We start from the raw sequence: 127,941 nt of genomic DNA on the forward strand, positions 1-127,941 counted from the left end.
TTAATTCAGCCACAGGAAAGGAAGAAATTGCCTTTTTTGTTTTTCTTTTGGCCGCACTGTGTGGCATGTGAGATCTTAGTTCCCCGACCAGGGATCGAACCCACGTCCCTGCATTGGAAGTGCGGAGTCTTAACTGCTGGACCACCAGGGAAGTCCCAGAAATTGCCTTTTTAACACAAGGCCATATGCCTACCATGGAGGGCAGAAAACGAAGACCCAAAGGTCCCCAAGCTCCAGTGTCCTCACGTGCAAAAGATCGATATTGAACTCGAAACTCTGTTCCAGAAAAAAATATGATCTGTGGAAAAAACGTAAAGAAAGGCAGTAACTTTCCAGGGGTGTTAAATATCAATACAGGTTTTGTCCTGAGAGGGGGTGAAGAGACCACAGTCCTCAGGTAAGCAGAGCAAAATAGCCCGAGGGGAGCATGGGACGGTGGCCGTGGTCATGCCCCTTGTGGCCCATACCCCCACCTTCTGTACATGGGTGCGATTTCCCTAAGGATAAGCAAAGCGAACACTTCACTTTCTTGGTCTACCTTCCTGACTTCTGCTACTTATATCTGTCCCAAGAGATATATTTATTCTCTTTTAAAAGACAGTCTCAGGAAAATATCTCTTATCTCACAGCAGTAACCCCCAATGAATGCTTCTTAATACCTAATTTAATATATCTTTTCACAGCTCTCCGCCAAACTCACAGATTCGTAAGAACAGGTGACTGGAAGATTTTTACACAAAGTTTCCCTCAGAGGGTGGGCTTTGTGATCACACAGATCTGGGTTCTATTCGTCTATCTACTTGCTGTGTGACCCTGGGAAGTTACTTGACCTTTGAGTCTCAATTTTCCCCTTTATCGAGTGAGGATGAGAATATCTCCTTCAACAAAGATGCTGTATCATTATACTGTCATTGCCCCTGGCAACAGTTAGAAGTGAACTTTCTGGGCACAGAAATGAGTCTCCGTGACTTTCGAGAACTCTGTCCTGGAAGGTTCGTGATTTCTAACAAGCATTTTCATTCACCCCCTGGGCTTCTTGAATCCTTCTTTGTTTGACATGGAGCCTCAGGGTCCACTTCGTTCTGCTTTCTCAGGTCCATCCTTTCCTCGAGGTTCAGACTCCTCCATCCCATGTCACTGGTGTGTCTGGTATCTTCTCTCCTGGCCCTACTGTGTTGATGGAATTAGTTGGAAAAAAACATCTCCAGAATTTAGCAAGTGGTATCAACAGTTGGATTTGTTGTCTTTCTATAAAGAAATGGGTGGATGGTTTTTCTTTTTTTCTTTTTTTAAGAACTTTTTATTTATTTTTGGCTGCGTTGGGTCTTTGTTCCTGCATGCGGGCTTTCATTAGTTGCGGCGAGCGGGGGCTACTCTTCGTTGCGGCGCGCAGATTTCTCATCGCGGAGGCTTCTGTTGTTGCAGAGCACGGGCTCTAGGCACGCGGGCTTCAGTAGTTGTGGCACGCAGGCTCAGTAGTTGTGGCTCGCAGGCTCTAGAGGGCAGGCTCAGTAGTTGTGGCACACGGGCTTAGTTGCTCCGCGGCATGTGGGATCTTGCCGGACCAGGGCTCGAATCCATGTCCCCTGCATTGGCAGGCGGATTCTTAACCACTGTGCCACCAGGGAAGTCCCAGGTTTTCTACTTTTAATTGGAAAGTGCAGGAGAATGATGAAGGCTAAAAATGGGAGAGGGAAACAGTGGGCTAAGGTGGACTTGCAGCTGAAGGCCACTTTTCTATTTTTTTTAATTGAAAATTCCTTTTCTTCTCTTGCCTCCCTCCACCTCCCACCTGTACCCCTCCCCACTTTAAATGAGCACTGTCTGTGGCCGTTTTTGCCATAAAAACACTCAGAAGGAAAAGATAGGGCTTTGAAATGCTGACATGCCCCAAAATGTCCAAAAGAAAATGTAAGCTCATTTTAAGTCCAAACGTGCATATTGACTAAAAGAATGGTAATTCACTCCAGAGAGTTCTGAGCAGGAACAGAGACCCCAGTACAGAGCAGTGCAGAGCAGAGCCTTGCAAGGCTGCTGTGTAAGATGAACAAAACTACCTCTTCGGGAAGAAAATCAAGTTCAAGACAATAGCTTCCTTCAACCTTAGCATTTGTTTCATCCTTGCGTAAAATGAAACACAAACCCCAACTGTTCTCCAAAAAGCTTGTCTAGCTGCAAGCCAGACTTCAAACAGCCCTAAAATGTCCTTTGCCTTCACACCAGAGAGTTCAAGGAAGCCGAAGAGTGACCAGAAGATTTTTGTATGGGAACTTTAACTTCCCATTCCATTTGACTTTTGGTCTTTAAAATACAGGTCAAATCAATGAATTTAATGAAGGCCGTTGAACACAATGGCTTCGCCTTGCATTTTGACCCACATAAAGGGGAGGCAGTCCAGGTCACAAAGCTTTAGCAGAACTTTAAGTGGTTAGTACACAAATGTGACAGAACGTTTAGAATCTCAGACTTGCAAGACCTATTGACAAGCAGTTAGAAGTATTTGAAGTAGCTGCATGAATGAACTTTGATAAGGTAGCCCTATTGTCTGCCATTGTCTCTTTCTCTTCATATGAAGACTCCCCCAAAAGAACAAGAGTCAATGAATGTGAAATGTTGTGTCCGTTTTACTGGACTCTGGACGCCTTTCAGCCCTGTGGACTTTTTGTGGGGAGTTCATGCTATTTAAGAGTATTCTTCCCTCTGAGTTTCAACTCTTGCAAATGGTGACTTTTTAGTCCGCTATCCACCCAAGTCTTTTCCAACGGCTTTCACGCCCTGAAGAGCTCTTTAAGTTAAAAGAAGTGAAGATTAATTTCAGGAGTTTTGCTTCTTCTCAACACTTGGAATTTTCGAGAGGGAATGCATCCTTCCTGACCCTGTGGCGATGGAGGGGTGGAGGTGGGGGAAACACGGGGCGGGGGGCGGGGATGAGCCGTGTTCTTCTGAAGCCTAAAGATGGTGCCCCTCGTGCCAAAGGCATGGACAGGAAGCTCCCTTCTGGAAAACTGCCCATCACCTTGAAACCCGGGAGAGATGAGGAGACTCAAGGAAAATCCGAGAGTCAGATTTTTAAGTGTGTAGGGAAGCGGACGTTACGGGGTTGGGAGGTCTTTTCCACCTAGAACAGCTCAGGAATTACTGTAAGTCAGTCCCTCCATTCCAAGAAAGGCTTGTTTCCCAAGATCATCGATACCTGTCTTTATATAGTTTTTATCAGCAAACATCCATTTTTTCCAGGCTGTGTCTGAACTATCAGTTCCCCAGAGGGCTCTGCCATTGTTTGAAAACACCCTCGTCTGTTGGCAGGTTGCGTGGAAACAGTGGTGGGATGCCGCAAGTCTACAAAGACCCCGTCTGAAGAGCCATGTGTTGGTTTCACAGGGTTTCATAGTTCTCAGGTTTGCTAAGTATGCTTTGGGGGGTTTTCTCAGTAAATCTCTATGGGTAGATTTTATTGTATTTTACCCTTTTGTCTGTTTTTTTGTGTGTGTTTGAAATTTCTCCCTTGTTCATTGACCAGTAACTTTCTGTCACCCATCTTTGACTTTTCTCCTTACATCTGCATTTAAGCTGTCATTTACTTCTGCTGTTCCCTCCTCTCAATATCTGACAGCCAAAGCCTTCATGCGCTTTTATCCCTTTGTGTTTGCATTATGACATAACCTGTGCAAAGTGGCCCAGCTCCCCAATTCTTGTGTGTAAAATTTGCAACATTTTTTGAGACGGGTCAGTGCTCATTTTTGGGATCCTTTCTTTATCTGAGTACCGTGTTAAAACTTTTTGCAGATGTGGCCTATTCAGGAGCAGGCTGCGGCTGCATGCAGAGATGGGGAAGAGAAGAAAAGGCCTTCCCATTTTGTGATTGCCATAGTAACTCAAACATTGCCGCTGTGTGTGCTGGTCCGGTCAGCCGCAGCCTGTGAGCTTGATTTCCTGTGCGATCAAGCCCTCTACCGGAGATCATGGCTTGTGTGACACAGGGCTACACAGAGGACAGTGTGCTTGTTAGACCTGAAATTAAGCATTTCACTTTAAAATAATACCCATTTGTATCCATTTTGTTCAACGTAACAACAGCTGCTGTCCCTGGAATGACAGACTTGCCTTTTTAACCAGAGCTTCATATGACATTTATGAATGAGGCCGGTTCCATTCACTTGCAGTTTGAATTCACAGTAGTTATTTTTGCCGGTTTTTTTCCTTCCCCAGCATATGGGTGAAATTCAACGTGATTCAAGTAATTATATACACAGTTCATGGGGAGGAAAAAGCCTGTTTTGTTTGTATCATCTCTTTTAAACTAGTTAGTGGGCTTTAGTTTTGTTTTTTTTTCTCTAAGAAGGCAAAATATAGAAGACGAATTGATGGTAACTTTTAAAATGTTGATTGCCTCGAAATAATAAGCGATAAAGAAAGAAAGGGCAATGTGGTCACTAGGTTTTGTATATTCACTTTTGAATAAACAACTAAAAACATCAATCCAAGTTTCTCAGTGGGAAAGGGGCAGAGAAATCCTGGGCAGAACACTCCTGCTGAAGTCATTAAAAAACTACAGCTCCGAATTCTTGTTTTGCCTGCCAAATGCCTAGGGCCCAGAAGAATGAACAAAACGACAGGGCAGTACCCAGGTGAAAATTCCTGATTTGGCATAAAAGACCAAATAGAAATTCTCTCAGAATATTCTGTAGTTTCACAATTGTTAATATGAAGAAAAATAATCAAGGTTGTCATCAGGTCAACCAATAAACGCAGCATAATGGGGATGAACAACAGCTATACTGGTAGCTCTTCTGCTCTTTCTCCTCCTCTTTCTTCCCCTTCTCCTTCTTCCTCTCCTTCTTCTTTACCACCACTACCTTCATCCTCACCATCATCATCATCATCCTTCTCCTCATCATCCCCCTCACCATCATCATCATCTTCACCATCATCCTCACCATCATCACCATCATCATCACCACCACCACCACCACCACCATCATCACCATCATCATCTTCACCGTCATCCTCACCATCATCATCATCATCCTCACCATCATCATCATCTTCACCATCATCATCTTCACCATCATCCTCACCATCCTCACCATCATCATCACCACCACCACCACCACCATCATCACCCTCATCATCATCATCCTCCTCCTCACCGTCATCATCCTCCTCCTCACCGTCATCATCATCTTCACCATCATCCTCACCATCATCACCATCATCATCATCACCACCACCACCACCACCACCACCATCATCACCATCATCATCATCATCATCATCCTCACCGTCATCATCATCTTCACCATCATCATCATCTTCACCATCATCCTCACCATCATCACCATCATCATCATCACCACCACCACCACCACCACCATCATCACCATCATCACATCATCACCTTCATCAAATAAACCCACGTCTGGCAGAAGACACCACCTTTTATATCATATCATTGAAAGCCTTCTCTCCCAACCTGAGGATTGGAGAAGCAATAAGAAATCAATTTGAGCCTAATTCCCAATCTGTAAACCATTCAGCTCACAATGAAACTTGACCCCATGAATTCCACATCACTTAACAATGCTCCCCAACCTGAAGATAAGAAGAACCTGCAAGGGTGATTTTCATAATTAGGAAATTTTCATCTCTCTCAACATGGAAAAACGTTTAGAAAATGAAAACGTTTGCTTCTAGTCACGAAGTTTGAACAAGTTATCCTGTCCTTCCTCCATAGCCCCAATTTATAGAAAATAAGATCGAAAAGCAGCTTTCATAGGAGCAATTTCAACGGAAAGCATCTTTCTTTGAGATCCACAGCATTTGTTTCCCAGATCTTTTGATGTTCTCTATTTCATAGAAAAATCACATCCGTACAAGCTATAAATTTAGACAGGAAAACTTCTCCAACTCACATGATGGTTTTGATTTTTGTAAGAAATTGATTAAGTGTATTAATATATTTAAGTATATTAATATATTAATATATTATTTAATAAATAATCAAGGTTCCTCTCATCAGAAGATGTGTGTGTGTGTGTGTGTGTGTGTGCGTGTGCGTGTGCGTGTGCTCACACACAATATATCCAGACCACTGTAAGTCAAATATATAGTCTGGCATAGAAAATATTCTATATGTAAAGTGCTTAGAGATGAGTTTGACACATGGCAAGCACCATAATGTGCTTGTTTTTTTAAATTATCCCAGTAATTTTATCCATTCATTTAAAATTCACTTGAAACCAAAATGGGAAGGGAAACACTTCAAAAAAGTAAACTCTCCAATAACTTCTGTACTTAAGAACCAGTGGAAAACTATAAGACACTGATGAAAGAAATTGAAGATGATACAAACAGATGGAGAGATATACCATGTTCTTGGATTGGAAGAATCGACGTTGTGAAAATGACTTTACTACCCAAAGCAATCTACAGGTTCATTGCAATCCTTATCAAACTACCAATGGCATTTTTCACAGAACTACAACAAAAAATGTCACAATTTGTATGGAAACACAAAAGACCCTGAATAGCCAAAGCAATCTTGAGAAAGAAAAACGGAGCTGGAGGAATCAAGCTCTCGGACTTCAGACTATACTACAAATCTACAGTAATCAAGACAGTATGGTACTGGCACAAAAACAGAAATATAGATCAATGGAACAGGATAGAAAACCCAGAGATAAACCCATGCACATATGGTCACCTTATCTTTGATAAAGGAGGCAAGAGTATACAATGGAAAAAAGACAGACTCTTCAGTAAGTGGTGCTGGGAAAACTGGACAGCTACATGTAAGAGAATGAAATTAGAACACTCCCTAACACCATACACAAAAATAAACTCAAAATGGATTAAAGACCTAAATGTAAGGCCAGACACTATAAAACTCTTAGAGGAAAACATAGGCAGAACACTCCATGACATAAATCACAGCAACATCCTTTTTGACCCACCTCCTAGAGAAATGGAAATAAAAACAGAAATAAACAAATGGGACCTAATGAAACTTAAAAGTTTTTGCACAGAAAAGGAAACCATAAACAAGATGAAAAGACAACCCTCAGAATGGGAGAAAATATTTGCAAATGAAGCAACTGACAACGGATTAATCTCCAAAATTTACAAGCAGCTCATTCAGCTCAATATCAAAACAACAAACAACCCAATCCAAAAATGGGCAGAAGACCTAAATAGACATTTCTCCAAAGAAGATATACAGATTGCCAACAAACACATGAAAGGATGCTCAACATCACTAATCATTAGGGAAATGCAAATCAAAACTATAGTGAGGTATCACCTCAAACCAGTCAGAGTGGCCATCATCAAAAAATCTACAAACAATAAATGCTGGAGAGGGTGTGGAGAAAAGGGAACCCTCATGCACTGTTGGTGGGAATGTAAATTGATACAGCCACTATGGAGAACAGTATGGAGGTTCCTTAAAAAACTAAAAATAGAACTACCATATGACCCAGCAATCCCACTACTGGGCATATACCCTGAGAAAACCATAATTCAAAAAGAGTCACGTAGCACAATGCTCATTGCAGCTCTATTTACAATAGCCAGGACATGGAAGCAACCTAAGTGTCCATCGACAGATGAATGGATGAAGAAGATGTGGCACATATATACAGTGGAATATTACTCAGCCATAAAAAGAAACGAAATTGAGTTATTTGTAGTGAGGTGGATGGACCTAGAGACTGTCATACAGAGTGAAGTAAGTCAGAAAGAGAAAAACAAATACTGTATGCTAACACATATATATGGAATCTAAAAAAAAAAATATATATATATATATATATATATATATATATATATGGTTCTGAAGAACCGAGGGGCAGGACAGGAATAAAGACGCAGATGTAGAGAATGGACTTGAGGACACGGGGAGGTGGAAGGGTAAGCTGGGACGAAGTGAGAGAGTGGCATGGACATATATATACTACCAAATGTAAAATAGATAGCTAGTGGGAAGCAGCTGCATAGCACAGGGAGATCAGCTTGGTGCTTTGTGACCAACCAGAGCGGTGGCATAGGGAGGGTGGGAGGGAAACGCAAGAGGGAGGAGATATGGGAACATATGTATATGTATAGCTGATTCACTTTGTTATAAAGCAGAAACTAACACACCATCGTAAAGCAATTATACTCTGATAATGATGTTAAAAAAAAAACACAAAACTTCATGAAATGGCAGGATATGAAGTATCATGAGAAGAAGGTAGCATGATCTTGTTGTTGTTTGACTTTTTATTCACTTATTTATTTATTTGTTTTTCTTGAATAAACTCAGACAATTAGAAAAAAATAAAAAGAACCAATGGGATTGTTAAGTTAATTTTTAGCTATGTACACCTTAACTAATAGATATTTATGCATTCACTTGTTCATTTATGCAGAAATTTTATAGACTAAATGTAGCACCGTGCTGGGCCCTGAGGCCAAAAGATAAAAATAGCCCAGAGACTCACAGAGCATATACTGCAGTGGGGAGACAGCAGAACAAAAAGGCCCTTCACAGCAGCGTGGCACCCGTGAATGGAGTGCGTTCAGTGGCAGAGGGAGTGCCTGACGGTGACAGTGGGAATAACATCACTCGGCTGAAACTGGAGGCCAATTGTAGTTTGGAATTTGGATCGTGGAGGAGGGAGAGAGGACAGGAATGATAGAGAAAGACTTCTAAGTGGATGAAACCAAATGCACGAGAGCTTGGAGGTCTGAGAGAATAGAAGACCTTTCGGAAATATAGAATTCAGGATAGCTGGCGCATTCCTTAGTTTTCCCCACTAATTTCTGAGTAAGTAAAATCACTTATTTAGTTTATGCAGCAAAGATTTAAAAAAATGTTTAATCTTATTGAAGTGTAGTTGATTTACAATGTTGTGTTGCTTTCTGCTCTACGGCAAAATGACTCTCTTATACGTATGTATGTATTCTTTTTCATATTCTTTTCCATTATGGTTTATCAGAGGATATTGAATATAGTTCCCTGTGCTCTACAGTAAGACCTTGTTATTTATCCATTCTATATATAATAGTTTGCATCTACTAATCCCAAACTCCCAATCCACCCCTCTCCCTACCCTCCCCCTTGGTAACCACAAGTCTGTTCTCTATGTCTGTGAGTCCGTTTCTGTTTCGTAGATATGTTCATTTGTGTCGTATTTTAGATTCCCCATATAGGCAATATCATATGGTATTTTTCTCTGTCTGACTTACTTCACTTAGTATGATAATCTCTAGGTCCATCCATGTTTCTGCAAATGGCATTATTTCATTCTTTTTACTGGATGAGTAATAGTCCATTGTATATATATACCACATCTTCTTTATTCATTCATCTATCAATGGACATTTAGGTTGTTTTCATGTCTTGACTATTGTGAATAGTGCTGCTATTAACATTGGGGTGAATGTATCTTTTCGAATTGTAATTTTATCCAGGTATATGCTCAGCAGTGGGATTGCTGAATCATAGGGTGACTCTATCTTTCATTGTTTTGAGGAACCTCCATACTGTTTTCCGTAGTGGCTGCACCAATTTACATTCCCACCAACAGTGTAGGAGGGATCCCTTTTCTCCACACCCTCTCCAGCATTTATTATTTGTAGACTTTTTATCGATCGACATTCTTACCCGTGTGAGGTGGTACCTCATTGTAGTTTTGATTTGCATTTCTCTAATAGTTATGCAGCAAAGATTAATGCAGCATTCCTATTATAAGCAAGTTACTTTTTTACTAGAATAAAAAATCAATCATAATCTCTGCTCTCAAAAGACTCCCAATCTGCCATGATAAGTCTAATAAAGAAAAAATTGCAATCCAAAACGAAATAGAAAATGCCTCTGGATTTTCTATAGCCTGGCTTTTCTGTACTCATTTAAATGATTGAGGATTAACTATGGTCACTCCTCAGCTCGGACTCTCGTTTACTCTCTATCTTCAATTTGAAAATATGTCTTGTCCCTGTGAGCCATCCCATCTATGTGATGTGTGCGTCCTCTGTGAGTGTAGGAGCATCTTTCGGATGGGGTGTCGGGGAAGAGCTTTGGGCAGGACTGCATTTCTGCGGCTAATGAGGAGGTTTCAAACAGCAGTGGGACAGAGCAGTGCCAAAGCCACGGGAGGGGAAGGAACAGCAGGGGTGGGGGCAGGGACTCCAGCTTTCCTCTCCTCTTCCCTCTCTGTCAGCTCTCCTCATCCATCCTGTCCTCCCAGGTCCCTCCGCAACACACACACACACACACACACACACACACACACACACACACACACACCCCTCACTTCTCCCGCAGAGCCTCTTTGGTGCACATGGATTTAGCATAAGCAATACTGTTCCCAACTCATGTTGCTTTGTGATGGCTTTTGTTAGTTCACATTCACTTGGGTTAACCCAGCTGGTCAGTCCAACTCTGCAGGGCTCTGTCTGCAGATATCATTTCACACGCTTTTAATATTATTTCACCAAAAGCCTTCTTTCCCAGCTTGACAGTTGGAGAAGCAATAAGAGATCAACCTATTTGAACCTAATTCTCGATGTGGAAATTCACTTCAGCTAACAATAAGATGTGGCCCCATGAGTTCCATGTCATGTAATACGTCCTACTCTGTGCTCAGAATGAGTCCAGGTTACGGGATGGAGGGCTGGACAGGGACTCAGGGGGTGTAGACCCAACCCTGTGACACTCTTGCACAACAGTCTGTATAGCACTTACTGAAATTGTCATTTAAATAATGGGTGGGGTCACTGCTTGTGTCATATCTGTGTCCCTTGCTAGAACATAGCTCTAGGAGGGAAGAGTTCTGTTCTCTGCTGTATCTTCAGGGCTGAGCAAAGTGCCAGTGAAATAGCAGTCACTCAGCACTTATTCGTGGAACGAAAAAGGGAATGAATCCAATACCACTGTTTCAAACTCTCTGGAATCCACTATGGCAGCCATAACACCACCTCTTATCCCCACTGAGAACCCCTCTGGACATAACAGACCCTCACCCAGGTCTTTCTTGTGCCACCCACGGAGCCTACTATAACACACAGGCAACATCCATCTCCATTTCCCATTCGAATCCAAAAGATACCTGGTTTTCCCCTCTCTGTATGCTGTCCACACCCCTCTGCCCTTCTGCCCCCAACTGTCCTAAGTTGTGACAGCCCCATTGCTGTGACATCTAAGATAAAAGCACTGTGTACATTTAGACAATTCTTACTCAGCTGCATTATCTCTCGACCAGTGGTTCTCAGCCCTGGGGGAGCTTTTTTTTTTTTTGCGGGCCTCTCACTGTTGTGGCCTCTCCCGTTGTGGAACACAGGCTCCGGACGCGCAGGCTCAGCGGCCATGGCTCACGGGCCCAGCCGCTCCGCGGCACGTGGGATCCTCCCAGACCGGGGCACAAACCTGCGTCCCCTGCATCGGCAGGCGGACTCCCAACCACTGCGCCACCAGGGAAGCCCCTGAGGGAGCTTTAACAAATGCCTGATACCAAGGGTATAACCCAGCTGATCAAATCAGAATCTCTGGAGCTGGACCCAGGACTCAATATTTTTTAATGTCCTGTAGATGATTCCAGCATGTAGCAAAGGTTGAGAACCCCTTCTCGGAAGGGTTGTCAGAAACTCCGAGTTTGGAGTTCTAAGAATTCCGCGATCAGGAGCCCTCAGTGAGTTGGGATGGGAGGGGTCGTTTGCTGTGTGTCTTCCCCACACCACCTCCCCAAAGAACCATGAGGTGGGCCTGTTCTTCCCAATCTGGATTGGCTGTGGGAAGCAAATGCTTGTATCTTGTAAAGCTCCAAGCCACTTCTTTGGGACAGTAGCTGGACATTTCCAAGGACGTGGTAGGGGAAGAAGCAGATGAAGAATGTGGGTACAAAGGGTCAATTTGGGGGGTGGAGGATACAGCCAGAGAGGCAATGAGACAAGCAGTCCCAAGAGAAAGGCTGCCCCGGAGAGCAGGACATGGAGCGCTTTGAGCAGAGGCAGCTACAATTGTAACCCAAGCGACCTGACCTTCCTAGGCTGTGGGCAGTAATGAGGCCACTATAAGAGGATGTGGCGTCAGAGACTCCTTGCTTCTGCCTGCTGACAGGGGTGTCTGGGCATCAAGTCTGGGAGAGCCTTGCCTGGGCTCACAGGTCAGTCTACTCTTCCTGGGGTACCTGCTCTGCCAGGTCCACCTGTCTCACCCACCATGCTGCGTATTCCCCGTGGCGCCCTCACCCGTATGCTGCCCCTTTACATGTCAGAGCTGCAGGATGGTCATGGCAAAGGCGGGGGTGGGGACCTTAGCAGAGGGCAGTGTTTTTCAACTTTGAAAACAGTTGAGGGGACCCCAGGCTGTCGTTGGGGGGACCCCAGGCTGCCAGTTAACAGGCCACCACACATCGCCCCTGCTGCCCTTCAGGGGTGCCCTGCTCAGAGCAGAAGGATGGCAAAGTTGGTTCTGGCCTGACTACCCTGATGGGAGGATCCCATAGAATTCACTTGTAGAAACAGTAAAAAAAAAAAAAAATCTAAAACTATCACAACTAGGTAAGGAAATGAGAGTGATTCTGTCCCAACTCATCCCCTTTCCTTTTCCTTTTCTTCTTTGCCTCTGCAAGAAGCCACAAAAGGGTTAAATACTTTGCCACGAGGTGGGATAAACTTCTCAGATCCGTGGTGTGCCTGATGGTCCTGGCACCGCGCTGGGTGAGGGGTGCCCCGTCCTTTGTCGACTATAATGGTTCATCTTCGTTATTGTCCTAATACTCCTTTAAAAAAACACACCCTAATCTTTCCCTGGCGCCGGTGACGGCCACCATGCGGGATGTTTTCTTTCTCTCCCCTCTGTCCTTCCCCTCAGCCCCTATTGTTGCCATAGTCACGATGGGGCGATAGCACGGGTGCAGGGCTGTTTCTGTACTGTACCGCCCCGAGCTGATTGTTTAAATCTGTATTATTCCACTGTTCTGAAGATTTACATTTTTAATGGCTCATTTATGTAATCCCATAAATAAAGTAGCAAAAAAAAAGCATCCCACACAAATGAGTGAATTGGAGTTTGAAAAAGGCTCCTGAGGCAGGTCAGCCAGGGTCTCAGCTGCGGGGCCTTGATTGGTGTGGCCGGTGTAGCCAAGATGGCAGTGGGCTTAAGACCACCCAGTCAGTGCCCAAATGGGGCATTACCACGGAATAGCGGGATGGTGCTGGAGTTCAAGCTCCTCTATTTATCAGAGAACACAGTTCTACTGCAAAATCCACTTTAGTCTGAAACTCATTTACCTTACTGCTTTGACAGCTGCACCTCTCCCCGGCAGAGAAGTTTCCGCAATTAGCTTTTTCCTTCCTAGCAGCTGATGCTGTGTGTTTCCCCCCACCGCCCCTCCTTTCTTCTTCTTAACCAGTATATTCCTGGGGCTGCTAAATTCTCTCTAAAGAGCCTGTGAATTCGAGCACCTGCCTCAAGAATGTATTTGACACACTGAACAGAGATATAGTTGGAACAATTCACTGTGAGCCTTCCTCCACCGGTTTCTCTGTTCATGCTCCCTCCCCTGCCAGTGAAGGTTTGTACTAATTAGGCACAGATGAAGAAAATGGCTAAAATGGAACCGAATCAGCACATGTCTGACGATCTTTCCAGGTCCCTGCCTGGCTCAGATGCGAAACCACAAGTCACCGCGTCCCCACTTGGTAGATAACTTGGCTCTGGAATCCTTGATTGACACTCACTATTTAATGCTCTCACTTGAAACAGTTTTGCTTTCGGATATTACAGCAAAGCGTGACCCCGGATCAGAGTCCTCTGTCTCTGTCTGTCTCTAGTTTCCCTGTATCTCTGCAGGGGCCTCTGCTGAGACCGGGACCTCTGTGTGCGTGACTGTCTCTCAGAAACGCACAGCGGAAGTTTTGTGGGTGTCCGGGACCCAGGCCGTAGAAAAACAGAGGGATTGTTAAGTGCTCTCAATTCACCTAAATCTCATATTGTAGCCAAATGTGATCAGAATTAAATTGACTCAAACAGCAGTCCCAAAGCAAGAAAGCATTTAAGTCCCAACTTTCCCACTTCCCTGCCATCGAAAAATGACTTTTAAACTTTGCAAAATGAAGATTTTAATCTGTCATCCCCATCTCGGGCATTTGTGGGAAAGAGAAATGCACTTTAAAAAAAATTTACTTTATTCAAGTGTGGTGGATTTACAATGTTGTGTTAATGTCTGCTGTGTGGCAACGTGATTCAGTTACACATATATACGTTCTTTTTCATATTCTTTTCCGTTATGGTTTATCACAGGACGTTGAATATAATTCTGTGCTATACAGTAGGACCTTGTTGCTTATCCATTCTATATATACTAGTTTGCATCTGCTGAGCCCTCCTCCATGGCAACCACAAGTCTGTTCTCTCTGTCTGTGAGTCTGTTTCTGTTTCATAGATAAGTTCATTTGTGTCATATTTTAGATTCCACATATAAGTGATACCATATGGTATTTGTCATATTCTCTTTCTGGTATACTTCATTTAGTATGATAATCTCTAGGTCCATTCCTGTTGCTGCAAATGGCATTATTTCATTCTTTTTTATGGCTGAGTAGTATTCCTTTGTATATATGTACGTCGTCTTTATCCATTCATCTGTCGATGGACATTCAGGTTGTTTCCATGTCTTGGCTATTGTGAATAGTGCTGCTATGAACATAGGGGTGCATGTATTTTTCAAATTAAAGTTTTGTCCAGATGTTTGCCCAGGAGTGGGATTGCAGGCTCATATGGCAACTCTATTTTTAGTCTTCTGAGGACCATCTATACTGTTCTCCATAGTGGCTGCATCAATTTACATTCCCACCAACAGTGTTAGGAGGGTTCCCTCTTCTCCACACCCTCTCCAGCATTTGTTATTTGTAGACATTTAATGATGGCCATTTTGACTGATATGAGGTGGTACCTGGAGAAATGCATTTTCTTCTTCCATCTTCAGAAAGGGAAAAACACTACGTAAGTCAAAGAAGGATCATGGGATTTGTTGTCCGTCTTCCCCAAGAAGGGTAGGAAGGCAGAAGGGCGAAGCACTGGAATTAGAGCTGGAACTGGGGCGGGGGGGCTCCGTCTGGCCCGAGCGTACTTGCTGGGGAGTCTGCGGCGAGTCCTCCCTCTGGAGCACAGGTCCCGAGGAGTCAGCAGGAACTGCTCCGCGTTCACCAACTCAACCGCCCTGCGCCGGATGACGCCTAGCGGGGGTCGTGCAGAGCCACTGGATGATGGAAGAACCTATCCGAGCCTCACTTCAGTCGTCTGTGAAGCCCGTCTCCGAGTGTGGTCAAGAAAGCAGCAGGAAACAGCGCATGTGAACGCCCGGTACATACATCCATATGCAGGTCGTCTTGAGGACGACCTCAGTGTGAGTCATTATTTACAGTGATGGATGTCTCCAGTGGAACGGGCAGAAGCTAGTCTTGTCATTAGGCTTTTTGTCTTTTACAGTATTTCCTGTGGGAAACCTTTAAGCATCGCTCATGAGGTTATCGTTCCTTAATAGAGAGAAGGACATTCCATAACATCCTGCCTCTCATATGGAAAGGTGATGCTGTATCTTTAAAAATTTCATTATTGGGGATGGATTTGCCCTGAATCATCTACTATCCCTGTTGGTCCTCTTCGTGACCAGGACCCAATGATGAGCTGAGATAATTGTGGCTAAAAGGAGTTTCAGGCCACGTCACGCAGTTGTCACTTTTTTTTTTTTTTTTTTTTTTGCGGTACGCGGGCCTCTCACTGTTGTGGCCTCTCCCGTTGCGGAGCACAGGCTCCGGACGCGCAGGCTCAGCGGCCATGGCTCACGGGCCCAGCCGCTCCGCGGCATGTGGGATCTTCCCGGACCGGGGCACGAACCCGTGTCCCCTGCATCGGCAGGCGGACTCTCAAACACTGAGCCACCAGGGAAGCCCGCAGTTGTCACTTTAAAAAATCTTATACTTATGGAGATTGATTTAACATTCATGACCTCCTTACAGAGAGTTCTGACTAGTAGAACTAAAATACCCAACTAGTCCATACCAAATTAGCATTAGCAAAACCTTGAATTTAGTAGCAATCTATTAAAATGAGTCAGTGTATCTATGCTGCTGCTATTCCTGGATATTTATCTCTTTAATTAAGCACGATGAAGTAGGGCCGAGCATTTTCTTTCTTTCTTTTTTTTGGCTGCATTGGCTCTTCGTTGCTGTGCTCAGCCTTTCTCCGGTTGCGGCGAGCGGGGGCTACTCTTCGTTGTGGTGCATGGGCTTCTCATTGCGGTGGCTTCTTTTGTTGTGGAGCACGGGCTCTAGAGCGCAGGCTCAGTAGTGGCTCACGGGCTCTAGAGCGCAGGCTTAGTAGTGGCTCGCGGGCTCTAGAGCGCAGGCTCAGTAGTTGTGGCGCACGGGCTTAGTTACTCCACAGCTCATGGGATCTTTCCGGACCAGGGCTCGAACCCATGTCCCCTGCATTGGCAGGCGAATTCTTAACCACTGCACCACCAGGGAAGCCCAAGCTGAGCATTCTCTTGAGGCTTCTGTGTCTCCAAGGCCCCAGATTATATCACTTTCAGTTTTGACATTACCTTCTCTTGATGACAATTTCTTGGACCAAGCAAATCTATGCCAGCCTCCCTCCACCTGAACAAAAACCCTCCAGGACACAGCTGGGCTCGTGCTCCCAACACAGCTGCTTGAGCTGCAGAGGGGGCAGCCTCCACCTGCACAACAGCTCAGATGCCAGGAGCCTTTCTATTGCCTCTTGCTGGTGCCGCTCAGTCGTATACTAAAATTGTCACACGAACTCGGGCCCAGGTGAGAGACAGGCCCCGGCCAGGCCACCAGAACCTGGGGCTTCAGGACTCCGTCTCCCTTACAGATCACCAGCGTTATTCCCATCATGCCTCACTTCTCTTATTATCTCCAGGCCACCCAGGTCATCCATCACCATAAAGATTCTTATCCTCATAGGGTTCTATAGTCACCAAATGCCGTGGCTTTCAAATTTGTTTGACTCCAACCTACAGTAAGGAATACATTTTATACCTATAGCAAGTACACACATAACACACGCACACGCACACACACACCACATGCACTCACATACGCACATTTTTAGAAATTTGTGGAACAATGCTTATCTGAAGTCGATCAGATATGGTCTTATATTTTCCACTCTATTATATATAACTATTCTTTCTCAATTTTTTAAAAGCTCAGTCATCTCACACTAAATTGATTCATAACGTGTTAAGTTGCCTTCTTGCTGTAATTGAAACCTGGCTTCCTCCCAAGGACGCTGCTTCCACTGTTTCTCCTGGACGCCATCTCTTCTCCTCTTTGGTCCTTCCATGACTTTTCCTCCATCTTCCTTCCAACCTCCCAGCTCCTTGGACTTGCATGTCATCAGCCTCTGTCCCCAACTACAATCTCCTGGTACTTCGCCTCATTTGTTGAAGACTCTGGCCCTCGGGACACTGTTTATCTCCTCAGAAGCACCCGTGTGCCAGCAGCCAAGTTGGCGCTGCAGTCAGCACTGCGAACTCTCAGCTGCCCGGCGTCTTCTCTGCTGTGATCTCCCCTCGTCCTCACTGAGAACTGCACCACCTGCCAAGCCGCGTTTCCCACTCGCTCCCCCTCCCCCTCCATCTGGCCATTGACTCTAATGCCCCCCAACATTTTCAACCCCAGGAGGACCTCAATACTTTACTTCTTCCCTGTCAGTCACTCCTACTTGTCCTCTACCAGGGCAGATTCTGTGGGATAGACTCTTTATTTTTTTAATTTTTATTTATTTATTTTTGGCTGCGTTGGGTCTTTGTTGCTGTGTGTGGGCTTTCTCTAGTTGTGGCGAGCAGGGGCTACTCGTTGTTGCGGTGTGCAGGCTTCTCATTGCGGTGGCTTCTCCTGTTGTGGAGCACGGGCTCTTGGCGCACGGGCTCAGTAGTTGTGGCGCGTGGGCTCAGTAATCGTGGTGCACAGGCTTAGTTGCTCCGCGGCATGTGGGATCTTCCCGGACCAGGGCTCGAACCCGTGTCCCCTGCATCGGCAGGAGGACTCCTAACCACTGCACCACCAGGGAAGTCCCTGTGGGATAGACTCTTGACTTCTTTCTCCTCCGTTATAATTGTCTATATTATTGGGAGGAAAAAAGCAAACTCAGCCCCAGCTTTCTGTCTTCTCTGGACAGGCACCTGAGCAGCTGAATGTATCTTCAAACAAGCACATGCCATGCAGACAGGTCGCACTTTAAATTCATGACCACGAATGGTGTCATGCAACCATCTGACCCATGTCTTTATCAGATTGGATCTCTGCTCTCCAAAGGGACCGTTCCACACACCTCCTCCAGTTCCCCCCACCCACCCAGATATTGACCTAGCCCTGTGTTTCCATTACTTCATTGAAAAACAAAAGCAGATAAAAAAGACCTCATCTTCCCATGACCATCCCTTTCAGCCGACTCCTACCTCTGCCTGTATCCACTGCCTTTCCTCCACTCCTAAAGCCAATATCTCCACTTGCACAGAATTCCACTCCCTCTCATTTTTTTGAGGTCTTGGCTCTGAAACTTCCCACTTTCTCTCTGGCAGCATCAGTTTCTCTTTGTCCACTGGGCCATTCCCTTTAACCTACAAAGACACTGTGATATCTTCCACCTTAAAAAAATTTGACTCCATGCTTTTTTCCAACTACACCAATATGTTGGTTTTCCTTCATAGCGGTTCTCCAATTTCCTATACTCACTGTCCTTACTTCCTTATCTCCTATTTTCTCTTTACTCCAATCAGGCTTTTGTCTTCCCCTTTCCACTGATACTGCTCTCATCAAATTTATCAATGACCTCCATCTTGCCCAGATCAATGGTCTATTGTCTCTTTTAGAGAACAGATTTTTCAGATAGCAGGCACTCAATAAATATCTGTGGAATGAGTGAATGAATATAACTCCCATCCCATTAGTTTACTGAATTCATGGTTGTGCATTACAAAAATAGATCAAGTTCAATTTTATACCAGGCTAATGAATTTTCATGTACTTATTCACTTCTTATAAGGTTTTGTGTATATTTAATCCATGTCAGCTTTTTCCACGTGAATTTCCAGAGCTATGATTTCTGACCTTGCAAAATTTCAAAAACACTTTTTAACGTAAATGCTAACATTTCAGGATAAAGGAGAACTGATAGGACACATATTCATGTATAATTTTATATTGGACCTCAGGTCCACAGTATTGGACTAATCATAATTCAGAGCTTGAGATAATTCTCATTATTGCCCATGCATGGCCTGCTTTAATTAATTAATCAGGTTTTAATGATGTAGTAATCATTCATGAACCCAACACCCAACGTGAAGGTTATTTCGTGCTGATTTGACATATAAATTATTCCAGTCATGGATTATAAGGGACAGGAAAGAAGGAAGGAACTAATGTTGCCTTTGTACTTTGTATCAGACTCTATGCCAGACACTTTATCTACATTATTTAATCCTCACAATAACTCTGAGAAGTAAGCATTATTCTCCTCATTTTCCAGATTAGAAAACTGGTTCAGAAATAGCATTTGTCTAACTGCTCATGGGAAGTACTAAAGCTGGAATTCAGAGCTAGGTCTGTCCAGCTTCAAAGCACAGGCTCTTTCTGTGTTAGCACACTGGCCCTGTGGGAGAGCAGTAATACACAGAAGATAGTTGCCCTGGCATGTTTGGGACCCAGCCTGTTCCATGTCACTAGCCTGGCTGGGATTTAGATATCTTAACTCCAAAAAAACAGGAAGATTTTAAAAAGTATTCCTTATAAGGTATGATATGTAATATAGCTCGTAAGATGTAGGAAATTAATGTTTTGAAAGTACATACATCTTAGAAATCTCATAAATAAGTATTTGAAGAAATAACAGCTGATTTGCATCATTCAAAAGCATTGGGGGATATCTGAAAATGAAAAAAAATGAACACAAACCTCATATTTTTAGTGTCATAAAATATTTTGAATATCAGTTTTCATACCAAAATATCTGAATTTGCAGGGAACACTCATTTCCTTTAAATTGCCCACTATAAAAGAATTTGATGCAGTAGAAAATGAAATAAAACAAAACCAAAACTATAAAGGCTATATATGACATCTTTTATTTACAGGAGAATTTTTTTTACTAAAGTATTGTTGAGGGGCTTCCCTGGTGGCACAGTGGTTAAGAATCTGCCTGCCAGTGCAGGGCACACGGGTTCGAGCCCTGGTCCGGGAAGATCCCACGTGCCGCAGAGCAACTAAGCCCGTGCGCCACAACTGCTGAGCCTACGCTCTAGAGCCCTCGAGCCACAACTACTGAGCCCACATGCCTAGAGCTGGTGCTCTGCAACAAGAGAAGCCACCACAGTGAAGAGTAGCCCCTGCTCACCACAGCTAGAGAAAGCCCGCGTGCAGCAACAAAGACCCAACGCAGCCAAAAATAAATAAATAAATTAATTAATTAAAAAAAACCCCAAGTATAGTTGATTTACAATGTTGTGTTAATTTTTTCTGTACAGCAAGGTGATTCAGATATACATATATATACTTAAAAAAGAATGTGCTCCACAGTATATTCTGGGTGCTCTACAGTAGGACCTAATTGTTTATCCATTCTCTATATATCAGTTTGCATCTACTGATCCCAAAATCTCAATCCACCTACCCCCTCCCCTGCTGGCAACCACAAGTCTGTTCTCTATGTCTGTGAGTCTGTTTCTCTTTCGTAGATAAGTTCATTTGTGTCATATTTTAGATTCCACACATAAGTGATATCATATGGTATTTGTCTTTCTCTGTCTGACTTACTTCACTTAGTATAATAATCTCTAGGTCCATTCATGTTGCTGCAAATGGCATTATTTCATTCTTTTTTTATGGCTGAACAGTATTCCATTGTATACATGTACCACATCTTCTTTATCCATCCATCTGTCGATGGGCATTTAGGTTCCTTCCATGTCTTGGCTGTTGTGAATAATGCTGCTATTACAGGAGAATGTTGATCCTTACGTAGTGTGGTAACCTCACTCCACTCCAGGCTTGACTGTCACAGCATCCATGGGGCTGGTGGAGCGGGGGACAGGGAAAGCTCCTCTGGTGTCCTCGCCTGTGTGTATCTTTTCTTTCTACTTTCCTACTCAGCCTGTGTATTGCCAAATACACAGTATTCAGTAGTCCATGACTTTTGTTCTATAAAATTCATAGGTTTGCACTACACGAAATTGCCTCTGACAGAAGTCATTTTTGTTCTGCCCTTTTTGATCCGTACACCTCTGTCTGAACTCCATGCACTGGGTCACATCATAAACTGATGTTGTCGGCCAGTCTCCGAACCTCTCTGGCTTTGTGTCCCTCTATAAGATGCAGATGATCATTTCTACAGTGAATTGCATTTAGTCGTCTTGTCTATTTGGTCATCTTTAATCAGGAACCACCCAGCCAATCATTGTCTTTCGTGACACCCAGCTATTTTGTAGAACATTCCCGTTTGGCTGTTTATCCATGATCAGATTCAGTTGCACACTTGTGGTAGGACAACCGGAGAATTGCTGCATGTCGTTGGAGGCACATGTGTTGCTTTGTTCCCTCGTTGGTAAAGTTAACCTTGACCTTCGGTTCAGGTGGCGGTGTTACCAAACTCAGGTTCAGCTGCTCACAGCTAAAAATCCAATAATTCGAGAGACGAGTATCAACAGAAAGGAAAGGTGCTTTAATCAGAAAAGGCGGCAATCTGGGGAGAAGGTGGACTCGTGTTCCGAGACCAACTCCAAAGTGTCTGCTCAGCCATGACAGTTTTTAAAGGGAAAAAGGAGGGAAGAATCTCAGTGAGTCATCAAGGCAGGAGGTTGGGTTCTGGATCCTTCTCCATTGTGTGCAGGCTGGCTGACTCTACCTTCAGATGTTTTCTTGCCCGTTTGATCTGACCGCAGGATTGCTAAGGGGGAGCTGATGGGGATAGAGAGCTAGTCATTCTTTAACTACTTCATTCTTCATTCTTACTTCTTTTTACCTAGAAAATGAATTAAGTAGGTTCTTTCAAGTTTAGAGGGGAACAGAAATGGGCAAACAGGAAAGGGGAAAAAGAGCTGCTTTCAGTGAGGCCAGGCTTCTCCACTGGAATTTAACTGTTTTCCCCCTTTGTAATTAATACATATCCAGTGGGGGATATATGTTGAAACATGCAAATATCCTTTTTCTCATGTTGCTTTTGCCCATCAAGTTTTGCAGCCACTGATGATCCTTAACTGAAACAATTCCTGCCAAACAGTGATTTTCTAATTCTAGCTTCTTCCTACATCTGGATATTTTCCAAATAAAGCAGTATCCCCCCCAAAAAATTTTAATACAATTTTTTTTTGGCTGTACCATGCAGCATGCGGTATCCTAGTTCCCCAACCAGGGATCAAACCTGTGCCCCCTGCAGTGGAAGCGTGGATTCTTAACCACTGGACCACCAGGGAAGTCCCCAATTTTTAAATGACAAAGTTAATCAATTCTTTTTTTTTTTTTTTTTTTTGCGGTACGCGGGCCTCCCACCGCCACGGCCCCTCTCGTCAGGGAGCACAGGCTCCAGACGCGCAGGCCCAGCGGCCACGGCCCACGGGCCCAGCAGCTCCGTGGCACGTGGGATCTTCCCGGACCAGGGGGCGCGGCAGGCGGACTCCCAACCACTGCGCCACCAGGGAAGCCCCTAAAGTTAATCAATTCTTTAAGTTCCTCCTGAATACATTTGAGTATATCTAGCCTCTTGGACATCATAGCACTTGTGAGTCAATTCAGCAATTAAAGGGTTCCCCGAGCCCATCTTCTCCCAAGCCCAGCTAGGAAGCATCTTCTCACCCAGCATCCAATTGTTGTTTGATATTGTTGTCATTGCTTGGGGAGGGAGGGACTCTTGAACAGGAATTATCAAAATGAAGAAAAAGTCTAACTTAATTTAGAGTGAGCCAAGTTTTATTCCTTCTGTAGTTTAAACATTAAACTCAGCCAAAGAATGACATCATCACAAAGAATAAACTTAATAGAGTCAAAGAATTTACAAAAGGGATAGAACACAGGGTGTAGAGATCCTCCCAGCTAAGTAACTTATTTGATATTTATATTGCAAAGTCAATGATTTAATATTAATTAGTAAGGCATGAGGTAGATGTCACTAATAATTTGAAAAGATGTTTTCCTTTCTAATCTTGCCCTGTTCGTTTCCTCTTTATTTCATGCAGAGACATTTACAAATACAACCTTCAAGAAAGTTACAAACAAGGACTAAAATCTACATTTTTCTTGCATAAAAGGGTTTTAGAAGAAGTGTGATTGTATTTTTGACACATTTTCATTCATATTCTAGACATTTCTTGTTCATTAAACAAACACTTTTTAAAAGGTTTGTACTGAGAAGTGGCTCTTCAGTCCCCACTATTTAAAATAGCCAGCCTCTTAAAGCCATTATCTGGCTGACCATGTAGTGAAGTCATTTGAATGATTACTGTAAAACAGGATTTAAGAGGAAAATAAATGAAAGGGGAAAAGTAATTTTGTGATCATTTCAAAGCTCTAAACACACGGGGCCGGGTGCCATGACAATTATTCTCTCTTGCCTGTAGGCACAGGAAAAGTGGAGGGATTTCCTTTGAAAAAGGAGCTCCTTCTGAATCAACAGTCAGTGGTCAAAGTAAACACCACTGAAGATTATGTTTGAGAAACTGCTTACAACTCCTGCAAAGGCATTAACGAAACAAGGAGCTGGGGCGCAAATGCGGTGGAAGGCCTGAAGGAGTGTGTTGAGAAACATCCTGTAAGTCAGGCCAGCGATGGCCAGAATCCAGACTCTCCTGCAAGAGTGTCCTGCGCCTTATCTGTTTTGTGGTTCTCCTGAAAAATAATTATTAGGAGCTACCCGGATAGAATAAACGAAACAATGTAATCAGTAACTAGCTTGCAGACAAACACACAAAAACCGATTCTGTTTGTTGGGAAAAACGCAACCCCCCTCCTGCTACATTATTCCATTGATGGAAAAACATTTACATCTCTTTTGTTAACTAGTTTTCTGTAGAAATTTTATAATCGCCGGGCAACTCTATTTCACTGCTCTCTTAGAAGAGACTGAGTAGCTAGACCCATGTTTTTATTCCACGGCCAAAAAGAAAAAAAAAATTTTTTTTCTGGGCTTTTTTTTTTTGGAAACTTTCGTCTATCATACATCAAACCTGTCAAGCTTTTTCATTCAAGTTCATGGTTTTTAAGTTCATTGTAAATAACTCAAACCGATTTTACAAAAGAGAAAAAAAAAAGTCCTGCCCTGACGTTGGGCATTACAAACTGTAATAATATCCCTTGTCAAATGGGATTTTGCAAGTGGCTTTGTAAAGGGCGGGGGTGGGGGTGGGGGGGAGGATTTAGCTAAATAAAAATAATTTGAGGTTAATGTTATACTTTGATTGTGGGTTGACTTCCTTTATTTCCTTAAAAGTCTAGAATTTTTGCAAAATGTTAAAAGGAAATCCAGTAGCTATGTTTATCATTAAGTATGTGTCACATTTCATTTTGAGGTCCTTAAGAGTTACTTCGTGGGAGAAAATTCCAACAATAAGGAACATTCACTGATTTGCTGAGAGCTCTGTAAATTTTTAAAGTAAGCTAATCTCTTGGATGTTTCTTTTCCAAAGTAATGAAAAAGGCCTTTTCCCCCTGTCAATCAGACAGGGTCATTGCCGCAGGCCAAGCTGTACCGCTCAGGGTTCATTTCAGGAAGCAGAGCCGTGACAAGAGATACATAATAGAGGACTTTTGTGGGCATTGGGCTTTTTACAGCTGTGAGAGCTGGTGAAGTGTCCATGGGAAGCTTGCCTCTGTTGTCCGGTGGTGGGCATAACCTTGCTGTAGGTCAGCAGGGCTGGCCGTCCGGGAAGAACCCAGACGTGAGACAGGACAGAGCAAGACAAACCAGACCTGCAAGAACCAAGCAGAACCCGCAAAGACAGACTGGAACCTGTGTCGCTGGTCCCTCCCCTGCAGGGCCTGGGCTACCTACAGAAGAAGCCGGCCCTCTCCTCACTGAGCTGCACCTGGACCTGGTCCGGAGCTCAGAGGAGCTGTGGGAGCTGTGAGCCCAGCCGCTGCCCCACGCAGAGAAGGAGGCCGGCACGTCAGCGGCCACGGGCAGACGCTGTGGCAGCATCTGTACCTTTGCCCCGAGCCTGGGCTTCGAGGATGCTGCTTCACTGCCCCCTTTCAAGTCAGGCACAAGTTTTCCCGCAGCCACCCTTCACCTGGAACCATACAGGGAGGGAATTCTGGGAAACTCAGCTCCAGCTTAGCTAAGGTGGTCCTGCACAAAACCACTCCCAACTTCTCCCTCCCATCTTGCCAATCCCCTGTTGGCTGTCTTCTCCTTTTTCCCTGAGATGTTCCTCATGCTGGGCTGTCAAGAGGCAGCTCCAGGTCAGTGCAGCTGAGGAAATCATCTTGACATTCTTCCTGTGATGACACTATCTGGACAGGCCCCAAGTTTGGGGTACTTCTCAGTTTGGAAGAATCCATAGTCAACCTTATTCTAGAAAATGCAAATTAATCTATAGCTGTAGAAACGGTATCAGTGGTGCCTGTGGACAGAGGGTGTGGAAGAGGGTAGGATGATGGATTAAAAGGGGCATGAGAATACTCTGATCGTGATAGATAGGTTCATTATCTTGATGATGGCTGTAAGTTTTACTGGTGTAAATATATGCCAAAGCATATCAAATTATACCTTAAAACATATGCAGTTTAACATATATCAGTGATATCTCAATAAAGCTAAAAATATCAACTATGTAAAGGCTCTGAAGAGTGAACCACAGCAACAAAAACATCATTCGATCTGAAAAGGAACCCCTCCCCCTCAAAAAAAATGTTACCAGAACTTCAGAGACTATGGCCCAATACAAAAAAAGTCTGACATACGTGGACCTGGAATCTCCAAAGGAGAGAACAAAGAGAATGAAGCATGAGAAATATTTGAAGAAACAATGGGAAAAAACTTTCCAAATCTGTGGAAATATATGAATTCATAGTCATGGGAGGTTCAGCGTACCCCAAACAATAAATATATAAAGGAAGCTACATTTAGGCACATCATATTAATGTTATAAGTCAAAAGATAAGTAGTTTGAATACTTGCCTTTTTGTACAAGTTTGCAATAAAATTGTAAGTAACTTTGAAGACTTATTTTTATGCAGGTATATAAAAGTGTAGCGTGGGAATGGTGCTCATCAGTTTTTTTGGTTTTTTTTTTTGCGGTACGCGGGCCTCTCACTGCTGTGGCCTCTCCTGTTGCGGAGCACAGGCTCCGGACGCGCAGGCTCAGCGGCCATGGCTCACGGGCCCAGCCGCTCCGCGGCATGTGGGATCTTCCTGGACCGGGGCACGAACCCGTGTCCCCTGCATCAGCAGGCGGACTCTCAACCACTGCGCCACCAGGGAAGCCCCTGCTTATCAGTTTTTAAATTCACTGGCGAATTGTGATTTTTCTTCACGGAAGGGGGGAAAACATTAAGCAAAAGGTAAAAACCTCAATAAGATTTTTCTGAAGAGTATTATTTTGGTAATAATATTAGTACGTATTCATTTTTATTTCAGTGATACAGATGTATACCTATTTATCCTCAAGGAAACTTATACATCACTATTCAAGGAAAAATATAAGTGTTTTTATTGAAAGTTACAAGATTATTACGATGAAAATAAAACTTAGGAGGTGCTTGAAAAGGGTTAATTATGGAAATGATTGGTTATTTGAGGTATTTTTCATTTACAGAAAATAAAAGTTAGAGTATATGTGATAAAATAAAGAATATGTGGCATCCTTTTCACTGAAAAAGTCCTCTGGTTCCTGGAAAGGGACAAGTGGATCAGAGATCTTTTCAGCTTTTCCCATGACCCAAAGGACAAGACATCTTAGCAAGAAGATCAGTCTACCAAAATTTCCATCAACAGAAATTGGAAAACTTTGTACTGCACCACTTTTTTGAGATATTTCAAGCATCCCTCCTCTGCGACTGCTCTGAAACAAGTCATAAAGAAGTGGTGACCTATTGTCATTTATATCACACATAGAATATTGCAAACAGAGTAAATGGGCCGTGTAAGGACATCCACAGACCCACCGCCAGCTTTATCAAACTTTAACGTTATGCCATGTTTATTTCCACAATACACTTAAACAGTTGTCTTCATTTTTCTTTTTTTACCACTTACGTCTTTTTCTTATTGATTTTTACATATTCCTTATAAATTCTGAAAACAAACCCTTTCTTGGTTTTGTTTCAAATCACCTCTCCTAGTCTGCGATTCATCTTTTTTTCCAAATGGATTTAAATTTTTCATTTTGGGGTAATTATAGATTCATATGCAGTTGTAAGATATCGTACAGAGAGGTTGCATGTCCTCTTTACCCAGTTTCTCCCAATGGTAACATCTTGCAAAACTCTAGGACAATATCACCACTAGGACATTGGCATTGATACAGTGAAGACACGGAACATTTCCATCACCACAGCGATATCTCATGCCGCTCTTTTATCCTTTTCATTCTCACTCTTTCCTTAAAGTCTCTGGCAGCCGCTAATCTGTTCTCCATTTCTGTCATTTCAAGAATGTTACGTAAGTGGAATAATATAATATGCAACCTTGGAGGACTGGATTTTCCATTCAGCATAATTCCCTGGAGATTCAACCAGGTGGTTGTGTGTGTGTCTGTAGCTTGTTCCTTTTCACTGCTGGGCAGTGTCACGTGGTGTGGATGGACCCCATTTTGTTTAACCCTCACTCACTGAAGGACATCTGGTCCTGTTGTTGGTTATTATGAATAAAGCTGCTATAAATATTTTTGTACAGGTTTTTATGAGAACATAAGTGTTCCTTTCTCTGGGATAATGCCTAGAAGTGCAATCACTGGGTTATATGGTAGCTGCATGTGTTTTTTTTTTTTTTTAATGCCAGATCATTTTTCATTCCCACCAGCAATATGTTGGTGATTCAATTCTTTACCTCAGAATTCTCCCTGTTGTTCAGTTTGGGTAATTGGTATTGTTCTATCTTCCAGCTCACTGATTCCTTCATCTGGCTCCTCCACTCTGTGGAGTCCTTGAGTTTTTAAAATTTGGTTATTGTCATTTCTATTTGGTTCTTATTTAGACCTTCTATTTCTTTGCTGAGATGCTCTTTTTTTTATTCATTTTGAGAGTGCTTAGAATTGTTGAGACATTTTTGTGTTTGCTTTCAATCTTTGTAAGAATTCTAACGCCTGTGTTATCTTGCTGTTGGTACCTGTGAATTGTCTTTTTCATTCAGTTTGAGATCTTCCTGGTTCTTGATATAATGAGCAATTTATTATTGCAACCTGGAAATTTGTGGTATTCTATTATGAGGTTTTCGTAGTTATTTAAGTCTTATGTGTTAGCTGTCTTCATCTCATACCACCCCCGAACTGGAAGGAGGGGGCTTCCTCACTACTGCCAGGTAGGAATAGAAGTCCAAGCGTTACCGACCCTTTCAAGTCGGGCCCCAGCAAGGGTCCTCCTGCCTGGTGTCACTGTGCCAATAGAATGAGACTGAGTTGGGTTCAGAAGCAAAGGAAAGCTTTATGCCCTGATTAAAGAATGGAGAGGGGCAAGCTCCCGCTCTAGAGCACACGCTCTCCTGATAGGCTCTGGGCGGGGCTGCTTTATAGGGTTCTCGCAGTAGGGAGGGGGCGGGGTTGTCCAGCGCAGGCGCAGCGCAGCCGCTCACGCCCCCGATCCAGAGCCGGCGCGGCGTCTCTGCACATGGTCCCCGAACTGAGCGTCCTGCAGCCCTTCCGCTGGAGGAACTCCGGTCTGAAGTGCCTGGTGCGAGGCCTCCGCATGTGAGTCGATGCAACTAGACGCAGCACAAAGGAAAAGAAAAAAAAGGTTAGACTTTATTTTATTACCCAGATTCTATTTTTATTTTCCGGGAGTTGTGAATGGGCTTTGCTGGTGACAAACCGCTCCTCTGCCTTTTGTCCTGCTCCTCATTGTTGAGGGCACTAAGGGTCTCGGGTCCATCTTCTGTAACTGCTTCCTGCTGAGTGTGGGCATTGTTGTCCTGCAGCCACTGTGAGGTCTGTTTGGTGGCCCCAGGCTTCGGCCCTGACCATCTCCCTGAGCGATCCCCATTTGTCTAACCTCTTGGAGACAAAGGACCCCGGAGAGTTTAAGATACGTGCCCAAATGTCAGCAAGAGAATAATGGTCACCTGTGAAATTTTCCTGACAAGGCAGGGCTGCAGGTCTTTGGCCCCGATGCAGAGGCTCACTGCCGGGCCTGCGTGTACGTGGTCGAACTTTGGTTGTTTTTCAGGAGAGAAGCTGCAGGTCAGAGAGTGGTTCGCACAAGTAGTCAAGGGGGCTGTGGCCCCAGGTTTTCTCTCCAGAGGTTGGGTCTCGGGGGCCTCTTCCCTCAAGTGCAGTGTCCCCACGGAGTGACCCCTGCTACTTCTGGGCAGAGCAGGTGGTGAGGGTCACCAAACAGGGTCCTTTCCACTTAGGGGTGAGCTGGGCTTGCAGGCTGCCAGTTTTCCAGGTTTTTAGATGTACTCAGGCTCCTGGCTGGAAGGAGTTGGGGGCCGGGTCAGTGGGTGCAGGCAGCACCTGGTCCCCATATTCCGTGAGAGCTTTCTCGGTTTCTCCTGCCTGGAGGGCACACACGGGCTGTTGCATTTTAGGGGGGCTAAGGTGTCCCTTCTCTTCAGCTTGGGGAATGGGTCTACCATACAGGAATTCAAGGGCACTTAACTTATCCCTCGGGGCCAACCGCATGTGGTGCGGGGCAGTTGGAGTTCCCTGACATAGCTTGGCTAAGGCCCGTTTGAAGGTCTGATTGGATCTATTTTCTCCGTTGATTGGGGTCTCCAGGCTGCACGCAGGGTCCATCTTACGCCCAGGGCACTTGAGACATTATCGCATTGTACGAATCCTGGGAGCCCAGACCTGGGGATTCTTTCTTTTCAGTTCTGGCAGGGAATGCTTCTGTCTAACCCAGAAAATGTGTTTACTAGCACCAAGGGACACCTGAAGTTGCCAGCTGCCCTCGGCATGACGGTGAAATCAATGTGCCCATCTTCTCCAGGATATGTCCCTCTGGTCTGAATGGTCCTTATCTGGGGGCTTTGGTTGGGGGGATCAGGTGTTAGGGTTGTTCATTGTGCAGATGGGGCCCGTCTCAACTATCCAACTGATTATACTTTTCATGCCAGGAGTTACCATGACCCCAACTAACCAATTATATAGGGCTTCCCTCCTGTAGTGAGTTCTTTGATGAGCCTCCCTAATGGCTTGACAAGCTGCAGTTGGGGAAAGAAGTGCTACCCTTGTTCATTAACTAGCCCTTCGTGGCTTCCTAGATCTCTGTTGAAGTAGCTAAATCTGGGAGGGTCAGGACAGGGGCCTGAAGTAATTGCTTTTGTAATTCTTGAAATGCCTCTTCCTATTCTTAATGCCATTCAAAAGGCTCATCATCCTTCCCTTTGAACATTTCATGTAGGGGCCCAGCTATTAGACTGTGGCTGGGGATCCCAGCCACCCCTGGGAAACCCCTAAGCTGTCCTCTGGTTCTAGGAGGGGCGAGGCTGCAAATGCTTCTTCCCTTTCCTGGGGTAGGCTTCCCTGACCTTCTGTGAGAATGAAGCCCAGGTAGTGACTCTAGCTTGTGAAATTTGAGCCCTTTGCTTGGACACTTTATACCCTTTATTGGCTAGGTGGTGGTTACAGTATTATTTCAGAGGCCTCCTTAGTAGGCCTGGTGATCGGAATGGTGGGTTCCCTCCACCAGATGTGATCTTTTGGGCCTTTAGCTATTTCCCCAAAGATGATGGGGGAATTTTTGAATTCTTGGGGCAGGACTGTCCAGAAGTATTGTTCTTATTGCGTGTTTGGGTCCTGCCACTCAAAAGCAAAAATTCCTTGTGGCTTTGGGGCTAATGGAAGAAGAAGGTGTCTTTTAAATCTAATACAGAATATTAGGTCCTGGTGGACATAGAGTAGCCAGCAGGGTGTAGGGTTTAGGGACCACTGGATGTGTATCCTCAGTGGCTTCAGTACTGCCCTGAGGTCCTGTACCATCCGGTATTCCCCACTGGGTTTCTTTATGGGGAGAGTGGGGTATTACAGGCTGACTGGATCAACTAATAATGCCCTGGTCAGTTAGGTCCTGTATCACAGGGGCAATGCCCAACAAGGCCTCCTGATGGAGAGGGTACTGTTTTCTATTGGGCCACGTATGTCCGGGTTTTAGATGCACTGTCACGGGACTGGCTCCTACAGTTCGTCCCACCCGTCCCTGGGCCCAGACCTCAGGATTTACTCTGTCCAGGGAGGTTTGTCCTCAGCCATTAACATCATCCTCTTGTGCCCTTTGTCTACAGGGACACCAACCTCCAGTTTGTCTCCTGTTAGGTGGACAGCAGCCCCCAATTTATGTTAGATATCTCTTCCCAGCAGGGGTACAGGACATTCGGGGACATACTGGAAGGCATGGGTGAGCGTGTGTTGGTCCAATTTACATTCTAGTGGCTCTAAGAATGCCCGTTCTTGGGCCTTCCCTGATACCCCCATAATTTTACAACTGTTGGGACCCACTTTGCCTGATCTGGTGATCAGATCTGAGTAAGTGGCACTGGTGTCAACTAAGAATATATTTATAGCTTTTGCTATATTAACCTTCGTTCATGTCATTTTAGGTTCTCGTGATTTGTTCTTAAGAATTCAGGTTACTATCTGGAGTTGTTTTAGGTCCATATAGCTTTGTGCCCACTCACCTCCTCTACACTGTTATTGGCAAAATCATTACGTTTCTATATGTTACAAGACCAACAATCACTGTATACATACGGTTTTATACACTTTTCAAATAATTTAAGAGGAAAAAGGAGAATAAAGATGTATTTTTACTGTATTTTATAATTACATAGTTGCCTTCACCGGTGCTCTTGGTTTTTTCGTGAATTCAAATTACCCTCTGGGGTCACTTCTTTTCGCCTGAAAAAATTAAGGTGTGTGTGCTGGGAACAAACTCTCTCATTTTTTTAATCCGATAATGTCTTTGTTTTGTCTTCATTTTTTAAAGATAGCTTTGCTGGATATCAGATTCTTGATTGACAGTTTTTTTTTTTCTTTGCACTTTGAATATGTTACCCCACTGCTTTCTGGCCTCCACTGTTTCTGATAAGTAAGTTGCTAATCTTACTGGATTTCTTACAAGTGGCGAGTTTTTTTTTTTTTTTTGGTCACTTTCAAGATTTTCTCCTTGTGTTTGGCTTTCAGCTCTTTTACTGTATATGTCTATTTGTGGATCTCTTTGTGGAATTTGTTGCACTTCCTGGATGTATAGATTAGTGGTTTTCAATAACTTAGGAATGTTTTCAACCATTATTTCTTTAAATATTTTTTCTTTCTCCCTCCTCTCTTCTGGTACTTCTAGTACAGGTATGTTGGTGTACTTAATGGTATTCCACACTTCCTGAGGCGCTGTTCATTTTTCTTCATTCTTTTTTTTTCTCTTTGCTCTTTGGATTACATAATCTCTATCAACCTATCTTCAAGTTTGTTAATTCTTTTTTCTGCAAGAAGTTGGGCAAGAAGTTCTCTAGTTAACTTTTCATTTCAATTATACTTTTCAACTCCAGAATTTTTATTTGGTTCTTTTAAAAATTTTATATCTCTTTATTGATACTAGCTATTTGATGTAACATTGTCAGCATACCTTCCTTTACTTTGTAAATCATGGTTTCCACTAGTTCTTTGAATATACTTATAACTACTTTGAAGTCTTCATCTGTTAATCCAACATCTGGTCACTCTCACAGGCAATTTCTGTTGCTTTTGTCCCCCAGTGTATGAGCCGTATTTTCCTATTTCATTGAATATCTCTTACATTTTGTTGGAAATTGGACATTTTAGATAATTTATAATAGCAATTCTGGGTTCTGGTCCCCCCCCAACCACCACCATTTGCTTGATTACTTGTTTAGTGACCAGCTTTTATTTCAGTGAAGTCTATTTTACACACACACACATACACATACACACATAGGTACAGACACACACACTGTGTTAAGCCTTTGGTGTTGCTTCTCAGCCAAGGGTGTGCAGCCTTGGGTTTGCCCACAACCGCCTTGGATGGCAGTGCTTTGGCAGGGCTCTTTTTAGCTCTCTTTTCCCCCCATCATACCCTGCTGTTAAATGCCACAAATTGTGGGATAATTGCTCTATTGTCTTCAACAACGCCCTGCGGCATCAATTGTTCCAGAGACTAAACCAATCAAATTCTAGCTTCTAGTTAGTGTTTGATATTTGTTAGTATCCTAGGAGAGCTACTCCCAGCTTCCCCTCCCCCCCAATTCTCTCCTGCAAACTAGCAGTCTTCAATTTAGCCTGTATCTTCTTCAACAAATCTACCAGTATCCTCTCAATTATCTTTCACCGCAGTCTCCGCTGTTTTTGAGTGCATCATTAGGCTTGAACTTCTCCATGTTCTGTTGCAAACAAAGTCAGGTTCTTTGGGAAGAGATTAGGAGGTATCTATGTTATGTCCTGCTTCTTCCTCCAGGAAAAGTCTCTGAGCCCAGTGTGCAAGGAGGGGGCGTGGTGGGTGGTTCCCTGACAGTGAGGCTGAGGATGTGGGCAAGGATCTTTCATTTTTGAAAGGTTTTAACTGGGTAAAAAATTATAGGCTGATGATTGTTTTCTTCTTTCTGTATTTTGAATATATTTTTTCACTGTCTTGTAGCTTCCGTTGTTGAGATCTGATTTGAATCTTATCTTTGTTTCTCTGAGTATACTGTCTCTTTTCTTTGGCTGCCTTTAATACAGTTTCTCTGTCTGTTTAAAGCCATGTGATTTTGATGTCCTTTAGTGTGGTTTCCTTCATTTTTTTTAATGTTTGAAACTCATTGAGTTTCTTACGTCCATGCATTTATACTTTCCATTACATCTGGAGAACTTATGGTCATTATTTCTACAAATATTTTTCTCTATCCATCACTGTCTTCGAGAATTCCGATTACAAGTATATTTGGTACTTGAATTTGTCTCAGAGCTCAATGATGCTTTGTTCCTTTTTTAAAAAACCATATTTCCTGTCGTAGTTCATTTTGAACAGTTTCTATTGGTATGTCTTAAGTTTATTAATATTTTCTTTTACAGTGTCTAATCTGCCACTAATCTCATCTGATATATTTTTCATCTCAGACATTATAGTTCCATCTCTACTTGATTTGGGTCTTTTTTGTATCTTCTATGCCTCTGCTTAACATGTTTGATCTTTTCTCTAGCTTCATAAACATATGAAATAATATTTATTGTCTTTAGCTATTCTGTCATCTCTGATAGAATCTCTGAATCATTTTCTGGTGATTTATTTTTCTCCTAATGATGGCTTATACTTCTCTGCTTCTTTGCATGTCTGCTAATTTTTGATTGGGTACCAGACATTGTGAATTTTGCCTGGTGGGGCTATTTATTTTGTAGTCCTGTAATCATTCTTAAACTTTGTTCTAGAGTGCAGGTAAATTGCTTGGAAACCAGCATCTGTTGTCTTTTGTATTCTATCTATCTATCTATCTATCTATTTATTTATTTATTTATTGCTGCATTGGGTCTTCGTTGCTGTGAGCGGGCTTTCTCTAGTTGCGGCGAGCGGGGACCACTCTTCATTGCGATGCATGGGCTTCTCATTGTGGTGGCTTCTCTTGTTGAGGAGCACTGGCTCTAGGCATGCGGGCTTCAGTAGTTGTGGCATGTGGGCTCAGTAGTTGTGGCTCATGGGCTCTAGAGCACAGGCTCAGTAGTTGTGGCACACGGGCTTAGTTGCTCTGCGGCATGTGGGATCTTCCCAGACCAGGGCTCGAACCCGTGTCCCCTGCATTGGCAGGTGGATTCTTAATCACTGCACCACCAGGGTAGCCCATCTCTTGTATTCTTGATGATAGCCATTCTTACAGGTGTGAAGTAATATTTCATTGTAGTTTGGATTTGCATTTCCCTGATGCTTAGTGATGTTGAGCATCTTTTCATGTAAGAGTTTTATAATATCAGGTCTTATGTCTTATGGTCTTATGGTCTTTGATCCAGTTCAAGTTCATTTTTGTGCATGGTAAGGGTCCAGCTTCATTGCTCTGCATATGTCTATCCAGTTTTTCCAACACCATTTGTTGAAGAGACTCTCCTTTCCCCTCTTGGCTCCCTTGTCAAATATTAGTTGGCTATGAGCAGGGGTTCAATTCTAGGCTCTCTATTCTGTTCCATTGATCTATGTGTCTATTTTGTGTCACTACCATACTGTTTTGATTACTGTAGCTTTACAGTATAGTTTGAAACCAGGAGATGTGATACCTATAGCTTTGTTCTTTTCCCTTAGGACTCCTTTGCTATTCAGGGTTTTTTGTGGTTCCATACAAATTTTAGGATTTTTTATTCCCATTTCTGTAAAGAATTCCATTGGTATTTTGATGGTATTGAACCCATAGATGGCTAAAGTTAGTATGGACATTTTAACAATATCAACTCCATAACAATATCCATAAACACAGGATGTCTTTCCATTTGTTTCCTTCAATTTCTTTCACCGACATCTTGTAGTTTTAATTTTTTATCTATTTATTTATTTATTTATTTTTGGCTGTGTTGGGTCTTCGTTTCTGTGCGAGGGCTTTCTCTAGTTGTGGCGAGCGGGGGCCACTCTTCATTGCGGTGCGCGGGCCTCTCACTGTCGCGGCCTCTCTTGTTGCGGAGCACAGGCTCCAGACACATGGGCTCAGTAGCTGTGGCTCACGGGCCTAGTTGCTCCGCGGCATGTGGGATCCTCCCAGACCAGGGCTCGAACCCGTGTCCCCTGCATTGGCAGGCGGATTCTCAACCGCTGCGCCACCAGGGAAGCCCGACATCTTGTAGTTTTTAATGTACAGATCTTTCACTTCCTTGATTAAATTTATTCTTAAGTATTTTATTATTTTTCATGCTACTGTAAATGGGATAGTTTTCTTTTTTTCTTTTTCAGATGTTTCATCCTGAGTGTATAGAAATACACTCTAATTTCTGTATGTTGTCTCTGTATCCTGCAGCTTCTCCAAAATTTTTTATTAGTTCCAACAGTTCTTTGGTTGAGCCTTTGGGATTTTCTATATACAGAATAATATCATTTGCAAATAGCAACAGTATTACTTCTCCCTTTCCAATTTGGTTTCATTTTATTTCTTTGTCTTGCTTAATTGCTCTAGCTAGGACTTCAAGTACTATATTGAATAAGAATGGTGATAGTGGGCATTCTTGTCTTGTTCCTGATCTTAGAGGAAAAGGTTTCCATTTTTCTCCATTGAATATGATGTTTACTGCTGTCAGTTTGATAGGTATAGTTCCAGATGGTTTTCTAGGTACATAAACTAACACGCACACGCACACACACACACACACACACACGCACACACACACTGTCTCTCTCAAGAGTAACACACAAATGGGATCATATTTTGCTTAAAGTGCTGCAGCTTGCTTTTTTCACATAACATTTTATCATTTCCATAATGATGCATCTATATCTACTTAATTCCTTTATTTAAAATAATTTTCAAAACAATGTACATGGTTTGAATTTCAAAAAGGTACAGTAGAAAAGGAGGCCTGCCTTTTACTCCAGTCCCCCCACTCTGCTTACAGTTTCTTGAGTATGGTCATGTCCAGAGATATCTATGCCTATGTAATGATGTTCCATTTTCTTACACAAACCATAACATACTACACACCATTCTGTATTTTTCACTTTATCTAGGAGCTTCTTATTCTTTTATTTTAACACTTGCATAGTTGTATTAGCTAAGGTTCTTTGGTTGCAAGCAGTAGAAACTTACACAATGAATTAAAGCACAAAGGGAATTTATTGGAAGGACAGTGGCAAACAGCTTCAGAGCCAGACTTTGGGAAAGACAGGATGAGGGTTCTTTGGGGAGCTTGGAAGCAGGAACACAGGACCATCCAATGACTTCAGCTCCACCTGCCCTCTCTCTGTAGGTTTCTGTTCAGAATCTATTAGCCTAGTCTGCACCTTCTTTGGTCGGGTCCCCTGCTTGGATGAATCTTTTTTTGGTTTCAGAGTTGAAGTAGTCTGTTTGACTGTCACAGCCTGGCTCATGTGACCACCCCAATTTGGGGGTGCATGTATCATTTCAAATTAGAGTTTTCGTCTTTTCAGATATATGCCCAGGAGTGGGATTGCTAGATCATATGGTAAATCTATTTTTAGTTTTTAAAGGAACCTCCATACTGTGGCTGCACCAATTTACATTCCCACCAACAGTGTAGGAGGGTTCCCTATTCTCCACACCCTCTCCAGCATTTATTATTTGTAGACTTTTTGATGATGGCCATTCTGACCAGTGATACCTCATTGTAGTTTTGATTTGCATTTCTCTAATAATTTTGCCAATTGTTTTTTATTATTAATTTATTTTATTGAAGTATAGGTGATTTACAGTGTTGTGTTAATTTCTGCTGTACAGCAGAGTATTTAGTTTTATATATATATATATATATATTCTTTTTCATATTCTTTTCTATTGTGGTTTATCACAGGATACTGAATATAGCTCCCTGTGCTCTACAGGAGGACCTTGTTGTTTATCCATTCTCTATATATTAATTTGAATCTGCTAATCCCTAACTCCCAATCCATCCCTCCCCCACCTCCCCTCCCCCTTGGCAACCACCAAGTCTGTTCTCCATGTCTGTGAGTCTGTTTCGTAGATAAGTTCATTTGTGTCATATGTTAGATTACACATAGAAGTGATATCATATGGTATTTGTCTTTCTCTATCTGACTTAATTCATTTAGTATGATCATCTCCATATTGCTGCAAATGGCATTATTTCATTCTTTTTTATGGCTGAGTAGTATTCCTTTGTATATATGTACCACAACTGCTTTATCCATTCATCTGTCAAAGGACATTTAGGTTGTTTCCATGTCTTGGTTGTTGTGAATAGGGCTGCTATGAACATAGGGGTGCATGTGTCTTTTCAAATTATAGTTTTGTCTGGATGTACGCCCAGGAGTGGGATTGCTGGATCATAGGGCAACTCTGTTTTTCTTTTTTTTTTTTTTTTTTTTTGCGTTACGTGGGCCTCTCACTGCTGTAGCCTCTCCTGTTGCGGAGCACAGGCTCCGGACGCACAGGCTCAGCAGCCATGGCTCATGGGCCCAGCCGCCCCGCGGCATGTGGGATCTTCCCGGACCGGGGCACGAACCCGTGTCCCCTGCATTGGCAGGCGGACTCTTAACCACTGCGCCACCAGGGAAGCCCTCATTGTAGTTTTGATTTGCATTTCTCTAATTTGCTAATTGTTTTCTGAGAGTATTTGTATCACCATACTTGTCAGCAGAGTTACTTAAAAAAAAAACCCTGCTAATTTAAAAGGTGAAAAAAATCATTTTAATTTACATTTTTGTTTTTTAGATGATTTTTTTTGTATATTCATTGGATGTTTGTATTTTCTGTGACTGTTTCATCTTTTGCCAAAATTTTATTGTGTTCCTAGTGTGTTTCTAATAGTCTTACATGCACTGATTATATATATATAAATGTTTATAGTTTTGAAACACATATTTTTAAGATTCATTATATATATACATATTTTTAGAACTTAACAAAATGGAAAACTTTTCCTAAAAAATGAAGATGAAAGCATCTGTGCTGTTTTGTGCTGATGAACAACCACCAATGCTTCTCATATAGAAGACTGAAATACAGGCATGGCCAAGATATTTTTGAGAAGTGAATCTCTTGCTGCACAAATACTGTACAGCTTTGAATTTGGAAGACATGAACATGGCCCAGCAGAGTCTGAAGACAGGAGTTAAACTGCTCCAGTCTGGGCCCAGCATGTGCTTGTCCTATGTGCTTGGTTCCCTAAGTGTTTACTGAATGAGTGAGTGAGTGAGTGATGCTTTGTTTTTTATGTAGGATATAGGATTAAAAACCTGAGACTCCACTGGTGGTGCAGTGGTTAAGAATCCGCCTGCCAATGCAGGGGACACGGCTTCGAGCCCTGGTCCGGGAAGACCCCACATGCCGCGGAGCAACTAAGCCCATGCGCCACAACTACTGAGCCTGCGCTCTAGAGCCCGAGAGCCACAACTACTGAGCCTGTGTGCCTGGAGCCCGTGGTCCACAACAAGAGAAGCCACCGCAATGAGAAGCCCGTGCACCACAACGAAGAGCAGCCCCCGCTCGCTGCAACTCGAGAAAGCCGCACGTAGCAACAAAGACCCAACGCGGCCAAAAACTAAATAACTAAATAAATTTTTTTAGAAAAAAGCCTATAGGATCGTGACTTCCCTGGTGTCCAGTGGTTAAGACTCTGGGCTCCCAATGCAGGGGGGCCCGGGTTCGATCCCTGGTTGGGGAACTAGATCCCACATGCTGCAACTAAATATCCCACATGCTGCAACTAAATATCCCGCATGCCGCAACTAAAAAAAAGATCCTGCATGTTGCAACGAAGATTCTGCTCGCAGCATCGAAGATCCTGTGTGGGGCAACTAAGACCCAGGGTGGGTAGGTAGGTAGGTAGGTAGGTAGGTAGGTAAGATAGATAGATAGATAGATAGATAGATAGATAGATAGATATTTTAAAAAACCCTGTAGGATTGAAAACCAGTCTTGCTGTTTTTCCTTTGTAAACTGACATCGAACTTTGAAAGACTACCCATCCGACTGATGGATCTATAATTTGGAGTAAATAGAGGTTCATAATTGGACAGTGTATACTAGTTCATTTTGAGAGGACTATGCCTGAGGAATTAATGAGAAGAAACAATTTGGGAGAGACAGGGGACCAGCGCCGTGGGCAGGCTGTACGTTCGCCTGGTGGAGAAACATCTTCCTCCAGTATTTTATAAAATATGTTCTATCTGGAGTTTATGTCTCACTTAGGAAATTTTTATAAGTTATATAAGCCAGCGGTGAAAATACAGGGCTAGATAGATGGGAGAAATTGCTCATGTAGTCAACTATTAATAATGCTCTTAAATCTATGTTTATTATTGGGCCTTTTCATAATGCCCAGGGCCTTCTACTGAGATTTATGGCATGGCAACCCAAATAAAAATGATTTATTTACAAAATCCCTCTGAATTCTACTTGCTATGTTGTTGTGCTGGTTTAATGTACATTAATTAATTAACCTACTCTTTAAAATGTGTTCCTGTGCGTGAGCGCCTGCTTCTTGGCGTTGTTTTCCACGCTGAGAACAAGAGTTTCCATTCGGCAGACTCTCCTTCTCATTCTCTATACTCGGATGAGCCACGTGGCAGGGCTCAATCTATGATCTGTAGACATGCCTTTCCAGGGCCTAAGGTAGAGGCAGAGGTAGTGTACTTTCCTTGGACCATAGGATGTTGTTTATAGTACCACAGAGACCTTGACTCTAAGACTTTTTTTTAAATTTAATTTTGGCTGCGTTGGGTCTTCGTTGCTGCACGCAGGCTTTCTGTAGTTTTGGTGAGCAGGGACTACTCTTCATTGCAGTGCGTGGGCTTCTCATTGCGGTGGCTTCTCTTGTTGCAGAGCACGGGCTCTAGGCTCACGGGCTTCAGTAGTTGTGGCACGCGGGCTCAGTAGTTGTGGCTCTCAGGCTCTAGAGCGCAGACTCAGTAGTTGTGGTGCACGGGCTTAGTTACTCCCCGGCATGTGGGATCTTCCCGGACCGGGGCTTGAACCCGTGTCCCCTGCATTGGCAGGTGGATTCTTAACCACTGCGCCACCAGGAAAGCCCCTCTAAGACTTTTTAACTCCCAAACCGTGCTATTGTGGGTGGAAAAAAGACGAGGTTAAATGTGAAGTAACCTAAAATATGTGCTTCACATGGAGAGTTCAGTGTCCCCTCGTTATAGTCTGTGGGCTGCTGTTTAACCGCGGAAGCACGGAAGGGTAAGAGTTTTTCTCTTGGATTTAGACGGCTGTCTAAACTGGCCCACAGAGACGCTGCTCCAGCGCAAATGTTCCCTGCCACAGGGCTTCTGCATTCAGATCCCCTCGGGAGTAAATTTTAACCAGTGAAATGCATTGGTTATAAAAATTCTTTAGGCTCTTAAACTGGCAATCCTTGGGACATAAGTGCGTTGAGACATCCCAGTCCTGTGTTTTGAGGGAGCTGAGTTTGGATCAAGTTCAGCATAAGGTGGAAGAAAGAATATAGGTTTTTGATTCAGACAGTCCTGGCTTCCAATAGGATTTCTGCCACTCCCATGACCTTGGGCAAACTTTAAACCTCTCCTTGGTTTCCTTATTTGTAATGGGAGTGACGGCATCTTCTTCATAACGTTGTGAGATAACCACGTGGACACGGGGTTTTAAAAGGCGTATCTTGGGCTTGCCTGGTGGCACAGTGGTTGAGAGTCCGCCTGCCGATGCGGGGGGCGCGGGTTCATGCCCCGGTCCGGGAGGATCCCGCGTGCCGCGGAGCAGCTGGGCCCGTGAGCCATGGCCGCTGAGCCTGCGCGTCCGGAGCCTGTGCTCCGCAGCGGGAGAGGCCACAGCAGTGAGAGGCCTGCGTACCGCAAAAAAAAAAAAAAAAGGCGTATCTTAACTTTCTCACCGCGCACACACAAAATGGTAACTCAGGTAATGACTGTGTTAACCAACCTTATTGTGATAATCACTTTGCAATATGTACTTCTGTCAAATCATCATATTGTATACCTTAAGTGTACAGTGTTATATATCAAATACTGGATATCTCAGCAAGCTGGGGAAAAAGGGCCCCACGATGTTTGCCCATAGGTGACAGACAATGAATGTTGTTGTCCACGCGGGTTCCCGTATAGCTTGCGATACCTTGTGCGTTTAATGCTCCTTAGGAAAGTGGCTAGGCTTCACTTTATCTGAGGTTCATCTCAGGTAACGTCTATTCAACAAGCACTGATTACCTACCAGATATTCTTTATGATCCAAAGACAGTGGCAAGACTTCTCGCAGTGACAGATATGATGTAATAATATAAACATGTAAATGCCACGTTAAGTCACATCGATAATCAATGACAGAATGGTAAATTCCACCTAGTAGATCTGAGGCAGATCTATCCACCCCTCGCCCCCCACCCCCCAAAAAAATCACAGAGAAATTAAAAACTCCACGGCCACCTTCCAGAATCAGGCCTGAGGAGAAGTCCTCAGTACGTAGCCTGCTCTCGGGAAAACTACCCACCCTGGCTCCCTCTCCCTCCGTGTATGAGCTGTTCAGAAAGACTGGCCACCAGTAGGTGACGGGACATGGCAGAGACCGTGGCTTCTCATTTACTTTCTTGGAGATGATGTTTTCTAAAATGAGGTAAAACAGTAAACGAATTGTGCTAGCTTGCACTTAGGTTTAACTCCTGCCGCTTTCTAGTGGAAGCAAGCAATGCAGTTCCTAAGCTTAGGGCCGAACATGCACTTCTGCCTCTACTTGTTTCAAAACCAGAGACTCAGCGCAAACACCTTATTTTATTTATTTACTTTTTTATTTTTGGCCGTACCGTGTGGCATGTGGAATCTTAGTTCCCCGACCAGGGATCGAACCTGGGTCCCCTGCAGTGGAAGTGGAGTCCTAACCACTGGACCACCTGGGAAGTCCCAGTGCAAACATCCTAGTTTGCAGATGAGGATGATGCCGTGCAGAGAAGTGGCCCAGAGGAGGCCCTACAGTGAGCCAGTGGCAGAGGGGGGCTGAGATTCAACCCCCTCCACCTTCTGTCCTGGGCTGGATGATCTCTTAGTACGGTGCTGCCGTGCCCGTGTGTTCCCCGCAGACGCAGGAGGTGGCTGGGTTTGCGTCTCAGGACCAGCCCCTCCCTGATATCCACTGTATACATATGGAACACAGAGGAATGATTTGCTTTTGACATTTAAACACAGGAAACCATGGCTGCTTGTGATGAAAGTTTTAAAGATTCTAAGAAAAATTTCACAAGTGGGACAGTGGATCTTAAAGGGAAAATGGTTTTGTGGAACACTTGTCCTTTACCACGATTGTCTGAGAAAGGTACGTGTGATGAGGCCAAGGCGCTTCCTTGACTTCTGAGTGGAAGAATATGCTCGTTATAATCATCCCCCTCTTTTAGGAATAATGAGCTTGCCAGTGTGCTCTAAACACAGAGCACATAGACAGATGATACAGGCCAGTCTTATTTTACCTAATTAGAACAAGAATGTTTAAAACCACAACTCTGGGCTGTTTCGAATAGATATTTAAATACAAAACATTTCGAATTTTAGCACAAGTGATACAGGCTAATGCGTCACTGGTTGTGGATTACAGTCACATGAGCCAGATGATTCCTCTGGAATGTCTGAAAGGAAAGGGTGTTTGTACCAAGTCATGGGGTGAGGCCGGGGTCTGGGGGAGAAGGGTGCGCAGAGTGGGCAGGCTCTGGGCTTGTGCCCCTGAGCTTTCGGCTCCAAGCAGACTGAGCAGGTGTGGCACAGCAGCTCGGCGGGGGGAGCGGTACGCGTCCGTCCAGCACCCCAAAGCTAGCTTTGCGGATGTGCTCCTTTCTGGTGCTTAGAAAGGGTTTTTTCTCGGCTGCCAGGAAGCAGGGAGTGGGGCTGCGTTGAGTGATTATCTGGGAGCGGCCAGGCATAAGCTCAGACGCTTTGGAAGATTGGGGGTGGGGTATGGACAGAGAGATTCTTCCTCCTTTTGTGGATGGGGGAAGAGGGTGCTTGGTGACATTTTCCTGAGAATGCAAGGAAGAATACAGGTTTGAGAGGTTTATAATTGTATGTTAGAAGAGAGCCACGCCGATATTGAAAAAACGAAAAAAGGCATGGTAAACACACTTTTATTGAGAATTCAGATTTCTGAAACAACTATACTAAGAGTGGCATCGTACGTCTTTAGACATAGCACGAAAATCATGTTCACTTTAACTTTTGAAGGTTCTTTTAAAAGCACCACTTAAAACGTACACATTGCCCCCCAAAATTAAATGTAGAAAAACTGCTCTGTCTCAGGAATGAGTTTGAGAGTGCACACGGAAACCACAGAGACAGTTTTTGAACCTCTGGTTATTGACAGGGAGCATGAATTCAAGAGGATTTGGAGATTTTCCTACATTGTTTACTTAAAGGACCACAGGTGCGGTGCTATCAGAGCTTCGTGGTCAATTTCTAGCCCTTTTCATAAATATGGTTACTGGCCAGATTTCTAAAACTTAAATTTGTCACCCAAAAAAATAAAGTATAGGATTTACAAGTGTTTAATTTTTTGAGAAATTCTGAGAAAGGATCACGAGGGCAGCACACCAAAAAATAAGTGGAACTAGTTTTAATAATCTCTGAAAACTTTTAAGATTTATTTTGAAACCAACTTCCAAACAAGACAATAAAATCAATACGTATCTATACTACACCGCTGAAGCAGCTTAAACTCGCCAAGGCGTCTTCAGAGCGCTCCCTTTGAACTCTTTCCTCGGAGCCTCAGGTGGTCTTCCGCTGTCACGACAGCGGCCCTGCTGGAAAATCCCTCTTGGGTGTTTGCGCTGCCAGCGCGGGCCCGTCCTCAGCCCCGTCTCTGCACCAGCCCAGGCCCGGGTGCTGGGACGGTCGCGCTCACCCTGCGTCCCTGCCTCACCGCTTGCTGGATCGCTTCTGGGACTTCTCCGGGCTGCGCCGCTTCCCCGGCGGAGAATGACGGGCAGGGCCCCGAGCGTGGACCCTGTGCTTGTATGGGTGGGTTCTGTGCTTCTGCCGGCTTTCCTCCTTCTGGTCCTGGCTTTTCGCAGGTTCCTCACTGCCCTCTTTTTGTTCTTGGTCTTGCTCTTTCTGGGAGGGCAGCGTGTTCTTAATTGTGTTAATTAGAAATCTTTTATTTGTACCAACAAGAGGACACTTCATCCTGGGGGAAAAAACAACCACAAATCAAACACTGACTCCAAAGCTGAACCCTCCGATCGTGGCAAGTCCCAAAGAACTGCCTCCACAAAGTCGACTTTCTGAATTTGTTTAGCTTTCCTTGCATGCCACCTAGTGTAAACTCTGGGCACAGGGGGGAAAACCCAAGACACTTAGAATTCTGGACACAGACTGGCTGGACCTCATCTGAAGACTTTAACCCTTTCTTCCTTGTTGGGACTAACTTTCCCAACAGGTACCACAATGTTATGTATAGGTGTTGACCACAACCCAAATTACCTGAGTCATTTAATAATATCTCCTTACACCATAAATGCCTGATTTGACTAGAATCTGCACTTTTAGTTACATTTATGGTGGCTTGTTTTCAAATATCAAAGAAGAAGGATCAGTCCCTCCCTGAGGAACAAAAAAAGGACACCTTGCTATATCTTGAATACTGGAGCTACGTGATCTACTCTAGAAATAAAATATCTAAAGAATCTATTAAATGCGATAATCACCTTTTACCCTCCAAAAAACCTAAAGTTTCTATTTCAGGACCTTCTGTTTCAGAGTCTGTGCTCTGTCCCAGAGCGCTGTTCACACATCTACCCTCTGGGTGAATTTCTGTGCAGTGTACATTTCAGGGGCTCCCTGAGTCAAGTGCACCCAGGAGGAAGGATGTAACTGGTTAAATCGTTAATTTACATGTTTAGGTATATTTATATAGTCAGTATTTGTTTTATTTTTCAGGTGTAGTAAACCTTTCATTTTGGAAAAGAAAACCCCACACGGATGAAAACCTGAATACTTCTCTTGGCCTTGAGCCAAGGAGGATGCTAATTGGTCCAAATCATGTTACTCAGGGTGGCTGGTAGTAAATAAAACTGAATGTAGTATTCTGTAATCTCCATCTTTGTATCAGACTTTGATTCAAGGAGAATCCCACACAAAACTCAAAAGCAACCCACCAGCAGCCCCACTGCAGTGATTTTCTCGTGGAAGAGACATGTAAGGGGTCACCAGCCAAGTGTCCCTGTTATGGAGGTCAGACCACCTCAGACAGTCAGAATGGCACTGAATCTGTTAGTAAGAGGAGGAGGAAAGGGGCTTCCCTGGTGGCGCAGTGGTTGAGAGTCCGCCTGCCGATGGAGGGGACACAGGTTCGTGCCCCGGTCCGGGAGGATCCCACATGCCGCGGAGTGGCTGGGCCCGTGAGCCATGGCCACTGAGCCTGCGCGTCCGGAGCCTGTGCTCCGCAACGGGAGAGGCCACAGCAGTGAGAGGCCCGCGTACCGCAAAAAAAAAAAAAAAAAAGGAAAAAAAGAAAAGAAAATGGCTCCTGCTGCGAATAAGCAGCTCTTGAGCCTGCATGGAGAGAAAGTACCCGCGAGGTCTCAAGTGGTGTGTGCGCCCACGTGCTGGTGTGTGCGCCCACGTGCTGGTGTGCTTAACGCTCAGGCTGGGAGGAGTGACGGGGAATGAGCGGCGGTGAGGAGACGGACTCAGGGAGGAAAGGACGCAGGGGGCAGCAGAAGCAGTGGGAACGCTGGGTGGGGACGGCACCGGAGGTTTGGTTTTTACTGCTGAAGTTCAGAAGCCACAGTGGTGAGCAAAGAAGAAAGGCAACAACAGAGAGCAGAGAAAACCCACGGTTCTGCGTGTGAGGCTGGGGGAGGCCGAGCTTCCGGAAAAGCGCGCCAGCATGACGCTCCTCAGGGGCCCCCAGGCACAGCCACGTGTACCTCCCAGAGGGACAGGCTCAGGACACCTGTGCAGTTGGGAGGGATGGCCAGGCTCTGACCTCAGTGACTTTACAGGATCATCAGTGCATCCAGGCACTGAGTGGCTGACGACACCTGGACCACCGCATTGGCAAGCTCAGCAGAGGTTCAGAAGAGCACGACACACGCGTGTGTCACAGAGCGGCACAACTCCGCCAGCCTGCGGGAAGGGACTGCCCTTCAATGCGGAACACGAAGAGCCCAGGTGCCCCTCTTTGCCAGCTGTGGCCAGGGCTTACTGTAGCAGCTAATCATGTTCGTGAGCAACGGAGCACCGCTCTCCCTTGGATGGGGCGGACTAGAAACGGCTGGTGCAAAACAGCCAGCTACGGGAGAATTCTGGGGCCTTGTCAGTGCAGTGGGTCGTCAGCGCTGGTAAAACTGGTCACTTCTTGTCTGGATTAAACAAAGAAAGAAGGTGATTACTGCCAGATGGGACAGTAACCCAAGATATTCAAACCTTTGGAAACTGCTGGCGCATTCAACTGCATTTTGCCATCTTCCACGTGAGATCATCTCCAGCACCATGTGCTTGCCTGAGATGGACAGAGCTCCTCCTGGGCTAGAGACCGGCAGGGTTCATGCTGTGAGTGGGGACCACGTCGGAGGAAGCACCCCTAGCTCCCCGCCGCTCGTGTAACCCGCCGACTCAACACAGGGACCAGAAGCTAGCGTGGAATGAGGTGGTGTTCTGGAACAAAGTCCACAGAAAACCGGCCTTTACATCACTTTTTCACATCGAAGATGCGAGTTTTAATGCTGGTTGTGCCTAGGTTGTGTCCACCTTCAAGGTGAAAAGTCAAGCGTGGCTTGGAGAGAACTTGGTTTACTTGGGTGGGGGGAGGGGTGGGGAAGGAGGTATGAAAGCGGCTCCCCCAGATACGCCAGGACACATTTTAGAAATGGTGACAAGTGCTCACCCACGCTCCACTGATAAATGAGGCAGGACAACGAGATTGGGGGGCCGGGGGGGGAGCAGTTGAGGGCAGATGTGAACGGACACGTGGCAAATGATTCCATATAAAGAAAGTATAAAATCTGCACTGAATGTATTCAAGCATAAGGAGAGTAACATCAATGCTGAACGTGAGGAAGTCCCTGGCAGAGAGCAGCTCTGGCCTACAACGTGGTCATGAATTTTGCGGAAGCTCACCGCCAGTTGTCCTACGGCTACAAAGTCGTACAACACAGTATACACACGTGCTCTGGAATCATACTGTCTCTTAGGCCAGACCTTGGGCATGTTAAATAATCTCCCTGTTGTCTCTCATCTATTAAGTGGGGACAGTAGTGACTGTTTTAGGGGACCGGATGCCGATCAAAGGAGGGAGAATGTGCTCAGGACAATGCCTGACGCGCAACCAGCGCTTGGTAAAGGTTAGCTCAGTGCGCGGCCTACTCCTCCGACTCCATTCGCTCTGTGACGGTGGGCAAGTTACTTAATGCCTCTGTGCCTCGCTTTTCTATTTGCAAATGGAAGCAACAGAAGTATCCACCTATTGCAAGGGTCTAATGAGATAATGCACAAAGCTCTTAGCACAGGGCCTGGCACATGGTAACTCTTCAATGAATGTTACCTATGGGGCTATGATTTCTTATGCATAATTCCAAAATTGGAAAACCAAGTTCTTCTTTTTGTTTTTTTTTTTTTTGCGGTACGTGGGCTTCTCATTGCAGTGGCTTCTCCTGTTGGGGAGCACGGGCTCTAAGCGTGCAGGCTTCAGTAGTTGTGGCACGAAGGCTCAGTAGCTGTGGCACACGGGCTCTAGAGCACTGGCTCAGCAGTTGTGGCACAGGGGCTTAGTTGCTCTGCGGCATGTGGGGATCTTCCCGGACCAGGGCTCGAACCCGTGTCCCCTGCATTGGCAGGTGGATTCTTAACCACTGTGCCACCAGGGAAGTCCTCTCTGCTGATTTTTAATGGCTTTATTCTTTTTTTTTCTTTGCGGTACGCGGGCCTCTCACTGTTGCGGCCTCTCCCATTGTGGAGCACAGGCTCCAGACACGCAGGCTCAGCGGCCATGGCTCACGGGCCCAGCCGCTCCGCGGCACGTGGGATCTTCCTAGACCAGGCCACGAACCCGTGTCCCCTGCGCCGGCAGATGGACTCTCAACCACTGCGCCACCAGGGAAGCCCCCAAGTTCTTTTTCTGATACGACAACTCGTTTGGCAACCAGACCTGACCTAACCTGACGCTGGGCCCTTCTTTCTACTCTGTATCCCGTTTGAGGGAAGCGTTCCTATGCTTTGCTGAGGAAATGATCACGTGTTGAACAAGTACCACTAGGGTATTTGCTGTGCACGCTGTCTGGGCTATAGCACCTATCTAAAATGTGAAAATATCTAAATTTAGAAACATATCTGGATCCAGGGGCTTTAAACAAGGGATTGTGGACCCATATTATTACTCTTCACTCTCCCTTCATGAAAAAGAATATATATAGCACTCAAGTTAATACATCAGGGATCTTTCCGTGATGGAAACTCAAGACAGCTAAGTCTCAAGTCACCTGGGATAATAAGTTAATCAAGAACAGAGAAGAATGTCTGATGTTTCTCCATGAAAAAAATGATTAAAAAATGAAAAGAACCTGAGCCATCAGGAAGAAACGAATAAGATGTTTTACAGAAATGTTCATAAAAATGGTTACAACTTTAAAGTTTCGGTACTTCAGATGGTTAAACTTCTGTATCTGCAAGTTTCACCTTCCAGGATATCTCAATTCTCCATTGATATCAGAGTTAGTGGGCTACTGGGTAGTACCTCTCAGCTTATAATTTGCATTTCCTAATGGTCTATAGACTCTGTTTGTAGATGGTCCTCGGGTATAAATAACACTGGAGGCTGGCGTAAGTGGGTGATCTCGAAGGTCCTTCCACTTTTGAGTTTCTTCGCGCACGTTCTGTATGTTGGCCCTTCAGAAAGTGACCCTCCTCTCCTTTATCAAATTAGGAAATTATTTCATTGCTCTCTGTCTCCTTGTTTCTCAGCTCTCTTTTAGTGCCATGTTATTCTGTATTTGAGATGACACAATAAGCTAGCGTTAGATCCTCAGCCGCCCTAAAGCCTTCTTTATACCAGCATCAAGGCAAAAGCCTGAGCCCTGCGGCACGGGCACAGGCCTGGCTGCTGGGTGGGTCTGTACCGGCTTTGTCCCTGGCCGCGCCCAAGGATGTGGGGTGGGGACCACAGGAGGCCACAGGATGGGCAGCTGCTTTCCTGTGGAACTCTGACCCCAGCTCTGTTGACTTTCTCATGCTGGCTAGTTATTTTTGTTTTGGGTTCATTTTTGATTTTAGAACGTTCTACTCGCTCATGTGGGAAGAGCCAGATTTAAGGTGCTAACAACATAAATGGATATAAAACCCTAAAGAGAATGAGACTGGTTAAAACTGCTCTAAAAGTACCCATGACAGCACTGTCAGACTCAGGAGCTGGCATCCTATCCACGTGAAACCTGACAAGTGAAGCGAGTCCCTTCGCTTTCAAAGCTGTGAGCCCAGAGGCTGAGATGAAGGGCTCCGCCCGCCACGGGAGAGATTAAGACGGGCCGAGGCCAGGGCTCTACGCTTTTCAGTCTTCTTTCCCTTCTTCTCGAGTAGGCACACTGTGTAACGCTGTGTAACTGTCATTTGCAAAAATGAGGCTCTTTCTCCCCACAGGTATCATACTCGACTTATGAAAACCAGTAAATTATAAAACAAATCTAGAGAACAGAAGGGGAAAGATAAATGCAGTTTCTTTTTCTTTCTGATTTTCATACTTCTGTCTCTCTGCTGCTGAAGGACAGAGGTAGTAATAGCTAACATTCTGCAGATACAGACCTGCCACGTTTGTGTCTAAAGCAGTTTCATGAATGTGACCCCTCAAATAGTGACACATGACCACTAGCCAATAAGAACGACGACAGCGGTGTTGCTGACACTGACGAGCAGTTCCCTGTGCCCTTACGTTACCAACGCCTCACTTCATCTCTCCACCGTCTCCCCTCTTACAGATGCACAAGAGGCAAAGCACCTTATCCAGGCTCCCAAGCCGGAAGGACGTGGAGCTGGGATTGGAACCAGGGTCCGCCTTCCCAGCACCATTCCAGCTGGGACAGAAGGAGCAGATGAGAGAAAGGCACCTGTGGAGTAAGCAGATGGCCCAGAGCAGGCAGGGAAGGAAACCGCAGGTGAAAAGCTGTCAGCACGCTGGCCGCCGGGGCTGCTCCGTTTGGGACAGACTCCTAGAAGCAGATCTAAGTCGGCTAAGAGCGCTGGCCATGCAGGAGCCCAGGTGAGTCTGACACAGACAAGAACAAAGGCACCAAACTCCCTGCACACACGTGACTTGGAGATTCGTGAAGTACATCAGGCTGTGGGAAACTATGGTTCCTCTTCTTCTGTTTAGGGAAATAGAGCCTTGGGATCGTGGAAGCCGGGTTCAGTGCACTGCGCCCCGATTCATTCCTTTATTCTGCGGCCAGAGCCCTTTCCACGCCAGCAAACGGCATCTTATCTTCCATTCTGCACATTGCTTTGCATGATCACGGATGTACGTCGAAAGTTACAGCCACAGGAAGAGGCACAACTACACTTCCAACACTCCAAGGAACCAGGTAATACTTTTTTTTTTTTTTTTCCCAGGTAATACTTTTGATCTGATGCTGTGGTTGGTTACAGCTCATCTTGTTTAACACGCCACGATCACCAAAGCCACGGGTGATACTTTGGCAATCAAATGCCTTAGCCATCTGAGAAGGTCTTTTATAGTGTTCTAATCCCCACAGCGACACTGTTAATCCTTAATTACACTGCACACAACAGGCCTGAGGCCTGAGGCAGGTTTTCGGTATGCTCCGTCTCCACCACTACACCCAAAAGTAATGAAAAATCGTTGACATACGTGTACATATATATCTGCAGTATTTATTTTCAAACACCTGAGAATCTTTCATATGTAAGGCACTATGCTAGGTCCTGCAGCAAAAATGAATACCAGGCTACCTGTCTGATGCTCTTTAGGAGACGGCCAGGAGGAAGAGAAGGTGTGACCAGGCGAGGGTCAGAGGCGGGGGTGTGAGTAGCGGGGCCCTGGGATGGGCAGGGCACGATCCCTGGCCCCCTGCTCCCTCTGTAGGACAGGTCGTTTCTGTAGCCGTGTAAGCCAACGAGAGCTCATTCAAGGCTCCCGGATCCACTTTCATAAGCAGACAGGAAGGGGATGTGAACGTGGGAAGCAGGGGCAGGACACACAGCGCTGTGTGCTGACAGTAACCACAGAGGGAGGCTCTAGACAAGAAGGATCCGTGCTGGTCCCATCAGCAGTTAACCAGGACTTAGGAAACCTCTTTGGGCTCCACATTCTTTAACTGGAAAGTAAAGGCTCTGGATCTCCGCGGCCCTGAAATACTGCCGGGAGCCTCACCCACGAGTCAGGCTGCAACTCGAGCCCTCCCTGCCTTCCCCGCTGGTTCCAGCATGTGGTCTGGTGCTCAGCTGCAGGCCTGTCCACGTGCACCTGTGCGTGAGCAACTTCAGGGGCGGTGTTTTGTGTGAGGCTTCTGTACCGCTGCCTGTGCCTGGCCCCTTAATACCCCGACTGGTACTGAGCGAATCTTCAAACGAATAAAGACACCACGTGCCTCAGTGGACACTGCGGCAATGATCTGCTTCCCAGTAATCAAAAGCTGATATGTAAAATGGAAGGAAATGTAGGTGGTGCTCCCCCTTACCACCAGATTGACCCCAAGCCAAAGAGAAGAGCACCCAAAACGCCACTCCCCTCAAAACAACTGGGTAAAGAAAACTGAAAAATCATGTTCTGTCAAATTCAATCCTTGGAAGTTTTGGTACCAAAACATACGCCTACTCCAACGTCTAAGGCTGAAATCATACAGGCAGTGAGTGGACTCAGGCATTATACTGGGCAAAGGTCAGCTGAAGTGGACGTGACCAGAATAAAAGCAGCTTTGTAGACAAGGAAGCTGAGCAGATTTCTGAAATTTGTGCTTATAAATTCCTTTATGTTGACTGAAAGGAAGTCACGTGGGCCAATATTTCAGCTTCTCTGAGGCTTCTGTCAAGAACAGCTTCTCAAGAGATTCTTTGGCGGAAACACATCCAAGGAAGTATATAGCACCAAATGGTTTCTTTCTTTACACCACAGAAAACGGCATCCCGGTTGAATTTCCTTTAGTTCAGCAATCTCTTTCTGGCAACGGCTCAGCTACCTCACTTAAGATCTCTCTCATGCAGTATCCAAGAGGAGGAAATAATGTCACTCACTCTAGTTCAGTGTCAAATTTTAAAGCCAATGTGAAGATCTTTGAGATGCTCAGAAACGCAGACCATCGCCCGCTAGTAACTGACCGATTGTCTGCTCCTTTGGGGTATCTGTCCACTTGACAGGGATGGGTCTTGGGACTCCTGTGGCTGGCCACCTGGCCACCTGTCTGCTCCTGGGAGGAGTGTGGGAATGCTCCCAGTTCTGCAGAGCAGGTTGGTATCATTCTTTTTAATAAATAGGGATTAGCATAGTGTTTTTCACATTGGTGTGCACTTTAGAATCACCTGGGTATCTTTTTAAAACCCCAAAGCTCAGGCCATACCCCTAACTAATAATCTTTGATGGTGGGAAACAGATACTTGTATTTTTGGAAGCTCCTCAGATGGTTTCAAATGTGCAGGTAAATTTGGAAACCACTGGATTAGTGGTTAAAAGTTTTATTCACACACACACACACACACACACACACACACACACACACACACACACACACACACACACACACACACACACACACACTTCTTTAAACAGATGTAGAACCAGGTGTTCCCCTGGAATGAGCAGGATGGGAAAGGCGTTCTTTGTCCCAGCACCGTGGGCAGAAGCAAGTCATGGGTTTCCTTGGACCAGACCTCCCTTCACAGCCCGTCCCTGTTAGGTGTGCTGGACCAAAAGCTGCCTCCAGGAAAAGTTCTGCGAGACTGTTTGAGCTGCGAGGTGACCTAGCTGGGTATTCAGATGTAAGTGAGCCGTCACTTCAAAGAAAACAACTCGCGGTATTCACAGCTGAGATAAAACTGAAGCTTGCAAACGAAAGAAAATTAGACTTTTGGGAAACAGTGACCTTGACAGTTTCCCAACGCTTAAACGACTTTTCTGGTGAGATCAGTGGTGATGTTAACAAATGTGTTTTTAAAATATTATATAATGAAAGGTGTCAACATTTGGGGGAGCTTCATAACTCAGCGAACCAATATCCAGATGACCAGTTCCTGATATTACAGAACCATGCACGAGTGGAAGATCCAGGAGAAGTGCAAGGTAGACCAAGGGATTTTACTGTAACAGCATATGAAAAGTCCACATTATTAAAAAGAATGTGAAGAAACGACCACTTGCTGAGGTTACTTGCAAGTACTGATGCAGTATAAAAGAATACCACAAATTTCTGAAAATGCTGTTGAAGTACTTCTTCCTTTTCCAAATACGTATCTGTGTGAAATCAGAGTCTCTTCATAGACTTCAACCAAAATAACATATTACAGCAGATTGACTGCAGAGGCAGATAGGAAAATCCAGGTGTCTTTGATAAGCCAGACATTGAAGAGGTTCGCAAAAATATTAAACAGTGCCACTCTACTGAATAGGTAAATTTTTGCAAACATAGCTATTTTTATAAAAAAATATACTATCTACATGTGTAACATGTTTATTATTTTTAAAATAAATCAATAAATACTTTAAAATTGCTCAGTTTTAATTTCTAATACAGTAAATACCGATAGATATAACCCATGTAAAAAAGTTCTGTGGGGTCCTCGGTAATTTTCAAGAGTGTAAAGGATCCTAAAGACCCAGAAGTTTGAGAACCGCCGTTATGAGAGTTGAAAAAAAATAGCAGTGTCAACAGGAATGCTCGCTTGTCTCGTCACCTCGTGGGAGAGTGTGAGTTTCCCATCCTGTTCTCCCAGGATCCACCTCTTGTAAATCTGGAGTCATCTTACTTTGTCTGCCAGTTTTTACTCTCTTTTCAACATCCTTCTCCCGCCCTTCTTGGGAAGAGGCTGCTAGTTGCCCCCCAATATCCGTTCTTCCTTTCTTCTGTAGTAAAAGAACCTCAGATTTTATCTGCCACGTGACTGACTGAGGAAAAAAAGACTGAGTTCCTGGCCTTGTAGCTGGCGTAGACATGAGACCAAATTCTGGCCAATGGGGTCCAGGTAGAAATGGCACAGACGACTCCTGGGAAGTGTGCTTGAAGGGGGTGGGGGCATGCCTCTTCCTCTTCTTCGTTTCTGCTAACTAAAGTGTGGAAAAGAATCACACCGTTTGGTTGGGAGATTTGGAAAACTGGAAGGAGCCCGGGTCCCCCAGAACGCTGGAACAGCCAATCGAACTGATATGATGCCCAGAGAGGAGGTCAGTCAGTACCCGACAGATCTCACGCTGGCCTGTGCATATGGCAACTCTCCTCAGGAAAAGCAGAGCTGATGCTGACAGACTAGTTCTTTGACCCTCAGAAAGTTCTGCCGAGCCAGTAAGTGGCACTAAGGTTGTCAGGATAAATGACTTCCATCAGGAGAGCTGCCTAGTAACAAGTGATCCCCTTCGACATTCCTCATCTGGCAAGAACCCTGACTGATATTTTCTCATCCACTTGTCAAGTCATCTGAATTTATGATGTAGCTTTAGGCTGATTCTTTCACAAAAGTTATTAAAATGGACCAATGACTACTGTCAGCCCGATCGAGGTCCTGCCTTACACCAAAACCCAAAGCAGCCTGCCCCTACCAAAGTTTGCACGAATCTAATTCGTGTTAGTAGGGGCACCTTATCTCTCCTCACTTAAGGACAGAGGGCTGGAAAGAAGATAAGAGAAGTAAGAAATAACATGTATTGGTGAAGACGTGAAGAAAATGGGACACTTGTGCACTGTTGGTGGGAATGTAAATTGGTGCAGCCACTACGGAAAGCAGTATGGAGCTTCCTCAAAAAATTAAAAAATAGAACTACCGTATGATCCAGCAATTCTACTTCTGGGTATTTATCTGAAGAAAAAGAAAACGCTAACTCAAAAAGATATCTGCACCCACGTGTTCATTGCAGCTTCATGTACAACAGCCAAGATACGGAAACAAGCTAAGTGTCCAATGATGGGTGAATGGATAAATTGTGGTATACACATACAATGGAATACTATTCAGGCATAAAAAAGAATGAAATCTTGCCACGTGTGGCAACATGGATGGACCTTGAGGACGTTACGCTAAGTGAAATAAGTCCAACAGAGAAGGACAGATACCGTATGATCTCACTTATATGTGGAGTCCTAAAAAAAAAAAAAAAAAAATCAAGCTCATAGATAACAGAGCAGATTGGTGGTCGCCAGAGGCAGGGGTAGGGGAGTCAAGGGGTCAAAAGGTAAAAAGAAAAAAGCCAACCACATAGATGGTTATATACACCAAGTCAGGAGATCTGATGAATCAACGATTAACTGGAGCAATCAACCATTTAAATCTATGTTCCTCCTTAGTTAGTTCCAACTAGAAAAAAAAAAGGATATGCTCATTCTTGTAACTACAACTTCTAATTTTTTTTTTTTTTGGTACGCGGGTCTCTCACTGCCGTGCCCTCTCCCGCCGCAGAGCACAGGCTCCAGACACGCAGGCTCAGCGGCCGTGGCTCACGGGCCCAGCCGCTCTGCAGCATGTGGGATCTTCCCAGACCGGGGCACGAACCCGTGTCCCCTGCATCGGCAGACGGACTCTCAACCACTGAGCCACCAGGGAAGCCCACAACTTCTGATTTTTAAGGAATTATAATTCTGTCACTGACAAATAAGATTTGTAACTGCAATTTAAAAATAGCAATGTCATATCTAAAAATCTTGTGGGATATTTAAAAATACGGCATTTAAATTTATACATGAACAAAACTGTATTTGAGGAAAAATTCATAGAAATGGTAGAAAACGTTGACCATTCAATGAGTATCCTTTGTCTGAAATTGGCATTGAAACTGATATTCACTCCACCTGGCCTGGTACATCTAGAACACTTATTTATTTTCGTCCAGACCAGTTAGATGGCCCTTTATATGGCAATAAAAAATCCAAACAAACGAAAAAAGAAGTTAAGAGCAGATTTAACTAACATTTAGTAACTGACTGCTCCATGCCGGGAACTATGCTGAGTGTTTCCACATACATTATCTCACCAAATTTTTACCGTATCCTAGGAGGTCGCTATTTCACTGAAATCTAAAATGATTACAAATGTTACACAAAGATTGACTCACATTGGATCATTTCATCTTATTATACCACTGCATCCATAAATACATCAGAATGAACTTCTAAAAGATAATAGCTTTTAAAAAATAAAATAACAGGGCTTCCCTGGTGGCGCAGTGGTTGAGAGTCCGCCTGCCGATGCAGGGGATACGGGTTCGTGCCCCAGTCCGGGAAGATCCCACATGCCGCGGAGCAGCTGGGCCCGTGAGCCATGGCCGCTGAGCCTGCGCGTCCGGAGCCCGTGCTCCACGACGGGAGAGGCCACAGCAGTGAGAGGCCCGCGTACCGCAAAATAAATAAATAAATAAATAATAATAACAGCAATCCTATTATCACACCTAAAAAAAAAACAACATCAATTCCTTAATATCATCAAATACCCTTGTTTCAATTAGTTTGGATAAGGATCCAAACAAGGTATACACGTAGATGTGTCCCAAATCTATTAAGTCATAGGATACTCCTCCTCCTTTTCTCCTTGCAGTTCATTTGTTAAAGAAACTGGTTTGTTTTTTCCTGTAGAATTCCCCACATTTTTGTAATTTTATCTCTATAATATCATTTAGTATGTTCCTCTGACCTCTATTTCCTGCAAACTAGTAGTTCTAACTAGAGACTTGATCAGATTCACGTTCAGGTTCTTTACAAGGATGTCTCATAAGTGGCGGTACCCTCTTCCTATTGCATCTTCTTGTGGTATAAAAATCGACAGATGAGTCCAGGTGTCGTCAGCCTGACCCACTCATCAGAAAGTTTCCCATCAGCTTCTCATCTGAGAGACTTAGCAACCGGTGATGATCTTTGCCTAGATCCAGTGTATCATTAGGGATTGTAGAATAACGACATTCTTTTTATTTTTACATCAGGTTTACTGAGGTATAGTTTATACAAACTAAAATTTATCCTTTTAAGTAAATAGTGTGATGAGTTTTGACAAATGTGTGTAGTCGTGTGATCATCACAACAGTCAAGATATAGAGCATTCCCAGCACCCAGAAAAGTTCTGCAGGAAATTCAGTCCTTCAGCCCCTACCTCCTGGCAACCGATGGGTTTTCTGTCCCTGTGGTTTTGGCTTTTCTAGAATGTCATATAAATGGAATCTTATAATGTGTAATGTTTTGAGTCTGGCTTCTTTCATGAGCAAAATGCTTGAGATTCATCCATGCAGTGTGTATCAGTAGTTCTGTTCCTTTTCGTTATTGATGAGTGTGGAATGTATGGATGTTACAACTGTGTATCCACTCATCAGCTGATGGTCATTTGGGTTGTTTCCAGTTTTGAGCTATCATGAATAAAGCTGCTATGGACATTACTGGACAGATTTCCGTGTGGGCTTACATCGTCAGCTCTCTGATAGGTGGTTTGAAGAAGAATTCTGTATGGTGAGTGCATATGTATAAGAAACTACCAGTTGTTTTTCGAAGTGGCTGTATGATTTACATTTCCACCAGCAATATGTGAGCATTCTCGTTGTTCCAAATCCTCCTCTTTATTTGGTGCTGTCAGTCTTTTTTTTTTTATTTTGGCCAATCTAGTGCATGTGTGGTGAATAAGTAACTGTGGTTTTAATTTGCATTTTCCTGATAACTAATGATTTGAGTATCTTTTCAAATGCTTATCGGCCAATTTGATATCGTTTTTGGTGAAGTGTTTGTTCAAATCTTTTGTCCATTTTTAAATTAGATAGCTTGTCTTGTAATTGAGTTGTTATTCAAGTGATGATAATCCTACTCTATAGTCCTACATTTAACAGTTGCAATTCTATAAGGAAGTTTTCTTTCATCAATTATTTTGTAACTTTGAAGTATAACTTGTACAAGGAACAGGATAAATGCTCGGCTCTTCCTCACTATTTACCAGTTTTATAATAATTTGGCCCCTTAGCCTCATCCAAAAGCTTCTTGATGTGATTTTTCTTATGACCTTATGGATTTTAACATATTTTAGGTTATCTCACTCATTATTGCTTTATTCTTTGGTGATTAAATTATCCCATCTTTGACTAGTGGGAGGCCTTTCAAGTTGGTTCCTGTGTCTTTCTGACATGACTACAGTAGTTTCTGACAGTTTTACTTTCTGATCTGATAAGATTTTCTGGCTCTTCTTATACATTTCCTATCTATGTAGTAAACAGTGTGGTCTTGCCCACAGAGAGGTCTGGCCTTTGCCCTGGCTTCTGGGAGGTAATATCAATTCTGGGAGGCAATGTCATACCTGACAGAAACGTCTTTGTTTAGGGTGGAGCTGGCCACAACTGACAGTCTTACAGGGAGGGCTGGCCATGCCAGAGACACACCACATGATTGAGGGTGGAAATCTGGGGTACTGTGGAGACTGCTATCAACCATGTGAGCAATCAATCAATCATACCTAAGTAATGGAACCCCCTGAAAAACTTTGGACACCGAGGCTCAGGTACGCTTCCTTGGTTGTCAGTATGCCAAGTGCATTGTCACATGTTGGTGCTGGGAGGGTCATGTGTGGGTCCTGACTCCACGGGGTGGACAACAGCGGCTCTGTGTCTGGAACCTTTCCTGACTGTGCCCTTTGCATCCCTTATTCTGGCTGATTTTAATCTGTATCCTTTCCCTGTAATAAACTGTAACCATGAGCATAATAGCTTTCTGTGAATTGTGTGTGGTCTAGCAAATTACTGAAGCTGAGGATCGTTTGGGGAGCTCCCGGAACTTGCGGTTGGCATGAGAAGTGAGGGCAGTGCTGGAGGCTGTGACAGCTAGCTTGCAGTTTGGCTAACTCCAGGCTAACGGCCTCAGATCGGCAGCCAGTTATTTCTCTAAGGATCTGTCTTCTTTCAGTGAGAAATGGAATTATATATACCACAGTAGAATTTATACACCACCCCTGGGTGCCAGGGATCCTCACAGCTACTGAGTGGATGGTCATTGTTTCCAGGACTTTTCTGTGAACAGAGCTAGAGAAGCTTTTCTCTCTTTTAAAGAGAAAATCTGGCACAACTTCACACTGATATTTCCAATTAATGTTTAGGAGTGCAGATTTTTATATCTTTGATTTTATAGTTGTATCTTTTACACTGAAAATTTTGGTATCTATAACAAATAAACATTTACTTGTTTGCTTTATCCTACTATACAATATTTTCAGAATAACAATGTCAACATTGTTACCAACAACGTGATAACTGGAAACAATTTAAGATTTCTTTCTAGTTCTTTTCTGCCTTTGGAAATACAGTCAAATTTCAGATCACCTGAAACAGTTCCTCCACGTGTGGCTAAGCCATCTGCTCAATGGCTTATTGAGGTCCATTTATTTTATGTTTCTTGATTTTTAGGAACTGCCTTTGCCCTCTTATTTCTTTAACTTTGACTGAACCTTGTTTTATATTTGACATAAACCCTGTGCTTGGTTCTAAGAGTCAAATCCACAGAGATCTAGCTTCTACTCCTGTCCCATTTTTACATTTTACACGTTTTCACGGCCCACAATACTCCATTATAGTGAATTTTAAACTGTGGATAAAAGACCTAAGCCAGCATATTTATTGGATGAGAATGCTATTGCTAAAGTAACGCTTAGAAGAGTAGACTTGATTCTTAAGGTTAAATTCTTCCTTTGTCTATATCATTAAGTTTTAGTAAGCTCTGTTTTGTAAAGCAACTGCAATGGTAAACTTTAGTGCTACACAGCTGAACTGTCACAAAATTAAAATACTTAAAATTATAAATCTTAATTTACTGAGGACTATAATTAAGATAGAAGTTCTTAAACAATGAACACTGACATAATATTACTGTCACTCAGGTGGCCTTAGGCACAGCAGCGTCATCATATCTCTTGGGGACTTGTGGACCAAAGGGTGAAAACACCATGACACGTGTTCTCTGTTCTCACCCCTCTGCCCACTTCCGTGGCTGCAGCCCTCAGCAGTGTCCCTGCTCTACCACTTGCCTCTGAGTTCCTCTACGTCCACGGTTCTACATTCCCTGTATATGCTAAAGAAAACTTTTCTCTTTAATATATACATGAGTTTAAATTTTAAGGAAGATGACTCAAGAACTTACCAGCCCATAGGTCCCATTGTCTCTGCTCTTGTTTTCCCACGTTTTGCCTCTTTAAGGAGTTCTTCTATTGCTTTCCTGGTGGGAAAAAGGAAGAAATTTGAGAGAATTTTAGTCACCCCACTAAATTCTGAAAATCAATTTGTTCCACGTATGTGACCCTGGGAAAGAAAGAGCTTTTGAAGCACTAAACTTCAAAATTGGGGGAGAAATTTAAAAAAATGTTTTAAAATGGTTGATAGTTTTGAATACATAAAAATTAAAAAGAAACCTTTTCCATATAGGGGAAGAACACTGAAGAGAAAATTAAAGGCAAAATGACGAATTATATCCATACTAAAAATGTTCAAACGCACTATTATTCTAAGAAATACTAATTAACCCAGCAATGATGAATCTGTTTCTGCTCATCAGTTAGTGAGGGAGTGGAGAAATGGATATTCTTTTCTCTACCAACAGGGACTAAAGCTGATATAACATTTCTGGAGAACAACTGGAAACGTGATAAAGAGCCGTAAAAATAAAACATACGTGTTGACCTAAAAATCCCACCTTATTCTAAGAAAAATTCCACTAAGTATGCAAAACTATATGTACAAGGATACTCATTCGAAAACTTAACAGCTAAAGAAAAAGAAGAGAAAGCTTAAACGGTTACTAAAAAGGGACTGTTTAAATACATCATGGCATATCCACACAGCGGAAGATTCGGCAGTTGTTCAAAATGAAGACAAATGCTTGGCACAGCAAGACATTCATAACATGTGAAGTGTATAAATCTGGGAACAAAAGAGCATGTATAGGATAATTTTATTTTAAATTTATTTACATGTACCTATTGCACAGGGAAACATTTGGAGGGATGTTACCAAAACGATAAGTTTGGGGCAGATTTTTAGTTTTTTGTTTGCTTCTCTGCATTTTCTGTTTTTTCTAGAGTGAATCTGTATTATTTGTGTAATTTTTAGAAAGAGGCTTTTTAAAAGCCTAGAAGACATATTTATCAACCATACTCTGAGACTTTACCACATATAATCCTGTGCAAGGTGTCATGGGTAATAAGATAGGACCATGGTCATCCCTGACTTTAATATTACCTGTGATATAGCAATAATAAAGTTAAGAAAAAGAGAGGTATCACGTTGCAAACAACAGTAATCCAAAGACAGAACTATAATTCTAATCACAAAATTTGAAACTTTTTAATAATTATAAATATAATTATTATAATTATAATAATATAATTATAACAATTATAATTATTATATATAATTATATTATTAAAATATAATATAATATCAATAATTATATATTGATTCTATATAAAAACATTTAGTTACACTCTTACAGTACTACTCTAGGTACAATTCACATAGTCCTCAATGATATTACCATTCTGTTAGTTTATAAGAATGTTTTATTTTATACTGATTTTTATTTTATCAAAGCATGCATATAGCTTAAAGAGAAAAACATTATTTAAAGACTTAAAATGAAATACAGCGGTCTTCTGCATCAGCCTTCCTTACCCACCAAAAAAACCAATTTCAACTCCTTCTTATCTGTTTCTCCTGGTATTCACCTCCATATTTCTAATAGTATTCTTTCAAACTATTTCACCACCCTCTTCGTCCTCAACAGATATATCTGGCTGTTTTTCTATAATTTACACAAGTTTTAATAAACTCCTATTAATAGTGAGATCTTTAAAAAAATGCCATTTCAGCTACCTCAGCAGCTGGACACTTTCTAATCCATCCTGGGAGGGCCCACGGATGGGCTGATGAAAAACTGAAACGCTGACCAGCTTGTCTGCTTCTTGCCCCTGGACTCAATCAGATCAGGTGTCATAGCCCAGCCTCCTGGTGTCGGGAATACTAAGTGCATGTGACACCACAGAGCCTTCTTCCATCTCTTTAAAATAATAATACATCCTATGGATGTGATCTGAGGACTTTGTCTCATAGAGTATTTCGGGAAAAATTTATCCTCTCTGGCTCCAAAACAGAGATCCTTCTTCACCCTTATAGATGTAAGCAAAAAAAACCAAAGGGTAAAAATATGCCAAATATACCCCCGCCTTCCCATCAATTAGAGTGGTAGCTTTCAAAAAAACAAAAAAAACCACCAGAAAATCAATCATCCTGGATCCACCCATATGTCCTCTCTCCTGACAACAGACACAGTTAAAAATCATCAGTGAAAGAACCTGCTTGGGCAGTTCCCCAATTATGAACAAACTATGTATCAGTGACAGATGAAGGAGAATGCATTTTCCCATAAAAACTGTTAAAACGTTTGCCCAGCTTTCTGGACATGCCTACGAAAGCCAGTTTGTGTCACGCTACAGTTGGGATGCTGTACATCTGCAGGAAGCAACACTCGGTCAAGAACCGTGCCGGGATCCTGCAGGCCTAGTCTAGGCGCCTTCCAGAGCGTGAAGTTGGACGTGGATTCTTCTGTAGTTGTGATTTCACTGAAAACTGTCTCCAGTGCTGTGCTTAACTTTCTCTGCCGTGATTAAGGATACCTTCTGACTTACAACGACAGCCCAAGAGAAAAGAAGGTGTAAGTATGAGAAAGACTGCCTGGGGTGAACCAGTTCACCAGTGAGGAAAGACGGTGACAGGTCGGGAGCAGACAGGGCAGAACCCAGGCCCAGCAGACTGCCTGCGACTGAGGCGTTTGTTACTGTTTGGACAACTCATGTTGTCATGAGCTTTACGGTTTACAAAGCGCTGTCCCATCTGAACATGACAACATAGTCATCACGACCAGTGTTCAGATGAGGAAGGAGGTACCGGGGACACTGAGAGCGGTGGGGAGGACCAAAACAAAACAAAAGGACCTGTGGGTTTAAGGGTACCTGCCCTCCATCTTCCTATCATACTTCCCGTCTCCTCCACAAACATTTGCACAACAAGTCCTGGAGAAGCCCTTTTCTCATTATCATTAAAAGGCAAAAAATAAAGTAAATGCAAAAGGGGAAAAAAAAAAAAAAGCCCTGACAGAGCTGCCACTGCTTCCGCACTCATTCAGAGAACTGCAGAGGCAGAGGAACGGAGGGCTGCTCAGACTTTGTCCTAAGAATGTGGGGCATTCGCTATGTCCCACCCACACTCTGCACGAGCTCCTTCTGCAGGGCTTTCCTTCCAAATAGGAAAGCAACTTCTAGCAATCATGTGTTTTGTCCTTGAAATAACAACATCACCTTCAAAATCAACAGGAAAAAAAATTAGAAAGTCAGGTAGTTTTCCTCACTCCTGTAGCCTCTGTTGTTTTTTCTGGAACTCTCGCTAATGAATTCTCGGGTAAGGAAATAACAAAGTCAGTTTCTACCACACATTATCACAGAGGCTAGATACTTAAATTATCAAAGATTATGAAACATCGGCATCATGAAACAAGATAGTTTTTAATGAGATTGTGAAACAGAAGTGTAAACTGCAATTAAAATACAGGAACAGCAAACAGTAGGAGAATATATAAGAACTAAGTACAACAAGGACTTGAACAATTAAATTTCAGACACAAATTTAAGTACCATAATTTTTATGCTTAGATCCTTTAAGCATCTTAAAGGTTTCTTTGTAAAACAAATCCATTGTATTAGAATAGACAGTCCGGTGCAAACAAGAAGTCCCAGAAAGCCAGGTCATTAAGCAGACAGTTTCCTGGGCACAGGAACAAGCTACAATCGATTTTCAATGATCCATGTGTGTATTATCCACAGACAATTTTCCATCCTAGCTCAGCTTCTTCAGGCCTGCCCGTTCATCCCATTAGCCAGCTGGTACATGCTTGTACAACGTACACTGATCATAATAGCAGCTTAAATAAAACCCGAGTGGGAACGCAAATCTGGTGCTAAATCGCCTTAAAATCCAAAGTCAAACAAATTAGTTTTGAGTTATCTGGGTCTGTGGTCCTTTATACTCACATAAATCAACTGAGAGTTAACTATATCACTATAGCGAAAGGGTAGCAAGATATTTAAGGCAACTAAAATGAAACAACAGAAAATTAAATAATGAAGAACACAAGAAAATGAGATTTTTAAAGAAATAATATCAGAGAAGCTAAATATCAAGTAATTGCTCAAAAAAAGACCTCAACATATACTTTCTTGAGAAATGGTGAAGGAAAGTGCTGTGGACTCAATGTTTGTGTCCCTCCCTCCCCAAACTTAGATGTTGAAATCCTAGCTCCCAATGTAATGGTATTAGGAGGTGGGGCCTTTGGGGGAGGTGATTGGTGCCCTTATAAAAGAGACCCCAGAGAGCTCTTTCCTCCCTTCTGCCATGTGGGGACACAGGGAGAAGATGGGCCCTCACCAGACACCGAATCTGCTGGCAACTGGCTCTCAGACCTCCCGCCTCCAGAACTGTTAGAAATAAATGTCTGCTGTTTAGACCACTTAGTCCATGGTCTTTTTATTACGGCAGCCAGACAGCACATTCGTGGGCTGTAGCTTTGCTAGTCCAGAAGCCCAATTTGGCCGGGACAGCGGCTGGACGGCAGCACCATATCTGCCGTCATGTGCATGGGAAGGTTTGCCTGGGCTGCACCCTGCCCAGGGCTCTTCCTGCAGCTACATCCTCACCACCGGACGCTCAGGTCAGAGGTCACCTTCTCCACCAGCCCTTCCTCATCTCCCCACCGGTGCCTCATCAATAGATATTATAAAACCACCTTTTCTTTCAGGCCGATGTACCATACTTCTAAATATTTAAGTTACATTTAAAAACCATTAAATAAAACATATTCATTCCTCCTACCATGACAAATACACCTTCATTACAATAAAAATTTAAATGTGTAAACTCTGTATGGTGATAGATGGTAACCAGACTTGTCGTGGCCATCACTTTGTAATGTATAAAAATATAGAATCACTATGTTGTACACCTGAAGCTAATATAAAATTGTAAGTCAGCTGTACTTCAAAAAAATGTGTAAAGCTATGATTTTTAAAAATTTAAGTTAGTGAAATATGAGATAATAGAATTAACTCCCTGCACACGTTGATTATTCTCTTAATGGGTTGGTAATATTTAGATGAATACAGAAAGACAGAAAATTTATATATATCTTTATTCCATAAAATTTATTTTCTTGCCTTTATTTCAGCAGAATCACTAATCATATTGTTATGATCAAGATTTACATATAAAGTAAGTTCTATGGACTATAATAATCTAAAGTATTAAAAAACAAAGTGTAACTATTCAACATGGACCAAATTGTAGTATATTGTCAAAATGTAAATTAACATAAATGTAAAAAACTGAAAACCTAAATTTTGAATGTTTTAAAGTTTCCCTGTAGATTAATGAATCAGTAACAAACCTCCTGTATGTTCTCCAAGACCTACACATATACAAATGTATGAGTAATCTGATCTAACATTAAATGTTAGTCTCCAAGTATAACTATTCCTCATACTGAACTAAGTCATGAGAACCTCCAGAACACTGAACTGAAATCCTGAGACAAGCAAGCAAAGGGAAGCTTAGCTCTGCTGGGAAACAATATTTCCTTATGGCAAAACCTCCTGCACTCACGCTGAAAAGAAGGTTTTGACAAGTTAATGTGTCTTTTTTCTTCCGAACACTGCGCGGCTCACATCCTTCCTGGACTCTGAAGCAGTGTGCGCTCTGACGTCAACAGGGCACAGCCCCCCATCGCCACGGACCCCACAGTTTCCTTTCATTCAGGGACGCAGGTCAAAACAAGAGGAGGGTGTTTCCTGGGCTAGGAACTGCACTGACGGAAGATCAGCACGTTTGTGACACATGGGGCTGCCCAGGTTCAAGGAAACTCTCCTTTGAATATCGATATAATAAGCATTTAATATGCATCACTGGGGATATGATGAAAAATAATGATGGCGGCAGTACCTATGTGCCATGTATCTTACACTTAATCCTCACAGCTCCTCTAGGTAACTACTATTTCATTGAGAAGGAGAAAATAAAGAGTGAAGAAACTGGGGCTGGGATGTGAACCCGGGCAGTTGACTTTTAACTGACCCTGACACTACAGTTCTGGTGAAGGCGAGACCCCAGCCTCGACACAGCTGAGCCCCGTGAGAGGAAGGCCATGGGAGGGCTGGCAGCATGTTTTACTGCGATTATTTGCAGTCACGACAAGACTGTGGTGAAGGCAGAACTCCCGTCTCCTCACCTGGACTTGGACAGCCTCAAATGTCCACAGCTACCCATCCTGCGTGACCTCAGAGGGTGGGTTATTGTTACAGCGAGATGACTTCTTCAGGTAATATGTGGGCTGACTTCTATTAGTTTAGCTCTTAGAGGGAAACCTTATCTCTCAGGTCATAAAACACCTCACCTGAGGAATGACCTCATAATGAAGTCACCTCATTGTCAAAGTAGTAAGTATTTCTACAAATATTTATTCTTCAATCCCGATTAAGGAGCCACACACAGAAAATACAGTGATTCATTTTCAGTTCGTATTATAGGACCTAGTTAAATGTGCCACGGTAAATCGTGTATTGTGAAGACAAGCATCTCTTACTGAAAAAACTCTGTGCAGGGGGGTGGGGATGGCAGAGAACTACCTTAGAAGATAGTAAACTCTAAATAGAAAAGCCTGTGAATTATACCATTGCCAGGAACAACGTGTCTGTCTGATAGGTCAGTTAAGTTTAAAAGTATATAAAGTGTACACGTGCCTTACTAAAAGATTAGTTGGGAGAAGTAAACTCAGTCAAAGAATGTAAGGTCAAAATAATTATTGAGGTCTCTTACTCTGTGAAAGCATTTTGTTATCTCTTTATAAAATTCAAACTCTCACCCAATAGCTGTTCGAAATGCAAAAAGGAAAAAAATCACAACGATTGAACAAAAGGAAACATTGCGATAGAAAGCCTCTAGGGCTCGCCTCCGCAGCCTTCTTCAGTGAGGCCTGGCGCCTGGCGCACTGCCCTTCGGTAAACACGCCACACACCAGAAAAGCCACCTCGCCCATCGCGTGGTCTGCAAATCACGCTCTTAATCCTAAAAGAGCTTTATTTTATACCAGAGATCTGCGGCTTTCTGCAGACTGTCCTAAAGGACCCTTCAGAGCTCTTGGATCGCAGCCCCATCCAAAGGACGGCCTATTCAGCAGAAGGCCTGGTCAGCCCGCTGAAGGCGTTTCCCTCAGCTGTGTCAGGGCTGCAGCAGTCTGCTGAAAACAAGCCATCCACCCCATGTGCATCTCAGTGTCTGATTCATCAAATGATTATAAACTATACTTGGAGGTAAGAGCCAAGGAATGGGGAAAATATAGAATATTCCAGAATGTGTAGGATTTCCTAATCAATTCAGGCTCTTTAAAAAGTGTTTTCCTTTCAACTGCATTAAGCAGTGTTGAACCCAGGAAGAAAACATACTGATGCTTCTAATTCTTAGAAGTCCCGCAATACACAAATGAGATGGGAGAAAGAGAAAGCCTGTGTTCCTTAGCGACCAGCGCAGGTTCAATGGCTGCCTGGGGGCCCCTCAGTACAAGGCAAGAGACAACGAAACAGAGGGTGCAGCCCCTCCCAGCCCCCACTGCGTGCACCTCCAGACCCAGCCTCATCTTGAGCACCAGGAGTGTCCTGTCTTCCACACTTTAGGTATCAAGGGGTACTTTGAGAGGGATGGTAGTTTCTCCTACAAAACTGGCTGGGAGAGTTTCTGAAAAAAAATAGTACGTATACACACAGACAACATTTTCTACCTCAGTCATTAAATACAAGAATCTACTATACAAAATAATTTATTGAAAACAACCAGTAAATTCTTGACTCTTTGTAAACTCTTTAGCGTCAAGTTTCAAGTTGTCTTTAGGGGCTAATGCACATGACAATGAATTTAAGAAGGACAAGGCAATTTTCAATCCCATTTTCCAATTAAAAAAATCTTAGTTAATATAATACAAGTGCTTTGGGGAAAAAATTCTACATTGCTATAATGTAGTTAATAGAATTGAGCAGTTAGACACACACACACAGACTTGGGGAGTAGTGTCTCTTTGAGGAAAATGTTTATAAAAGTTCAGAGTTCTACTGAACTTAGATGGCTCAAGGAACAAGTCAGCCAAAACTGCACAACTGTGCAAGCAAGGCTTTACATTTACTTATAAAGACCCGAGATGCTTCCCTCGTAGCTGGCAGAAGTCATAGACTCTGTTGCAGTGCAAACATCCTTACAGACGCTGAATTCAACAGCACAGGAGGGACCACTAGAAAGGCTGCAGAGATGGCCAAAGGGTAGGAACCAGCACATGGGGACTAAACGCTACAGGAGGAAAGCCCAAAGCATGGAAAATTCCATTACGGATTAATCCTATCTTTAGGTTTATATCATACCATGCAAACAATACATCAACTGCCAAAAGAAAGAATCCGGAGAGGATAATACAATTGGTGATTTTGGCATCAGAAACCAGCTGCAAGACAGTCAAGAACTAGTGAACTCTGAAGTCCCACTTCATTATTCTGCCTTGTAAATTACTTAAAAGTGGTGCTGTTAGCCAAGAAGGGAAATATGGAAGCATGTTCTGGAGCAGATGTTTCACTGTACATTTCAGGAAATATCAAGACACAACACAATCCTCTCCTGGCCCTTTTTACTGCTGTGCTTGAAGTAGCTGCACATATTAGAATCATCTTGTCTGCTACTGAAATACCACCCATCCTTAGGGATGGGACAGCAGCTGCAGTTTAACTGGATGGAGCAGTGCTAATGAAGAGTTCAGAACTGTGTTAAAAATGGAATAGGTACCCAACCGAGACAGCAGGGAAAGCTCTGAGAGACAGATCGTGCTGATTATACAAACAGCATCATTTGGCCTGCTCCCAAGGTGTGATAATGGGCTTACCAAAAAAGGGCACTGCGTTTTCAATACAAATGTTCAGGACCACACTTGCACAGCTCATTTGAAATATCAACCCCCTAAATTCACAACTCTGCCTTAGCATTTGCTTGATAGAAATCGGGCCATATGCTAAACTTCTGTATTAATTCCTACACAGTCAGTGTTCCCAGAGAGGCCTCAAATCCAAGTATTACAAGGCTCTTTTTACTATAATAGGCGAGGAAAGAAACCAAAATGAATTAAAATGTTCAGGTAAAGATCCTTTAAATATAATACTATATTATGAAAATGTAAGGGAAGTTTCCTGTTAGAGGTCATCTAATTTAACATTATCATATAAAGCCAAGGAAATGATGGTTTAGAGAGGTTAATAACTTGCCTAAAACTAAATAGTTACCTGACTTTTTTGGGGGGGCGGGGGGAACATTTAATTCACAATTATATTTCTTCTCCCCCCACCCCCGGCCAGAACCTGGATGACATGTTTCAGTCATCCTGGGGAGAAATTAGGAGGGGATAGACCATAGTTATGATACTTCAGCCCAAGGTCATTACCTTTGGAGTATAACATTACAAGGACCAGCACTAGTGTGTCTACAACTGTGTTATGAATCACACTAGAAGACCCCACCCAGTGATGGTTTACGGGAAACTGGGTCCTGGCTGCATTCAGGGGTAGTGTAACTGAAACTCACTCAGCCTGGAAAATGTTACTTGAAGTCATTTGCTGTAATTGCTTAATCATATAAAAATGAAAACCAATTTAAAAGTACCTAAATTATTAACTTCAAAGCAGGATAGATCAAAAGTTTTTACTATGGAAACTGTGTTTCATGTTGGAGAACAGTGTGGGACAGTGGGAGCCAGCTCCACTAGCCACCTGGGTGCTCTGGACAAGTTAAGTACCTTCTCTGAGTACGTTTCCTCTCCGTAAAATGAGCCTGAGCCCCGGCTCACAGATGCACTGCAAGGATTGAAAAAGATGAGAGGTATAGAGGGCTTTCTTTGCATTGATGTTTCTTGGGAGGGACAAGGGTTCATTTAGGTATCTGAATTTGCCAAAACAAAACTTTTTTAAATCTCAGTATCTCCTCTTTTCATTTATACTGTAAAGAAAAACTTGCAGAATGTTAATTTTTATCTGTTGCATAATTCTGTTTTGATGAAAAGCTGAGGGGTTATTTATCAGTGCAAATAATATAAAGGAAATTCTATCTTCCTATGGTTAAGTCAGAGGAAACTTCCTGTATGTAATGACAGGGAGATGGGCAGAGCCCCAGTCAGAACAGAATTCCCTCCCATGACCTATGAAATACATGATCAGAAACGAATTACATGAAAGCATCCTATCTCATATGCACAAAAAGAAAGCCAGTGGTCCTGGCTCTTTGGCTTTTCAGACAGTTGTGTTCATTCGGGAACTAGGTCTGCTCCGTGCAGAGTCAGCAGCTGGGCAACTTCCTGGTGGATGTGACCAATACAGGGACAAGCTCTGGAAAGTTCAAGCTTGAGAGCAGAATCTCTCACCTGAGAAGTTCAGACTGAGTAGAATTACCTGATACTTGTTCTACTATTATACATTCTCTACCACATCTCTTGATTCTCTTAGAAGAGGGATCCAGCAGTTCCCACTTCCTAGGTTTGAACCAAGGACATGTTCAAGTCACCTTAGGAAAATGAGGAAGCGGCCACAGTGCAGTGGAGAGGATGATCCCAGTTCTGCCCTTACTGACTCTGTGATTTTTCTTGTCATCTTGGTTACACCATCTATAAAATGAAGATATCTCTACTACCCTTTCAGAGTTTGTATGGGGATCAAACACAATCATATATATAATTACTTTGTAGCTATAAAGCACTGAACAAATGTATTATCTTAAGAAAAATTTTAAATGGGTCTATAGTATCGATTGTTATATTGTTAACTAAAACACAAAAATACCATATAATAGTATGTATCATGTGCACAGTGATTAAGAGCAGAACATACGATCTCACTGACCCTCAGAAGAACCTTTTCAGTTATTGTCCCCTTTGTATGTGTTAGACCACTAAGGCTTAGGGAGGCTGCCTCGTCCAGGGGCAAACCATCAGGGGACACCTGATCTGACCTGGACAGCTCTGAGTCCTCTCCGCTCACACACACCCTTACTTTATCCCGTCCAGGAAGATGTCTTCTACCTTTTGAGGACAATCAAGTGCTGCTTTGGCATAACATCGATTAAAAAGTTAATGTACTTAAAGATGATGCCAATGAAGTTTAACAATATGGAAAATGATATTTTCATGAAGCGACTATTAGTAAGCCTATATCTACGTTCTTGACCAGATGGTCTGTAACTCAGTGACTCTTTTCATGGTTAAGTTTTATAGAAAACAGTCCCATTTCCAACATGTTTCAGCCTGAATTTAGAAATAAACAAGGATTACTGGTCAATAGTTTTGTCTCTCAAACTGAACTCTCTGGAGCACACGCTCTGGCAAAGCTTTCCTGTCTTCCTGCAGCGGGTAACACAGGCAACATCATGGACATAAAAGCTGAACCTCAGGGGTCAGGCTGTCTTCGGTTCATTCCACTCACTAGCCGTACAGCCTTAGGGCGGTTACTTAACTTCTCCAGGCCTCAGTTTCTTTCTCTATAAATGGGAAAAACATCATCTGCCTTGAAGGAGGTGTAAACTGGTTTGTCCACCTGGCTGGTCTTCTTACTTCACAGTCCCAGTTGCGTGTCTGCTTCTGGCTAGGAATAAGCCTAGCAATAAGCCTAGCTGAGTTCTTCACGTCCGGGCTTGTTCTGAAGCACACTGCTCTCAGGTGGCGACCAGCTTATTACAACAAGAAAACAGAAAGGGAACCTTTGGCATGCTTGCTGCAAGTCTGGGCAGCAGGCAGTGACGCACCTGCAGGCTGATACTCCTAAAGACTGACATTTTCAGCAGAACAGTTTTTTTTTTTTTCTCTTCCAGTTTTATTGGGATATAACTGACATACAGCACTATATAAGATGTGCAGCATAATGATTTGATTCACATACATCATGAAATTATGACCACAGTAAATTCAGGGAACATCCATCATCTCATATAGATGCAACATTAAAAAAACAGAAAAAAACATTTTCCCTTGTGATGAGAACTCTTTAGGATTTACCCTCTTACCAACTTTCACAGATAACATACCGCAGCGTTAACTGTATTTATCGTGTTGTACATCGCATCCCTAGTTCTTATTTATCTTATAACTAGAAGTTTGTACCTTGACTACTTTCATCCAGTTCCCCCTCTCCTCACCTCCTGCCTCTGGAAACCACAAATCTGGTCACTTTTCTATGAGTTTGTTTGTTTGTTTTTGAAGTATAATTGACCTACAACACTATGTTATTTCCTGGTATAAACACAGTGATTTGATATTTTTATACATTTCAAAATGATCACCATGATGTCTAGCTGTCACCTGTCACCATACAAAGATATTACATAATTATTGATTATATTCCCCACACTGTACATTTCATACCTGACTCATTTATTTTGTAACTAAAAGTCTGTACCTCTTAATCTCCCTCACCTATTTCTCTCCCTTCCCCAGCTCCCTCCTCTCTGGCAACTATCTGTTTTTCCTCTCTATCTATGACTCTGTTTCTGTTTAGTTATGTGTGTTCATTTGTTCTGTTTTTTTAGATTCCACATAAGTGATTTCACACAGTATATGTCTTTCTCTGTCTGATTTATTTCATATTACCTTCTGGGTCCATCCACGTTGTTGCAAATGGCAAGATTTCATTCTTTTTTATGGCTGGGTAATGTTCTGTCACGTACACATACATCTTCTTTATCTGTTCGTCTATCGCTGGGCACTTAGGTTGCTTGTATATCTTGGCTATTGTAAATAATGCTGCAATGAAATAGGGGTGCATGTATCTTTTTGAATTAGTGTTTTTGTTTTCTTTGGATAAATACCCAGGAGTGGAATTGCTGGGCTGATGGTAGTTCTATTTTTAATGTTTTCAAGACACTTCATACTGTTTTCCACGGTGGCTGCACCAATTGACACTCCCACCAGCAGTGTGGGAGGGCTCCCTTTCTCCACACCCTCACCAGCACTTGTTATTTCTTGTCTTTTTATAACAGCCGTTCTGACAGGTGTGAGGTGATATCTCATTGCGGTTTTAATTTGCATTTCCCTGATGATACGTGTTGTTGAGCATCTTTTCATGTGCCAGCGGCAGAACAGTTTCTAATCATAAGACTCTAGAATCCCCACTTTCCCATCCATTTAATGACAAAGTACAGCCTTTGCCATGAAAACAAATAAACAAAAACCAGGAAAACAACTGTAGAACCAAGTCCTGAAGGCTTAGATTACAAGCTCTGATGGAGAACGTAAATCCACCTCTTTTACTTTGATAGACACTGAACTTGATGATTATACTCTTTTTTCTTCATCTTCAGGGAATGAGATGATAATTGACACTTATATCCCCAATTAAATATTAATCACTTCCGAATAAAAACCCTGTTAAGTATTCTAAACACCAGGATTTATGCTTAAGTATGCAGAACAGAGTTAAGCAAGCCAGCCAGGATCTGAAATAACTTTAGATGAGGAATCTCAATGATACGTCATCCTCATCTTGAAATCTAAGCTCCAATGAAAATTCATTCTGAAATCCCATATAATTTACCAAGCATGGTGGTGAGAAATTAAGAGTTGTGGACCAAATGCTCTGAGGATCCCAGAGAAAACTGAAGAGTCTGTGCATCTTACTGTGGAGCTAATGTGATAAAAATGGCATAACAGATGTCAAATTATAGAATGCTTCATTTAATTCTCTGTTTGGTCTTATGATATGCTGACTTATATAGTAAGAAATATATGTTTGGTTTTCCTCCCATTCCTGACAGAGCTCCTAAAACCATGGGGATTTCCTAATTGATGAGAAATATAAAGCTGTCTTTTGTTTTGATGAGGTGATTTTAGGGAAAGCCCTGGGTAACCTAAGGATGGGGGCTGGTCGCCAGGATAACCAACCGCTGATTAGAGAGTTGGAATTTCAGTGCCATCCGCAGACCTCTGGGGAGGAGAAAGGGGCTAGAGATTGAGTTCTACCACCAATGGCAATGATTTAATCAATTATGCCTGTGTAATGAAGCCTCCATAAAACCCCAAAAGGACAGGGTACAGAGAACTTCCGGGCTGGTGAGTGCGTGATTTGAGGAGAGGTGGTTGCCCAGAAAAGGCATGGAAACTTCACCCCCCCCGACCCCCCCACAGTCCTTGCCCATGCACCTCTTCATCTGGCTGTTCATCTGTATCCTTTATAATAAACTGATAAAAAGTAAGTAAATGTTTCTCTGAATTCCGTGAGCCACTCTAACAAATTAACTGGGCCCAGGGATGGGGTCATGAGAACTTCCGGTTTACAGCCAGTAGGTCAGAAGCACAGGTAAAACAACCTGGATTTGCAGCTGGCATCTGAAGTGGGGTTGGGTAGGTGCAGTCTTGTGGGACCGAGTGAGCTCTGATACTGTCTCCGGGCAGACAGTGTCAGAATTGCACTGCTTGACGGATTGCTTGATGGTGTTGGAAAACACACACTGGAGACCTTTATGTGCTATCAGGCCATATAAAGACTGGGATTTCTGACAGTTTCCAACCAAAACAAAGTTCATTTTCAATGGCAAAATAAAACTATGCGACACTACATCAGTTCACCCTATTAGATTTTATTTTTTGAAATATTATTGTCCAGTGAACTCCCCAAATCTGAAACCATACAGTAGGTATGTGAAGTAGAGCAGGTGCTCACAGAGTCAACAGCGGCTGCCTTGGGGGTCAGTGCTTATGACTATATGACTATGAGATGCACTCAATGGGAACCACTTCTGGCCTTTCAGATCCAAATAAAACAACATAGCCAACTTTTCTTAGCTCAGGTGACTTCTCTGGACTCCCCTACCACCTGGTCGATACATGTGTAAGATCTGAGTGGTTCCTGCTGTGCGGGATACTTGGTTGGGACTCCATCTCTGCCTGCTCTGGTCATGACCACCTTTGCTTAGTGAACTCCTCCCTGTGGCTCCCAGCATGTTGTCATCTCCATGTGGACAGAGTATGCAGCTAAAGACATACAACTAACGACAAACTTGTGGTTTTCAACCCCAAAGCTTATAGTTATTTCAGCATTACAAATTCAAATTCAGCTCTTAGGATATTCAGTTAAAAAATACAGAGTGTCCATCTTCTATTCATTCATGTGATAAATATTTTTTGAACACCTACTATGCTTCAGGCACTGCTCCAGGGGCTACAGAGACATCGGTGAACACAAACAAAAGTCTCTGCCTTCATGAAGCTTATGTTATAGTATGTGTGTGTGGCAGGGGTGGGGGAGGAATAGATAATATAGAATAAATGCAACAAATAGGTGAATTCAATAGGGCTATATTTAAAAAAATACTGCAGGGTGTGGGTGTTGGGGGAGGGGCTATGGTTTTGAACAAGGTGGACAAGTTAGAAGAAATGACACCTTTCCTTTAGTCCTGAAATACACACCTCTTTGGTCTACCCTGGTTGCAAACTCTGTGAAGGCAGGAACCAAAGGAGATTCATTTTTGTATCCCTAATGTACCTGGTCCATGGCAGGACTTTAGAACAACTGCTGAAAAAAAAGACATATATTCTGTATTTTTCCAAAGCAAGGCTACTTGTAATAAACAGCATAGATTTATCAGACAGCTGGCCAGGAAATGGATGTAGTATTGGGCATTGACAAAACAGCATGCCTTAGAATCACATCCTTGGAATTCCACCTCGTGGTACCCAAAATAATAATTCTACCATGTTTGTTCCACTAGAATTCTGTGGGGACAAGATCCCAGGATAATCCACATCACCCTTCCATATAGTTGTTACTGCAAAATCAGAATGTCCTTTGAGCACCCTTGAGTGGGAGATGTGCTTGCCTTTTATTTTAGACCAATAGGAGAAAAGGTAACAAATGTTGCATGGGATAGAGGTGGTAAGGGATGTCCGTATCCAGGGCTCTTGGCAATATAGAGAAGACATCAGTGAGATGGAGTATAAGGTGTGGCCACCTTCACTGAGGTGCTCCACGACGCTCATCACCTCAGCTATTCCTCCCACTGAAGCCACAGGACAGGCATGCTTCCTTGCCCCACTCGAGAAGCCCTTTTCTTCTCGGAGCTTATTACTGTGGTGGCTGAGTATGCAAGTGTCAGCTGATAAGTGTACAAAATAATGTCAGTGCAACTGCAGTTTTCCCTCCCTGCCGTGGCAGTCATGCTTAGACACTGACGCTCAATCACGCACACACAGTCATCCATTCGTTCATCAACTAAGGACTGACAAGAGCCTACTGCGTGCCTGGCATGGATTTTAGTGCTGGGGATACAAAAGCAAACAAGGACAAAGCCCTTGCCCTCTGAAAGCCTACATTCAAGTGGAGTTAGACAATAAATGGATAAATACATAATATTAACGTCAGTTAACAGTGAGGACTCTGAAGGAATGAAACCAAGTCAAGGGACAGAAAGCAATGGAGGTCTGGCTGTCGGCACACGTGTTATCTGGGGTTAGGCAGTCTCTGAGGTGGTCCTAAGGATTCCCCACCTCCTGGCATTCCTGCCCTTGTACAACCCCTTCCCTTCACTTCTGACAGACACAGCAGGGCAGACGTGATGGACTGTCACTGCTGAGATGAGGGTATAGAGAGACTGAGCTTCCATCTTGCGTTCTCCCTCTTCCCTGGATCTCTTGCTCTAGGGGAAGCCAGAAGCCATGGCGCGAGGCCGTCCCATGTGAGCAAGCTTGGAAGCCCATCACCCCCATTCAGGCCTGGAGACAGCTGCAGCCCAGGTGACACCTTGACTGCAGCCTTGTAAGAGGTCCTGAGTCAGATTCCTCCAGCTCAGCTCCAACCAGATTCCTGACCCACAGAAACGGTGAGAAATGTTTTTTGATTTCAGCGGCTGAGTTTTAGGACAATTTGGTATACGGCAACGGGTAACTGACACAGTGGTCAAGGATGGCCTCTGAGTGAGTACCTTGAAAGAGACAGCCATGTAAAGATGCGGAGGGAGAGGGGCTGGGGACGTCAAGGGCAAGCGCCAAGGCCCTGAAACGGGAACAAGCTGGGCAAGTCTGAAAGAAGTGCAAAGGCCAGTGCGATGCGGAAAGAAGAGACAGGCAGAGACCCCCACGGGTAGAGAAGCACCCAGCCCTAGAAGGCTGCTGTTCTAGCCCCCACTAACCACCTTAAACAAGCGCCAACATGACAACAATAACAGTAAGAGCTAATGTTTGAGAACTTAGGTGTACTAGGAATCGTGCTAAGTGCTTTATTCTTCACAGTAACCCTATAAAGTAGGTATTAGTATCTGCTCAGTTTTATAGATAAGGAAACTGAGGCTCAGAAGGGCTGAGTGGCTCTCTCACATTTGCAAGTTAGGAAGCAGGAAAGCGGAGATTCAAACCAGGCCCTCTGCCTTCGGAGTCCTTACACTTCCCCTCTACACAGTACTGTTGAAAGAGGCCCCTAGAAAGAAAGCCTCTTTCACCCTTAAAAAAGAAAAACCAAAAACAACCCCTGCAAACCCCAAAGTGTTGTTAAGCCAACTGGTCCAGCCCCTGTCCGATCAGATGCTCCGGGCAGCCTGATTTTCTCTAGGAGCCCTTTTGAGAGAATCGGTTTGAGGCATTACCTACAATTGCTCTGAGGTCTGACCCAAGTCAGCATGGTAAACTTAGAAAAGCACACAGGTAGCTCTTCTTTTTGACATTTATTAAGAGCCTTACATAACAAACCTGGAAGTTACTGAGAATCAGTAGGTAAAATACCAATATATTCTATTTTAGGCAGTTTTATACTTAGCTGACATAGCTTGAGCCCTGAGCTCCTATCAATATTCAGATACCTGGTACCCAACCAGGTATCCATGTGCTATATATAGAACTTGCTTTTCCTTCCTACTTAACCTTTGTCTTGAAGTTTGAGGAAGACTATGAATATTCCATCAGAATCTTAATCTCTTTGTGAAAAGAGGAGAAACACAATCCATTTATCTTTGATTTTTATCTATATTCAGTTACATTAGGGATGCTAGTTTAAACTATCTTTTTTAAAAAGCAATGGTTGTAGCAGACTGATAACCTTACATACAGGGGTCCATAAATTTATATTATAGTGCTGCATTTAGCCAGAGAAAACAAAACAAAACAAAAACAGAGGGCACTAAGGTTTTTGTTTTCAAGTTTTCACCTAGAAGAAATATGAATGAAACCAGCTTGTTCGACACAATTAAGGATATTATAGTAATAACATTAATAGCTAACCTTGATTGAGAGCATGCTATATGGGCCTGATACTGCCCTAAGCACTTTGACTATACTGTCTAAATTGAGTTACAACATCCCTATATGGTATTATCGTTATCCCAACCTTACAGATGAAGAATCTCAGGCACAAAGAGGTCAGACAGCTTGTCCAAGGTCACATAGCTAAACAGTCTAGCACGAAGACCAAGACTCAGGCGGTGTGATTCCGACAGTGCAAGCTCTTAACTCCTACACGATACTGCCTCGCGGTTATCAGTTATTTAGCCTGAAAAGATGTGCAGGATCCCAGGCACAACCACTTCTGCTTCTAAGAAAGATATGCTTCTTTCAAAAATACCAAAAACAAAAGTAAGATCAACTCTCCTAATACACATACATCTATTAGCCAATCCCAAACTCCTACAGTATCCTACTGCCCCGCACAATAACTCAAAATTCTTTATTATAATTACTAAGTACATATACAGATTAAAGACACATGGTATGAATTTAGGCACTAATAAAAACTACACACACACAAGGCTGAAAGTTTATTCCTTTAAAAAGGTTCATCATTTTGCTTTTTTCGTTGCTCAGTAATCTAAGTTTATCTTCTAGAAAATTCTTAGCATGTTCTCATTTTTCCTTGGTCTCTTTCTTTTCCCTGCTCACATGTCACCTCCTCAGAAAAGCCCTCCTCAACTAATCAAACTCTCCGTGCCTTCTCAAACCCCATGATTCTTTTACTTCCTGTTTACATCACTACCTTAATTACATTATATATTTATACACTTGTTTGTTTTCTACTTCTGATATTTATACACTTGTTTCCTACTTCTGCTGTTAGAAAATAGACTGCACGTGGGGCAACTTGTTCCCTGCTGTCCCCCTAGTACCTAAACCGTGCCTGCATCTAGCGTGTGCTCAGTGATTTTGCCGAACAAACGAATGAATGAATTCGATGCTCCCTTTGAGAGCCACTTGGTGCAGGCAGAGGGCAGCAAGGGCCGGTCAGCTCACTGCCCCATGTCCTCTCCCCACCCCCACTTTCCACATCTGTAGCCCTGGAGTCTCGACCTTGTTAAAGATGTGAATTCTCACCAGGTAGGGGAAGGTGGTAAGGGTGGACTCCTATTATCAAGGACAGGTTTAGGAGAGGAGATGGTAAATCCTGGCTTACTGGTTTTGGTTGCAAGGGAGTGGTAGGAAAACAAAGGGCTGTGAAAGGCATGGATGTGGGGTCCTGCTCCACCTCTCTCACCTGTACCCCTACAGAGAATCTGCCTCCAAGTTATTTTTTTCCAGCAGGTTTCTAGTATCCATCCTTTTACCTCCACGCCTACAACTGTGCCCCCTTACATTACACCTGGACTGTTACAAATGCCCCCTAACTCCCAGCTATCTTCCGACATTTCATTCCACTCATTCATTCTGCACAGGTGTAGGACAAAAAAGCGAAACCTTTATGGCATTCCCTAGCTCGAGAATCTCGAATGGCTTCTTTACACCGGGAAAAAGGAAACCATTTATCCTGGAACACTATTTCTCTTATAAGTTTGCCTACTTCAGTACTCCATGAATTACTGGAAGGCAGGCTGCCCGATGGTTTTCTCTCTCCAGAGCCCAGGACAGTGGCTGGCAGAGTGGGTGCGCATGAAACAATCTTTGCTACAAGAGTGTCCCTCGCCAATTCCATTCTGTGTTCAGCAGATAATACCCTACACTGCACATCAGGGCACTTGGTCGTAAATGCAATCTGATACCTTTTTCATGTGTACAGCTCTTGTCTGCCCTCTCCAAAAGCAGAGGGCTTTTTAGGACAGACTCATATTCTTTTATGTCCACCATTTCTCAGGACTGTTACCACTACTAGGTACATATGTGCTGTACAGAGATCCAAAAATCTAGATTTGGAAGGAATTTCATTATGAAAAAAATAATACAGACCATACAGTAACTGTAATTTATAAATTTTCAAATGGCAAAAGAAAAACCAATGTTAAGAATTTGAGCACAAAAGGGCTGGATTTGGGGTCTTAATAAGTACCTGAAAGCAGACCGGTGGATCTGGGCAAATTGCCTAGAAGCCCAGTTTGAAGGATAGTACAAAGACTGTCTCTGACTCTGAATTTTCCTAACCGGAAAAGATGACCTTTGTCTACCTATAGTCTTAATAACATGTTTAAGGGAAAAAAGAAGGGTGGGGAATGGTGGGCCGTAGAATTTGGTGTGCTTTCGTATTTCCGGAAATGCAAGACACTCTTCGGTTCAGAATGACACTGATAGGACCACTTTCTATGTAGACACCTTTTCATCTCCACAGAGATTTTGTAGACCCCTATGCATTATAACAACTAATTAGAACACTTAGATGTCACAGCTATATGCAATTTATAAATAGTTTGTAAAGTGCTTTGAAAATGGAAAGTGCTAGGCAAGTACTCAAATGATTATATATTAAAAGCCTTTGACATATAAAATCATTTTATTTAATAACTGGCTCTTTAAAAGGCACAGTACTTTATAGCTGAACAGAATTTCTGAGCTTGAACCATTGATATTTTATTTAGAGTGAAATGCTGTTAGCAAATCAGACACTGATCAAGTTTTTTTCAGTTTATATAAATGTATGATTCTTATCTATCTCCCTCACTTTTTCATCGACCAGTTCTGCCTTCCCTTAGGTTCCTGCAGACTTTTTGCAAAGATTCCTCCCACACCACAGTGACTCATGGTTATCCTGCCTGCCCTGCCCTGTTTTTTCCTTTCACACGTCTGCCTTGTCAAGGTGTTTTGTATGTTCTTGAGTTTACGGCTACCCTAAACAGGTTCAAGACTGCATGCCACATCATCAGTGACAATAAATCCTTCTAGGAGCAATGAAGCCATGAGATGTGGCAGGTGGCCACCAGTGGGTGCATCTCCACCAGTGGGTGTACTGTTATTGATAACTCCAGTCTACTATCACCATTCCACGCTGTTATGTCCACTAATTAAACTTGGCTTTCATCTCCTGACAGGTCTTGGTTCATAGGCATTGAACTTCATTTAAATAATCCTGTTTCCTATCACCACCGAACTACTCATAGGCAGAATTGTAGAAGAGGCAAACAAGTGTTTGATTGTTTACCACTATGCCTTTAGGACTTCCTTACATCTGCAAGTGCTAATGTCCTCACACTGACATTGGCTTTCTCTTACTATTACCCTGGGAAAATACTCCCTGTCCCTGCCCCGTAACTTTGATCTTTCCCCATCCATTCCTCCTCCCACTTAATTTAGTCTCCGACGTCCTACAGTATATTTTCATTATTGGAAAACCCAAACTAAGCCATTCTTCTTGTACGAGTGTTAATGCTTAGCCTTTTTAGGCCCTAAACTAAGGCTGCCAGCTGCCCATCAACCTCCCCGTTAATTCCAACCCATATTTTTCTGTCCTCATGTGACTCATGCATCATTCTCCCCTCTTTGAAAGTCTTGGCTTCCACAGCTCGACTGTCTGCAGACTTTCCCACCACGTCATTGGTTGCTCTTTTGCCCAAGCTTTAAATACTGAGCTTATTCAAGGCTTGGCTTGGCCCCTCTTCTTTATTTAAAAATTTTAAAAAAATTCTTTGGCCTTGCCACACGGCATGTGGGATCTTAGTTCCCCGATCAGGGATCCAACCCTTGTCCCCTGCAGTGGAAGTGCAGTCTGAACTACTGGACCACCAGGGAAAAGTCCCAAGCCCTCTTCTTAATCACACTCCAGTTTCTACGGATTTACCTCATCCTTATGGCAAGAACTCACGAAGTTTCTCTCTATTTAAATCTCTCTCATGGCCTCCAGCTCCTGTCTGCAGATCACCTCATTCAACAGGGGACTTTGGATTTCAGTCACCTTCTCTACCTCCCAGTCAATCCCCCCCAACCCCCCACCAGGCTTCCCGTGTCAGTAATTTCGCCCCATACCTCGATAGGAGTCACCCTTCTCTTTCCTCACCTTCCACATCCAATTCCTGAGGTCTACCAATTCTGTGCCAGTTTGGCTCTCAGACGTATCTCAAATCCACAATCTTTTCTCCATCACTAGCTTATGGCCCTTCCAGGCCACTTCAGCTCTTACAGTTTATCTGCTTCTACCCTGGCCTCTCTACAATCCATTACAACATGCTGTGATCAGTTATTCAGATGTCTTCCCATTGTACTTCCCAAAGTCCTTCCCACACCAGAGCTCTTCCCGTGGAGTATATCGTAGGCCCTTCTCCTCCTTGCTGGCCCTGCTACAGATATGCACATCTTTCAAGACCTTTATTTCCTCAAACCACCAGTGTTCTGCTTCAGGACTTTTGCAAGTGCTATTCCCCCAGAATGCTTTTTCTTTTTGCACTGCCAGCTCCTTCTCTTCCTGTAATCTCTGGAAGGTCCTCTCTGCTTCCATACCTAAAGCAGATTCCCCTCTCAGAGTACTGGGGGGTGGGGTGCTCAGGTTCAAAGGTTGACAGATATTTAGGGTGAATTAAGAGTCAAGTGGGGGTAGGACAGGTATGAGACACAAGGCTGAAGAGGTAAATAGGGCAGCTGTTAAGTGTGATTTAGGAATATTTTAGGTTTTCCAAAAAAGTCATTTTCCCCACATGCAAGTTTCCTCTTCCCTGTCCTTACTTCCTCTCAAATACTGTTCCTTTTAATGTAACCCTGGGCTATACTGAGATACCTACCCAAGGACTGAAAATATTATCTGGTCATCCCAGTTTTCTCCTTCTTTAATATATTAGCATCCTGAAATTAGAGCACTGAACTGGTATCTGTCTTATAAATGCTACCATAAAGATGGAGCCTGATACCACCTAACATTCTCACGTGAAACCAGAATTCTCACAATTCTTTCAAATTATTCCCCACCCTTGCCCAATCTACCAATCATAGCAAAGGATGCAGTTGTCTCATGAATTACTAAAAACATCTAGGAAGAGGCCAAGTCCTCCCTTCACTCCCACCTTTCTTGTCTAGACTATCCACAGCCTATCTGGGCTCATGCTCTATTGCATCTCTCCCTCGCCCCCAATCACAGGTGTGCATACACATTCCTTTCAATTCCCTTGATCAAAGTCCTTGTCTAGGCCTCTGATTATCTCATAGTTTCCTCACTTTCAATGTTGGTTCAATTAAAAGAAAAAAAAAACCCCACAAAAACCTAAAATAGTCAACCTCGAGGACAAAGGAACAAGAACCACTCAAATCAGTTTAAATAAAAGAGGGAATTTATTAGAAGAATACAGTTTCTTGCAGGGACTCCAACAGCTGAAATGGGTTAAGAGCTAGAAGCAGGCCTCTCTGCAGGACAGATCATGTAATCACAAACGTTTACTTCTGGGTTTTGCAAGAGCACGAATAGAATATCCTAGTGGTCAGTCCTCCCTGTATAGTGCATAAGGGACTAGAATGTGGCTTCATTTCTGCTGGCTTTTTGATCCTTATATTCCTTTATGCTGGCCTCAAACTTGTCAAGCACATGCTGGCAGACATTCATGAGCTCAGTCAGGCCTCTCTGAAAGGGCTCAACAGCTGGAAGGGCACCTCGAGTCTGTATGCGCAAATTAATTTTGCTCTCTGAAGGATGGGTTGTAGTATAACCACAAAACTCCACTTCCGGGTTCTTCATGATCATGTAACGAAGAGAATTTCCTAGGGTATGGTCCTCCTCGTGCAATACAAATGTCACACAGTGTCTATCTGTCCCAGCTGCCTGGACCATTTCCAGGGCTGTCTTCCTCTCGCCTTCAGCCATTGGGGTCTTCAATCCAGATATTTTTCTACACACATATTTTTTATAAAAATGAGATCACACTGAATACGGTTTTGTAACTAGCTTTTTTTCATCTACTGTATCACAATATCAACACGTTATTACTCTAATGCACTCCAATTACACAGAACGATTAGCATTAGCCCTTATTATCTTCCTGCCTCCACGTATTCTAGCAGTCAATAATTTATTGCCTCCAATTTCTCCCTCTTCCATTTGGCCGTCCACATGGCCACAAGGGGAGTGTCCTTAAAACAAAAAAGTTTGCTAAAATTTTCTTTTGGTAGGCTCACAAGAAAGGAATAGGATTAGAATAGGGTGGGCCTTGCTCAAGGATGAAAAGGAAGTTGAAAGGCATGGAAAAGCGCAGATTATAATAAAAATAGAAACTAAAGATCATCAACGTGCAGGGCCAACTAGGGCTTCCGTTTGCAGGAGGTAAGGAAATTAGAATGGAAAGTCTGAGAAGAGCACCAAGCATGAGGGAGAAAGCGCTCAGCGCACAGAGTGGATCAATTAGCGCTCGGCACAGAGGAGGGACTTGGGCCCGACCAACACACCACCCCCATCGCTCGGGGAACAGTGGCCTGGTGCACGTTAGCTTTATTTGCTCTTCCTGTTCCAAATGGGGGTGGGCAGTTAGGGAGCTTAACTCTGGTCTCACAACTCGTGTTCCCTCCTTGATATCGAGTGTACTGAGAGTCTCCACTCAAGCAACCCAGGTGTCCCCCCCTCCCTTCCCGATCGGGGCCCCTCTCCCCGCCCTGGCGCCCACTGCTCCCTCCTCGACTGTCCTCCCAGCCAGGCCCTCGCTGCCAGGCCGGGCCGCGGAGGCTAAGGCCCCGGTCGGCCGCGGGCTCCCGGCGCAGGGCGCGGCCAGCTCCTCCCGTCCCCTTCCTCGGCCGTTACCTCTCCAACTCCTGGTCGTCTTCCATGGCGGGGGCGACTTCCGGGATCCTCAGGTGGTGCTGACGGGCCGGAGGCGCTGCCCCATACCTCGAAGCGAGCAGGCGCCGCAGGAAGGAAGGACTGACGGGAGGAGCGCGGACGGAAGGAGGAAGGAGGAGCCGCAGCGGCGCGGCAGGGCCCGGCCACTGGGCGGGGCGTGGAGGCTCCGCCTCGGAGCCTCGCCCACGGGCCCCGCCCCCGGCGCGCGGAGGGCGGCGGCCAGGCCTGAGCGGTTCACCTGCGCTCCCGAGCGAGTCGGCCCGCAGAGCTAGTCGGGAGACTGGTGCGGTCGGGCTCCTGCCCCGCCCCGAGGCCGAGACCGGCCAGTGGGCGCCGGAGCTCAGCCCTTGGCACCTTCCCTCCAGGTGATGGCGAAGGGGGCGGGGCCTTACTTGCCGCCCTCAGATCACCTTCCTTCTCGGTGCCAGGATCGGGCCTCTTTCTGACTTGCTGCTGGCTCGGTGGGTGACGGGATTAATCCCAGGAAGGACCTCGCCTCCCGGGGACGGGGGCGTTCATGGCACGACAGACTTACACTATAGTTGAGCAACACACTTTGAAGAATTTCACCACAGAATAGCATGGGTGTAACACGGTATTTGTCTCATCTGGGATCTTGCAGCTGCACAGCTCAACTGGGTCAAAGGACAAGCGTTTGTTTTTTATCTTTGGGGGGAGGGGAGGAGTGAGAGTTTGGAAGGAAACTGTCCCCACTCCCCATCTTTTCTAGGATCTCTTTCTACCCCTGGAGTATGTCCTGCCTCGCTTCGGACGTCCTTTTCCCTTTACCCTTTTGGCCTCTTAAGCCTCCTCACCTGCGGAACCTCCCGCTCACCTTTGTTCTCAGGTGCCCCTGCCCCCGCCTCGGCAACCTTTCACCACCCAGACTCGCTCTCCGCCCTCCTTCTCCCTTCGTACCTCTCCGCTCTCGGTCCCCTCAGGTGTTCTTCTTCGCCAATAACCCTCTCCCCTCCTGGTGGTCCTGCTCCCCTCGCCCCCATCACCCCGGACAGCCCCGGTCCCTACCTCCGACCCCCGCAGTCCTCCCACCCGACACGCCCACAGTTCTGTCTTCCTGCGCCACCTCTTCTCCTCACCCCACCCCCGATCCCCTAGATGTTCACCACCTCCCCCAGCTGTTCCCCTCTCCTCCCGCCGTCGGCGGTGAGCGCAAGAGGCACTTCCCGAGCGCGGGCAAATCAGGCGGGCTGCGTGTACAGCCGAGGGGTGGGGGAGGGCGGGCGGCTAGGGGCGGTGCGGACTCACTCTAACTCCTAGTGACGGCCCAGGCCTGGCCCGCCCCCCGAGCTCTCGGATAGGCGGAGCCTCCCTCTGGCCCGCCCCTCCCGCCCTGTGCTGTCGCCGATTGGCTCGGGTGCGTGTCGGGTTGCGCGGCTCGGCCCTGGCGTTCGCCCGCGGGAAGGCAGCAGGGGCGGTTGAGAAGTGAAGTCTTGGCCAGAGTTTGCTTCTTGCCAGGAAATCGGCGGCGGCGGCGGCGGCGGCGGCGGCGGCGATTCCCGGCGGAGCGGAGGCCGGCCGGCCCCGCGCTCTTTCAGCGGGCCGCGGAAGCGGAGCAGACGCTGGGCTGCGGCGCTGGGAGCCGGGCGTGCCCGGGCAGGCGCGCTCCCCCGGTGAGTAACTTTGCCTTGCCCGCCTCGCTCTGCGCCGGCTCGCGGGTCCGGCCGCGCCTCAGGTGCGGGCGGCGTGGGGTGTGGGGCGGGCGGCGTGGGGTGTGGGGCGGCCGGAGCGGCGCCGCGGCGTCTTCCGCGCTCTCCTCGCCCGGCCGGGCTGCGGGGACGCGGACCGGTGTGGGGCCGCCGCGCTGGTCCGGGGAGGAGGGCGCGGGCTGCCGGCGCCGGGTGCCTGCCGTTGTTACCGTTTGGTGGTTCCGGCCACCGTCTCGCCGGTCTTTGCGTCGCTTGCTCCAATTTTAGGGAGGGGAGAAGTGGGGATGAGTTTTCTGTTCCCTGCGTGTATGTTGCCGTGAATGAGAGTGCCGCCAGCTGCCTTATCTCGGTCTTGTTCCCTGCAAAGGAGTGGGGAGAGATCATACCCTCGGTCCCAGCCTGTTGCCTGTGAATTCTCACCCTTCCCTTTAGACTGGAGAGGGTGGGAGAGAGATTTGACGTCTTCGAGGGAGGAATTTCAAAATTCGGATCTTGATTTGGAAGCAGTCGCACCCACAGCACCATTCAGGAAAGACATCACTCGCTTTTCAGAGCTTCATGCCCTGTTTTAGACGAAGGACTTTCCACTTAGATGTAGTGTTTCTTCTGATGTTTCTGTGTACATTTAAGGTTATGAATTAGGACGTTCGTATCTGCCAGGAGCTACAGTACACTCATGCGTGGCCTTAACTGTGTAGCTGTTTTCTTTTTAAATCACAGAGACGAAATTGAATGAAAAGCAGCGGCGGTTCAGGAGGAGGAAACAGTTGTGAGCTCCGGTTGACTGGAACTGTCTTCACTTTAAGAATTTCACATTCTTGCAGCAGTGGTACTTATCTGTAGATTGGCTTTCGTCCCAGGACAGATTTTGATTTTTATTTATTTACTTTTTTTCTTGCTTGTACTGTGACGCAGCACTGATAAAGTTGATCTCAGTAGGTCAATTTTATTTCCTTGGATAGATTTGATTCCCATCTCCACACCCCTTTAGAAAATGGACTTTGATCTTGTATCCTTTTTGGCCTGTCAGAGCTTTCTTGAGCCACGAATAACAAAAGTTTTGCCTTTTTAGCTTGTCCAAGTCCCACACATGAGTTTTCCCATAGGGGTAAAATGTAGGCCAACTCGGAACCGAAGTAGAGTAACAGTGCTTTTAATTTGTCCCACCTGTGTGTTAGCAGTCATAATTCTGTAACTTGTTCCTCTCTTCTTCTCATCGGGTTATACAGTTTTCATTATTTATTCATCTAGCAAATGGGTGTCTTCTGTGTGCCGGGCGTGGATGGCAGAGGTCAGCTCTTGCCCTGAACTGGTTCATGGTGTACCAGCTACCTGAAAGCAATTTGAACAGGTGCTGTGGGAACTTAAATGTGGGAGCATTTCTGCCTGGAGCTTGTTAAGGAAGACCTCACACAGGCACTTCCAATTGCTGAGAGATTTTCATTCTAGGCAAAGGGGCTGGCGTGCACGGTGTTGCTTTATGAGAGCTGCATATGGTTCCTCTGGCTGAAGCACACAGTGTCTGGGGTTGGAGTCGTGGCCAGGGCCTGGTGTATTATTCATTTCCGAGCACTTAGCACTTTGCCTTGCTTACAGAGGGCACTCAAATATTTATTGAACTGACTTGAACAGAAACATGAAGGATTTTGTATGCCGCATTAAGAAATTTGGGCTTTATCCAGTCAGTGAATACAGAGCTGCTAATTGTAAGTAGGAGAATGTCATGATAACATGTGCGTTCCAGAAGGATAACTGTGGCAGTCTGGAGGATGGTGAGGGTCCAGATGGGAAGTAGGGAGACGGAGCAGGAGCTGTTATACTGTAGGGTTTAAGTGCTCAGCACTTTTCGATTCACGTTATCTGGGTTTGAATCTGGCTCTGTCGCTCATTATGTAACCTCTTTCTTCCTTAGGTTCTTCGTCTCGTAGGGTTTGGGGGATAAAACTTGAAAAACATGTATGCTACTTAGAATAGTGCTTGGCGCATAGGAAGAACTTGGTAGATGCTCGTTGTTATTCTGCGTGAGGGCAGTGGAAGTAGAGATGGTGCGGCCCTTGGGAGGTGTGATTGGTTGGATTAGGTAAGTGACTGCATATGATTAATGAGAGAGGGGTGATTCCTAGGTTTTTTGACTTGAGGGCATTGGAGTATACTGGTTAAGGTGGCTGTGAACAGGGATTGAATTCCATCACTTACCCTTAGAATTACTATCCTAACTGAACTTTGGTTCCCTAACATTTAGAAAATGATGTACTTGTCTAGTAGGGTTGAGGATCAAATGAAATTACGCATGTAATGCCCTTGGCGAGTACCTGGCACATTACACGTGCTTAATAAATATTAGCTGTTCCTATTGTGATGATAACATCAACGAGCCAGCGGAATGCTGGAAGTTATGAGAAGGAAGAGTTAAAAACAATTGGTGGTAGGAATAGGGAAAGGAAGATAGTTTTGGACCAACCCATTGAGGTGCTCATGGGTGATTGAGAAGTCTGTGATGCAGTTGTTGGATGTGTCTGGCAGGAGCTAGGAAAGAATGGAAAAGAAAAACAAGAGTTCACATAAAGCCGTTGTGGGTGTGGTCAGCTTTAGGGAAGATTTGGGGGAAGGGGGACAGAGAAGAGGTTTACATATGGCAGTGCCAGGAGTGTTGGTGTCGGATATTGGGCATCTCTAGCCTTAAAATGCATTTTGGCCACCATCACAAGGGAACTCCAGGCTCCTATAATCAGGTTGGCTCTATGCCCTTCTCCCCCTCCTCTTCTCCTTGCTGATCGCACCCCCAAAATCCAACTACTTTTTAATTTTGTTATGCAGAGCCATTTAACTCTTCCTGTTTATGGGGCTAAAGTTCACTCTAGGCCCACCTTCCTATGCAAAATCCAAGGTTTCTAGAAGAATCAAAGTTCTCATTTTATAGGTTTACTTAGGAAGTAATGTTGGTTCTAAAATATATATATATGTATATATAAATACGTTATGTATATCTGTGTATATCTTCATGTAAAATTATAGTTGTAGAAGACTTAGCCAGGCCTCAAATGACCCTGTTAAGGGGCCTGGGAGATTTACAAAATAAATCCCCTTTAGCTTTCCTGTCATGTCTCTTTTCCTCAGAAAGTACAAAAGAGTAGAAAAATCTGTGATTATGTAAGTTGTTTGGTTGGTTGGATAGAAGAAATGGCTATTTTGTGTATTAACTGATGAGAAGTTGTTAAGAGGAGTTTTTTAAGAAGCAAATGTTCATGATATACGTTCTGGTGATAAATGCATCTAGTTAGTATGCTTTTAAAGAGGCAGGTATTGTAGGCTCTGTCCTTCAGAATGTATGCTTCATAAGAGCAAGGATCCTGATTTGCTCACCGAAGGAGAGTCCCCAAGTACTAGAACCATAAATATTAATGTATGCATGAATAAATGAATTGGATCCATTGGCTTTGATCTGTCTTGGCCCACAGACTTATTGAAATCTTTGGAACAATCACTGGTCAGAGGGAAAACAAAAAAGGGATTTGAACCAGCAAAGAAGCTTAAAGTATTTCATGTTCTTGTAGGAAGATACCGGAACTGTAACAGAATTTATAGCTATTAAGATTCAGTGATTTTAATGCCAGCTGCTATAGTTACTTGCATGATTCCCTCCTTTTCCCCCCTTTACTGTGAAAGTTGTGGGGTGTAGTAAGGAGGAACAGACTTATGTAGGGGTATTGCTTTGTTCAGAGTTAAACTGATGACAGCTGTGTCATAACTTTGTCCTCTTATTAGCAAAACTCCAGAGCAGATAAGAGATTGATAAGAAAAGCTGAAAAGATAGGAATAGAAGAAGTGGTGTGGGCAGAGAGGGTCGAGCATAGTTTATGCCTCTGTCTTCCCAGCCTTGAGATTTAATACTATTACTTCTGATAATCAGGATCCCTCGGTGGAGAAATTATGTAGGGGAAATTTTTTTTTCTCAGAATTGGACTGGGAAGGAGAAATGAGAAATAGAAACAAGTGTGGAAAATAGGGATAGGCAAATAAAACTTTACGTACTATGTATATATACAGGTATACTGTAGGAATTACATATATCGTGTGTTTCTGTGCTTCTTTATATAGATGAGTATATTATAAACTATCATGTGTCCACTTAAAAAGCATACCACTTGTATGTGAACAAATGATGGTTTAATTTTTTCCTCTATTGAAAGAGTAATCTTAGAGTTCTTTTAAATAACAAATTGCCCTAAAGTGTATAATGGGGGCCATTGTAAAAAATGTTCATAACCAAGTTATGAGGATATATATGTTACTAAAACAAGGTGTACTTGGCTTTAGTAAAGCTTCCAAAGGCTCTGTTGGTTATTACTTTGTTTTATAGGTAAAAATAAAGTGAGTCTGGTATGTATTTATACCCCTTCCCCCACTCACCCCCCAAAGTTGGGATTTTGGCTACCAGTATTAAAAATTAATCCTTCATCAAAGTTCTTAATCCTGTTCAGTTAAACTACATAGTTATTGAACCAGTAAATTGGAGTCCTTCACTTATATCTTTTTTCATTGTTTTATTGTGACTATTTCCACTTTTCTTCCACATGATTTTAATGTTTGCAGTTTGACTTTCAATTTAATTGTATTCAGCAAGCAGCATACGTGATGTGATCAACACTGGGCTGGCTGTGAGGGACAGAAAAGATTCTCTGCCCTTGGAGAACTTAAAATCTTAAAAGACATTCAGTCGTGGAGTTAATCATTCCGAGGCAAGAGGTAGATGGGCCCCAGGTTAGACATTTACGACTAGTCTCCTGTTGACTCTTTGAGACAAAGATAATAACGGAACAGGGTAAGCGACTGGACTTTGTCTCCTGTGGACCCTTCGAGATAACGGTAATGGCAGGAGCAAAGAGGGACTAAGCCCTGCTTAGGTCAGGAGGCCACATATTTCTCATTCTTGGGGTCAAGGCGACCTCCCACACTGCACTTGCACAGAAGGGGTCCTCAGGGGAGGGGACAGTAGCCCATAATCTGTCCTGCCAACCTCCCAGAGACCCTCACACTGGAATCCATCTTGGCTAAAAGATACACGAGCATACGGGGGAGGGCCCTGAGTCAGACCAAGTATGGGATGGAAGCAAGATGATTGGCCAGAGGAAAACAAAGACCTGGAAAACTGCCCCTATATAAGCAATTTAAGCCACCCCAAAAGCATGTGACTCTTTCTCTGAGCCTGCCCATGTGTCTGCTTTTCTAATAAACACCTGTTTCACTATTTTCTGTCTCTTTGCTAAAATTCTTTTTACAAAGGAGACAAGAGCCAAGGCCCTGCTTCTAGCCACTAGTGCCTGGTGGTCGAGTGGTTAGGATTTGGTGCTTTCACTGCCCAGGTCTGGGTTTGAGTCCCGCTCTGGGAACTGAGATCCTGCTTCAAGCTGCCGCCCACTGTGGCCGCCTCACATCAATTCAAAGCAGGTTGACGAATACCTCTGACTTCTAATACCTGGCTCCCCAACTCCGTGGCCTTCACTTCCACTGTATTTTGACATTCCACCCTGTTTTCCGCATTAGAGACCTTATGTTTATGTACCCTGTTCTCTGACTGCAGCCTCCTAGCCTGTCCTTCCAGCTCTCTCACACCCACAAGTGCTCTTTTGGTGCCCTTCCTCTGGGCAGAGATGGTTTGCCAACCCCTGTATTCCACCCCACCTCCCGTTCTCTGTTGTATTAACATCTGTGGAATCTATATGCTTTCACTGGCACCTTGCTTCTCTTGAACTTGCTTTTGTTCAGTGCCTGCCAGATAACGACCCTGCTGGATTAACTGCTTCTCCTTGAGTTGCTTTGGCAACGCTGTTAGAAAGCCAGGCCCTCAGTGCAGGGCATCACCTCTCAAACAACCCGTCCCCTGCACTCCCCTCAGTCAGTTATGTTTATTTGGCATCTACTGAGTGCTCTGACGCTGAGCTAAGAATTCGGCAGGCAGAGGTATCCTCATAGAGCTTACATTCTAGAGGAGATAGACATTCATCAGATAATAGCACACATTATAGTTATAAAGTGCGGTCAGTGCTTTGAAGAAATAGTGTAGGGCTGTGCTGTAGTCACCTGCACTTGTGGCTCTTGAAATGTGCGTGGTCTGAATTGAGATGCGCTGTGTCACTACACGCCAGATTTTGAAGACTTAGTATCAAAAAGGATAAAATAGCTCAATAATTTTTGTATATGGATTACATGTTGAAATGGTGATATCCTGGATATGTTGGATTAAATAAAATATTAAAAATAGTTCATTCACTTGGCTACTAGAACATTTAAAATGGTGCGTGTGGTTCACATCCTGTTTCTGTTGGGTAGCAGTGGCACGGGGTGTTGTCTGGGGTATAACAAAGGGAACTAACCTAGTCTCTGGGGAGCTGGGTGTTGCTGAACCCGCCCTGAGGAAGTTGTCTTTGAAACAGGTATCTGGTTGAGTAGATGTCATACAGGTAAACTCTTCTGAGGCGAAGCAGTCAGAGGTGGGGATTGCACTTTGCAGGAGGGTGAAGAGGTGGGTGGGAGAGAGCTGGGGAAGAGTGGTGTGAGATGGGGTCTGGGAGGTAGACAGGGCCGGTCATGTGGGCCTTGTTGGCCCTAATCAGGGTTTGTTCTTGTCTCACTTATGGATTATTCTAGACCATCGTCATTCACAAACTCTATCAATCCCCCACTTCTACAGCCTGCAGATAATCTGGTCAGTTCATGAGCATCTGATTTGACTTAGCAGATTTCTGTCCCTCCCCTTCCCAGCTTGTCTAGGTAAGTCTCAGGTCTGTTAAAGGCTCATTTTTCCACGTGTGCCCTTGATCCCATCCTTCAGAGTCTCTTAGGAGAGCTTCATCAGTTAACTGCCTTCTGTATTTAATCTGTCTCCCTGCTGGGTTTTTCACCTGTAAGTATGCTCCAGTCCCAGACTCATAAAACAAAGCTCCGTTGACCCCGCAGCCCCTCTAGTTACTGTTCTTAAAGCATGACAAAATAATTTTAAAGTTGAATATTTTATTGAAAGCAGTATATTCAAAATGTATTAATAGGTAGTCAATACAAAATTATTAACAAGACATTTGACTTTTTTCATATTACGTGTTTGAAATCTGGTTATACAGTCGACTGACGCTTGAACAACATGGGGATTAAGGGCACTGACCCTCCCAGGCAGTTGAAACTCCACAGATAACTTACAGTCGGCCCTCCTTGTCCACAGTTCCTCTCTATCTGGTGATTCGACCAAATGCAGACCATGTAGTACCATAGTACTTACTATTGAAAACAATCTGTGTATAAGTGGACCCACGCGGTTCAAACTTGTGTTGTTTAAGGCTCAACTGTATTTTACACGTGTAGCCTATCTCAGTGCAGATGCTACATTTCCAGTGGGTAAAGTAAAAGGAATCTTATCAAAATAATAATAATTTAACAAAAATATTTTATACTGCTTCAGTTTTTATTGTGGTAAAAAACATATCTCATAAAATTTACCATCTTAACCACTTCGAAGTGCATAGTTAAGTAGTATTAAGTATATTCACATCGTTGTATAACAGATCTCCAGAACTTTTTCATCTTGCAGAACTAAAACTCTACGCGTAACAACAGCTCCCCATTTTCCCCTCCCCTTTGCCTCTGGGAACCATCGTTCTATTTTCTGTTTATGTGGATTTGGTTACTTTAATACCTCATATAGTTAGAACCATATAGTACTTGTCTTTTTGTGAGTGGCTTATTTCACTTAGTGTAGTATAATGACCTCACGATTCATCCATGCTGTAGTATGTGACAGGATTTTCTTCCTTTTAAAGGTTGAATATTCCACTGTATGTATATGACACATTTTGTTTATCCATTCATCTGTTGATGGACATGTGGGTTGTTGCTTCTCCCTCTTGGCTATTGTGAATAGTGCTGCAGTGAATGTGAGTGTGCAGATATCTCTTTGAAGGTCTGCTTTCAATTCTTCTGGATCCCAGGTCTTTCAATCCCAGAAGGGGGATTGCTGGATCATGTGGTAGTTCTACTCTTAATTTCTTTAGAAAACCCCTATACTGTTTTCCATAGCTGCTGCACCATTTTACAGTACTCAAGGGTTCCGGTTTCTCTGCATCCTCACCAACGTTGTTATTCCCTCTTTTTTGATAGTAGCCATCTTACCAGGTATGTAGTGATATCTTATTGTGGTTTTGATTTGTGTTTCTCTGGTGATGAGTGATGTTGAGCATCTTCTCGTTATGCTTGTTGACCACTTGTACATCATCTTTGGGTTCTATTCAAGTCTTTGGCCCATTTTTAAACTGGGTTATTTGATTTTTGTTGTTGATTTGTAGGCATTCTTTATATATTCTGGATATTATCCCTTTATCAGATATATTATTTGCAACTATTTTCTCCCATTCCTTAGGTTGCCTTTTCACTTCATTGTGTCCTTTGATGTGTAGAAGTTTTTGAGTTTGATATAGTCCCATCATTTGTCTATTTTTGCTTTTGTTGCCTGTGCTTTTGGTCTCCTATTCAAGAAATCTCTGCCAAATCCAATGTCATGAAACTTTCTCCCTATATTTTGTTCTAGGAGTTTTATCGTTTCTTAAATGCATTTGAGTCAAATTTTAGATATGATGTAAGTAAGGGTCCAAACAAAATATTTTGAACATATTTCTGAGACCTTATGTAAATAAGAGGGAAAGTTCTGAAATACATGGAGTAGTTTTAGTTTGGGGGGGATGGATGACATTGCTTAAGGACACAGTTCTCAAATGGTGCTTCTTACCGGTGATCCTTGAACAACAGGGGTTTGAACTCTGTGTGCCCACTTATATATGGATTTTCCTTTTCGATAAATAGTGCTACAGTACTACTCGGCCTGCAGTTAGGGAACCACAGATAGCCAGGGCCTTCCTCACAGTTTAACGGATTTTCAACTGCAGCGGTGGGGGGAGCATTGGCACCCCAGCCCGCTCATTATTCAAGGGTCAACTGTAACATATTCTAGTGTGAATTTCTCTTCCCTTTTTGTTTCTTATAGTTGTGAGACACCAGTATGGAAACGGTCAGTAATCTAGGGCTAGCTGAAGCTAAAAAATAAGGTGACTGGGGAGAAGCCAGGTATCAGACTGCATATGGTTGCATCCTGTGTCTTTCCTACTAAATACGTACTGTGCGCAGTCAGTAGTCTGCCTTTTAAGACCGTTCTGTCAGGGCCATTTAGTAAAATTTCAGAAATATCCAGAGCAATTAGATCTCATATGAAATATTTATCAATCTCATTAATTTCTCTAATTTTAGGCTCTGTGCTTTTGTTATAGATGAGATACATTAACTGATACTCCAATAGACTAATTACAGAGTTTGGTAAAAATAGATGTAATTTTTCTCGGTCTCTGACTTGTTCTTTTTCCAGGTGTGTGGAGCATATTTGCAGCATATTTGAATGATTTGTCCACCTTTGAAGGTATATTAATAAAGCATTCAGGATTTATTCTGTGAGTCTGGATGGTGAGTTTTAATGGTATGGTAGCTATTTACACAAAGGACTAAAATTTCTTTTAATGAATCCATTTTGTAGGATAGAGAAGGATGATACAATCTCAGCTTTCAACTAACTTTTGAAAGTTTTCAGTTAACTTTTTTGTTGCTTTATTTTTGGCTGCGTTGGGTCTTCGTTGCTGTGCGCGGGCTATCTCTTGTGGCGAGAGGGGGCAGCTCTTCATTGTGGTGCGCGCACTTCTCATTGCAGTGGCTTCTGTTGTTGTGGAGCACGGGCTCTAGGCGCGCGGGCTTCAGTAGTTGTGGCACGTGGGCTCAGTAGTTGTGGCACGTGGGCTCAGTAGTTGTGGCACACGGGCTTAGTTGCTCCACGGCATGTGGGATCTTCCCAGACTAGGGCTCGAACCCATGTCCCCTGCATTGGCAGGCAGATTCTTAACCACTATGCCACCAGGGAAGTCCCCTAACTTTTTTTCTTATAAAAGGTTTACATGTTATAAAGTTGCTCAGTGTGATTTTAGTCTTTCTAACTGTGACAATGTGACTTAATTTTCGTTATTTATAGTTTGGATTCACAGGCAGTAAATCAAACCTGGTCCTGGAGGAAATCAAAGTAGACGATTAAGTAGCTCGTAAAATGCTTAGGCATAGTACAGCATTCTCTACTGTCCATAAAGAATTACTCTGTTGGTTACTTGAACCTTTTGAAAACAAAATTGCTCTGTTAATAAAAAACAAAGAAATTGCTCTCAAAGTATACTAGGATTTATGGAAAGATATCTATCTGGGAGATAACGCTTAATATTCTTAGTAATATTTCTAATTCAGTTTTAAAGTAATAAAGTTTTAAAGTGACATCTTCATCTTAAAGAATATCTTTCTACTTTTTAATAGAAAATTGAAAAAACCAGAAATTGAGATAAATCAGATTACAGTTTCATTACAATTACTATATTTTGATACAAATATGATATTTAAATGGTAAAGCATAAGCATAGAGAGCTCTGTGGCAAGGCAAAAATTAACAATTATTATTATAAATTGTAGGTAAAGAGGAGTCTCAAGAGAAAAGAAATTTCAGCAGTTTTACAATTGTGCCGGTCCGAGATAGCTAAGTAATAATTATGTGTCTTTTCTCCCGCTGGATATTTATTGAATGTCTGTTATACGCCAGGCACTGTTCTAGATGGTGAGACTCTTCAGTGAACAAGACGAGTGGGATCCCTGTGCTTATGGAGTTTACATGCTGATGGGGGCAGGCGAGCAGATAATTGAGAAGGGTAATGGCAAACGGTAGGAAGAAAATGACAATGTCAGATCTCAGTGATCTGTTTACCGATGACTAAAATCTACAGCTGGTCCTCAGATTCAGCTATTAGCTTGCCTTCTTCACCAGGAAAACTTTTAGCTAACACTGCCAGAAAGACACAAATAGTGCCATCTCTGTTTCTTGCCCTTTCGTACCCTCTCCTGGAGATTTCTTACTCAGTGAAATGACTAAATAGCAAAAGTAGGAAGGAAGGAAGAGAAGCCAGGCATCCATAAAATCATTTCTCAGATAATTTGGCTTTGCATGAAGCTGAGACTTTGTACCTGTCAGTATCTTAACAGTACTTACTATTCATATGTTCTGAATTAAGAAAAACAAAGACCTACCAGTTATTAGAAGAAGGACCAAGGGAAAATGATTTTATCAATCCTTACAGTTTTATTTTAAATTTTCTCACGTCTTTTCAAAAAACTATCATCTATCTCACCTTATGAAGAGCTCTTGATTTGTAACTCAGCTGATTAGACAGTCTTTACAATTTTTTTGGTACGTAAGAATTTGGAGTGTGACCCATGACTCATCAGTTGACATTGTAGTGCATTTTTAGAAACAGAATGCAATAGCAGATTTCCCTTGAGCAGCGGTAATGAAAGTATATACAAGAAAACACAAATTTGTCTGTATCTGCTCGTGTTATTACAGCTGTATGTTAAATTGATTCTTAGAAAAGTGTTCCAACCCTGGACATTTCAAAGAGTATGAATAGAATAGGTATAAAACTATGTTATATGTACTGAAAAAAGATTATTATGCAGCAGTAACTGCATTTCTCCCTTTTTTAGAGTATGAAGTCACTTTGTAGATAAATATGATCTTAATATTTAGGCTTGTGTTTTACCTAATTATTTTTGAACAGATGAAGCAGTGAAGAAAAAGCATGGTCTTGGGCATACTACTTTATTTCTAGTGCTCCACAAAATTGTTTTTTGATGTGGACATCTTGTTTGTTCGCTTAGCTTTTTTTTTTTTTTGCTGTACGCGGGCCTCTCACCGCTGTGGCCTCTCCTGTCGCGGAGCACAGGCTCCGGACGCGCAGGCTCAGCGGCCATGGCCCACGGGCCCAGCTGCTCCGCGGCACGTGGGATCTTCCCGGACCGGGGCACGAACCCCGCGTCCCCTGCATCGGCAGGCGGACTCTCAGCCACTGCGCCACCAGGGAAGACCTCGCTTAGCTTTTTAATTTCATGTATGTGAGAACCAAGCTTGGCTGCTAGAATTTCTACCTCCTATTTTATTTCCTTTTGTGTGTGCTTCCACTATGGTATACCCCCATGCACATAAAAGTCAGTCTGTACAAATAGATAATTAATGAAAGTGAGACTTGCACACCTTTTTTCTAGCCACCCAGCTGCTCCAGAGTTGACTACCATTAGGAGTTTTTTGTATATCCTTCTAGGCATGCTTTGTGCATATACACTTATGTATGTATCTGTATAGACAGATATTTTAAACCATGCAGTTCTGTGCTTTGATTTAAATTAGCTCAAAATTTGTGTTAAGTTGCTAGTCTTTTTGAAATTTAACTTAGTCGTCTTTTGTTTGCTGGTTTATATTACCTTAAAAAAATTGTTTCTCTTGAAGAACATGTAAATATTACCACGCAGAGGTTTTCTCTGTTGAATATGATTATAGAAAAAAAAAGATTATTTGAACTTTTTTTTAAACTACAAATCATGACCCTCTTGCTTATTCCTTTTTTAAAGGGAATGCTGAACATAATAAAAATTTGGTCATCTTAAAAAAACAAATTTAGTCATCTTTATGATGACTTAAGAGAAAATGGAGAATTTTCTAATTTCCTTTGATCTGGCAAATATAGTACAACCATGGAAGAATAGCTGTTTGTTACATTCTACATTTTGCTAAAAAACTTGGTTATTAGGGAATATTATAGTAAAAATTATGCTGAATTAAAAATTACTTGTTTAACAAATCTGCTTGCTGATTTGAAATGTCTTGGTGCATTTTACAGTGTTCATCAATTCTGTAGGTTGTATCTTTACAGTATTAATGTGTGTACTGGGCACTCTTAGAGTGTCTTTCATTTTAAGAAGTGTTGAGTGCATCGATTTTATTCTAAAAAGGGGAGGGGGAAAGGTAGTCTTTTCCTTGAATTCAGTTAGAATACAATGTTAGATGGAGAGGGGAAAAAAGTAAATTGTTTTTAGTAATTTAAGACTATCACCCTAGAAGGCTTTAATATTTTCACTGTACACTGCCTTCCTTTTGGTTGTGAAATGTAAACGTGCAGAATTGTAGAACTGCAAACATGAATCATTGTAATAACTGCCATTTGAGTGACAGCTCTGGCTGCCACTCTACTAGGAGCTTGAAGCATCCTACAGAGAGACGCCCACCTAGTGTGCATCACCCAGTATGTATAGCCCTTGCTTCAGGGCTGCTTTTCTTACTGAGTGATTCTACACTTAGGCTTCCATGACTCTTATGTCACTATGTAACGGTTATCTGCTAATTAGCTGGTCAGTTCTTTGAGGGAAGGACTGTCTTACTCTGTCAGATATACTTTCAATCCCCATGTAGGTATGAATACCTGTATCTCTGCTGTCCATTGTAGTAGCCACTAGCCTTATGTGGTTTTTGAGCATTTGAAGTGTGACTAGTCTTAATTGAGATGTGCTGTAAGTATAAAATGCACACTGGATTTCAAAGACTTAGTATGGAAAAAGACTGTAATACACCTCATTAATTTTAAAAATATTAATTACGCAGTAATATTGGATATATTGGATTAAATAATATATATTATTAAAATGAATATCACCTCTTTGCTTTTTCTTAAGGTGGTTCCTAGAAATTTTAAGTTATATATGCTGCACATTATATTTCCATTGGACAGTGCTGATCTAGACACTTGATCCCTTTTTTATTCTTTGTCAACCAAGCCCTCCTGTCTCAACCTAGGCAGGCAGTGTGACATTGGGCTTGAGGGCTCAAGACTTGGAGTCAGTGACTTAGCCTAAATTCTTTCTCTCCTTCCTATATACTGGGTAATTTATCAGTGGTTTAGAATTAATGATTCATTTAAAAATGTTATTTATCGTTCTCTATGTGCTAAGCAGTGTGCTTAGTGCACAGACTGTAATGCTGAGCAGAACACAGGCCCAGGACTCACAGAGCTTCCAATCCAGTGGGGAAGACATATTAAATAATCATGCAAATAAATAATTACTGTGATAAGTACTAAGAGGGAAATGTATAGGGTGTTATAAGACCATATAGCAGGAGACCTATCAGAGTCTTGGGTGCCAGACAGATTTTTTTTTTTTTTTTTTAAGAAATCACATTTTGAAAGACAAAGAGTTATTTAGGAGAGGAGAGTGGAAAAGTGTATTCCAGGCAGGTGGAATATTTGCAAAAGTCTTGAGTCAAAATAGCGCATTATACTTTAAAGGAGCTAATAGAAAATCTATGGATTGGAGAAGTGAAGTCAATGAGGATTGTGGTAAAAAATAAAAGTTGGAGAGTTAAGTCAGAACAAAATTATGCAGCGTGAAATTGGTAGGACTTTGTAATGGACAGATGTGGGAGGTGAGGGAGAGGGCAGTGTCACAGATGACCTCTGAGTGTCTGGCTTCCATGCCTACATGGCCAGTGCTGGTGAGCCCGTTCACTAGAGGGGGACTGAGTTTTGGTAGAAATGATCTTGGGTTTGATTTTGAACATGTTATGGTATCTCTGAAACACCCAGGTGTATATTTTGTTTTATCAAACTGTGAAGGAAGACACCTTCCCCCACGTGGTTTTCTTTTGTGACTCTTATGTTATCTCAGTCTTGTAAGTATAATTTAGGAATCTCTTTGGTCCTTATCTTCCTGATAATCATTCTGATCCTGTTTCTCTAGCAAAATATTTAGATTGGCAAGTTTAATAAGATCAAGATCAATTATATTCTTTTATGTTGCTCTTGAACTATACTTAACAATCCACATTGAATGTTTGTTGCAAAATACAAGTCAGAATATGAAACGGAGAAGTATTGATGTTTACTGCTCCTTATCCCTTTTCTCACTCTGTACTCTGTCCCCTGATGACCTCATACCTACTTTTCATAGCCTCAGTGCCTCCTTATACTAAAAGCTCCCAAACATATCTCCCTTGTGCAGACCTGTCCTCTCATGACCAGGCCCGGATACCCCCATCTGGATGGATGTCTCTTACAGGCACATCACATTCAATATGTCATGATCTCTCCTCCACCAGAACCTAGCGAATGGCACTGCTGCTTTCTGTTTTAAAAGGCTGGGAGTTACCTGGATGTTTTTTTCTCTCACCCTCACTCCCCCACAATATCTTAACTCATCCGTCTAACCTTCTAAATCTCTCCAATCTCCCTCCACACTGCCACCATCCTAGTTCGTTATCTTTTTTCCCTTGGACTACTCTCCTGGCTTTTTAACTGCACTCCCCCGTTCTTTCAAGCTTCTCTTTAATTCTTAACTCAACATATCCACAATAAGTTTTTGAAATACAGATCTCATCTTGTCAGTCTCCTTCGTAAAACCCTTCAGTTGCTGCTTTTTGTTTTTAGGATAAAGACCCAAGTCCTTAACATTGTCCATGGCGCTTTGTGAATTAATCACATCCCTGCAGACTTCCCAGCTTTCATCAAGCCCTCTGATGAGCTTTCTTTCTGTTTCCTGTTTCTGTGTCACTGGCTACTTAGTGTCTTTGTACTAGACAAGCTCTGTGAGGGCTCCACAGTGACCCAGCCCCCTAGCACAGTGCCTGGCACGCAGCATGATTGACAAATATTTGTTGAATGAATTGTGAATTTTCTGGTGCTTAATGTATGTACCTGTTATGTGCCGTGTTTAGTAAACTGAAAGGGGTCAACAAGATGAATCGGATTTTTTTAAAATACATTATGTTTTACTACTAGGTTTTCTTTCTTTAGATGGTTTCCATGGAAACAGCAACCAAAAGACTGCCTGTGTTGCTGTAATAGTCTCTGGGTGATATTTGCTGCCATTGTTAACTGAGACCCAGAAATTTAAATATTTAGATCTATCTCAAGTTCGAGATCCCAAGTGTAAAAATTGAATTTGAGGAAAAGTTGTTAACTATTCACTTTTCTCTGTTTTTCTTTTGAACCCCATCCTTTCTGTTAAAATAGTTTGCTGGAGAGCAAAAGAGTTGCTAAAGCATGATGAGGGCTGTTCTATTTCTACTAGACACCTTTGTTGTTTGCTTTCATTTGTCATTTATTTTCTTTCCTAATGAATGCTTTGTAAATATTGCTGACTGACCTTTACATTGTTAAAACATAATTATATTGTCTGTAACAAAAGTGAACTTCTCTTACTAGGAATCATAAGTTCAGATTGCACTGAGGATGTTAGTAGGGATAGAGGCATTTGTATTCCAAATTGTATAACCCAGAGCCATTGGCAAAAAACAAACAAACAAAAAGGTGGGAATACAGATCCTGACACATTAATATACAAGGTAGTAGTAGATGGCCTTGGATGGCAGTGTTGTTGCAATGAAGAAGCATGAAGTCTCCTTTTGTACCTTGAAGGCTTAGGAAGAAAGCTTTAAACATAGTTAAAACATTTGTACATTAGTCTCTCGGTGTCTGCAGAGGATTGGTTCCAGGACCCCCGAGGATACCAAAATCTAGAGATGCTCAAGTCCCTTATATAAAGTGGCGTACTATTTGCATATAACCTATGCAGATCTTCCCATGTACTTCAGATCATCTCGAGATTACTTATAATACCTAATACAAGGTAAATGCTGTATAAACAGTTGTAAATACAATGTAAATGCTATGTAAATAGTCTGTCTGCAGCAAATTCAAATTTTGCTTTTTGGAACTTTCTGGAATTTTTTTCCTGGATATTTTTCACCCAGTGTTGGTTGGTTTCAGTCCAAATCTGCAGATGCAGAACCTGCCTATACAGAGGGCTGACTGGATACTCTTTTATATATGAAGTTGCATTCAGAGCTTTGTAAAAATTTTGTGCCCCATGGCAAATATAAGTGAATGTTTTCCAAGAAGTTTTTAGAGAGATTGATGGACAGCTCAGAAATTGAGATGCTATATGGTTTTATGTTTATTCAAATTGATTTTGATATCTGAATGCAGAAGCACAAAGTTATTTGAATTTTGTGGATGTAAAAATGCTTTTTTTTTTTTTTTTGGCTGCACCACTGGGCTTCTGGGATCTTAGTTCCCTGACCAGGGATTGAACCTGCGCCCTTGGCAGTGAGAGCACGGAGTCCTGACCACTGGACCACCGGGGAATTCCTGGAATGTCAATTTTTAAGGCTTCATTTTATCACAATAAAAAATTAAAATGAAAATACAGAATTGTGGGAAGTAACTATGAGATTAAGAGATTAGGTCCATCTAAGCATTTTGGCCCTTCTATAAATAGCAATATGTGTTTTCTTCTGGAAATTAGCCTCCTTGATGCTAACAACAGAAAATAAATTATTTTCCTATGGGTCTATCATCCATTTATTTGTATGAACATATATATGTGTGTGTATACATGTATGTTTGTGTGTATACCTGAATATGTATATACGTACATGTGCATATTTTGGTGTGTGCAGTCTTTACACATTTACTTTAGGCACTTAAGTACGGTATGTACTTTAAAAATTATAGCTCTGGAGTCAGAGTGACTGATTTGAATCATGGTTCCATCAATTACTAGCTTTGGGCTCTTGGGCAATTTACTTAATGTTTCTTATTTTCAGTTTCCTCATCTGAAAAATGGGGATGCTGATGATATCAAACTCAAGATTATCATGATGATTAAATCTGTTAATTTCCCAGTTTAGTTAATACCATGCCTGATATATAGTAAGCAGTCAATAAATATTAGCTATTATAATTATCTCCTGAAACCCATTCCTTTTAGATGTCAAAATTGTCCTCATTTAGACTGTTTGTCTTTTTATGACATCAGTCATATCCCCTTTTGTCTAATAACAAACATCCCAGTATTCTGTCCCATCACATATTCTGTTCCTTTCACTTGTTCTCATTTTAGTATCCTGCGTCTCAGTCTTTTTCTGACTTCACTGTATTTTCCTTTAGGTTATTGGGCATTGACATTTCAGGCAGGTGTGGGCCTTAGGTCCATAGGCGTTGACCATGATTGTTGCCTTTTGGTTGTAAACAATGGTGAGACTCCTCCCCTCTAAACACCCCCACCCTTACTGTGCCACTTCCAGAGACGTTTCCACTGGAAGAAGCTTTACAGATCGTCTAGCCCAGAGCCCTAGTTGTTCAAAGCAGAAGGTCAGGCCTCTGACTACAACTTCTCCTGAGGATGGACTTTTTTTGTAAATCTTGAAAGACATTTTATTTCTCAACAGGGTATAATTCACAGACTAAAATATCAAATGGGCTGGTAAATTGGGGAAATACCAGGAAATTCTTATATTTATGACTGAGAAACTTAATCTTGAATTACAGGGAAGGTAGGTATATTTTGATGGGAAATATGAGAAAAGTTCACTTACAGGTCTTTTTTCTTGGATATGTCTGTGATGGTTTTGGAATGCTAAGTCCTCCTTTTACCCTCTTGCCCCTCTTTAATGTCTACGTCCTAAAATGCTGCTCAAATTCACTCTTCTTCTTTGGACTGTTTCTAGACATTATACCTTAGTTCAAGTTCTCATTACTGTTCATCTTGACCATTGTAATAACTTCCTGTTTTGTCTTCCTGCCTTATTGCCGTACCCCCCTTAGGTATCCCAGAGTTTTCTCCCATGACACGCAGACCTGCACACATCAAGTCATGACTCAGAACTCTGCAGTGGCTTAGCCGTCCCTCCAGCCTTCTCTCTGTACCATAGTCCATCCCTCTGTCCCCCCACTCCCTCACATGTATACACCCACACGTGGTGCTCCAACTCTCCCCAGAACACCTTCTCTCTTCTAAAGCTCTTGTCCCTTGGCCCCCCCTACTTCCTATGGAGAACCCCTCTTGTTTCTGAGCCAGAGCACTTCTCTAAGAAACTTTTCCAAATGATCACAATAGAAATTCCTCTTTTTCCCTTCTACTTGCATAACCCTTTGTTCCTCTTCTAGTCCACCTAACCCTGACACCCTTATGTCGAAGGTCTGCCTCTCTGTGTGTGTGATAGCAGTGACTGTAAACGACCATCTTTCTTAGAGTATTGACCTGGCTGGGTGCCTTACTTTATCATGAAATTAGGAAGATGTGGTTTTAGGGACGTTGACCATCCATAAATGGGACAGATTGATTTCTGATAATCAGGCCTTACAGGCTTTTCCCTCTAGCAATAATCTAATGATAGAGAATTTTATGATTGAGAATGGAAAAAACAGGAAGGCTGACTGAAGCCTGATTATTTTTGAGGGGAAAATGCCTATTTAGGGGAGGAAGGTACCTTCAGAGAATCACATTCATACAGGCATGTTAAACTTGACTAAGAGGCATCTATCTATATATTATACTAGGTGTTTGCTGGGAAGTCTCCGTATTAAGTCAGCTCCATTCAGATGTTTTTCTTTGACAGTATCTTAAATTAATTAAAGATTCATTCCTTTAATGTGTCACTTTGTCTTCTGTTAGATACAAATGTCCTTAGAACAAGGTAGTATATTAATTTTCATAAATCGTATAACAATCACTTGATTGAGATTTATTTCCTTAAAGAGGTTTTGTTTGAAAAATAGGTAAGGGTAGAGAAGGTAATATTGAAATGGAGGAAGGAAAGGACATAGAAAAGGGAAAAATGAGTAAGAAAACAAAATGTATGAGACAGAATTGATCTAGGGCTGGCCCTACATGTATGTTTAATGTACCTTCATAGGATTTCCTTTTCACCATCTTTTCCTTTAGAATTTGTTTTTACAAATGAAGTTGATTTAGCTTTGCTAAAAGTATTATAGAAAGTTTGTAATGATAAATAATGAATCTATAAACTCTGTGTACTAGAACTTCAATAATCTTGTAGATTAAAAGGCATCCTCACAATTTATAACTAGAAATAAATATATAAATAACATTTAATTGAATTTTTTTTTTTTTTTTTTTTTTTTATTGCGGTACGTGGGCCTCTCACTGTTGCGGCCTCTCCCGTTGCGGAGCACAGGCTCCGGATGCACAGGCTCAGCGACCATGGCTCACGGGCCCAGCCGCTCTGCAGCATGTGGGATCTTCCCGGACCGGGGAACGAACCTGTGTCCCCTGCATTGGCAGGCAGACTCTCAACCACTGCGCCACCAGGGAAGCCCGAAAATATTTATTTTTATGTAATGGATTTCTTTTTTTTTTAACATCTTTTTTTTTTTTTTAACATCTTTATTGGGGTATAATTGCTTTACAATGGTGTGTTAGTTTCTGCTTTATAACAAAGTGAATCAGTTATACATATACATATGTTCCCATATCTCTTCCCTCTTGCGTCTCCCTCCCTCCCACCCTCCCTATCCCACCCCTCCAGGCGGTCACAAAGCACCTAGCTGATCTCCCTGTGCTATGCGGCTGCTTCCCACTAGCTATCTATTTTACGTTTGGTATTGTGTATATGTCCATGCCACTCTCTCACTTTGTTACAGCTTACCCTTCCCCCTCCTCATATCCTCAAGTCCATGCTCTAGTAGGTCTGTGTCTTTATTCCCATCTTACCCCTAGATTCTTCATGACCTTTTTTTTTTCTTAGATTCCATATATATGTGTTAGCATACGGTATTTGTTTTTCTCTTTCTGACTTACTTCACTCTGTATGACAGACTCTAGGTCCATCTGCCTCACTACAAATAACTCAATTTTGTTTCTTTTTATGGCTGAGTTATATTCCATTGTATATATGTGCCACATTTTCTTTATCCATTCATCTGTCGATGGACACTTAGGTTGCTTCCATGTCCTGGCTATTGTAAATAGAGCTGCAATGAACATTTTGGTACATGACTCTTTTTGAATTATGGTTTTCTCAGGGTATATGCCCAGTAGTGGGATTGCTGGGTCGTATGCTACTATTTGTAGGTTTTTAAGGAACCTCCATACTGTTCTCTATAGTGGCTGTATCAATTTACATTCCCACCGACAGTGCAAGAGTGTTCCCTTTTCTCCACACTCTCTCCAGCATTTAATGTTTCTAGAGTTTTTGATGATGGCTGTTCTAACTGGTGTGAGATATCTCATTGTAGTTTTGATTTGCATTTCTCTAATGATTAATGATGTTGAGCATCCTTTCATGTGTTTGTTGGCAATCTGTATATCTTCTTTGGAGAAATGTCTATTTAGGTCTTCTGCCCATTTTTGGATTGGGTTGTTTGTTTTTTTGATATTGAGCTGCATGAGCTGCTTGTAAATTTTGGAGATTAATCCTTTGTCAGTTGCTTCATTTGCAAATATTTTCTCCCATTCTGAGGGTTGTCTTTTTGTCTTGTTTATGGTTTCCTTTGCTATGCGAAAGCTTTGAAGTTTCATTAGGTCACATTTGTTTATTTTTGTGTTTATTTGCATTTTGCTAGGAGGTGGGTCAAAAAGGATGTTGCTGTGATTTATGTCATAGAGTGTTCTGCCTGTGTTTTCCTCTAAGAGTTTGATAGTGTCTGGCCTTACACTTAGGTCTTTAATCCATTTTGAGTTTACTTTTGTGTATGGTGTTAGGGAGTGTTCTAATTTCATACTTTTACATGTACCTGTCCAGTTTTCCCAGCACCACTTATCGAAGAGACTTTCTTTTCTCCACTATATATTCTTGCCTCCTTTATCAAAGATAAGGTGACCATATGTGCGTGGGTTTATCTCTGGGCATTCTATCCTGTTCCATTGATCTATATTTCTGTTTTTGTGCCAGTACCATACTGTCTTGATTACTGTAGCTTTGTAGTATAATCTGAAGTCAGGGAGCCTGATTCCTCCAGCTCCATTTTTCATTCTCAAGATTGCTTTGCCTATTCAGGGTCTTTTGTGTTTCCATACAAATTGTGAAATTTTTTGTTCTAGTTCTGTGAAAAATGCCATTGGTAGTTTGATAGGGATTGCATTGTATCTGTAGATTGCTTTGGGTAGTAGAGTCATTTTCACAATGTTGATTCTTCCAATCCAAGAACATGGTATATCTCTCCATCTATTTGTATCATCTTTAATTTCTTTCATCAGTGTCGTATAATTTTCTGCATACAGGTTTTTTTGTCTCCTTAGGTAGGTTTATTGCTAGGTATTTTATTCTTTTTGTTGCAATGGTAAAGGGGAATGTTTCCTTAATTTCTCTTTCAGATTTTTCATCATTAGTGTATAGGAATGCCAGAGATTTCTGTGCATTAATTTTGTATCCTGCTACTTTTATTTATGTAATGGATTTCTGACCTTTGCTTTAAGATTGTTCTCTAAGCCGAAGGTTTTCTTTTTGTAGCCATTTTAACTTGAACATCTGTCTGCTTTCCCTACTCCAACAAAATGAATTAAAATGAAAAGGATGTACACTGAAGACATTTTATCTGCCAAGAGCCACAAATAAAACTGGAACTTTTCTTTCGTTATTTCTAATTTTGATCAATTCTATTAGTTCTCTTGAAAACTATTGTGAAACATACATAATACGTTGAAATTGGAGACTTAAATCTGTTCAGTTAATAGAATTGTGGATAAGTGCTCAATATTTGCTAAGTACCCAGCCTAGCACATAGTGGGCACTCAGTAAATGTTTGTTGGGTGCAATTTAATTGACTACATTATAATGTCAGTGGCCAAGAAATGCTAGATCTGTTCAGAAGCAATATCCTGAGATAATATTTTGAAAGACTAATAAATTACTCAGAAGCCAGAAAGTTCCTTCTTGTTTCTGTATATGGGTAGATTTATTTAACTTGGAATAAAATAGACAGCCACCATTTTAACACCTTTAACTTGGAAAACCTGGTTTTCTCATGCTTAACAGAAGCTCTCATTGGTAGCTTTATATATATATATACATTTTTTGTAGAAGTAATTAGGCAACATTATTTGAAATGTAGGAATTGTGATGAGGGTGCAAATTAATTACAGGTCATTGGACCGTTGGTATGAGTAGATTGGGATGAGTGCTAGATGGACTGGAATGGTCCAAGAATGGTAACAGTAGGTGGTTGAAGTTATATCTGAGCGATGTAAAGAGGCTAAAAAGTTAGTATTTGGAGTATAACATCATAAGGGTATAGGATAACTGGGCTTAACCATTTTGAGTTGATCAAAGATGTTCTCTTGACTATTAGACTTTTCATTGGCATGGAGAGGGTCAAAATAGAACGCTTAGGTCTTAGAGACTTCTTCGCAGATAGAACTCCACAGACCTGGTGAGTCTCTCTTATGTAAAAAGATTACATACAACCGAATGAACTCTTTTTGCACTCATCTTGGGTGTTTGGCCTAATTCTGGACCTCCACAGTTATTTATCCTGGGGAGGTGTGGAAGGATAAGTTCTGGTCAGAGTCACATGCCTGGCTGCATGGGACGGAGTTCTCTGAGTGTGTGACTTCTGGACAAATCATTTATGGAGACAGGGAGCTTCCTGTAGTAGGAAATTGCCATTTTCTTTGATTTCCTTCCTCTGGAATCTTCTTTGTGGTCTAACCAATCCCCTTATAACACCTCATGTGATATGTTACTGAAATCTACCACTTTTGAGAAAATTTAAGTACAGACATTTTCTGTTTGGCATATGAAGGAAATAATCATGCCAAAGAGATCATGAAGATGTGTACACTCCAGCCACGTTGTGCTCCCACCACTGAATTGTAGGATGCCTGCAAACTTGCTAAGAAGCTAGGGACACCTGTCTACATGTGCCCCATCCCTGTGTAGGTGCTCTTATTTTCTTTCTTTCCCTTCTTCATTTACTAATTACACACATTATTTTATTAATTTGGAGAGTATGCATTGCTTAAATAAACAAACAAGCTTGATTTTTATTATATACATGGCCATTTTAGAAAACCTTGAAAGGATGTATAGGTAAGCATAAGAAAGTAAGTCACCCGTGATGGGCATCCCAGTCAGTATTGTTTTTACATACTAAGTTTTAGGTAGGTTTACCTAAATCCTTAGGTAGGTTTATTCCTAGGTATTGTATTCTTTTTGTTGCAGTAGTAAACTGGGAGTGTTTCCTTCATTTCTCTTTCAGATTTTTCATCATTAGTGTATAGGAATGCAAGAGATTTCTGTGCATTAATTTTGTATCTTGCTACTTTACCAAATTCATTGATTAGCTCTAGTAGTTTTCTGGTAGCCTCTTTAGGATTCTCTATATATAGTATCACGTCATCTGCAAACAGTGACAGTTTTACTTCTTCTTTTCTGATTTGGATTCCTTTTATTTCTTTTACTTCTCTGATTGCTGTGGCTAAAATGTCCAAAATTATGTTGAGTAATAGTGGTGAGAGTGGGCAACCTTGTCTTGTTCCTGATCTTAGTGGAATTGGTTTTAGTTTTTCACCATTGAGAAGGACGTTGGCTGTGGGTTTGTCATATATGACCTTTATTATGTTGAGGTAAGTTCCCTTTATGCCTACTTTCTGGTGGGTTTTTTTTTATCATAAATGGGTGTTGAATTTTGTTGAAAGCTTTTTCTGCATCTATTGAGATGATCATATGGTTTTTCTCCTTCAACTTGTTAATATGGTGTATCACATTGATTAAGTTGCATATGTTGAAGAATCCTTGTATTCCTGGGATAAACCCCACTTGATCATGGTGTATGGTCCTTTTAATGTGCTGTTGGATTCTGTTTGCTAGTATTTTGTTGAGGATTTTTGCATCTGTGTTCATCAGTGATATTGGCCTGTAGTTTTCTTTTTTTGTGACATCTTTTCTGGTTTTGGTATCAGGGTGATGGTGGCCTCGTAGAGTGAGTTTGGGAGTGTTCCTCCCTCTGCTCTATTTTGCAAGAATTTGAGAAGGATAGGTGTTAGCTCTTCTCTAATTGTTTGATAGAATTCACCTGTGAAGCCATCTGGTCCTGGGCTTTTGTTTGTTGGAAGATTTTTAACCACAGTTTCAATTTCATTACTTGTGTTATATTTTCTATTTCTTCCTGGTTCAGTCTCGGAAGGTTGTGCTTTTCTAAGAATTTGTCCATTTCTTCCAGGTTGTCCATTTTATTGGCATATAGTTGCTTGTAGTAATCTCTCATGATCCTTTGTATTTCTGCAGTGTCGGTTGTTACTTCTTTTTCATTTCTAATTCTATTGATTTGAGTCTTTTCCCTTTTTTCTTTATTTTTTCTTTCCCTTTTTTTCTTGATGAGTCTGGCAAATGGTTTATCAATTTCATTTATCTTCTCAAAGAACCAGCTTTTAGTTTTATTGATCTTTGCTGTCATTTCCTTCATTTCTTTTTCATTTATTTCTGATCTGATCTTTATGATTTCTTTCCTTCTGCTAACTTTGGGGGCTTTTTGTTCTTCTTTCTCTAATTGCTTTACGTGTAAGTTTAGGTTGTTAATTTGAGATTTTTCTTGTTTCTTGAGGTAGGATTGTATTGCTCTAAACTTCCCTCTTAGAACTGGTTGTGCTGCATCCCATAGGTTTTAGGTCGTCGTGTTTTCGTTGTCAGTTGTTTCTAGGTATTTTTTGATTTTCTCTTTGATTTCTTCAGTGATATACTGGTTATTTGTGTATTGTTTAGCCTCCATGTGTTTGTATTTTTTACAGTTTTTCTTTCCTGTAATTTATATCTAGTCTCATAGCATCGTGGTCAGAAAAGATATTTGATAGATTTCCATTTTCTTAACTTTACCAAGGCTTGATTTGTGACCCAAGATATGATCTATCCTGGATAATGTTCCATGAGCACTTGAGAAGAAAGTGTATTCTGTTGTTTTTGGATGGAATGTCTTATAAATGTCAATTAAGTCCATCTTGTTTAATGTGTCATTTAAAGCTTGTGTTTCCTTACTTATTTTCATCTTGGATGATCTGTCCATTGGTGAAAGTGGGGTGTTAAAATCCCCTACTATGATTGTGTTACTGTCGATTTCCCCTTTTATGGCTGTTAGCATTTGCCTTATGTATTGAGGCGCTCCTGTGTTGAGTGCATAAATATTTACAATTGTTATGTCTTCTTCTTGGATTGATTCCTTGATCATTATGTAGTGTCCTTCTTTGTCTCTTGTAATAGTCTTCGTTTTAAAGTCTATTTTGTCTGATATGAGAATTGCTACTCCAGCTTTCTTTTGGTTTCCATTTGCATGGAATATCTTTTTCCATCCCCTCACTTTCAGTCTGTATGTGTCCCTAGGTCTGAAGTGGGTCTCTTGTAGACAGCATATATATGGGTCTTGTTTTTTATCCATTCAGAAGACTATAGGCATTCATTCTTAAGAGTGAAGACACATTTCTAAGGTGTTATGATGAACTCTGAATATATAATATTTAGTACATCAAGGGAAATGATATAAGGTTCCAGTAATTGTGGAAAAATGTTGTTCTGCTTAATTTATTTTGTACTAGCTTATGTTGGACATCTATCCTATAGTTTTTTTCTAAAGTGTTAAAGGTTTATGTTTGTAATCATTTATAGATTAGTCCAAATTAAATCAGATTGTTTCTAGAACCAGAACAGTTTCTCATATTGGACTCCTAAGCAACAGATATTTTAAAGTAAAAAATCCTAACTCAGCTCTCTAAATAGAGAAATTTGAAGAAGCAAAAATATATAAATTTTGGAGGAGTAGAATGTGACTTTGTCAGATAGTAGCTGTTTTATGTATACAATTTAATTCTGAAATTTTAAGAAGTGTTCTTTCAACAAGACCATTAGATTTTATGTTTTATTTAGAGCTAGGATATAGGAACAGTTAAGAATTGTGAAATCTCTTGGTTTTTAGATTGTCCTCACTTAAATATCTTAATATTGGTGATAAAACCACTGAAATATCTAATGATAATTATTACCACTTCTTAAGAGCTTCTCATAATAATTTATCTGTAGCTTGAGGCCCCTATCAGGACAACAAAGCACAATATTTAAGGACAAGTTCAAGAACTGTCAGTCTTTGAGAAACCTAACAAGAATCTACACTGTATATTTTAAAATAGATGTTGTACAGGAAAATTTTCCAGAAGTAACCCTTTTCTACAGTATGATTTGAAGATAGTTTCCTCTTCCCATAGTTCTCTCCTTATGTTGTACCTGAAAATGGTAAATCTCATAGGTAAAATTTACAGGTAAAACTAGCCTGTAAATTTGTAAAGTATAAAATACTATAAAAGTAAGCTTAGGCGATGAATGGTGACTCTACAAAGGACCATCAAAAGGATATAGAGGGCTTCCCTGGTGGCGCAGTGGTTGAGAGTCCGCCTGCCGATGCAGGGGACGTGGGTTCGTGCCCCGGTCCGGGAAGATCCCACATGCCACGGAGTGGCTGGGCCCGTGAGCCATGGCCGCTGAGCCTGCGCGTCCGGATCCTGTGCTCCGCAACGGGGGAGAGACCACAACAGTGAGAGGCCCGCGTAACGCAAAAAAAAAAAAAAAAAAAAAAAGAAGAAGATAAGTATATAACACAAAGGAAGCCTTGAGAACTTGGTGAGGAGAGTAAAGGGAGTGTGGTGTAGGGAATGGGGAGGGACAGAGTAGGTGAAAGGAGCGGGAAGTAAGGGAGAGACAGGAGGGAGCCATAGCAGGAAGATACTCTCCTGGTCACAGAGACTAGCTCACCACTTTGGGGAACATCAAGGTATGCGGCTCGTGATCAATGAATGGTTTGGCGCAGTGTCCAGCTCAAGCACAGCGTGTGGGGTGTGGGGTGGGAATGATAGAGACAGACAGGTCCTGTTAAGAAGCCTGGTCTCTCTCCTAGAACCAGATTTTTCTTCTGGAGGGAAATGACAGAATCATAGTTGTTTGTTAAGAGATCACCTTTTGCGATGGAGAGGTGAAGGGACAGAGAGGAGGTAATCAAGAAGTAACAGGAACCTGAATTAGGACAGAGGCAGTGGGAATACAAATTCTAGAGATTATAGTCAGGATTTGGTGAGGCAGGTGAAATTTGAGGAAATTTGTTCATTCATTCCGTCTTTGATTGTTGAGATTAACCACAAACTATGTCAGACATGCTCCAAATGCTAGGGTTATAGAGATGAGGTTTGATTCTTGTCTTTTTTTTTAATTATTTTTATTTTATATTGGAGCATAGTTGTTTAACAATGCTGTGTTAGCTTTGGGTGTACAGCAAAGTGATTCAGTTTTATATATTCCTTTTCAAATTCTTTTCCCATTTAGGTTGTTACGGGATATTGAGCAGAGTTCCCTGTGCTCTACAGTAGGTCCTTGTTGGTTATCTATTTTAAATACAGCAGTGTGCACATGTCTGATTCCTGTCTTTAAAGGGGTATTCAGTCTGCAGGGAAGCCCCATGCAAACAAGTGATTGCTGACCCCAGCAGTGAGGAACCCAGTGACTGTAATAGTACCACAGTGACGTAAGGGACGGGATGAGTAGTTATGTTTGGGTGGATCAGGAAGAGCTTCGCAGCCGCTGGCCATTAAATGGACGGGCGTTCTGCAGGCCAGCAAGGTGGGAGAGCACGCTCCAGGCGAGGGGAGAACATGCTGAGGTCAGAAGATGTAAGTAGTTTGGTTTAGCCAAAGCATGGAATGTGTGGAATTGTGTCAGGAAATGAAACTAGAGGAGCCAGAGCTGGGAGACTTAAGTGCCAGCTTGAGACTTTGGCTTTCATTTTGTAGAAACAATTGGGGGCTACAGAAGAGTATTCAGCAGGGAAAATAATATCGCTGGTGCTTGGATGCCAGTGTTGTAAAGGACAGACAGGAGAAGAAGAAGATGGGAAAACCTTTTGAGTGATGGCTAAATGAGCAAGTGTAATAAATAACAGAGTAGTGGTAGGGGGAGAGGAAAGAGGAGGCATAAGTAACATATCCTGGAGGTAGAATCAATAGGAACCTGGTGACCGGGTGTGGAAAATGAGGCTCAGGGTGAGAGAGACACAGGATTCTCCGGCTGTAGTTATAGCATACGGGGAGTATAGAAGGGCCATTAGCAACTACAGTAATAGGATCATTTAGAGGGCAGTAATGACATGGTTTTTGAACATAAATGTGAGTTAGATGTACTGGAATTAGGACAATTATTTAAGTACTGGGAGAGAAAGATCTATTTTCATACTGCATTCCAGTCAGAATAGAGTGTAATCATTTTTTTTAAACTATGCAAATGAAGAATACAGAGGCAAATCTTCATCTCATCTTGTTATGGAGGAGGGGATAAGAGTAGTGGAAGAATTTTTAAAGGGACAATGAATGTATTCAATTACATGAAAATTGACAACTTCTTTATGCCAGTAGACAACTAAAAGGCAAACAGGAGGAAAAGTAATTATAATAATGTGATGAAGGATTGTTATCATAATATATTCATATCAATTAAGAAAAACACTACTATTCAGTAGGAAAAAAGTGAGGCCAAGGATCTAGAGGCACTTCACAAGAGTAAGGATTATAATCATAAATTTAATTTAGCTAGAATCAAAGAGATGCAAATTAAAGAAAAAATGAGATGTTATTTTTGTATTTTCAACTTTAAGATTTATAAATATTTAAAATGAATAAAATTAACCAGGATTAGAACAGTTTGGGAGAAGTTAACATACTAGCATTGCTAGTAGGAATCAAAATTTTGTTCACCATTTTGGAGAGCAGTTTAATGAAGTGAATCAGAAGACTTCTTTTCACTTGGCCCAACAATTTAAATTTTTTAGAGTTTGCCTAAAGGAAAAAGTTGGACAGCTATCACAAAAGAGTGGTAAATAGTATGAGAACCAGAGCAGAGTGGTATAATTAAGGCAAGGGAGCAAAGAGTTTCACGGCAAGAGGAGTCGGTGACGTTGCAGAGAGATCAAGCGGGTTTGGAACTGAGACGTGACCATTAGATTTGGCAGCCCGTCATGACGACCATGACCACGGTAGAACCAGGCTCAGTGGCTGGTAGAGGTAGAAAGAAGCCCTTTTGGTCAGGAATCGGAGACTGCAAGCATGGTCTTATATTTCAGAAATATTGGAGATGAAATGAAGGTGGGGGAAAGGGTAACAGCTGTAGGAGAATGTTTTGTTCTCATTGTTGTTGAAACATGAACTTTTTTATGCTGAGGGGAAAAGGTTAGAGGTTAAATAAAGAAAGATGAGATAAATGACAAAGGTTGCCAAAGGAATGGAATATTGAGCCCAGGTGGAGGAGAAATTAGCCTTGAGACAGCAGAGGGAGAGGTCTGACGCAAGAAGAAAGGAATTAAGGATGTGTATAGATGCAAATGATAAACGTGTACATCTTTGCCTTTGTTAGATGTTGGGGGGATCACTATTAGAGTCTCAGTTCCTCCCAGAATACAAAATTTCCCCCTTCCCATATTGCATAATTTCTCAAAAGAATTGTTCATGCTCTAATTCCTGTCTCCTGAACGCTTTCCCAGGAAGCATTTGGTCTCACCAGTCCACCAAAACTCTGTGTCAAGGTCACTGGTGAGTGCCGTGTTGCTAAATCCAATGCTTAATTCTCAGTCCTAATCTTATTTTACTTGCCTGCCGGATCTGACACAGCTAATCATTCCCGCCTCCTTGAAAGACTTTCTGTATTTGGTTTTTCCACACCACACTCTCCTGATCGGCTTCTTGCATGCTAACCACTCCTGCTCGGTTTGGTTCCTCCTTATCTCCCAGACCTTGTAATATTGAAAGCCCCAAGGCCCAGTCCTCAGCCCCCTTCTCTTCTACTTCATTCACCCACTCTCCTTTGGTGATCTTTCCCAATCGAATGGCTTTCTGTTCTGTACACCAGTGCTTCCTGAATTTATATCATCAGTCCAGTCCTCACCCTTGAACTGGACTTGTATACTTAGCTGCCTGCCTACTCCGTGTGTCTACTTGGATGTCTAATAGGCATTTCAAATATAACCTGTTTGAACTTGGCCATACCCATTAAACCTACTCTGTTACAGACTATCGCACCTCAAATATATTAATTCTATCTTTCTAGTTCAGACTAAAAACCTTGGCGTCGTCCTTGACTTCTCCCGCCACCAGGAGCCCGTGCACACATTTTATTCATCAGCAAATCACACCAGTCTGCCTTCAAAGTAGATGCAGAAATGAGTCACTATCTCAACTGTGTCCACCCTGGTTCAATCCACCATCATCTCTTCCTTATAATATTTCAGTAGGCTCTTGATTGCTTCTGCCTTTGGCCCCTTAAGATTATTCTCAGTGTAGCAGCCAGAGCGATCCTGTTAGGATTCTTACACAGAGTAAACACCAAAGTTCTATAGGGTTTAGTTAGCCCCCGTTACTGGTCTGATCCATTTCCTTCTCTCTGCTTTTTCATTTCATCCACACGGGCCTCCTGATTGTTCATTGAACATACCAGCCACGTTGTCAGCTCAGGGCCTTTATTATTTCATTTGTCTATAATAAACATTTTACCCCAAATAACCGTGTGGATTTCTAGTTATGTCCTTTTGGCGTTAACTCAAGTGCCACCTTAATAGTGCGTTTTCCCCGATCACCCTATTTAAAAAGCTATCCTCCCAGTATTTTATTTATTTTGTGTGTGTGTTGTCTGTCTTCTCCCCCAGAATGTAAGCTTCACAAGGGGAGAGATTTTTGTTTTTGTTCAGGGCTGAACTCCTAGCCCTAGAACAGTGCCTGGCACAAAGGAGATTCTCAGTAACACGGACCGATGGATGGATGGAAAAGAGGGAGGATAGGAGATTGAAAAGGAGGTCAGGTTTGAAGGTTAGGGATATGAGTAATTAGTTTGCTCTTGAATATTTTGTTTGTAAAAGTTTCCTAGTGGAAATGTTAAAAAGGCAGGTAATAACTACATAACATGTAAAACCTGGGATTTTGTTTGACTCGGTTTCTGAAACATGGGAAACTAATATAATTTAGGGTGCATTGTTGATCATCCTAATGATTTAACATAGTACAGCCCCTTATAATTTCTGGCTTTATAGTACATTTTATTTCCTGTCATGTAACATAGGCATTTATATTTTAAAGGGTTGTTTTATCTGTGATGTATCTGAATCTGGATAATGAGTTACATTATATGAGGATTTCTCTTTTAATTTTTCTCAGTATTGGAACTGTATTTAACTCAAACAACTCATTGTTAATAAATTAGAAGGACCTCTGGCAACACACTAGATTCATTCTGGATAAATACCAAGGCTAACAAGGCTTTGGTCCCTGCCCCTGACACTGGTGCCTATTAGGCTGGTCTTGAGAAAGCACAAGATCTGGCCATTCGGTGATGGTCCCTTGAGTCTGGTCCAGAGTCATTCTTGAGCTGATCATTTTTATATACATTAAATTATAACTGGGACAAATTGAGCATCTTAAATAATATCTGTTCTTTTAATTATCGGTGTCCCTAATTAACTTGGAAAGCTGCAGCATTTAAATTTCTTATACCTTACTGATAGTTAAGATAATGAAGTCTGGGACCCTTAATTATTAGTAGTACCACCACCATAAAACCTTTCCTGACTGTGGTTTAGTTCCACTTCATTTATTTTATTGTGTGGGTTTGATCACAGAGTAGCAGTGTCCTGCTGATTTCTTTGCAGTTATTGAAGGAAGTAAGACTGAAAAGTTTGTTCTTTTTCTGTAGCTTTAGATGTTTCTTGAATGGAAAAATATGTTTGAGTGTGGAGCAAAATCTGCCATCTAAAACGTCTATTTATACTACTGACAATTAACCTGTGCTTGCCTTTCAGAGAAAGCAGACGAACTAACCATATTAGTCCTTCAGATAGATGTCGCAGCATCTCCTAAATAGCACTGTAGGAGAGCCAGTAAGAAAAGTAAATTTTGTCTTATAGCACTATAGTCTCGTACGTTGTCCCACCATAATAAACATACGGAGATGTTCAATTATATATCTAGCCCTCCTCTCTTGTCCATACGCTTGTCTGCAAAAAGAGAAATTTTCAGGTCGGGAACTTCAAAGAGTGTCCAGTACTATGAAGATCAAACAAACGAACAAAATCAAAAAACAAAAAAGAAACACACAAAACCTCTCCTGATAAGCTTTGGATTTAGATCATTTTTATAGTTAATACAATGCTGGATAATAGTAAAGAAAACTGTTTGTTCTGTTTTGGGGGGAAAAATGTGTGCTCAAAGAACGTTTCTAGAATCATGGAATTGGGGGTCTATAAGTAACTTTAGAGTTTATCTGGTTTGGCCCACTGGTCTGTAGGTTCAGAGAGTGGAGTCTAGAGTGGGGAAGGGCTGAGCTGGTGGCCTGGTTGCCGGTCTCAGAGCCAAGAATCAGACACAGGCCTCCCGTGACCAGTCTCGTGGAAGGAGCTCGGGCCACAGATTAGCCCAGCTGTCTGTTCTTATCTACATCGTCCTTTACAGTCATTAATCTAGTCATAAGTTTGTGTTATAATGCCTTGTGGTTTGTAAGAGGTTTTTCTGGCAGTGTAACATTTTTAGCTTCATAGTAATCCTGCGCCATAAGCAAGATGCCATTTCTAACATGAGGAAGTTGAGATTTATAGACTTCTAATTGCTGTGCCGCGTTGCGGTGCCACATTGCTGGTGAGTGCATGGCAGAGGCAAAGTTTGAACCCACGGCCAGTGCTCTTTTTGACGCCCTTTACTTCCTTGGATAACTGAGAGTTAGCAGAGGGATTTTGATCCACAGTTATAGAAATTAGAGATTGAAAAGACCTTGAAAATAAGAATTTATCAATCACTTGAAAACAAATGTTTTCTAAATTTACTGTGCAAGAACTTAAATGTTTGAGAGGTTTCATCCTTTAGAAGAAAACAGATTGTTTATTTAAATCAGAACCCTTGCCTTTGAATGTCATATAAAGAAGTATTGAAATTATATCCAGCCGGTGAACATGGCATGCAATAAAACTAAACCAATGAAAACTACTTCCCCTCAAAACCCACCCCGCATTGTTAAATGTATTGTGCAACTCTTATGAATTTGTGACATTCTTTAAGATGTTAGAAATTGCCCCATCTCGGCTGGCTGGTGAGGAGTGCTGCTGAGAAGAGGTCACATGCTGTGGGAGTGTGTCTTTCCTGGAAGACCCCTTCCCACAGAAGCCTTTTCTTATTGGTGGAGGTCTGTCTGGGTATTTAGCTGTACGGAAATGTTTAGCATTCCATATGGTGTATTTCCTTTTTGAAATAGTTTTATATCAATTCTGTTTTTAAATTACTATAAGGTAACATAATTTAGTAGTATTTTTAGAAGTATAACTCTAGTATAACTCTCTGAGCCTGCAGGAATTGGGTAGGTAATCCAGTTTGGTTTTTGCATTTAAAAAAAAAAGTTTTCATCATAGATTAGTGGTTCAAAATTAGAAAAACTAAAGTAGAAGGACATTTGAAATTTGTAAATTCTCTGCCAGCCACAATTTAACCTCCTTTTTGTAAAATATTTAGGAGATTATTAAAGTTATCAAAAAACAATAACAGATGTCAGGACTAAAATGTAAATATAACATATCAGTAAATATTTTATTGTGTATAAAAAGATATAAAATGAGAATTTTGGAGCTAGATTTAAACTCTGTGTGTATGTATGATGTGTGGTTTATTACTATTTAAGCAAAGCTGATAGTGTGTAGACAGGAAGCCTAGGCACCAGAATATCTATATAATACCAGCACTTCGTAGACACTGGATAAACATGTGATGAATGAAAAGGAATTGTGTAGTGACCTAGTTACCCAGCTGGCATGGAGCTCAGAGCCTAAGTTTCATAGCTTCTAGCATTTTTTTGCTTAGCTTACTAATTTTCTAGATTATTAAATAGGGTACATCTCACTACAAGTAGCAGCTTAAGAATTTTTAAATGGCTTTTCAAATATTTCTACTTGATAAAAAGGAATAGGAGACAAATAGCTAAGTGTGCTGAATTACACTTTTATGTAGACAATGAGAGAATTATAAATAATAGATGTGGAATTGTTGGAAAACTGGTATTTGATCATTTTCCTCATGACATATAGGAAATGTTTTGATTAAGAATAGAATTTATGTAAGGGTCTCATTTAATATGCTTAATACTCCTGTACAGTGATATCCAGATATGCTTCTTCAGTGGGAGAAGGCTCTGGAGAAAGAGCTTCATTCCAGGAAAGACAGATTCCTCCAGTATGGGCTCACCTCCACAGTTGGCCTTTTCCAGTTTTTGTCTTTTTTAAAAGTCTTGTTGGTTACTGACTGGTACTTCTTCTTGTGGAAGAGGGGTGTCAGAACCCTTCAGTGCTCTGTACTGCTTGTCCACGTGTGACCCAGGACCCTGTGTTTTCATTGGGTCCACAAGGTCAAAATTGTTTTCCCAGTAACACAAAGACTTTACCTACCCTTTTCATTCTCATTCTCTCATGAGTGTTCAGTAGAGTTTTCCAGAGGAAACTTGACATGTGATGTCACAAAAGGTTGAAAGCAGATTTGAGACTCCAGATGTGGAAAATACATTCTACATCAACAGTGCTTCTCTCCGCACTATGTATTTTTTTATTTTGAAAAAAGTTATTTTTCATAAAAATGTTAACATGTAATGGGTTTATTTTTTATTAACAAATAAACATTTTAATTAATTTACTTAATTGCATTGTCATTTCAAGAACGTTATATACATGGAAAATACAATATGCAACCTTTGAGGATCGACTTTCTCACTCAGCATAATTCTTTGAGGTCCACCCAGGCTGGTGTGCACATCAGTAGATCGTTCTTTTTTATTGCTGAGCCGTGTGGTGTGGATATGCCATCATTTGTTTAACTGTTCACTTGTTGAAGGACAGTTGGGTTGTTTCTGGTTTGAGGCCATTACAAATAAAGCTGTACCGGTTTTTGTGTGAACGTTTTTATTTCTTTGGGATAAATGCCGGGTAGTGGAGTTGCTGGATTGTATGGTAGTTTTTTTTTGTTTTTTGTTTTGTTTTTTTAAGAAACAGCCAAACGTATCCAGGGTGGATAAAGGGATCCTTAGGTGTCAAAGTTTGACAACCACTGCTTTATACAAAGGTAGCTATGAAAGCTGATATGTAACATATACAATAAGAAAATTTTCTTGTGTTGACATCATTAAACAAAACCCTTTTTTTTCCCTCAGACTTTTGAAGATTAAAGGAAGTAATATCTTATTCCTAGTTTGTCTGTAATCATAGGGCAGGGTCCAGTATGTTGATTGGTTTGCAGTGCCACAAATTAATGTGCAAGGGTTTCTTATAAATTTACTTAGTTATATAATACATCTCAAGACTCTTATACATTTCGGGCTCCAGTATGAGCCTGAGAACTTTTTTTTTAATTGCACAATATGTGCCAAGACCTGGGAATACAAGAGATAGATACTGTCTTCACCGTAACCTCCAAGAGGTAAGGAGACAGATAAGCACGCACGCAAATGTAGTAATTGATGAGACGAAGGCGTGTGTAAAAAGCAGCAGGAACAGAAGGGAAAGAGGGGGCGAACTGGGAGCGGGAAGGGAGGCTGATGGGATCTGACGGAGGGGGTGGAGGTGGAGCTAAGACTTAAGGCGTGAGTAGGATTTTGCTGGGATGCATGGGGAGAGGTATCCTCAGACTCAGCACTGATGTGTCAGAGGAACCAAAGATGATCCCCATCTAACCGTACTTTGGTGGTAACCCTTAGCTCATCTTCTTTTATCTGGGGCTGGATCTCCTAGTTTAGGGCCAGTGAGGACTCTTTCAGCCTGAGTCAAAAGTAACATTAAGAGAAATGGTCTGAATAACTTAGCTTGGGAGTGTGTGCAAATTAACTGTGAAAAACCGTAGCTCGTTCTGAGAGTCTTCAGGATGTAGCAGGGTAGTCTTGTCTCATAGGCCAGGAAAAGCAAGCACGTTAATCATAACTGGAGTTAGGTAGTAAACGGTCTTATAACTCCCTCTCCACTGCACTGATTATCTTTCAGGATGTTATCTTAAATGTGTTGTAATATTCCCAGCCAATTTATTTATTTTTTAAATGAGAGAAGGTATGAGACAACTGATTATCTATCTATCTATCTATTTGGGCTGCGCCACGCGACTCATGGGATCTTAGTCCCCGGATCAGGGATCAAACCCCGGGCCCTCGGTGGTGAAAGTGCAGAGTCCTAACCACTGGACCACCAGGGAATTCCCTCCCAGCTGATTTGATAGCATCCATCTGTTTACTGTTCCTGTTATATTACTGTTATATTAGCTACACGGATAATATAGCTTGTAAAGATACACGTAATGCTACATTTTATCTTTATATTTTGGAAAATATTTAAGACTATTATTTAACTTGTATTTTAGTATTTCAAATTGTGCTAATAGAATGTCTGAAATCAAAATTAAACATGGGCATATCCTCCTGTATACATGAATGTATTTCTGGCCACCTAACTTTGGTCACCCAGTTGGTCATTCAGCATTTATTGAGCTTCTCCCCTGCTGGAGGTCCACCTCTTAAGGAGCTCACAGCTTCGGGGGAGGGACAGTAGTGTAGGAAGCCTTGTGAGGCGTTAGGAGTGGGCTTGCTCACAAAGTGGAAATCAAGTCACCTGCCGGAGCTGGGCGGAGAGGAGTGGGCTTGGGGATTGGAAAACAGGCGCAGGCTGCCTTCGTCTTTAAAAAATCCATACACTCAGGCTTACGTGAAACACCGTTCCTCTTTCCTATAATTACTTAATTTACTGTCGGGTTATTTTGAAACAAGAAAGAACTGGATTTATCTTCCTTCTTTCTTACTGAGTAATTATAAGTTGTGCAGCTTTGGGCAAATCATAAAATCTGTCTGAACATCTGTTTCTTTATCTTTAGTAATAGTAGTAATAGCTAACGTTTATTCAGCACCTGTTAATGTGCCTGTTTATTCTCTGTATCACCCCTCTGAGATCGGCACTGTTAACTACCCCCATTTTACACGTGAGGAGGAAACAGCCACAGAGAAATTCAGTCAGGCCACAGGGCTGGTAAGTGACTGAACAAGGACTTGAACCCTCACAGACTGGCTCCGGGGTGTGTACTCTTAGCTACTTAGACTGTATGGTCTTGAAACTGTTTAATCAATATTTATATGCACGTGTTAGTGATCTACCCGTGATAAATTTTCATTTAATGTTTGTGTCATGGTAACACAGAGGCATTTTGGGGCTGTTGATAATGCGGTTGTTATTTGGTATTTTAAATGGGAACGTGTTCTTTTTCCTTATGAAAATATTTTGTGATAGGAAAATAATCAAAGTTATTTAGAGATTCAGAAAATAGCTAAAATATAATAGTCTTAAGAGAAATGCTTCCTTAGTCATTATGTGGGAGGCCAGAATTGCAGTGTATATTCTTGAGAAAAAAATTAGGATAAATACTATCACAAACAAAGAAGAGCAAGGGATATATGAATTTTCTTGCTAGTTGAGTAGGAAACGAGTCTGTGGACATTCTGTATTAAAATACCTAGAGATTGAAGTGGTCTGTTTGCCTGAGGTAAATGATGTTTATCTCCATAATCTCACATACCTTGGACTGACAAAAGCTATGGTGCTCAGAGAGTGTAAGCCCCATGAGTTACAAACTACAGGAAGTAGTGTCTACTGTCTTAATGCTGTACTGATAGTTTAGATCACAAGCTGCTATTATTATTTTATTAAGTTGTTTTGAAAAACAGTTTATCTGACTCAGCCATGCCATCTGAATCTTGTCCCACCCCCTCATAATTCCTGGCAGTTCTTGTTAAATCTCTTAAAATGTTAATATTGTTTTTCTGATAAATACTCCAAGTAATAAAATAGCAAAAAAAAATATATATATATATACACACATATATATATGTGTGTGTGTATATATATATATATGATCGGAAGAGGATTTTATCACTGAAACAAATGCTAGCAGCATTAACATGGTGTCTGCCCTTTCTGATCTGGTACAGGACCCCAGGTTTCAGAATGCCTCCACTCTGAGTTCATTTTCTTGCCTCAGATGTTTCACCGGCTCACATTCCCGAATGTGCTGTGCACACTCAGGACGTGAAGAGGCCCTTGTCCGTTTCCTCTCTGGCCAGTGCTTCCTGTCACAGCCCAGCAGCCGTGTTGTGTCCCCTCTTGAAAGTATTTCTGGCTACAAAGCCAAACCGAGTTAGATGCCAGCTCTCCTCCTCTTTCTCTGCATTCACACGGCACCCGGTGCACAACTTTCTGAGAATATTTAGTTCGTTGAGTTTTCACAATGGGCATTCTTTTTTTTTTTTAATTTTTATTGGAGTATAGTTGATTCACGATGTTGTGTTAGTTTCAGGAGAAAATATTTGCAAATAAAGCAACTGACAGGGGATTAATCTCTAAAATATACAAACAGCTCATGCAGCTCAGTATCAAAAAAAACAAACAACCCAAGCAAAATATGGGTAGAAGACCTAAACAGATATTTCTTCAAACCTAAATAGACATTTCTTCAAAGACAGACAGATGGCCAAAAAGCACATGAAAAGATGCTCAGCATCACTAATTATCAGGGAAATGCAAATCCAAACTACAATGAGGCATCACCTCACACGGTCAGAATGGCCATCATCAAAAAATCTACAAACAGTAAATGCTGCAGAGGGTGTGGAGAAAAGGGAACCCTCTTGCACTGTTGGCGGGAATATAAATTGATACAGCCACTATGGAGAACAGTATGGAGGTTCCTTAAAAAGCTAAAGATAGAACTACCATATGATCCAACAATGGGCTCTCTTAACTGTCCTCTCCCCACATCCCTTATCTCCCTGTTCAGTGTTTGGCACATACCAGAGACTGTAAATATTCAGAATGGACATAGCTGCTGCTTTTGGAGGTGATTTTTTAACCCCTGGTGCTGCAGCAGCAGGAGGTATGGAAACCGTTATGTGAGGGGAGCATTCCTTGCTAGCCCTGCACCAAACTGGAGCAGGCTGCTGTCTTAGAGGAGGTGCGTGTGCGCGCACGCGCGCGCACACACACACACACGCACGCACACACACACACGTGCACTCTGCTGCTCTGAGTAAGCCAGAAGCAATGGGAGTGTGGAATAATGTGAGCTGGGATGGACATTTATAACATGCCTTATCTGTTTAATTGAATTATAGTGGGTTTCTTTTTTTTTATTGAGAATACTTCTTTTTATTATACAGGTTTCATATACACAAGTATTTAGGGAACATTTACAGGCAAGGAGCTCAATTCCAAAACTCTGTTTTCACCCACACACACTGTACTTCACACTCATCTTCGGGGTCAGCCCAACAGGAATAAGACAAAGTTACTGCTTTGTGAACAGACAGTTTCAATTAAATAAGAGTCTTCCAGAGTCGAGAACAGCGCTCAGGATCCTCTTGACTCATAATACCCTGATGTACATATGAATAAAGCCTAAAGATGTGTCTTAGATTACCCTGTCACCTTTAAAAGTTAATATTAAAATTGCATCAGTGGGTTTTTTCTCTTAATGGCAT

General features: G+C 42.4%; 2 protein-coding genes across 2 annotated transcripts; both read right to left on the minus strand.

Annotated features, from left to right (window-relative positions):
* Window positions 1–44,362: 44,362 nt before the first annotated feature.
* Window positions 44,363–86,090, minus strand: LOC309835782 (protein POLR1D-like). The gene is made up of 4 exons (XM_082675435.1): window positions 85,960–86,090; window positions 61,059–61,133; window positions 44,684–44,947; window positions 44,363–44,561 (listed from the first exon to the last, which is right to left on the minus strand). The coding sequence occupies exons 1-4, from the start codon at window positions 85,983–85,985 to the stop codon at window positions 44,495–44,497; spliced, it is 432 nt and encodes a 143-aa protein (XP_082531561.1). The 5' UTR covers window positions 85,986–86,090; the 3' UTR covers window positions 44,363–44,494.
* On the minus strand, window positions 84,505–86,086 carry POLR1D (RNA polymerase I and III subunit D). Its single transcript, XM_082675436.1, has 2 exons — window positions 85,960–86,086; window positions 84,505–85,057 (listed from the first exon to the last, which is right to left on the minus strand). The coding sequence occupies exons 1-2, from the start codon at window positions 85,983–85,985 to the stop codon at window positions 84,682–84,684; spliced, it is 402 nt and encodes a 133-aa protein (XP_082531562.1). The 5' UTR covers window positions 85,986–86,086; the 3' UTR covers window positions 84,505–84,681.
* Window positions 86,091–127,941: the final 41,851 nt, after the last annotated feature.

This window comes from Grampus griseus (assembly GCF_964374135.1).
Source record: "Grampus griseus genome assembly, chromosome: 18".
Lineage (NCBI taxonomy): Eukaryota > Metazoa > Chordata > Mammalia > Artiodactyla > Delphinidae > Grampus > Grampus griseus.

Coding starts and splice junctions, on each gene's coding strand:
- POLR1D (XM_082675436.1), bottom strand. CDS start 85,985: ATGGAAGACGACCAGGAGTTGGAGAG. Junction 85,058..85,959: donor GACGACCAGGAGTTGGAGAG/GTAACGGCCGAG, acceptor ATATGTGTGTAG/AAAAATATCTGGATTGAAGA.
- LOC309835782 (XM_082675435.1), bottom strand. CDS start 85,985: ATGGAAGACGACCAGGAGTTGGAGAG. Junction 61,134..85,959: donor GACGACCAGGAGTTGGAGAG/GTAACGGCCGAG, acceptor TTTTCCCACCAG/GAAAGCAATAGAAGAACTCC. Junction 44,562..44,683: donor CAGAAGCGATCCAGCAAGCG/GTGAGGCAGGGA, acceptor ATTTTCCAGCAG/GGCCGCTGTCGTGACAGCGG.